Source organism: Felis catus, chromosome E2 (genome assembly GCF_018350175.1).
Source record: "Felis catus isolate Fca126 chromosome E2, F.catus_Fca126_mat1.0, whole genome shotgun sequence".
NCBI classification, from domain to species: domain Eukaryota; kingdom Metazoa; phylum Chordata; class Mammalia; order Carnivora; family Felidae; genus Felis; species Felis catus.
In genome coordinates, this window is record NC_058382.1 from 51,602,422 (window position 1) to 51,746,600 (window position 144,179).

General features: G+C 46.8%; 1 protein-coding gene and 1 long non-coding RNA gene across 3 annotated transcripts; one reads left to right on the top strand and one right to left on the bottom strand.

The window, feature by feature from the left end:
• Positions 1-23,651: 23,651 nt before the first annotated feature.
• Positions 23,652-79,584, bottom strand: LOC123382328. Its single transcript, XR_006590550.1, has 3 exons — positions 77,786-79,584; positions 57,843-58,131; positions 23,652-24,101 (listed from the first exon to the last, which is right to left on the bottom strand). It is a non-coding gene; the product is annotated as an uncharacterized LOC123382328 (long non-coding RNA).
• A 38,406-nt stretch (positions 79,585-117,990) lies between these two features.
• Positions 117,991-133,057, top strand: NUDT7 (nudix hydrolase 7). Of its 2 annotated transcripts, XM_003998282.4 has the most exons (4): positions 117,991-118,118; positions 120,285-120,438; positions 126,236-126,394; positions 132,146-133,057. In XM_003998282.4, the coding sequence occupies exons 1-4, from the start codon at positions 118,084-118,086 to the stop codon at positions 132,512-132,514; spliced, it is 717 nt and encodes a 238-aa protein (XP_003998331.1). In that variant the 5' UTR covers positions 117,991-118,083; the 3' UTR covers positions 132,515-133,057. The 2 variants fall into 2 exon arrangements, with proteins under 2 accessions (XP_003998331.1, XP_044902293.1); XM_045046358.1 differs by lacking the exon at positions 126,236-126,394.
• The last annotated feature ends 11,122 nt before the right edge of the window (positions 133,058-144,179 follow it).

The following is a 144,179-nucleotide window of genomic DNA, read 5'->3' on the forward strand; positions in this document are numbered from 1 at the left end:
AGACCGTAGCAACAGATACATATGGGTTTGGATGCTGCCTCTACTACTCCTACTTCTGTGGCATTGGAGTTCCAAATACCCAAATGTTTGTCCAGCCTTCCCTTCTGTCAAGTGGGGCAGCCACCACTGTCCTCACAGGCTCGTGGTGAGGAGTCTGTGTGTTAAGCGCCCAGCTAGGTACCTGGCACCTAGTAGGACTCAGTAAAGTTTGTTTTCCGTCTGTCCTACATCATGGAGGAAATCCTTGCTTTCTTGCAAGGACTCAGAGCCAAGAGACATCAAGACCGACCTGACCCGAGACGCTGAGGAATGGTCTAATTCAAGGGACTTTTGAAGACAGAGATCTGGTAAGCTCCTTGAAGGCAGAGGCTAAATCTTTTAAGTGTTCCGGAGAGTGCCAAGCCTGGGGGAGCTGCCCAATAAACATTTAAATAATAATAGCTGCTTACGAACTGGATTGTGGTCTCAGTTCCCTTGGAGAGGTCGCCACCTGGTGGACAACACTCAACACAGCACACCTCTGGGAACGCGTGCGCTCCTAGGGCCATTTAAACCCTGACAACCTGCTGCCATTTACAGCTCCCGCGAGCCTGTGCGAGTAACAAGGAGTTTCTGGAGAAGCAGAAAAGGCAATCTAGAAGGAAAATAGCAACTTCTTGGGGTTCTAAAAAGATCAATGCATTTTCTTGCCTCTGGTCCTTGGCTTAGAGACTCCATCTTGTCCCATTTCCTGGCCTTAAGGTTTACAAATTACAAATTACAAATTAGCATCTGAAATCCTCAAACTTCAAAGCATGTTAACCATCAACAAAAGTAACCTTAAACTAAGCCAAGTGACAGGGAAAACGTCAAAGCCTCTCCGTCTATATGTAGGGGGCATGGGTAGCAGGAAACCAAGATAGAAATATCTGGTCTCCACTGCTCTGAAATGTTAACACTACTTGATTTTTGTATCTAAGATACACAATCACCTCATGGAAACATATTGGCAACAGACAGCTGATTTCTGAATGGTGGATACACTGATAAAACAGAGCAGAAAGGAAATTCTAAATGGGGAGGGGGGTGGAAGGAGAAATCCTGGGCTCCCATTCAGTAAGTCTGATCAAATGGAAAGAACACGGGGGCACCTGCGTGGCTCAGTCGGTCGAATGTCCGACTTGGGTTCAGGTCATGATCTCATGGTTTGTGCGTTTTAGCTCCACATCGGGCTCTCTGCTGTCAGCACAGAGCCCGCTTGGGATTCTCTGTCCACCCCCTCTCTCTGCCCCTTCCCAGTTGATTCTCTCTCTCTCTCTCAAAAATAAAACATTTTTTAAAAACGGAAAGAACGTGGCTTTAAAGGCTACCAGATGACTGGCTACGAATCCCAATTGGGCCATCTTGGACAAAGTATTCAGCCTCTCTAAAACCGTAAAATGAGTTGATCAACTTTCCCCTGTGTAACCGCCACATGGCCACTTCTAGTTATGGTCCCCAAGTCCACACCACCATGACGATCCGGGATAGATTCTTGAGCAGTCTCGAAGTTCAGAGGTAAGCCACCCCACGCATTTGCGCAAGTGTTTGGGTTTTATTTACGATCACGTGCCATGTTGCCCTGCATTACTCAGACAATCACCTCATTTCACCAGGCGAGTGTTTTCACAACGAGTGCATGGAAGTCTGGGGTCAAAGAAACACTTATTAAATAATGCCCACACATTTCCTGAGCAGACTTTTCAAGCAAAGCCAGTAACGTAAGGAAAGCGCTGCCTACTTCCATCAATTCATTTCTGCCTCTGCTTCCTGAAACTTCCCAGTTAGCGCCTGGGATCAGCTCCACTTGGGGAAACCCGTGAACCCTTTCGGCTTATCGGCCCCGGGAAGAAAGAGGTACTTGAGTGGAGTTCACGCGACATGCGCTGGCCTCTCCCTTCGCCCTCCCAGCAGTTATTTCCTGCATCGAAGGGAGACGTGGAAAGGACATTTCCATGGGTGGCAAAAGCCCCCATCTTGGTGTCAGCCCAAAGGAAGGGACATCAAGATAGGAAGATGGAGGTAAGGGACATCAAGATAGTTCTCACACAGCGGCGCTGTACCCCCACCCCCAGAACCCAACCCAAGACCCCTTCACTTACGGCTGATCCTGTGTCTTTCCTTGTTTCTAGAGGTGCTGAAAGAGTCCAGCAGACTCGTTTCCTGCCCGCCGTGTTGGAAAGTTGGCACCGATTTCACAGCTGAGGTCCTCTTGTTGAAATCCGATTAGGTTCTTCTCTGTGTTATCCTTGAACGGAATCCTGGACATTAATACCGAATAAGGAAGGGGCTGGCAGGGGGGTCAGGCACAGCAGTCTACTGGGGAAGGTCAGCGGTGAAAGTCCTCCGTGCACACCCAAGCACCTGACAGGAGCCCGAGAGCTAGCAGCTAGGGGTCTGCATAACCCTTGAAGAAAGGACTTCCTAAGCCTCAGTTTCTTAATCTACAAAATGGGCATGATATTCCTCCCAGCAGAACCCTGTGATGAAAAGTGAAATGATGGTCTCCTTTGGAAGTCTGTACAAATGTCCATTTGAAATCACCAATGAGAAGTGCTTTTACCAAAGTGCCTGGCACTTAGCGGGTACTCCAAAGAAAATTGTACTTCTGTCCTTACGGTTACCCAGGGAGGCCAGTATTATTGAACCTATTTTATGGAGGCAGCTCAGGATAATTTTGACTACATCACACATCCAGCAAGGGTTGGGGCTGAGGCTGGATCAGGCAAAAACTCAGTTGTATGCCCTCTCCAATGGGACAGGGATCCTAAAGCTTTGGGGGGCAGGGTCAGTAGAATCTCTACAGAGTCTGGTTAAAGGTGAACCTTCTGGGGCCTCATCCCAGATTCTGACCCAGGAGTTCCATACGGGGGCCCAGATTCTAATGAAAGTGGTCTTTAGCGACTACCCCAGAATTCTCAGTATAAAGCATTATGCACATATCAAGTATTGTTATTACTACAAGTAATAATATCCCTATTAGTATTAGTTTTTACTTTTATAACTACACTGAAAGGTAACAGCTTGAGCAGAGACTAAGTGAAAAAACAATCACATCCATACAAGCACACACACATACATATAAATGTAAAAAAAAAAAAAACAAAAACAACCCAGATCTGATTCCACTCACTCCAAATATTAATAGAGAGTAACCTTACTAGACCTCCCCAGACCAAGTATATTTTGTTTTAATAAATTTGGTAAGCTGAAACATGTTTCGTGAGCCTATAATTTTGACCATAAAAATGGCTAAATCTCTCAAAGTCTCTGGATTTGGGAGGCTTTTTTTTAAGGGTTTTTTTTTTAGGTTGATTTATTTATTTTGAGAGGGAGAATGCTCATGTGCATGCATAAGCAGGGGAGGGGCAGTGAGAGGGGGAGAGAGAGACTCCCAAGCACGCTGTACACTGTCAGCGCGGAGCCTGACACGGGGCTCGAACCCATGAACTGAACCGTGACGTCATGACCTGAGCTGAAATCAAGAGTCGGACGCTTCAGCAGGACTCATCATCGGGGAAACACCAATCAAAACCACACTGAGATACCACCTCACACCTGTCAGAATGGCTACAATTAACAACTCAGGCAACAGATATTGGTGAGGATGCGGCCACTGCTGGTGGGAAGGCCAACTGGTGCAGCCACTCTGGAAAACAGGATGAAGTTTCCTCAAAACGTTAAAAAGAGAGCTACCCTACGACCCAGCAATTGCAAAACTAGGTATTTATCCAAGGGATACAGGTGTGCTGTTTTGAAGGGACATATGCACCCCCATGTTTATGGCAGCACTATCCACAACAGCCAAAGTATGGAAAGAGCCCAAATGTCCATCCATGGATGAATGGATAAAGAAGATGTGGTATATACACAAAGGAGTATTACTCGGCAACCAAAAAGAATGAAATCTTGCCATTTGCAACGACGTGGATGGAACTGGAGGGGATTATGCTAAGTGAAATTAGTCTGACAAATATCATAGGACTTCACTCATATGAGGACTTTAAGACACAGAACAGGTGAACATAAGGGAAGGGAAGCAAAAATAATATGACAACAGGGAGGGAGACAAAACGTAAGGGACTCTTAAATGTGGAGAACAAACAGAGGGTTACCGGAGGGGGTGTGGGAGGGGGGATGGGCTAAATGGGTAAGGGGCATTAGGGAATGCACTCCGGAAATCATTGTTGCACTCTAGGCTAACTAATTTGGATGTAAATTTAAAAAAATAAAATTAAAAAAAAAAGAGTTGGATGCTTAACCAATAGAGCCATCCGGGTGCCCCTTTTGGGAGGTCAGGGAAATGAAACTCATTCATTCACCCAACAAACTTGTCATTGAGCTATTTTGTGTTAAGCACTGGGATAAATGTGAAGGGTTCAGAAATCAACGAGACTGAAGTCTCATGAAGCCCCCAAACTTGTCTGTCCTGTTGAGGAAACAAACTATATCAAATTATTCCAGTATACGTAAGTGCTACAAAAGAAAACCTCAGGGTGCGATGCCTACTGGGGATCAGCAAGTTTGGGGTAGAATGTTCTTCCTGAAGAATAGTCATTTAAGCTGAGCACTAAAGGTAGAAGGGGCTCACATGTGTAAAAAGCCAGAGTGGATGGCAAGTGCAAAGGCCCTGAGGCAGGAAGGAGCTTGGTGGATCCTGGGAGAGAAAGAAGCCCTAGGAGCCGGCTGTGGAAACCCAGAGCAGAGCACGAGGCAAGGTTGGAGAGAGAGCAGAGATCACACAAGGCCTCAGGGGCCCGGGTCGGGAGTTTGAATTTTATTCCAAGTACAGTGGGTTAGCCATGGGAAGCCTTCAAATCAGAGAGAAACGTGATCATACCCGCTTCCTAAAATAATCGCTCTGGCCACTGTGTGGAGAATGGAATGGTGGGGACAAAAGCACAAGCAGGGCACTGGTGGGGTGTACCCCAAGGAGGGAGGCCCGGGGACGGGGGGGGCCAGTAATGGTTCCATAGGGGGCAACCACCCTCATAAAGGACCTAGAAATGAAGCGCCTGTTGGCTGCTGCCCTCTAGCCTGAAGCTCTGTTGCTCTCCGTCCTCTGTCCCCTCCAGCGACCTGGACCCTACAGGGGACACTTCCCCTCAGAAAAAGCCAGGAGGTCCCTTCCCGGGGTCACTCCCATTACAGCCTCCTCCGCCCCTCACACCAGGCTAGGGACATGTGGCTCATGAGTTTGTTAGTTCTCAAGGGGACAACTATGCCCCCAGGGACCCCCTGGCAATGTCTGCTCACATTGTTTGTCGTCCTGAGTCAGGGGTGGATGGTACGGCCACCTACTGAGTCAGGCCAGGGCTGCTAAATATCCTTCAATATACAGGGCAGCCCCCACAACAAGCAATTACCTGGCCCCAATGTCAACAGTGTCAAGGTTCAGAAGCCTGGACTTGTATTTCTTCTCTAAAGCCAGTGTCTCCCCAGGCAGTTCCCCGAGGGGCAGGAGAAGGAAGAATTCAAACGCTAGTACTCAAGGCACAGAAAAGGAAACTGGAATGCATTCATTGATCTCCTAGTGCATACAGGCCACTGCCTTTTACACGTTACCTCACTTCCTATTTGTGTTGCATTTTGGTTAGTTTTGGGTTTGGGTTTTTGGTTTTTTTTTTTTTTACAACAAACCTGTACAAGACAGGTAATTGTGTTACTCCCATGCCACAGAAGGGGAAAGTGAGATCCCGGTCACTGATAACCTTTCAAAATCACAGCGCCGGGATTCAAGGCCGAGGCTCGCTGATACCTAGTGCGGCGGCCTTCTCCGAATTCCATAAAACCTCTTAGGTCAGCCGGAGGGGAAACAGAGCGGCCAAGTCTGATTGTAGGAGTCTGGTGTCCTGCCTGGGAAATGTAAATAATTTAGAGTACAGAGGCGGGAGGGATAATCATCCTGTCTGGCTTCGTGGGCCACCCAGACGGAACGCTGGACCCCTCGCCACCATCCACGCCCTCAGGGCACCCCCCCCCCCCCCACCCAGCGTCTCAACCAGAAGTCCAGCCATTCCAGCAGGATCAAGGTGAAAGGTAAAAATAGCATTTGGCAACCAGAGTCCTCAAGCCAGGAACCACTACACCAGGCTGAGTAAACGATATGGAGGCAGAACTCCACCAACGTGTATTAATTTGATGCCTACTGTATGCAAACCTCCACGGCAAAAACAGCGATGACTGGAAAGTCGAGTAAGAAATAGTTTTCAGACATCTTCCACTCTCATTATAAAATGCTTTATCAAGCCTATGTTTTATGCCAAGCCAAATGCGAGGCTCTGGGGTACCAGGACAGGCCCTGACCTCAAAGGGCGGGAAACAAACTACAAGAAACTCTTAAAGATAGAGAACGAACTGCAATTGACCAAGGGAGGTGGGTGGGGGGATGGGCTAGATGAGTGATGGCTGCTACGGAGGGCATTTGTCTGGACGAGTGCTGGGCGTTGTATGGAAATGATGAATCACTGAATTCTCCTGAAACCAATACTATACTGGAGGTTGACTACCTAAGATTTAAATTGAAAAGTTAAAATTTTTTAAACTTAAAAAAACAATGAAAGTGCTAATTAAGATCCACGCTGAACTCTCCTGGAGTTGGGCGGGGAATGGATGGCCAGCATCCCGAGTCCGAGCACTGAATGGATCATTATGAGAAACGACCAAGGACCATTCAGAAGGGCACTTCGAGGGCTGGGGACTGCGAGGTACAGACGTGAGCGAACTGCGATCTACAGGAGAGAAATCAAGAGAAGCCTTGCGACGGACCGGCCCTTAATCTCAGGAAAACTCACGTGTGTAGGTATGAGAAGACTTGCATCCTGGAAGAGGAGAACTAGTCAGAGTGCTAGACAGCGGAAGAAGTAATTTACCCAGAGGCCAGAGCCATCTAGGAGGACAGAGACGGGAGGTAGGCAGGACCGTTCAGGTACCACGGGGGCACTGTCTTTGGAGCCCTTCGTACGTGGTCGCACCGAGACTGGTAAGAACTCCAGGTGAGTGTGTTTATTGACCGCACCGAATAGATAAGAAAGCTGAAACGCCCACCTACTACCCCAGCAGGAAGCCCAGAAGGGACCCCAGGCCCTCTGGCTCAGAGCAGGTGACTGCCAGTTGGCACATGGGCCCAATCTGGTGCATCACCTATTTTTTGTATAAATGAAGTTCCACTGGAACAAAACACTCCCGTCCCCTTGCATAATACTGTCTGCGGCTGCTTCCGTGCTGGGATGGCAGAGCTCAGTGTGACAGCGACCATAAGGTCCACAAAACCTAAAGCATTTACCATCCGGCCCTTTAGCAGAAAAAGTCTGCGGACTGTGGCTCCACAGCTCGCTCTCTTAGCCCGGTCAGCCCAGCGAGGTCGGAGCTGGCAGCACTGGATGGGGCCCCTCCCCCTGGGGACACTCCCGGCCCCTGGACACTGCGGGCCACTCCCCACGCTGAGGGAGCAGCGCTGGTGGGGAGGCGGAACTCAAGGGTCTTCTCAGGACGTACGAAGCCCTGTAAGAAAGCACATCCCTTGAGTGCTGGGATTCCTGTGGCATCTCCACTATTTATATTGAAAACACCACAAGAACTCATTTTTCATGCTATTTCAGCTGAAAACAGCCATGGCAGGACCACAATCTGGAGATCGGGGCCGGGGGGGGGGGGTGGGGGGAAGGGGGTGTTTGCACAGCGGGGCTCAGCCCGAACGGTGCCCCAGGTTGCCTGTCCCAGGTGCACTGGGCCCCGGCCAGCCTTTCTTCTGGGATAGCGGGCTTGAGGAATGAGGGGAGGCGAGAGGGCAGAAGGTGCCTCGCTGGAAACGTCGCCTCCTGTAATCTGGAAAAGCATGAAGCCGCGAGCTGGCGCTCACACATCCACCTTGTTCGACAACCGCGCATGGGTCATTAATTGAAATAAAATGAAATGAAATGGAATCCAGATGTTCGTATATGTTCACTCGCACAAAACACAGAGACCAATCGCCAAATGGAAACGCACCAGAGTATCAGCCGCAGTTATTTGAGGGGTGTGGAAGTGACCTCGTGGTCTATCTCAACCCTTTGCCTTTGTTCTGATTTCCCGGCACTTAGGCTGAGAGAAGGGGGAGAGAAGATAAAATTATTACTTGGAATTATTTTGCGTTTCTCGCCGTAAGAACGTACACTCCTTACGAGACGATGTTTATTTTTCAGTGTTAGATCTCTGCTGCCCAGCACACAGCCTGGAACACAGTAAGTGCTCAATTAATAGTTATGGATTCAGTCAGTGACTCTATTTTCATATATGTCAAATGGGTCCACAAGGCACATACGTTGTTGCTATGACTTTCATAAAGCACATGATTTAAAAATATATAGGGCACTTGAAGGGTTCAGTCGGTTAAGCGTCTGACTCTTGATTTCTGCTGAGGTCCTGATCTCATGGTTCGTGAGACTGAGTCCCACATTAGGCTCTGCACTGAAAGGGCGGAGCCTGCTTGGGATTCTCTCTCTCTCTCTGCCCCTCCCTCGCTTGTGCATGTAGCGTTCTATCTCTCCCTCAAAACAAACACACATTTTTTATTTTAAAAAATAAAAAAAAAATACCTATCAATCAAGTGAAAGAACAGAAACGAAAGACTTATTTAACAAACGTTTATGACTACCTACTATGTGTCCACATCACCATTTTCCCCTACCTTCAGGAAGCCGTGCCTGGTACAAAATTCATAGCAAATCCTCAAGTAACGCCTCAGAAGTATCCCTGACCACACATATTACACAAACCACCACCACCATAATCACCACCTACTTTGAAAGTGATATATAAAACAAACAAACAGAAAAAGCCTACTCATCTTTAAGAGAATAAATGCTCCAGGGAGCCCATTATCCCAATCCCAGAGAGTCTGGAATACATTGTCCTGGGAGATAATAAAACTGAATTACAACCAGAGCCCAGAGGAGAACCTAAAGTTGTTTTGGATAAGCTATCACGAGCCATTAGAAGCCAGGAACTAATTGTTTGAATAAACAAGTCAGCACTTATGAACGTTGCCAACACAAAGCCTGGCACCTGACATGCCTCATCCCACTGGCCCCCATCAGGCCTCAAACTCAGAGATCAAAGTCAAAAGCACACAATGAACTTAAGACAGTTGGAAAGGTTAACGACAAGCATCTGAGAGTTAGCGAAGTCACTATGCGCGCTTAGTATGGGAAGCAGAAGACGGTGAGGCAGATCTCGACTCCTCCTCCTCCCTTCCACAAACATGGGAATGAAACCTTTGTCGCAAAGGCCACTTACTTACGTTGAGTAAGAAAAGACGCCCAAAGAATAGCCGAGGTTGCAAAATAATAGCTGACCCGACTGTGTTGCTCAAGTCTGGCCCGCCAGTACTAAATGAGACCGGTGCTTGGATTTAATAATAAACCCGTGACTCTACAGGTTAACCTGCCCTCTTTGGACTTTCGTTACTAAAGATGCCCGTGACAGCTACCATGTTATCTAGAGCATATCTGCCAGCCGAGAAGTGATTCCTATGGTAAGAGGGTGGGAAGGGCAGCTGGGAACAGGAGACGGCCCCTCCGAAAGTGAAATAAACATTCTTAAGAAGATAACACCCTCCATTAACCATCTCCCAGAACGATCAAAAATAAAATAGAATAGCCCTAGCCCATTGGAACAATCCTTTTATCCCAGGGAGAAAAAAGGAGCCAAACCAAAATGGCAGCCTGACGTAGATTTTTTTTTCCTCTTAAGATTGTCAAAGGACGGATTACCAGACTTTATCTAGTCATCCCACAAATGAGGAGTAATCACTGGCTGTGTGGCAGGCCTAGGTGCTAGGAAGAAAAAGGCCAGTCTTTGCCCTTAACAGCAAGTATGATTGATTCCTTAGGAACAGGTTAAAATTTGCTAATGGCCTTCTCTGGGCCAACTTTTGAGCTAGGTGCTTCGTAAATGGCATTCATCCATTCAGTAAGTGTTTGTTAAGCCCCCGGCAGGTACGATAAATACACTGTTGGGGCACTAAGGTTGCACGAAACCGACGCAAATCTGTCCTCACACACCTCACTGCGGGTCAACACAGCTCCGCTCAGCAGACATTTTTCCAGTTTCATGGGGAGGAAGAGTGGGATTAGACACAACCCACTCGAGGTCACACCCCAGTCACCCCAGCCCACCCTCAGGCCTTTCCTCCTCCCCCCAGAAAGCTTGCCAGGACCAGCTGGCAAAGAGTGGAGTGGGAGTCGCTTTATTCCCGGACAGCTGTTTGAGTTTGTTTTGTGTTTTGTTTCTACACAAACACCCTGGTCTATGAAACCCTTGTCTATTTCCCACTGCTGCCAAAACAATAATGATGGTAACAATAACAATAATAATAATAATGACGATAATGTTCCCTCTCATTTTTCCTACAACACATGGCCCTTTCAGGCTATTTATTTTCCTTTAAGACAGAGTCAGTGTTAACAAGAAACCTTCCCCTTCCTTTTAACATTGTAAGAAATCATCAGAATGACCAGATGGGACGTGCCAAACTCACTCTCCCCAACCTCCATATCCAGGAGGTGGCAGACGGGCCGTGGTGGGGGCCGTGGGGGAATGGGGACCAGGCGACCCGCATCCGAGGGCCACTTGCTTCTCAACCTCAGCCGACGGCCGTGATGCAAAAATTAAGCCAAGTGTGGTCAGAACTTCTGATTTTTTCCAGTGAAGCCAGAGGTCCGCCTTGCTGGGTCAAATCTCCCAATATTTCGACATTGGCAATGGAGGTTTTGAAAAATTTGAATGTGTGGAACAACATTTTGCTGGCCCAACAACACGTATTTTGGTGTTAAACCTGGCACAGTTCTCTGCATTATTCCAAGGGTGCTTTCCAGCACATATCGTACGTGTTGAACAATATTTTAACGTATTTATTTAGAGTACCTATCAGTGGCCTTTTCCTTACCACATTTATAGATACGCCATAAGCCAACTCCACAGGCAAGGGGAAGACGGTGTTTGTATCCAAGAGCCCTTATCCTCCAAGTACCAAACGGAAGATGATGGCAAGATGGGCAGTGATGTGTAGAGGAGGGAGAGGCCATCCGGTTCTCATGAGTAAGTAACGTTTAAGGGCACGTAAGCACAAGCGCCTTGATGGGGAAGACAAGAGGATGTGGAAGTTCTGGAAGGCTGGAACACAATGTTACCCTGAGGCGAATAATCGTGTATAAAATGGCGACAGTGCCTGGTCTACTGTGTAAAGTCAGGTCGGGGAGGCAAGTCGTGGTATCCCCTGGGGCGTCTGGGTGGCTCAGTCGGTTAAGCCTCCGCCTTCAGCTCAGGTCATGATCTCACAGCTCATGAGTTCGAGCCCCACACTGGGCTCTGTGCAGACAGCTCAGAGCCTGGAGCCTGCTTCGGATGCTGTGTCTCCCTCTTTCTCTACCCCTCCCCCACTTGAGCTCGCTCGCTCACTGGCTCTCTCTCTCAAAAATAAACACTGAAAAAATGTTTTCAAGAAGTCTTGATATCCCCTACACTTAACATGGTGCTTAAAGTGCAGACGGCTTCCCACAAAAAGTTCAGGGTGAAATTAGCTCATATATACGAAGGCATTTTGATCAACACAAGTATGGCATCGAGGGATTATTAATATTGATGACGAGACACTTTTCAAAGGAAACTTTTTTAGGACTCCTGAGAGAGCAATGATAAATTGAGGGTCTCTGGCAACCGTTAATGCCTTTGTCAAAGTTCAGCAAGGCATTTCCTTCTCAAAAACAATGAAGGGAAACTCATTCCATTGATTTCTGATCCAACTGGGGATACTAAGCCAAAAGCAGAAAGGAAATAGAGGTTAATATGTGGCCCTTTTTGGATTTCAGAGTCAAGAGACACAACCTAACACCCGTAGCCTCCCCTAAAAAAGGCGGGGGGGGGGGGCAATGTTCTCAGATGAGAAAGAAATAAGCTTTATATTCATCTAAGGCTAGGATTCCCCTTCAAGTGCATAACACAAGCTTTGGAATCAGAGAGTCTTGGGTTCAAGTCCCAGCTCCGAGAGTCACCAGCTCTGCTACCTTGGACAAACTGCCAAGCGTCTTTGAGCCTCTGAGTAAAGGGACGAATTGGCCAAAGCAGCGCCCATCTCCTATGACTTACGAAGAGGACAGGAATAATGTACAGCGAAACCTAATTACCCTCATGTAAGTATCAAACGAGACACAAAATGATCTCATTTCAGGCAGACATCAAAACCCAAGGAGCCGATTCCATCAAGTTGAAAATCCCACCACGATTTCATCCAGGATGTAAACGGGGTCTTGATATTTATCTCTTTTCGAACTCCCCCGAAGTACCCCGGGCTGCCGGCACACGTCGATGTTTCTCTCGGCAGGATAATCCACGAGCACAGATTGCCCACAGCTGTCCCAACCACATGAAAGACCCGGGCGCTCCCCAGTGACCTCCTGGCACGAGGTAGTCATTCATCAAATGCTAGGACCTCAGCACCAGACACACCATGAAAGGTTAGCCCTTGGTTTTTACTGCGTTGGTATTAGCTTTCCCTGTCTGTGGCCATTTGTTCAGTACAAAGCTTTATACTGTTTACAAATGGTTGAGAGTCCCGGCCTTTTCTTCTTAGTGACTTTTAGACACTTGCGTCATTAATCTTTAATTTCCCCTGGAAACTTCAGTCAGCAAGGAAAATGAAATGCTGCCTTCTGCCCTGGGCTTCGAGTCCTGCCGGACCGTGCACTTCTGCAAGAGGTCTAGGTGCGACGGGGTGCGTTGGGGAAAGAACCGCCATCATCCGCTCCGTGCAAAAATGGAACCTGTTACCTTCGTGACACTTGTGTATGCGTCTGCTATCAGCCATACCCGCCAAAGGCACCTAGCGCGGTGTTCAGTATACCGTGAGCATTCGGTAAATAAATAGCAGTGGTGCTTCTTTATTATAATAATTATGATTACTGTTGATTTCATTCCCTTATGGCACGTGCCATAGCATCTGTGCTTGAGAAAAAGGAAAATGTGTCCAAGAGAGGAAGTTCTGAAGTAAATAGCACTTTCGCTGATAATAACTGTTACACAAATAGCAGAGCAATCAAAGACACAGCCAACACCACGATCTAGTCCAAGTTTCAGAATGTTGAACGTGGGCATGGGGCAAATCGGTTGCTGTTTTCCTTACGGATGTCACGTAAGAGTGGGGGGAAAAAGTAAGTGGCATACTTTTTTGTGAACGCAGGATTGTTCTCTTCCAGTTTCCTTTTGAGTAATTTCCTATCGTCATTCCTGTTCCATCCAACACAACGTTCTGGGATGACGGAAAAGCTGAATAACCTAGCAAGGGAGCTGACAGGTAACTCCATGTTCTCAAAAATTCAACAGGAGGTAACAGTTTGAATTAAGATTTAATGACATCACAGTCTATGATGTGCATATACCACACTTTACATAGCTACTCCCTTACCTTTTCTTCTTATAGTTGATTTCCATTTAGTATTAATAATTCAAAGGATACTTTGGAGATACTCCCCAGTAACATACGCTGAAATTGGGAAAGCTAGTGGTTTTCTTAATGATCCTAAACTCTTAGAGTTCTGTATGCCATCGAAGACTCATCAGTCTATTGTAAAGAGTCAACATTGGGCTGATCTATTCATAAGTAGGCCACTTGGATAGAATTATTGTATCCTCGTTGTATTACATCCTTCCCCATCACAGCTTACCGATCTATTAGCTTTTGATCACCAGCACCAACAATGCTGTTTATGCTGCCCAGAAATCTGGATGAGAACAGGAGTTCCAGACCTGGGAATGATGTCACACAGGGTGTACCGGTGGAGGAGAGGGTCCTTGGGAGGCAGGTGAACAGCACAGACCAGCCACTGGACCCTCCATCCTGGCAGGAGAGCCCAGGAACACTGCCCTCGTCACTTCCTGTGGGTCACAGGAGAAAACCCCATCCTCTACTGTATACCCACTTTGTACTTTCAAGCATTACCACATCCATTATCTTATTGGATCATCACAATGACCCTGGGTGGGGGGCACATTGGGCAGAGAATAGGACAATGCTCACGGTTTACATGTGACCCTGACATATTAACTTGCCTTGGATTACATGGCCATCCCCCATCAGCTCTAGGATTAGGACTTGGGCATCACAGCTTCCAAGTACAGAGGTCTTCTGGTATACCCCATTTCCTCCAGTCCCCAAGAACAAATTAAGGCATCTGTTTGGAGTGATGAATAACAACAACACCAGAAGGTTATGTATGCTGCTTAAATTAATAATTAAGGACTTCTGGTTCCAGGTACCATGGAAGAAACACACCTCACCCTGCCTCTCCCACTGCATATAGATATAAAACACTCACACAGCTGATACCGCAGCAGTTTGGGGACCCTGAGAAGTAAACAGTGGCCCACAGATGGGGAAAGAAGATCAGAATTTGAAATGCCACCCGAACCAGCGCTGGGTTTTCCATAGTTTCTTCTCTCCAGTATACCTTGGCTTTAACTCCACACTCCAGACCTGGTAGTGGGCACCAGGGCAGAACAGAGAAAGCTGCAAGAGAAGGCACCTCATTCTAACCAGAGAGCCTGAAAAGGGAACTTCTAACTCCAGAAGAGCGTATGGAAACGTCTCATTTTGTTTCCTCCTTCATTTCTCTGTTTTCTCACACCCTCAATCAATTTTGTGAGGGTGGTGAAGGTGACCAGTGACAGAGGTCCATGGCAGTCTGAGGGAGAGGAATGTTTCCAACTGGTGGAGATTCAATCCCAAGAGGGCGGAGGGAACCTTCACTTTTCTCTCTCTGCCCTCCCACCACTGGCCCAACACACCCGACCAAAGCGACTACACCCATTTTCTACTCAGAGGACCCCAAAGAGGTGTTACCGGGAACCAAACAACATTGAAGAAATCATAAGGCTGGAGGAACTCAAGAAAACAGAGCCAGAAATGTGTTTATGAACACTTGGGCTCACCCCCAACCCCTTACAGTGCACCCTTGGACGTGATCCTATTCAGTAGAGCAAACACATCCATCAGTGAACAAACCACCTTCCAGGACCCAGATGCGCCACTAGGTGGAGCACATGCAGGACAGATATGCGTAGCCCTGAGAAGGTTTGAACGCCGAAGAATACTAGAATCACAGCCCACAGAACTCAGGGCTTGACCACAAGCAGGTCAACTGACGGGTAAGAAACATAATAAAACATCAACATTCTCCATGGATTTTGCAAAGACCCACAGTCTCTTAACATAACATTAAAAAGGTTCAGGCTACAATCCAAAATTCCTCAGCCTATGGAAGTGAGGGGGGAAATGAACTCACATGAGCAAAGACACTGGACAGACCCCAACACAGTGGCGATACCAACGTTGAGATTATCTGACAAAGACTTTTAAAAAGCTAGTATAAAAATGCTGGAGCAGAGGCCTATAAATACTTTAACACGAAAGGAAATACAGAAAGTCTCAGCAAGTAAATCGAAGAGATAAAGAAGAATCAAATAATTTTAGACCTGAAAAACACAACTGACGTAAAAACTTACCGGGTGAACTTAATGGCAGAATGAAGACGACAGAACAGAGTCCAGGAACTTGAAGAGGGCTCGATGGAAATTATCCAATCTAAACATGGAGAGAAAGATTGGGGGAAAAAATATGGAATAGAGTCTTGAAGGACCTATGTAATAATGACAATTTTTTTTTAACATTTATGTGACCAGAATCCCAGAAAGAAGAGAACGAGTATTTAGTACTGAAAAACATTGCAAGAAGAATGGTTGAAAACTTCCCAACTTGGTGAAAGACACGCCTGAGTAAACTCCCAAAAGTTACAAACTAGAGACAAAGAGTAAACTCACTACCTATGAAAGGACAACAATTGAAATGACAACAATTTCCCATTAGAGACTGGAGGGCCATAAGGAACTCTCGGTGCAAATTCTCTATCTGGCAAGAATATCCTTCAGGAATATACGTGATATAAAGGCATTCTCAGACGAAGAAAAACAAAACCAAACAAACAAACAAAAAAGAAATCATTTAGAACAGACCTCTCTAACCAAATTGCCAGAAGGAATTCTTCAGAAAGAAATGATCCCAGGTAGAAATTTGGAATAACAACAATGAAGAGCCAGCAAAGGAAAGAAAAACTGTAACAGACCATTTTTCTCTTGAATCCCTTAAAATATATTTGAAGGTGGAAAGAAAATTAAGACATTATCTAATGGGGTTTTCAGTATAGAGAGCCGTACCAAAGAGGTGATTATAACATAAAGCCGGGGGGAGTACGGAGCTGTATATGGTGTAAGGTAGAGACACGTTCAATACATATGGTGGTAAGATGTTTACATTCCACTGGATGGGGCGGCTGCTGATTTTAAGGAGACAGTGGAACACTATGGATGGATGGATGGATGGATGGATGGATGGATGGATGGGTAGGTGGGTACATGGATAGATGGGTAGAAGGCCCCTAAAGTAACGACTTATAAACTTGACAAAGATAAGACAGTTACAAGATTTAAAAAGAGAGTAAAAAAAAAAATAGGTAAGTTTTTAAATGTTCCAATAACCCGAAAGCAAGCAGGAAAGGGGTAACAGAAGATGGGTACAAGAGAGACGCGGTCTTTATTTGCATGACATCGACTAAAGCAGCGGGTGAGTATTTGCATTTTGAGATAAAACTCCAGGAAACGATAAAGCAGAACACTCGCACATGGACCACTAGTGATGTCAGGACAGGCCTCCATGAGGAGATGACCTCTCACGTAAGAGTAAGAGCGTGAGGCAGCACAAGCAAACACCCCACACAGGAGACGGATTGGGTGTTGGTGGAACCAAGGCCACCGTGGTTGGAGTAGTGAACAGAAGAACGCGAGCTGAAAGAGGGAAGGGAGACAAGGTGGTAGAACGGTCTAGGCCATGGTTAGCGGTCCACGTTGCGTTCCAAGAAACTGCTCGAGCGTTCCATTTGAAAAGCAAAGCCTTCTTCTTAAGAATTTTTGGGGAACCTCCATACTGTGTTCCAGGGCCGCCCCGGTTTGCATTTCCATCGACGGCGCGCAAGGGCTCTGACGTCTCCACGTCCTCGCCAACGCTGGTTTCTTGTTTGTTTTGGAGAATAGCACGAGTCCACTTACATGAGGTACCTAAACTAGTGGAACTCACAAGGGGGAAGAGCACATACACATCGGTAAGGCAAGATGAACCAGTTCTAGAGACGGGCCGCACCACGCTGCGTCTACAGTGAGTAATACCGATTGTGTAGTCAGTAATATTGTATCTGTCCATGGGGCACCTGGGGGGTTCAGCTGGTTAAGCGGCCAACTTCGGCTCAGGTCATGATCTCACAGTTCACGAGTTCACGCCCCAGGTCGGGCTCTGTGCTGACAGCTCAGAGCCTGGAACTTGCTTTGGATTCTGTCTCTCCCTCTCTCTCTGCCCCTCCCCAACTCATGCTCTGTCTCTCTTGCTCTCAAAAAAATAAACAAATAAATAAACATTAAAAAAAAATTTTTTTAATCTGTCCGGATCTCATGTGTGCAATTTTCTTATCACAACATAATTTTTTTTTCCTTAAAACAATTAAAATGAGGATCAGAATTCATCTGAGAAGGAAAGGGAAGGGAAGGGAAGGGAAGGGAAGGGAAGGGAAGGGAAGGGAAGGGAAGGGAAGGGAAGGGTAGGGAAGGGTAGGGTAGGGGAAGGGTAGGGTAGGGTAGGGTAGGGAAGGGAAGGGAAGGGAAGGGAAGGGAAGGGAAGGGAAGGGAAGGGAAGGGAAGGAAAGGGTTACTCAGGAGACCCCTACCTAGCCCCACCCAAGGTGGGAGATTCCTGGGCAGAACCTACGGAGGGTAACACAGCAAAATAAACAAGAAGGTCCCAGGCAAGAGTCAGCTTTCTCCTTCCTTTGACAGCTGAATGGTTAGCCTCCCTGGGCAGAAATGTGTACAAATCTGGATTACATCGAACAGTCAGATGCCTTATCTAAGAGACGACAGCCAAAGCTTGATCTTTGGCCTGAGGGGAGAATTAAAAGGTGTTTATGTTTCAGAAATAATCAGAGTCAGACATCTCAAAATTAAAATTCTTTGTCAGCCTATCAATATTTATGAATGTGTAAAATTTCCGACAGCCCCATTCCACAATTTCCATGCGTTGCGGGCTGAGAGAGGTTTGACCCCGGGGAGAGATAGCATCTCCGTGCCACACATTTTTCATTCACTCCGCAGAGCAAAGTCTATTTAAAACTAGGAGGGCCCACCTTCTAGTTAAGTTACCTATATTCACCTTCCTCGCTGAAGTCAATCAGGAGGAGATTACTTACAACAGACCTTGCAGGATGGAAAAAACATGAATTACAGGTTCCTCCGTGTATCATCAACTCCCAAAAACCCATGAATTAATGAAGGACTATTAAATGCTGCAGCCAATCTAGTTTGGAACAAAGGCAAGATGTGCCTTCGAAATAAATGGTTTTCAGTTGCCGTGTTGACATGAATGCATTATGTGAACTTGGCCACGCCTTTTTTCTTATACCTGCAGCAGCCTCTATTTTATTATCTACAAAATCAAGAATCGTTGTATGCACATATGTACATACATATATATATACATATATATATATATATATATATATATATATATATATACACATGTGGACGTATGCAGGTGTGGACGTATGTGTGTATGTAAAGGTCATGTGTTCTGGGAGCAGAGCCTGAGACAGGGATTCAGAGGCACGTGATTGACAAAGTGCTTTCTGAAACAAACCTGTAGGGCAAACGAAGCAACACGGAAAGGGGACGAGTGGTGAATGAGGATATGATCTCGGATAACGTCTAACTTTAGCCTGATTCCTGAGAGAAGGATAAACAGACCAGAAGCATAAAAATTTTTTATCTCAGAGTAGTCTCTACCTTGAGATAAGAGCATCAGTCTCTCCCCGAGCCCCTGGAAAACCCTCCCTCAGCCCAGCTTTGGGCACTGGGATGTCTCCGGGGTGGAGGGAATGATTTCTCCTAGGTAAAGAGGCTACTGTCTGGTGAGGATAATTTTCTGGGAAGGAGGTGAGCCGCGAACACTCGGCGGCCAAAATTTTCAGCAGGTGGGCCATATATAAAGTGGTCCCATAATGAGAGCCGGACAGGGCATATATATGTTGCATATGTTAAGGAGAGTAGATTTTGCATATACACGAATAAAGGTGACGAAGCCACACGCACACACGCAATGGAGGTGGGGGGGGCGTTGGGAGAGGACAGAAAAAGAGGGAGATTAGCTTCTATCTCCTCTGCTGGCTTGCAAGGTTAATAGGAGAACATGGTAAGATAATACTTGAGGAAATACTCGAATGCTCTCATGCATTGTCAAAGCCATCGCAGGCTTCCCAGACTCCATTTTCCTCTTCCCTCCGCCTTTGACTGCTCTCCCCTACAACCAAGCTTATCCGTGACTTCAAAGTGACTCTTTGATGCCTCCTCTGGAAGGTTCCTGCATCTACCTCCTCGTCTGACCACTCCACTCCTGCACTCAGTCATAATGTCAGACACCATTAATAAGGACCCAAGAACAAAACCCTGGGGGAAGTACCCTTCTCAGGAACCCATCATTACTGGGCTCGAGGCCCAACTCCCCATTCAATACTAATGATGTGGCCTTTGGCAAAGTCAAAACCGCTCTACGCCTCTTCTGTGAAGGTGAGGGATTCCACCAACCTCAAAATGTTCATCATCCAAGCTATGGCCGTGTGTTATTTGAGGGTTACTGTCTCTGCACGAAGGAGCACATTTTTAGCATCTCCCAGTTAAATAGACGCCGCAACACCCTTGAAGCCTCATGAGTCCTTCCAGAAAGGAATGATTCTACATTGATTTCAAAGAAGCAAAAAGAACGCGTAGTTCTTGCACTGAAGGAATAGAATGTTGAAGAGAGGAAAGGCATGAAAATAAAGGCGGTGTTGGGGGGGGGAGATGGGGGGAGTCCAAGGCTAGGAGCCAAATGCCCTGGTAGCAGCTGGGCTCAGCAAAGAATGCACAACTATTTTTAGCCTCTATTTGGGTATACTGATTTCCGGAACAATATCCTCTAATTACGGTGTCTAGGATTGCATCCTGCCCCCCCACCCTTACCCCACCAGACGCAGTAACGTGGCACTGCCCGGCAACTCTTTCCAGGGGCTCCTCCAACCAGACAGGGACTCTCAACCTTCTAGAGATGCCATCCTGGAACTGGCTTTAATTTCAACATCCATCAAAGCATTTTGCTTGCAGAGCAAAGGGCAGTCCTCGGATCCTCCTGTCAGCAGACTGCTCCACGGCCTTCTGGGGCCAGCTGTCATCCACCACAAAGCGCTGGCACCATTTTTGTTGTTGTTTTCCAAACAGCACTGCAAAAACACAATTCCGTCTTAGCAGCTCACGCAGTGGAAAAATGGACTTTATGGCCTCTTCCGGTTACCTACTGCCACATGTATGACAAGTCAGTCCAAAACTTGGTGGCTTAACACAGCCATCGAACTCTTTCTTGTGGTTCTGCGGGTTGGCTTGGCTAGCGGGAGAGTTCTGCTGCTCTTCCTTGGGGTCTTTCAGGCCATCGCAGATAACATTTGGGGCCGGTGTCATCTAGAAGCTCAACTAGGATGCTGGCTTAAGTCTTAGGACATCGCCTGGGTAATAACGTGCTCATAGGGAGGAAGAGATTCCATGAGAAGGAGAGAAGAGGAAAAAGCAGGACATGAATACCTGCGTCTCATTTTATTTTTTTAATGTTTGTTTATTTTTGAGAGAGAGCCAGAGTGTGAGTGGGGAGGGGCAGAGAGAGAGAGAGGGAGACACAGAATCCGAAGCAGGCTCCAGGCTCTGAGCTGTCAGCACAGAGCCCGACGCGGGGCTCGAACTCACGGACCGTGAGATCACGACCTGAGCCGAAGTCCAACACTTAACCGACTGAGCCACCCAGGCGCCCCTGCATCTCATTTTTTTTTTTTTTAATCCCAAAGCAGAACAACAAAATCCCAGGAGAGCATCTGGTACCTGCGTGACTACCTTTTGCTTCCTTCTTTTCCAAGACTTCACGTTCCGTGACCTCATAAGTCAAGGTCGTAGGGTGAAAAGGAGCCAGAGATGACGGGAACCAGGGAGTCAACATCCAGGCACAACCTTCAACAGGCACTTAACATCTACGAGCACACACGTACACGTGCCCACACCATACCACAACAGGGGCTGAAGGAACGGTGCACAGAGACACTTACGTGAGAACCGTAATTTTCCATCTGAAAACCTGAGCTCTCTGAGGTTTGTAACATTTCTGATAAAAATCTCTGCTGCTCTGCACTATGTCTCCTGTCAGAGGTTTTCAGCCCTGCAAAGGGTCTTGGAATTCTCCAAGTCCAATTACCTTTCCCAGAGGGAGTACTAAAAGGGATAAAGTAATGAAAAACGATTGTATGTTTTTGAATCTTCATTGCTAAGGAGGCACAGAGGTGATAAGAGGACCATAGATTTTCTTTCTGAAAATGGCGTTTCTAGACGCAATGCTTTCCCTGCCTGCCTCATCCAAACGAGCAAGCTCATCACCCTTCACTCACGTTAATTTTCTCTGTGCGTTTCTAACTGCCTGATATTATATTAGCTTGTTGTCTGCCTCCCTATAAAATACAAGCTCTCTGAAGGCAAAGACTTTACCTATCTCGTTCACTGTACACCCCCTTAATTTGCACCCGTACACATTAGACATTCGCCATCTGCTGAATGAATTAACAGTCACTGAATTCCAATTAAGTATAAGACTCTGTGGTATTTGCTTTGTGAGGCTGTGCTACGCGAGTTGAGCGGTTATCCTCAACAAAATTGCAACGCACGTTAATAACTAACGATGCTCAAGGAAACTACAAGGGCATTTGGAGGTATCGACAAAGGACAATTAACCACAGGGGGGGAAAACGTCATCAAAAATTGAACACTCTGCATTCAAGTTAAAAGATGGGAGTCAGAGAGAACTCTAGCACACAGGGGGCTTGCTGCTACTCGGGGTTCTGTCCGGAATGCCCATCGTCTGACAATCAGACCTTCTGACTCCATGACCTCGGATCATTAAAACCTGCACTTGGCTCCTTCCCCTAGAAAAATCAACATTTTTGCCTGGATCATTGGTAAGGTCCCCCTTCCATGACAGCACAGGTGGGAGCAATGCAAGAAGGGGCAGGGTTTGGGTACCAACTCCTCCGTAGGTGTGAATAGGGAAAGGATATTAAACTGATAAAGAAAGAAAGACCCCTAAGCAAACTGTCAGCTGTCGAGAACTGTCTACAAGGATGTTCTCACGGAGTTAATTATAATCAAGAGAAAAGCGCAAGCCAGACTGGAAACTTTTCAGAATTATTTATTTTGAACGCGTTTTGGCCTTCAAGCAAAATTGCGAACATTGCCCAGTTTCCACAGACCTCACCCAGATTCTCAGATTTTCAGAGCCCCTTTCTCCTCAGTGTCCTAAAAACGCCTTCTTCTTTCATCCCGCTTTTTTGGTCTGGTGTCTTTGCTCAACACTGGAAAGTGGTCTTCTATTTCTTTGATTGTTTTCTCATTGACATGGTCTCTATTCACTTCCTGGGGAAGTTCTAGTCATTGGGAATTGGGGCTTCATATACTGACCATCTAGGTCAACTATTCTCCTATGTTTTCTCTGTATCTTTTGCTTTACATTCCGAGACGTCCTTCCAAATGTTTCTTTCGGGTGTTCAAGAACATTACTTTCTGAATTAAGACTATTATGGCAATAATAGTTTTAGAGGGGCGCCTGGGTGGCTCCGTCGGTTGAGCGTTGGACTTCGGCTCGGGTCACGATCTCGCAGTTCATGAGTTCGAGCCCCACGTCGGGCTCCATGCCGATGGTGCAGAGCCTGCTTGGGATTGTCTCTCTCCCTCTCTCTCTGCCTCTCCACCATTCATGTGGTCTCTCACTCTCCCTCGCTCTCAAAATAAATAAATAAATAAATAAAAAGTTTTGGAGCAACGGTGGATAATTCGTTGTTGTGGGGAACCAGCGTCTGCACCCAAGTATTTCAGTGGCATCCTGGACTCTCCCTGCTCGATGCCAACAGCCCAGAACCTCCAGCCATCACAACCAGAAAGGTCTCCAGACACTGCCAATCACCCAGGTTGAGACCACAGATTTCAAAGAACCCTAATAATACATTCTAGCTCCATTCATGCTGTTACAAATGGCAAAATTTTGTTCTTTTTGATGGCTGAGCACTATTCCATTCTATGCATGTAGCACATGTTTTGTTTTTTTTTTTAATGTTTGTTTATTTTTGAGAGAGAGAGAGAGACAGACAGAATGCAGGCAGCGGCGGAGGCAGAAGAGAAGGAGACACAGAATCCGAAGCAGGCTCCCAGCTCTGAGCTGTCAGCATAGAGCCCCATGTGGGGCTCGAACCCACGAACCGCGAGATCATGACCTGAGCTGAATCAGGTGCTTCACCGACTGAGCCACCCAGGTGCCCCATTACCACATCTTCTTTATCCACTCATCAGCTACAGTGTATTATGCTAAGCAAAATACGTCAGTCAGAGAAAGACAAATACCATATGTAGAATTTAGGAAACAAAACAGATGAACATATGGGAAAGGGGAAAAAAAAGAGAGAGAGGGAAGCAAACCATAAGAGACTCTTAAAGAACAAACTGAGGGTTGATGGGGGGAAGCGGGTGGGGGGATGGGCTAGATGGGTGATAAGGATTAATGAGGACACTGGTAATGAGCACTGGGTGTTGTAGGTAAGTGATGAATCAGTAAATTCCACTCCCGAAACCCTGACACTGTATGTTAGTTAGTTAGAATTTAAATAAAATTTGGAAGAGAATGAATCAAAGAACCCTGCTTTCTCTATTTCTTCTTTTATGGCAGCCTGCTCTTTCAGAAGCCACGATCACTGACACAATTCAGTTCAGTTTCTCTTCTGTCCCTCGAATTATTTCCGTCTTCCAGAGTCAAGTGATCTATTTGTTCATCTTGGCCTTGACTCTCCTGAGATTTCCCTCCAATGTCTGGTGGTCTTGACTGTCTCTTCAGAGCAGGGCTTCATCTGTTGATGTAAGTGGCTCAAATGAGTCTCCAGTGTTTTGAGGGGTTTTCCCCCCAACAGACCTCTTCCCTGAATAAGGGGACAGATCAGGAACTCAGGGTGGAGTCTCTGAATCAGCCAGCTTCCCCGCAGGATGAACCAATCAAACCAGGCAGGCAGATCGACGAACCCCCTCACCAAAATGTCAAACCAGAGTGTGCTTTACTCTGGAGGCACTAACTCCCCCCACCAAAGCCCAAGAAAGACTTTCAACACTCACCCGGATGCCTGCCTCTCCTCGAACTGTCATCCGCCTCCCGTTGTAACCTACTGAACCCAAGCCAGGAAGGTCTCTGATGCTCCAGGAAAGAATGCCCCAATTTAACTCAACTATTGTTGCCTTGCCCTGGGTGTAGGTGTATTCTGGGCCCCTTCCTAACAAAGTCCTTCCACGGGTAAACGATTAAACAAAGTCCCACATCCACACCACCGAATACTTACTCAGCAACAAAAAATAAACGACTGATGCCCACAACGATGTGGGTAGACTGCAGAGCAATCACACAGAGTGAAAAAGCCAGTCTCTGAAGGTTATATACTGCATGCTTTCTGACAAAATTATAGAGGTAGGGAGATTAGCAGTTGCCAGCAGCTAGGGGCACAGGTGGTGGCACAGCATGGGTGTGATTTTAACGGGGAGCAAATGGATGATCTTTGAGATGGTGGAAAACTTCTTTATTTTGACTGCGGTGGTGGCCACATGGATAAACACGTGCAGTAAAACTATACACATCCACACACGTACTCAGAGTGCCCGTAAAACTGGTGACATCTGAATCAATTCTGGATCGTACCTATGTCAATTTCCCGGCAAGATGTTACCACTGGATGGGGCGCCTGGGTGGTTCAGTCGGTTAAGCGTCCAGCCTAAGCTTCCGTCATGATCTCACGGTTCATGGGTTCGAGCCCTGCATAGAGCTCTGCGCTGACAGCTCAGAGCCTGGAGCCTGCTTTGGATTCTCTCTCTCCCTCTCTCTCTCTCTGCCCCTCCTCCACTCACTCGCACACGTGTTCTCCCTCTCTCAAAAATAAAAAACATTAAAAAAATGTAAAGAAAAAAGTGCTTCTCAAAGTGTGTTCCCCAGTCCAGCAGGATCCGTGTCACCTGGAAACTTGTTAGAAATGCAAATTCCCAGGCCACAAGGACGCAGCTCTGGGAGTAGGACCCAGACATCTGTTTTAAAAGGCACTCCCAGGGGCGCCTGGGTGGCGCAGTCGGTTAAGCGTCCGACTTCAGCCAGGTCACGATCTCGCGGTCCGGGAGTTCGAGCCCCGTGTCAGGCTCTGGGCTGATGGCTCGGAGCCTGGAGCCTGTTTCCGATTCTGTGTCTCCCTCTCTCTCTGCCCCTCCCCCGTTCATGCTCTGTCTCTCTCTGTCCCAAAAATAAATAAACGTTGAAAAAAAAATTAAAAAAAAAAAAAAGGCACTCCCAGGGGCTTCTGACGTCTGCTAGAGCTTGAGAGCTACCCCCTTGGAACACAGTGATGAGTTCTCTACTATTCCAAGAGAGAAAGTGGTTGCATTTTTTGGATTTAAAACTTAAAAAAAAGTAAGTAGGGGAAATTCCTTATAAAATTGTTTTTATCCTAAATTTCTGCTACTGGGAACCCTGTATGTTTTAAATTCCTTCTTTTTTTTTCCCTTTTGCTCTTGCTGCTAGGAAACTCAGAGCCAAATTGGAAGGTCAGCCACAGTAAATATACTAAACCACAGAGTTATCATATGGATTCCTTCCTCCATATCCCTTCCTTTCCCTGCCCGGTTTCCTGCTTTTATTTTATTGGATTTTGTTCCTTTGGAGAGAAAAGTTATAAATACAGTCAATAAATAAAAGACCCCTTAACAACAGTGGTAATGTGCTCTTATAGGCTGCCACATGTTCTATTCCGAGAATGAAATACAGATCACGCAGACTGAGCAGATGTTACCAGATATTACATTATTTCACAAATAGATGACAGAACAGGAAAATTCAAATACTGCCTAGAAAAAAAATTTTTTTCATACGTAACTCCCAGGCATGTTCTTATGAAACAGAATTATTATTGCCCTTTTGTTTAAACATAGGAGAAAGGATCTAGCCTTAGATTTATTATATTAGTAGATTAACCACTATTGTTCTTTTGGCTGCTTGCCCTTGGGTGATGTTTTCTTGGTAAGAATTATTTTCTGTTTCCATCATCTTGAAACAAACAATGTGCATTTCAATTGTCTTTTTATTCACCCTGAGCCAACAGACCAGTACAATTCCCATCCGAAAGACTTCTAAAATTTTCTATGTAACTAACAAAACACCAGGACTACTGAGAAGTTTAACAACTCCCAGAAAGATGTTAGAGTTTGGGTTTTATCTGCAACACATTTGAACACGCCATTGAAAAAGGTATGGTTAAGAGGCGCCTGGGTGGCTCAGCCGGTTAAGCGTCCGACTTCCGGCTCAGGTCATGACCTCACTGTTCATGAGTTCGAGCCTGCGTCGGGCTGTGTCCTGACAGCTCAGAGCCTGGAGCCTGCTTTGGATCCTGTGGCTCCCTCTCTCTCTACCCTCCCAGCCGCCCCCCCCCCCCCCCCCCCCGCTGACTCTCTGTCTCTCTCTCTCTCTCTCTCTCTCTCTCAAAAATAAACATTAAAAAAAAGAAAAGGTATGGTTAAATAAATGCTCCCTTAAAAATGAGATGAACCACCACAACAGTCAGTAAGTGTTTCTGGAGCAACACTTAAGTTGTTCCTTTAAAGTCTAAACTTTGGAGGATAGAGAAAAGATCAAAAACATATTTTCTGACGACTGAAAATAGATCACTTGCGTAGATCAACTACGTTTCCACTGGACAGCACTCTAGCCCCCCGTGTCCTAGACCCCATGGTTCCATGTCCCTTCAAATCTACCAGACTCATTCTTGAAGATGCGCCTAATCATTTTCGAGGGGCTGGTCCCAACCGGGCCGCCGACAACAGGCTGGGTCCTGTTCAATTAAACGGCACCTTGAAACTGCAGCCCGCTCGCTCCCAACACCAGCACCTGCTAGACAACCCTGCTACTCCATCCCCCAACAACACAGAGCCCCCTGGGCATCAACGCGGGAACATTCCAGACTTCTAACAAGTGTCAGAGAACACCCTCTGTATTAGATTCCTACAGCTGCTGCAGAAGTCACAATAAACTTAGCGGCATAAAAAGAACACCAATTTATTATCTTACCGTTCTGGAGGTCAGAAGTCTGATGACAGACCCACGGAGCTGTATTTCTTCCTGGAGGTTCTAGGGGAAAATCTGCTTCCTTACTTTGTCCAGCTTCTAGAGGCCCACCGCACCCCTTGGCTTATGGCTCCTTATAACTGCCAGGCTCACAATACCTGGCTGAGTCCCTGCATCACATTTTTCTTCTCCTCCCTTTTTTTTTATGTTTATTTATTTTTAAAAATTTTTTTTCAACGTTTATTTATTTTTGGGACAGAGAGAGACAGAGCATGAACGAGCGAGGGGCAGAGAGAGAGGGAGACACAGAATCGGAAACAGGCTCCAGGCTCCGAGCCATCAGCCTAGAGCCCGACGCGGGGCTCGAACTCACGGAACGCAAGATCGTGACCTGGCTGAAGTCGGACGCTTAACCGACTGCGCCACCCAGGCGCCCCTATGTTTATTTATTTTTGAGAGAGAGAGAGAGAGAGAGAGAGAGAGAGAGCACGGGCAGAGGAGGGGCAGAGAGAGAGGGGGACAGAGGATCCGAAGCGGACTCCGTGTGGACAGCAGAGAGCTCAATGGGGAGCTTGAACTCACAAACCTACAACCCGAGCCGAAGCCGGACGCTCAACCAACTGGGCCACCCGAGCCTCCCCTCCTGCTTCCGCTTTTAAAGACTGTTGTGATTATATTTGGCCCACCTGGGTAATCCCGGCCATCACCTACGTTAACCGTTGCTCATTAGCCCACCTTATCTCACTCGCAACCTTGACTTCCCTTTGCCAGGTAACAAATGTACGGATTTCTGAGGATTAAGACATGGACGTCTTTGGTGGGGAGGTAACATTATTCTGTCTACCATGACCCGTGAGCCGACATGTGAGGAACCGGGTGACCAACAGACGAGGCTGGTGGCCTGACTAAGGCGGGGCTCCAGCCTACAAATCGGGACTTGGTGACCTGAGCGAAAATCAAGAGTCAGACACTCAAGCGACTGAGCCACCCAGGCGCCCCTGGGCCACCTACTCCTGATTTCAGCTCAGATCACGACCTCTTGGTCATGAGATTAAGCCCCGCATCGGGCTCTGCACTAAGCATGGAGCCTGCTTGGAATTCTCTCTCCCTCCCTCTCCCTCCGCTCCTCCCCTCCTCATATATTCTCTCTCTCTCTCTCTCTCTCTCTCTCTCTCTCTCTCTCTCTCAAAATAAATAATACATAAACCTAAAATGATAATAGTAATAATAAAATATATGCTCCATGGTACCAAGGGACTAAGTCTAGAGATGTAACATCCTAGATCGAAGAGTATCTTGGCAATCGTCAATTGGGAGATAAAGAGCTAAGGTTCAGAGAAGGGAAGCAGGGTCATTTAATTTATGGAAGAGGTAAGATTAGAAATCAGCCCCGGGTTGGAAGTCATGAGGCTCTCTCCTCAGTACCACTCAAACATTTATTAGGACTGTCACGCCACGCTAGGACGTTGCATATCTAACAGACGATGGCTGTTATGCCCAACCCACTGAGGACATTTCCTTTGAACTCCGTCCGGGTGGGGCATCCGGCCCTTCTGATGTGTGGGAGCCGCTCTCCTTACACTGACTTCCAACTGTGTCTTTAAAATCATTATTTGAGAGGCGCCTGGCGGCTCAGTCGATTAAGCGCCAGACTCTTGACTTAGGCTCAGGTCGTGATCTCACGGGTGCGTGAGTTCCAGCCACACATTGGGCTCAGCGCTGGCAGCACAGGGCCTGCGTGGCATTCTCTCTCTCCCTTGCTCTCTGCCCCTCCCCTGCTCATGCTCTCTCTCTCTCTCTCTCTCTCTCTCAAAATAAATAAAGACATTAAAAATAAAATAAAATGATTATTTCAGCCAAGCTCCAATACCATGGGGAAACTTTTCACCACACGGACAAAGCAGAACACCTAACTGTCCATTCACTTTAGCAGCCATTAGGTAGAGATAAACCCTTTCATCTGACTTGAAATGATTGCAAGAAAAGTATTAATGTTCACGTCGATGTGGCAAATGTGCTTTTCATTCTTTTATCTTTTCTATGTTTTCCAGATATTCTGAGTCAGCTTGATTTTTATGATAATGGAAAGAAGTGGTACTTGTTTTTTAAAAAAATACAATAATGAGAAGTATTACGTTTTTGGTCATTGGTTTTGTTCCCTTGTGATCCTGTATTTTCGAGAAACTGGGTATTTAAAAAAATTTTTTTAACGTTTGCGTATATTTCAGAGACAGAGAGAAACAGAGCATGAGCATGGGAGGAGCAGAGAGAGGGGGAGACCCAGAATCCAAAGCGGGCTCCAGGCTCCGAGCTGTCGGCACAGAGCCCGACGCGGGGCTCGAACTCACAAACCGCGAGATCATGACCTGCGCTGAAGTCAGACGCCCGGCCAACTGAGCCACCCAGAGGCCCTAAGAAACTGGATATTTAGAACAAACGTTTCCTTTGTATTCTCAGAGATATTTCTCCTAGCTGTTCTTTTCTTCATTACTAAGGGATCTCTGCTTTATCCCACATTGCTACAAAATACAAATAGAACAGCTTTACTGCTGACTGTACCTCAGTAAGCAAGACTATGGACCATATAAAACTGAAACGTCCCCATCAGCAAAAAGAAGAAGCCAAAACATGTGGCCATGCATGCATCCCAAACACAAGATCCTCAGCCTGACTTAACCAAAGTTCTCTGGCTTCATGATGTTTTCCCTCTCAGTTATCACTACATTTATTATTCGGGCCAACTCCTTTCTACTATAATTTCATATCAAATAAAGAAATGTGTTCAGAGACTGTAACTCTAAGTAGGAACACAAGTCTGGCCTCTCATAACCCACGTTCCCTGGGATGCAATTAGTTTAATCTCTTTTCTGAACATGTTCTTAATATAGGCTTTTACCATGGACCATTTTTCACGTGTCTTGGTTTTTCATCACTCAATTCTTGAGTAAGACCACAGACATTAAAATGATAACATACCACGTTAAAGTCATGGGCAAGTTCAAGGGGGGAAATAACTCGCTCCGTCTGCAGTTAGAGTGAGGGAAAGTGATTACAGATCATGACAGCATCGTTTTCATAATATTTTGGACTTGGTTCTTCCTGTCACATTTAGGTTAATGGAGTCACAATCGAAAGTTTGTCTAAGGCATTCAGAGGTCACTGTGCACCCGGTTTGGGGTGGGGGGGGCACATTTTCTGAGAGCCAAGACTTTAACAGTTAGATGGCAATCAGATCCCCAATACAAAAGGATCCCAAAGCCCCCAAATACAAATGTACACAGTAAGAAACAGTCTTCCTCAAAAGGGACTCTGAATTTAAAAGCCTATCAGAGAGAAGGAATTCAAGCCTTACCTGCTACCCAAATGTTCAAGGTTTAATATTGATTATTAATAATATAGGGCTCAAGGAGTCCCACAATCAATTGGCCTGACCTTCTCCACCAAGATTCAGATGCTCCCCAGGATGGCCCCCCATCAGCCAGCCTTGCACCCTACATGCTTGGCTCTCTCCCTCCATTTTACCCTACTGACTACTATTTCCTTCTGTAGTTTCAGCCCCCCAAAACACTCTGACATATGGGAAGATCATTAGCTGTCAGGACTAGAACTTGACTGATCTGACCCGCCTGCTCATGTCTTTTAAAATCTTCTGTCTCCGCTCTAATAATAATTATTACCATAATCATATTAATGGCTAACACTCACCGAATGCTCTCCACATGCCAAGAATTTGTGCTTGAATTATCTCGTTTTACTCCTGTGACGACGGTATGAGGTAGGTATCTGTTATTAAACTCCCTGAGCCTCAGTGTTCTCATCTGTAAATTGGGGGCATGCAAAATGACGCTCATACAGTGGGTAAATACTAGGTCTGGGAATCACACCCAGGAATTCTTAACGCCAGGGTCCATGCTCTTTAACATTAAAGTACACTTGCCTCCTTGCTAGCAAAATTCCCAAGGTCAACCTAGACCATTCAATCCATAAAACTTCTAGGGTTCATCTCATTCCAAAGGATACACGTATACTCTTTGATATATATCATATTATATATACGATATGAGACAAGTTGCAAAAATAGCACGAGACAGTTTCCAAACATTCTTTATCCAGCTTCCCTCAAGCCATGCTTTTTTTTTTTTTTTTCACATTGTCTTCAGTCTTTAGGTCATCATGGTCAAACTCTCATCAACTGAACCACAGCACGATAGGGACACGGCCACAAAAGCCATCTAATAATTTAATACTGCCTCACATGAACAACATGACGTTCCCCTTGGTGGAGGCTCCCAGAGGACCATCTCGCACTTTACCTGTTATTATTAATGATTTCCTCTGCGCATAGCACAGGCACCAACCCCACAGAGCGCACAGGTTTACACGACAAACGATCAAGGATTCTGAACTTTGTGGGGTCTTTGATTCATTTAAAGAATCGCCCCTCTCCCTAGGAAACGTAGAGACAAACAATCCCCTATCTTCCAGGTAGTTTGCAGACGCAGGGTACCTCTCTTTGAGTTCATTCTGATCTGTTTTATTTTTTGAAAGCTAACAACCGCAGTCTGACCTGCTAACCCGCTCAACTATCTTTTCCTCAATCTCCATAGAGCTTCTCCACATCACTCACCCTGGGGAGGCTGCCAAAGACTTGTGGAACCACTCCTCCGAAGACAGGGCTTTCACACCGCTGAGCCGTTGTTGGTTTGGGGCTGTGGACGTGGCGGCTTGCCAAAGAATACATGTAACGGCCACCAGGACAGTCTCGTCGGCAGTGAGGACAGCGAGTCCCCTTCTCCCACCGCATCAAATCCACGACTTCAGGGATTTCCTGACTCGAGCACAGCCTAGGCGTCTCCTCAGCTACACGCTTGCTGAAGGTCAATCCACTTATCCATGCCGACCCCAGCGACTTCTCAAAAATTAGTATTTATGAGTCTAATATTCTGTCCAAGCCAAACACTCTAAGTTAAATGTAACTGGCTTTTTTTTTCCTTGACAAAATGAAAGTCTGAGATTTTTCAGGCCAAGAGTCTACCAGAGGACTGACTATTAATGAAATCGTTATTTCATTATTAATGAAATGCGGTTATTAATGAAATCGGAACACCTAGGAAAGGTCTTAAAAGAGAATCGGGGGACAGCTGGTCCTTGAGTTACTTGGATCCAGGGACTGAGCCTGCCTCAGATAATATGTTGACTTCATTTTCAAATATTAATGGGTTAAAAAAAATAACAGGTTTTTTTTTTTTCCAATAATACCCACGTTTTAAAAACACAACTCTGGGGGCGCCTGGGTGGCGCAGTCGGTTAAGCGTCCGACTTCAGCCAGGTCAGGATCTCGCGGTCCGTGAGTTCGAGCCCTGCGTCGGGCTCTGGGCTGATGGCTCAGAGCCTGGAGCCTGTTTCCGATTCTATGTCTCCCTCTCTCTCTCTGCCCCTCCCCCGTTCATGCTCTGTCTCTCTCTGTCCCAAAAATAAATAAAAAAGTTGAAAAAAAATAAAAACACAACTCTGGGACACCTGGGTGGCTCAGTTGGTTAAGCACCCGACTTTGGCTCAGTTCATGATCTCACAGTTTGTGAGTTCAAGCCCTGCATCAGGCTCTCTGCTGTCAGTATGGGGCCTGCTTCAGAGGATCCTCTGTCCCCCTTTCCCTCTGTCTCTCCCCAGCTTGCTCTCTCTCTCTCTCTCTCTCTCTCTCTCTCTCAAAAATAAATAAATATTAAGAAAATAAAAGACTAAATGTCCATCAAGTGACGAATGGATAAAGAAGATGTGGTTTATATACACAATGGAATACTACTTGGCAGTGAGAAAGAATGAAATCTGGCCATTTGCAGCAATGTGGATGGAACTGGAGGGTATCATGCTAAGTGAAATAAGGGAGGCAGAGAGACAGATACCATATGTTTTCACTCATATGTGGATCTTGAGAAACTTCACAGAAGACCATGGCAGAGGGGAAGGGGGGGGGGGGAAAGGTTACAGAGAGGGAGGGAGGCAAACCCTAAGAGACTCTTAAGGACTGAGAATAAACTAAGGGTAGATGGGGGGTGGGGGAGAGGGGAAAGTGGGTGATGGGCACTGAGGAAGGCACTTGTTGAGATGAGCACTGGGTGTTGTATGGAAACCAATTTGACAATAAATTATATTTAAAAAAATAAAAACATCAAATAAAAACATAAATTAAAAAAAGAAAAGAAAAGAAGAAAGAAAAACACAAATTTAGTCTATCCTCAGCATGGTAGGATAGTATGATGAAAAGAACTCAGGTTCGGAATTAGACAAATAAACCTGAGTTTGGATGTGCCACTTAACTTTGTGGCTTGGCTTAGCCAAATTGCCCACTTCTTTTAAATGAGGAAGTAACACCCGTGAAAAAGGACACTGATGACGATGGAATATGACAGTGTAGCACCAAGGACTAACTCAATAAATCTTAGCTCTCTTTGCCTTAGGATTCTTTCCAGAACTTGGAGGTGTCCGGAGCAGCAAGAAGACAGAAAATTCTGCAACTTGAGACATATCAAATTTTGAAACTCATCAAAATTCAGGAAATCTAAGTGAGTAAGGGTGCAAATCTCTGTATGCTCGTCAAGTGGTCAGAAGCCAACAAAGAACGTTTAAAACTGATTGGGATCAATTCTGGGCACGATGGGGTTAGCACAAGCCACGCTCTCTCTCCACTAACTGCAAATATAAGCCCTGGGCAGAACACAGGGGACAATTATCTCAGCAGTAAATGGTAGCCAGCAGATAGGGCAAAGCAGAATGGGAAGTATAATGAAAGGAGTGGAGTGGAAAGATTCCCACTTTTTCCCCTCCAGTATTAGCCAGTCTAGACACACATGCAACCCCAAACCCAGAAGTATACACTGGCGTGGACAGCGAGAGCTTCAAGAGAAGACCTGGCTTTCTGGCCCAGGGCCTCGGAAAGGGGGCTGGAAGGACCAGAGAGAGTAAGATTAAGTCCCTATTCTTTTTAGGTTTCTTTCCCAGCCACCAGGCAATCCTGCTTCATTGCCTCAGTGGTAGAGACTGGGCAGAAATCTAAAACTGAGGAAAGGGAGACTCTCTCTCACCAGAGAGCTTGCTTCCAACAGCAGAAGGCAAACAGCCATTACATTTTCCCCCTCTCTGTCCTCAGCAAACTAAACATAATAAATTTTTGAAAATCATGCCCAGACACGTCATCATAACAGGACTTGAAAACTAAATCGCTACAGATTTCTCATCAGAAACCATGGACACCAGAGAAGGGAGAGCGTTCGTAAATTTCTGCAAGTACAGAACTGTCGACCAGAATTCTATACCCAGTAAAAATGTCCTTCACCAATGGAGGAGGAGTAAAGACATTCTGAGAAGAGTCCTTGCCACCAGACTTTTTCTGAAAGAAATGCTAAAGGAAGTTCTTTAGAAGGGAATGATATGGGGAGGGAGCTTAGAGCATCAAGAATGAAGGAAAGCACAAGAAATGTGAGCTATCTGGGTAAGAGTAATAAGCTATTGCATTCTTCTCCAGTTGGCTAAATAAAATATGTATTGCGGTGAATGTAAAAATTAAAAACTGTTGCAGTTTTCCAAGTGCAGTGACATAGTTACACATATGGGATAATTATACATATAATAATTACCATATAAATGAGGGAAAGGTAAAAAAAAAAAATACCTGTATTGTAGTTAGACTTCTACACTGCACTTGAAGGAGACAATATGAATTCTGAGTGGCAAGTGAAAAGCTGAGTATGTATGCTGAAATCCCTAGAGCAACAACTAAAATTTTAAATGTTTATTTATTTATTTATGTACTTAGAGAGAAAGAGAAGGTGGGGGAGGGACAGAGAGAAGGGAAGAGAGAGAATCCCAAGCAGGCTCCGCAGCTGTCACTGCAGAGCCCGACGTGGGGCTCGAACTTATGAACCGTGAGATCATCATGACCTGAGCTGAAACCAAGAGTCAGCCACTTAACTGACTGAGCCACTCAGGCGCCCCTAAAATTTTAAAAACTACGTAAAATGATGTAGTAAAAATCAACAGAAAAACTAAAAGGAAATACTCAAACATCCAATAATCCAGAAGAAAGCGGAAAAGAGGAAGCCGAGAAATGAAAACAGAAAGAACAAAGAATGCACTGGTATACCTCAGTCCAAACATATCATCACATACACATGAAATTAGTATCTGAGCACACTATTTAAGAGACGGATATTGTCAGAATAGATTTTGAAAATACATATTCTCCAAAGACACCCATTTTAAATAGGATGTGGACAGGTTATAGTAAAGAATGGGAAAAGAGGCACACGAAACACTTCCTGGGGTGCAGGCTGGAGTGACCCTAAGACTATCAGACAGAGGAGGGCTTCAGAGCCAAGACAGTCACCTGAAATAAAGAGGGACACCTTGTCATGATAGGAAGGTCAGTTGACCGAGAGGTGTAACAATGTGAAATGCGTCCTGACCTAAAAAACAGAGCTTCCATGGGGCGCCTGGGTGGCGCAGTCGGTTAAGCGTCTGACTTCAGCCAGGTCACGATCTTGCGGTCCGTGAGTTTGAGCCCCGCATCGGGCTCTGGGCTGATGGCTCAGAGCCTGGAGCCTGTTTCCCATTCTGTGTCTCCCTCTCTCTCTGCCCCTCCCCCGTTCATGCTCTGTCTCTCTCTGTCCCAAAAATAAAAAAAAAAAAAAAAAAAACAGAGCTTCCAAATACCTGAAGCAAAAACTAACAGAATGAAACAGGGAAGTAGGGAAATCCGCAATGATAGTTGAAGATGTCAACATTTTCTTTCGGTAACAGATTGAGTAGACCAAGTGTCAGCAAGGATGTAGAAGAAATGCACACCATCAACCACCTCGATTTCATTGACTTCTGTCAATGGTCCCATTACCAAGATGGGAAACCTACTATATCAAAAGAACCCCAGTGGCAGAGAAATTGCATTAGACAAAATCCTGGACATATGGCCAACCTACCACCAATGTTAGTCATCATTAAAAAGATTACTATTTCTAAAATTATTGAGGCAGAGGAGTGTTTCTCGACCTTTTTACTACCGCCTCCTTAAGAAGCTTCTTTCTGACATCTTTTTTCCTGATCACTCCCCCTGCTCCCTGAAATTTTAATACCACAGATATATTGTACATCTGTATGTCTTGAATGTGTGGTGGGCCCTTGGACAGCCACAAACTACTGTAGTACTTAAGAACAAATTTTCACCCTCTGGGGAGAAATATTACCCCTGTTGAAAATGCACATGATAAATTAGTCTCTGACATTCTATAATTCGAAATCTGTACAGATCATAAGACTTTTTAAAATTGCCTACTTATGTGACATAAAATATGAACTAAAGTTGCCAGTGGAATTGTTTCTTTATTATTAAATTACGTGATGTAACATTTGGGAGCATAACAGGTTAAAGCTAAGGTTTGGGGAAAGACTCTCTAACTAGCACAGGCGGGCCGCTGGCCAGAGACTCCGTCCCATTACATAAATATCATTACATCCTAGAAATATATTTATGTGCAAGTTACTGATATACACTCTAAGGCTCAAGATTTATGAGACTATAAAAAAATTTTTTTAGTCATGAAGAATATGAAAAAATGAAATATTTTTCTTCTAGTCACGTAACTAGGAAGATTGAAATGTTCTCCTAATTTCTCTTGACAAGCAGCCCATCTCTCATTAGCTTATAAGGGTCTCTGTAACTGCAGTACCTGTCAAATACTTATTCCCAATGATCAACGATCACATTAAAAAGACAGCCCAACCTCATCTTGTCTTGAAAAGTAGAGAAAGAAGCCTAATACTAAATGTCTATTTTGGAGCCAAGAAGGCATGTATTTTCTCAGCCCCTAAATCACACACTGAGGGTAAAGTAAGACCCAGGCAGCTCTTTGGAATGATCCAGCCTTCCATTCTTCACTCACCTTACAGATACTTAGCCCAACCTTGACTAATCATCCTTCACCTCAAAATATAAAGCATATCTTTCCCCCCTTGAACTTCTCATCTGTTTTCTTCTGACACTCTGTTCACAATGAGTTGTTTCACATTGGTGCCTTCCATGGTGCCAGCCGGTTGACAATTATTGAAATCAAAAAGAAGGAATACAGTGATGTCAGAGAAGAAAGTGGTCCAATTTCCGAAACAGAGAGGGTCTTCTGGGAAGATCACACTCAAGTTCAGATGTCCACATTAAGGAATTTACATTACCAGTTGATCGTGATCGCTGGGACTGAGTCAATGTAATCAAAATCCTAAATGGGGCACCTGGGTGGCTCAGTCGGTTGAGCATCCGACTTCAGCTCAGGTCACGATCTCACGGTCCGTGAGTTCGAGCCCCACGTCAGGCTCTGGGCTGATGGCTCAGAGCCTGGAGCCTGTTTACGATTCTGTGTCTCCCTCTCTCTCTGCCCCTCCCCCGTTCATGCTCTGTCTCTCTCTGTCTCAAAAATAAATAAATGTTAAAAAAAAATTAAAAAAAAATCCTAAAGAGTTGGTATAAATCATAATGTCAAGCTTCTGGTTTTAGTCTTTTGGATTTGGTTTTGTTTTGTTTTTAATTTACTCTGAAGAAGACACCTATCTAGTGAATGAGAAATGGATGTCTGTCATTGAAATCACACCCACACAAATATCAAGGAACACGCGGAAACAAAGTAGTAATCAGATTGATAGATCGGAATGTAATCTCCCCAAAACGGGGAGATGGATGGGGAGTGATGATCTGGATTAGCAAAGACAAGTAGTTGGCATGTGTTCCACTATTACTCTTCCTGCACAAATGGCAGACATTGTTAATCAATCATTGCACAGTTTGATGATGAGTTCTGACGCAGCCTCCATACCCATCCCATATGGTACCCTAGGCTGCTCCTTCCAATCGGTTAGCATTATTATATGAGATGAAATCTTACATGTCATACCTGGCCTGGAGGGACGATTAGGCCGAGCCACGGATCTCCCTTTTCTGCCATAAAACAGAGAACTCTTCACCAGTTATCAGAATTTACATTTATAGCAGGTTTACTATCTTTCTCTCACTGCCGGGACTAGAAAACCATTGCCAAATTTTCCTTTTGTTTTGGTGGACCATTTCTGACTGATAAAATTAGAAAAAAGACAGAGAATCATGTTGAACTTTAGGAAAAAGACTCTGGAGGTAGGTCCCGAGCATCTTGTTTGTGGAAATCTCCATGGACATTGGGTGATTCTTAAAAGCACTAATGCTGCATACTTCTAGCCATCCAAGTGAAGAAACTACCCAGCTCGTAAGACCCAACTTTCTGGTCCCTAGAAGTACAGATAGCACGGACCAATCAGTCTTTTTTTTTTTTTAATGAAGTATAAGTTGACACACTATGTTAACACTGATCACAGTCTTGCTTGATAAGTGAGGGCAGATACTTAAGACCTCCTTAGATGTGTATGTTGAGCAATCATTAGAGTTATTCAACTCTCCCTTCTTCTGAGCATGGTAGAAAGACACTGAACTGACATTTGCTCATTCCTCTTTAGGTAAATATGGCCGGGTGACTGGATTGGCCAATGCTATTAGAGCTGAATATACTCACAAAGTTCTAAGAGACATTTCATGACCCACATTCTCCTTCCCTCTGTCAAGTGGCCTGCAACACTGTACGTGGCAGGTGCAGAATCAACTCTGGGCTTACAGTGATGGGGGACAGATCCCCCAACCCACCAGGATTGGCTTTGTGATGGTTAAGCTGACATGTCAGTCTGATGGGCCACAGGATTCCCAGATTCCACATTATTTCTGGGTGTGCTTGTAAGGGTGTTACTGGATGAGACTAGCATTTGAGTTGGTGGATGAAGCACAGGAGAGTGCCTGAACAGAACGAAAGATGGAGGAAGGAGATATTTTTCCTGCCTTTTCTTTCTTTTTTTTTTTTTTTTTCCTGCCTCACTGTGTAAGCTGGGACATTTCCTCTCAACTTCTCCTGCCTTTGGGGACTAGGATTTACACTGTAGGCTCCCCTGATTCTCCGGCCTTCGGATTCAGGCTGAATTACATCCCCATATCTGTTGGGTCTCTAGCTTGCAGACGGTAGGTCATGAGACATCCCATTCTCCCTAATATAACCACAATACATTAGTGGTTGTATCTCTCTGGAGAACCTCACTAGTGCAGGCATGAAAATTGAGCAAGAAATAAATCTTTGTTCTTCCGGTCGTCAAGATATAGGAGTTGTCTGTTCCTAACCCAGCCTGTTCTAACTGGTAGGTCATCCAAGGAAACTTTTTTGCAATGTTTGCAAAATCTTTGGGGGAGCTCTCAGTAAGAAAATGTTGGTCTCATCAAGGTCCCTTCAATTTTGGCAAACCTTAAACTTATAAGAAGATAAAAATAAGCTCTCTTAATACTGTGGGATCTTTTTTAGATGAGATCGCTAAAAAGGACCAAAGAACATGTCTGAACCTAATAGAAAAGGGAAGGGGGGAAGAAAACAAGGGAGAACTACACGTGGGAACAGTTCTTCAGGCCTTGTGCAAACTCGTGCTGATCCCTGACTTTTGATTTCTCCAGAACAACTGGGCAGGGGCCCAAGCCAATCTGTGTTGGAATAAGGGACACTGAACCACAGGGCGTGTATTGGGCCCAGGACTACCACTGAAGGCAAGACACGAACAGGAATGGTTAAATGTTACCCACCATCATCTTCCAGGCAAACATTTAAATTTTTTTTTTTTTTTTTTTTTTGCTGCTTACATGACTCATCCACAATAGGAAAAATGTTTTCAATAACTAATTTAAAGAGGACTTCGTGCTAGAAAAGGCAGCATTTTCTTCTCACTTTTGCAATATATAGTACTTTTAGGCTATAAAATATTTTTCAACGACACACTTAGAAATCTTGAGAGGTGCCGTCCACAAACTATAAACTGCAAATCCAACTTCTAAAAGTTCACACAACGTCAAATAATAAAATATTTTTACGTAAGAAAAACATGTTTTCTTCCGTAAAGAAGGCTGCTGCTGTTTTAAGGGTTTTTTTTTTTATGTTTATTTATTTTTGAGAGAGAGGGAGACAGAGTGTGAGTGGACGAGGGGGCAGAGAGAGAGGGAGACACAGAATCCACAGCAGGCTCCAGGCTCTGAGCTGTCAGCACAGGGCCCAAGGTGGGGCTTGAACTCATGGACTGTGAGATCATGACCTGAGCTGAAGGCGGATGCTTAAACGACTCAGCTGCCCAGGTGCCCCTGCTATTTTCCATAATGCTATAGATGATTAATTCCCAATCAAATACACTGAGGGTGCATTCTTAACGGCCTCTAACTACTGTTTTCTTTTCAAGGGTTGGTTTTAGAAGATTTAAAAGTGATAATTTCAACTCACATAAAAATATTGTCCTTTCACAGTAAAATTCCATCAAAAGTACATATTTGGTTCTGGTTTTATAAAATTATAAGGTCCTTGGAAGATATTTCATAACTATGTGCCACTTAAAGATGTACTTTTATAGAACATTCCAAAGGAGAAATTCAATTATTGGACAGAGATTATTAACAGGTTTTTTTTCCCCTTAAACTCACTGAGTATTTCTACAAATTGTGTAGATGAATTCATCTGTTTATTTCAACAAAAAAATATTATAAGCACTTATTCCTCACCAGGCTCAGTTCTAGATGCTGAAGGTACCACTGTGAATAAGACAGACAACAACCACAGACTCAAAGAGTTAACGTTCCAATGGTGATAATAAACAAATGATAGATAGATAGATAGATAAGTAGAGAGCTAAAACTAATGATTTATTACTATACTATGTATAAATTCTATAGTCAGGGGCTAGGGAATGATGGTCAGAGGTACCATTTCAAGAGGAGAGTCAAGGAAGATACGCTTGGGAAGAATCCTGGATGAAGTACACAAGAACTCTCCAAGGGAGAGCAAGTGAAAAGGCCCTGTGGTAGGAACAAACTTGCAAGATTTAAGAAAGAGATTTTGAACGTGGCAAGATGTGAGGTGGAACAATGAGGAAAGATAACAGACGTCACTGGAGACAAGGACAGAGAAGTCAGAGCACTGGACGGCTCATTTATGTGGATGGTCCCCTCTCCTTGGGTTAAACATTTCTGCATCCATTTTGAATCTTTTATGTCTTAATAGAAAGCTCAAAATTCCACTCTAAATGCTACATCGGCCCATCCCTGAACATTTTGATATGTAGTGTTAATATTGTTATTTGGTCCTAAATACCATTGTGATTTTTTTAGTTGAGCAACGCCCTGTTTTGAAGTAAGTTGTTAAAATTATCAAACATACGGTCTTTCAGGGCTTTTAGTATGGGCTTCTAAGTTTACTGCACTGGGTACAAAGAATGGGGTATGTGTTATATTGACTCTTTGGTTTGTGTTGAGAAATACTATGTAGCCTAGTATAGGCTCAAGTTTTGCAGATGTTCCATGTGTGCTTAGAAACACAGTGGATCCTCCCAAAAAAAGGGAAGGCACCCAGGTGGCTCAGTTGGTTGAGCATCCGACTCTTGATTTCGGCTCAGATCACGATCCCAGGGTCATGGGATTGAGCCCCGCATTGGGCTCTGCACTGAGTATGGAGCCTGCTTGAGATTCTTTCTCTCTTTCTCTCCCTCGGCCCCTCCCCTGCACGCGCGCTCTCTCGCGCTCTCTCTGTAAAATAAATAAAAAGGAAAGAAAACACAATGGGGCCCAAAGTGCGGTGGGGGAAGGGGGCAGGGCGAAGTCATGGAACTGGGAGAGTATCTGTGTGGCTAGAGACACAGAGCGAGAGGTAAAGGTTGGTACCAGATGATGCTGGAGGATGGCAGGGAAAGAGAGAGAGAGAGAGAGAGAGAGAGAGAGAGAGAGAAAATGCAAATCTCCCTAAGGATTTCTATCAAAGGGCATTACCAGGTGTAACCCGTCCATAAGCCGTCAATCATAATTCCTTCCTTGTAAGGCTGTAGTGAGGATCTTATGAAAATAAAACAAAACTATGAGAAGTGTCTGGGTCATGATCAGCACTCAGCCATCAGTCCTTCCTTCGGGTTTTCTCCACTGTATTTATTTCAAGGAATGTCTAGTCAACAGTCTTATCCCCTGGGGTTTTAGTCCTCCTTCAAATCGATTTCCACATAAAATGTAGGACCTCAGTGTCTCACTACGCGATACACCCCTTCAACCTCTAATTTGCATGAAAATTACCAGATCAAGTAATGTTGTCCTGCAGAGAAACCACGATCGTGAAATCAAGTAAACCCAGCAGGAGTGGCCAAACCAGAGGCTTTGCCAAAAGCCACTACCACCAATTAGAAGCCGTGGCGACTGAGGACAGCATCTTTCAGAAGGAATAAGCAGTCTTTCTTCCAAAGGGTACCACGAACACCCCCCTCTCACAGACAGAGCGCAGGGTGACAGGGCTCCCCGTTATTCTTTCCCGACACTTGCTGCAACCAAGCGCTGAGTACCGACATGGCCACAAAGCGCTACGTTGTATGGCTTTGTGATCTTCTTTAAGGCCTGTGGATTCCGACTTTTCTCACACATCGTGTAAGAAACTCCCTCTTTCTCTTCCTGGCCAAGTGTACAATTTAGAACCACCAAGTTCACTGCTGCCAGGAGACGTCCTGGTTGACAAGGCGAGCTGGGATGTGTGGCTCTGACCGCCTCTGTGACTTCCACCTCTTTTAGGATTCCTGCCGCCATCGCCCCGCTGGCCTTGTGTGTGTCGGGGCGGGAGACGTTACTCACACGTTAGCCTGAGGATGGACGAAAGATCCTTCTCTTCGGACCCCATGACTTAACTCAGACGATGTTAGAATGGCCACACCCGGCTCTTTCAAAGGGGAAACGAACACCAGGGGAAAGAGTGCTGTGAATGGAATCTGGCTTACAAGGGATCACCTACCGTCAGCCTGCACTCCGTACAGCTGAAGCCAATTCCAAATTTTTCATCCGCCTTTATCTCTCAACATCTGATCTCAGATCTTCCACGCCGTAGCTAAGACTCGGATCCAGCAGAGAGAGATCCACACCCCCTTTGTGGCTCACCTAGACTCAGCTCTTCCTTGGTTGACTACCAGTGGGAATAAAATTCACACAAATCCTCACCTCCCATTCCTCCAGAAGCCAAGGCTGTGCTTTGAGGGCCCTGACCATCCACTGTGGCTCAAAACACATCAAGAAATGCAAGATCCACACATAAACAGCAAAGGGTCCTCTCCTCACCGATATCTCATTCTCCAGACTCCAGCTTTCTCAAAACCTGAACAAAGTTCGTGCCACAGAAGATGACATTTATAAGTCTAATATCTACGAGCCAGGTTGGGGGGTTACAATTTTTTTTTAAATATGGGTGTTATTTCCATACAATTATACCTACAGTGCCTTTCGTAATTTTGTAATAACTGTGAAGCTGCTACCGCTCTCTCTCTCTCGCTCTCTCGCTCTCTCTCTCTCGATCCCAGCCTCCAAATATCTGTAGTTACTGAATTTTACAAGGCAAGGCAGAGCGTGCTGTGACACATCTCCTCTCATGGACCACACGCTCTGAGACCACCAGCCTGTGTCTGAATCATCTCTCGTGCAGCCGTGATCTTGCACATGCTGCTTACTCGGCCTTGAAGTCTTTGTGGGAGACACTTGCCGACTTCGATGGCTTCCAACATTGAAATGTTCTTCTCTGTTTGGAGAGCTCCATCTGGGTTCCACTACAAACACGGAATAGCTCAGATACTTGTTTTCCCAGACTCCTTTGCAGCTAGAGCAGGAGGAAGCACACAACCCAGGCTCTGTCAATCAGTGGTGCCCATGATGGACTTTAAAAGAGGACCTCATGGTGCCCAAAAGTGGGACCAGAGCTCCCAGGGCACGACTACAGGGCTCTACATCCAAAAACATTCAGGGCCTTTTTTTGAGAATTTCTACCAGACTAGACCTAGGGTATGATTTTGATCTTCACCTCTGGCTTTGTAAATCTGAGCCTGCCTGGTTGTCAGCCCCCAAAAATACCCTTTTTACTAAAACTCCTCTTCTGTTTAAATCAGCTGGAATCCGTACACGAAACTTCCAGCTAGGATTTCTCACTACACTTTCCCTACATGGAGAACCAGCTCAAAGCTCCCACCAACTGGCTGTCAAGTGAAAATACGAGGCGATCACTTGGCCATTATTGATCCAATTCCTGCAGAGAAACAGAAAAATGGATTTTTTTTTTTTAAAAGACAGACCATTCTCCTATTTTGGAGCCCATGGATACAGTTCAGAATACTCTTCTCCTTTCTCTGGGAGTGAAGATTATCTTCCCAATAAGTGCCCATCAATCCAATAAACAATACTGTATATGTGCAGTGACACACAAAAAATTATTATCAAGGATGATGAAGGTGAAATACATTTCTTTAATACTTTCCACTTTTAAAAGTTGTAAATATTCACAATTTGGGTTGTTTTTTTTTTTTTAATATTTTGGACCACAGGTTTCTGCACACTTCTACTGAACGTTTGTTTTAAAGTTGACTTATTTATTTTTTTGAGAGAGAGAGAGCATGGAAGGGACAGAGAGAGAGAGGGAGAGAAAGAATCCCAAGCAGGCTCCACACTATCAGGACAGAGCCCAGGGTGGGGCTCGAGCTCATGAACTGAGATCATGACCTGAGCCGAAATCAAGAGTTGGACACTTAACCAACTGAACCACCCAGAGGCCCCTTTATCAAAAGCTTTTTAAAGTAAATGACATTTTTCAGAGCACAAAGAAGACACTTCTAAAGAAATCTGCATAATCCGATCCTTTGTTTTGCCATGCACTCGTGACCAAGTGAGTCATGTGTAATGGCACAAGTCCTTGCCCAGGGGCTGAGGATTAAGACCTTTCCTGAACAGGGGATAAGACCCTGTCACCCTCCAGGGTGACTCTCCCATCACACCCTCTATTCTGGACCTCAGAGCTTCTGTCTGAGGAACCCTTTCCTCAGCATGCTGTGGGTGAGAACACACGAGGTGTCCCTGGGCAAACTCGGGAACACACCTCATCATATTGTCACCAAGATTTTAGGACATAGCAGTGAGCAATGATGTGCAAACAGATTCACAAGCGGGCTATTGTTTCAGGCTGTGGTTACTCAGATGTCAGTGTACTTTCAAGTGCATGCTTCTTACCAGCAGGGTCAACAACAGACCCTTAAATTACATAGTCACGGGTGTAGACAGAGCCTTCCCAACCTTGGCTCTCAATCAGAACACAATTTGTGCTTAGACATAAAGAAAGCTCTGTGCTGCTGGGAATGTTCATCCAGGGAAATCTAAAAATAGTGAGCTGCTTTGCTGTGGGTGCCCAATGGGACCTTAGGATAATACTTTGCTATAAGTGAGTTTCGGGCAAAGTTTATTTGCTGAATTACCAGTAAAGAAATCCTACCTGTAACCCAATAGAATAAATTGGATTCCAGCTGCTTGTCAATTTTAAACAATGGGTAACTGGGTCCTAATCACTGGCTTAGGGAAAAGAGTGCAAGATTGATTAGTTATGTCTGCCTTGGGATCAGCCTTGGGGAGTAGCAGCACGAGTTCCACGAATTTAAAATTCTGTCATTTAGGGGCGCCTGGATGGTTCAGTCGGTTAAGCGTCCGACTTCGGCTCAGGTCATGATCTCGTGGTCCGTGAGTTCGAGCCCCGCGTCAGGCTGTGTGCTGACAACTCAGAGCCCGGAGCCTGTTTCAGACTCTGTGTCTCCCTCTCTTTCTGGCCCTCCCCCATTCATGCTCTGTCTCTCTCTGTCTCAAAAATAAATAAACGTTAAAAAAAATTTTTTTTTAAATAAATAAATAAATAAATAAATAAATAAATAAATAAAATTCTGTCATTTAATGTCACAGTGTCCATTAAGTGTTGCCTGATTTCCTCAACCCAGTGTTGACTTCTCCACCTTTGGAAACTCCAACACTGTCTGCTTCTGCTTTTCTGTAACTCCTACTACATTCTACTCTGTTACTTACATGTTTGTTTCCCCTACCAAATCTTTAATGCCCCAAGTCATGAAATTTCATTTCATTTATTAGTGTATTCCCCTCAGATCCCAGTGATCTATTCATCTTCACACACATTCCTCGATTCAGCAACAAGTACTGAATGTTGGAACTGGTTGGGATCTGGGACAGAAACGTAAATAAGACCCAGGCCGTACCTTCGATAGGCTCATGGGCTGGTGGCGCACTGAATGAACGAGGCAGAAATTGTATTCTGGTTCCCCTACTGGAGCGATCTGTGCCGACAATCATCTCTTAGAGGGGTTTGGTGTTTCATGACTTATGAAGTAGGTTTCCATACGTATTGTGCTCTGGCATCATCCCAGTGAGATGGGCAGAACAGTGAGCGGATGTCACATCAGAAAGACTAAAAGACTTGCCCACCGTGTCAACATAATGTGTTCTGACAAATACACCGAGAAACGTTTGTGGAAGTAACCACGAAGCAAATGGGGAAACCCTCTTCCGTAGTGCTGGGACTTGATCTCTGACAATCATCCCAGCTTCAAACATGGAGCATGAGCCTCAGCATCTGCAGTTGGCTGGAGAATGGCCCCCACTATGATGTTCACATGCCAGTGCCTGGAACCTGAGATACATGCAAGGCTTCCTGGCAAAAGGGAATTAAGATAGCCAAGCAGCTGACCTTAAAATAGGGGGATTGTCTTGGATTTTCCAGGTCAGCCTGAAATAATCGCAAGAGTCCTTAAGTGGGGACAAGGGACAGAGAAGAACAGATGATAGCATGAGAAGATTCAGCCGGACATGACTGGCTTTGAAGATGCAAGATGTGGCCACGGCCGAGGAATGCACACAGCTCCTGTAGGGGCTGGGAGAGGCAAGGAGACAGGTTCTCCTAGAGCACCCAGAAGGAACAGCCCTGCCAATACCTTGACGTTACCTGGACCGATTTGGGACTTGTGACCCTCAGAACTGCAAAATGGTAAAGATGTGTTATTTTAAGCCATCAAGTTTGTGATAATTCGTTACAGCAGCAATAGGAATCTACACAGAGTCCTTGTGAGTAAATCAGTTTCAAAATATCCTACTTTATAGGACTGTGAGAATGTGTGTGTGTGCGCGCATGTGCATGTGTGTGCCCGTGTGTGTTGAGTAAGAGGGTAGACACACAAGGCCTTCTGCGTGAACGTTAATTCCCTTCTCCCTCTGACCACATCTTGGGAGTCTTTTTTATCAAAATTTAAATAATTTCTGGCCTAGAATATTCTCTGACAACCTTCAGAGACACTAAAGAAAAAAACAAACAAACTCCTTTTCAGAGAAAGTAGGTCTCTACTCTCACTACCCATGAGAAAATCTGGGAAGCTTTTCAAAAATGCCCATGTCTGGGCTGGATCTTAGACCTTCTGGATCGGTCTCTCGGGGAGGGAGTCTTGAGCACAGGCCACATGTCACAAACTCTTCAGGTGATTCTCAGATGTGACGAGAGTTGAGAACACCTGTGCCAAAGCCACGGAGGAGCCCTGCACAGCCCCTTGTCCCTCTGCCCCTACACGTGCCTCTGCCATATCTACAATATGACTTCCCAGCACCTTCTCCTAAATACACTGATGTTCTTAGTTCCAGAAAGCTCTCACCAAAAGAAAACGGACTCGGGGCTCCAACAGATAAAAGTGGTGAAAACAGGAACGTGGAGCCTAGAACCCTTTGGTTTCCAGCCCTCCACACCTCCTGGGAAGCTCCTGGGATTACTGTTTACTCAGCCACAGAGCCGAGCTGTACTAGAGCAACCATCTGGCGTAGCATATCCCAAACCCCACACCACAGACCATTTTGTCTTCAAGACATTAACAGATGTCACCTGAAAAAATAATAATGGGGGGGAGATGTCCATGATCAACTACCTTAGAAACGCCCCCCGTGCTCACCCACTCTTTGATTATTAAAGGCTCGAGGATGCCCTGCAGTTTAAAAAAATACATATTGTTTAACCTCATACTTGGATTTATTTGGCCAAGGAGCTGTTTTTGGAAGGAACATCTGTCAGCCAGGGGACCCAGTTTGGAAATTCCTATTCCTTCCTGCGAAGGAGGAGAAAATAGGGCCTCGGGACATGATGTATTTTGCCGAAGGTCATGAAGCATGGTCTGCCAGTGCCTCCCTGACTCCTTTGACACACCTGGGCTCCCTTGACCTGGGCTATCTCCAGCATGCTGACAGCTTCTCACCCCCAGGGTATCTATGCTCCCGAAACATCTAGGAACTTCCTCTGGCCCCATGGACGCTTGTTCTGGGTGCAGCCCAGGTTCAGGGGAACAGTAAGACTTGGTACATAAATATTCCAGTCTCCCAGCCCCCAACGTGGGTGGACTCCAGAAGGATTCTCAGAGGGTCTCCAGTGGGAGCGCGCCCTGTGGCCCACTTTGAAGATCTGCTTATGGGCAACTCCCGCTTACTGGCTATCTCCCTTCCCCGCACCTAACCCTACCTACTCACCTCTGCTTCCCGGGATCACCTTCCCAATGGTTCCTATCTCAAGGCCTGCTTTTGGGAAATGCAAGCAAAGAGTTGCTCATGAAGCAAGTTAGGAATAATGATCTAGATTTAAGGTCTAGTTCAAACTAAATAGATCATTTTTTAAGACTTAATTTCTTAGAGCAGTTTCAGGTTCACAGAAAAATTGCGGGGAAGGTACAAAGGTTTCCACACATCTCCTGCCCCAGTACATGCATGGCCTCCCCTTTAATGAATATCCACCCCCCCAACAAGGGTTCATTTGTTAAAATCAGCAAACCTATACTGACATGTCATTATCACCGAAAGTCCATAGTTTACGTTAGGGTTCACTCTTGGTGTTGGTTCACCTTCTATTGTGTTTAGACAAATGTATAATCGTCATAATAGCACACAGAGTATTTTTCAACTGCCTTAAAAATCCTCTGTGCTAATGATTTGGTTTTGATAAATGAAATCAGATTCAAGCTCCAGATGCCAAGTTTGAAGCAGACATAAACATTTCCTCCTGAGACAAGCAGCTAAATACTACTGTCAAAATCAAAAAAGTTTAAGATTTTTCTTCCTTCTGACCTTAAAAAAAAATTTTTTTTTTTGGACGAAGAAGGCTGTTAGAAATAAAATATTTTTCCTTATCTCCAGAAAGTAAGCAGGCTTCTCCATCTTTGTGCCCTCTGGTGAAAGGTCGCAGACAAATAATATGTCACGTTGCTAGAATGTTCTTTGAGAGCTAAGAAGGAAACAGAAATGCCTAAGAAAGTTGAACTCAGGAATTTCTGAACAGGCTGCACATCTGAGGTGGCTCCAGGCAGCCAATTTTTTTTTTTTTTTCAAAAACAGTGAATAAATTTGCTCAAGAAATTAGCTGTCGATAGCCGGGGTATGAAAAGCGAGCCAGAGCTCTGACTTTGGCCAAGGACCTCAAACTGTTTTCCAGATATTTGGGGCTCGGTAAAATCTAACACGTTTTCTTCGGCAACTTCTTTTCCTCTTTAATTTCCAAATGGTGAAATTATAACGACATGTGAATATGTGTCTCTTGAAAAATACTAGTTGGCACAAAGCAGGCAGAAATGCATTTTCTGATCATTCTTTTAAAGAAAGGCATCCCCCTGCATGCTAGGACGGGCGGGGGTGGGGGGGACGCCGAAGCTTGAAATCGCACAGGAGGAGCTTATACTTTCACCAAAGGAGGGAGTCCGTGGGGATTTCGGGAAACCTGGCCTTACAGAGCGAGGAGGGGGAATAACCAACGAAAGGAGAAAAAACACTCTTCCCTTTCACCTTAAAGGAGACCGAGGATGTCGAAGGCCAGTTGGACGATAGTCCGGGAAGGCATTACAAATAGATTAATAAGTTGTTCGAGTCCATCTGCTCGGCTCTGAGTATTTTAAGAACTGGCTGGACCAGGGATCGTGTGCTTTGAAACACAAGTGCATCTCACTGCTCCTCATCAGAAGTCACGTTTGCCTAAAAATCCGTTCCCAGAAGTATTACTCTTGTGCCCTAGGAGGGTGTGACCTGTCACGCCTCCTTAATTGCCTTCTTGATCCTCAGCCCTTGTCACGCCCGTTGCCAGAAAACTTCCCACTGTCCTGTGGCCTGACCTCAATCCTAGACAAGTGACCAGACCATGTGACTCTCTCCTTGCTTAAGATCCGAAACCAGATCTAGCTCTGAAGCGGGGGGGAGAGTCTGTCTGAAGATGTTGTTCTCCATTTTCCTTGACCTCTCACGGAGCTGTGAGAGCTCCTACTAATGGAAGTTATTAACTCTTCTGGACGTTTCCATCTCTGAGGCCTTTGGCCAAGCTCCTTCCCCATAAACATCCTGACTACTCCACACATGCTCCTATCCCTACAAAGCACCGTCTGGAAATTACGAAGGAGGTCTCCTACATGCTTTAAGAGGCTGATGGAAAGATCCCCTTTGACCAACAATGACTCCATCAAAAGCCTGTCACAAGACTAAAAAAAAAATCCTTCAGCTCTTTTCTCTGGATTAAAACATGAAGGAAAATTGTTTAAAGACATGGGGAACACATGACAGACCATGCTGGCTAAAGGGAACTTATCAAATTTGTTCTGTCCACCAACAGGGCTGATGCAAGGGATCACAGACACGAGATCTTTGTTTAAAGATCTCACAGAGAAAGATGCCTGGGGTCCAAGGAGTTGAGCAAGCAAACTATTTTACCTTAGTTACGGGACTAATTGCAAGTGGGAGAGACATTACGAGCCAAGACCAACGTACCACACGCCCCAAAAAAGAACATAACCCCCAGGAGAAGACACGGGTAAGAAAAGACGATGAAAATGGCGGCAGTTACCGTTCAGTAAGAGGACACAGTGTTGGATGTTTGGCATACATGATCTTACTTGATTTTCATGGTCCCTAGCCTAGATAGGTATTCCCATTTCCCCTTTACAGATAAGGATATTGAGGCTGTTCACTTAGCTGATTCACATAACTCCCAAGGGGCAGATAGCAGCTAAAGCCCAGATTCCCCTTCAAAAGTCATCGTCATTCCCCTTGGCCATACTCTCTTCCTCATAAGGCACTAGTTGTATTACAGCTCGGGAAATATGTGTGTTTCTCAGGCAAAACGAAAAGAGAGGGAAAAAAAAACCCCACTAGATTTCCCCGGTCAGAGCCTTGGCCTGAGACTTCAGAAATGTCTGTGAACTAAATCGATGATTGTTCCTTGGCCTCACACGCCACCATTCACCTAAATCGGTGGCTCCTGATTGCGGACTCAGAGGTATCGCGAGGCATCTGTGTGTCCATATACGCCCATCAAACCTTGTCTGCAGACAAAATACATCACGCACGTACCAAGATATTTCTGTGATTGATGATATACCCATGGATTCACAAAGTGTTACAGAATTCACGGTAGATATTTATCATTATGTGTTGCCCAACCTAGGAACATTAAGAGCATAATTAGAATCATATGAGGTGAATATTTTTGTTCATTAAAAGGGGATTTTCGGTCCTGCAATCCAGAAGTCCTGTTCCTAGATACATACTCTACAGAAATGCCACAATGCGTTCATCAGCAGACATTATACAGGAATGGTCACGGAAGCAGAGTCATAATTTCCCCCAAAGTGGAAACCCACCTAAATCCCAACAAGAGCGCAATGCATAGACACGTTGTGGCGTAGTCACAGTAGAATACCGCAGAGCCATACACGTGAACAGGCAGCTGCACACGACAACAGGATGCATCTCACGAATGTGAAACAGAGCAAGGAAGCGCGAAACTTCCTTGTAACTGTGGAAAGTAATCCCACTTCGATAATATCCAAAAACGAGCAGAACTAACCTACGCCATTAGAAGTCAAGAGAGAGGTTATCTTGAGGGCAGCGAGTGGAAGCCGAGCGAGGAAGGCTTCTGGAGAGGCTTAGAATGTTTGGTTGCTCAATCTGGATGTTGATTACATGGGTGCATCTAGTTTATGAGAATCCCTTGACCTGGACATAGGATTCGTATGTGTTTTTAGATTTATATTATGTTTTAATAAAACATAATGCCTAGAACACATATGACCCACTGCTCTATGTAAAGGTTCATCCTAGCCACAGCAGATGTGTATCCTTTGCCAAATAAGAATGCTTACGCCTCCTCATTCTTACTCAGGCCAGCTGCCCGACTTCAAATCACCCACCCCATCCATATCTATAAAAACCTTTTCCATTCCTCGAGAGCCAGCTCAATAGCACCACCTCCAAGGAACCTTCTCCACTTCTCTGGCCAGAAGTGAATTCTCACTCACTCCAGCCCCAGAGGACTTTAATACCATTTCTCTGCTCACAACTCTGAGGTTCTGAGAACTGATCACAGCATAGTACTTGCCAGTGATAGGTCATCAATAAAGGTTTTCTGGCAGTGTAGTAACGCCCACATTTCAACCTCATAATGCAGTGCTTTATGTCTGTCTTACTTCCTGCCCTCAAGAAGCTCAGAGTCTTGGGAGAAAGCCATGTTTACTCATCCTGGCATTGCCCGCTATGCCCAACCCATAACAGCGGCTGCTCAGGTAATATTTTCAAATGAAGACAAAAGTCATCTATAAAAAGAACTCACAGTGACAGGGCAACCTCGAAGATGTCAGCAGTTCTGTCTCACACTTCTATGACAGAAAATATCATCCTTCCTCCCCAGTGGCTGGTATTTTGATGGGTTTACACTAGACTGAAAATCCCCTTGGGGGCCCAATTTATCTACACAGGCAAAAATGTGAGTTTTACAATAAAAAAAAAAACTGAAGGCAGCTGAGATGCTTGGATCATGGTGATGAAAAGCTCAGCCTAATTCCAAGTCCCTCGGATCAACCTTGGCATCAGCTCCTACATACCAGGAAAAGGATCCAACAAGCAAATCAACATGGCGACATGCAATGAAAAATGACACAAGTGGCACCAACAGACACGCCTTCAACTCCGTTTCAGCCTTGACTCCCAGAACAATGGCATTTCAGAATCGTCCCCCCCGGGTCCTGCATCTACAGTTCTGCCTCCTCCCTTCCCTCTTCCTTCTCTGTTCTCAACAACCTGCGTGTTGGCCGGGACAAATTCACAGTGAAATGATTTAAAAAAAAAAAAAAAATCATTAGTGCAAGATGAGCAGTGTGGAGTGCTAAGATTCCTGAATTAATAATATTGCTGCCATCCATGATTTTAACTTTCTCTTTTCTGTTGGCAGAAGCCAAAACATTAGGAGATATTTTCCAGCATTACAGTCAAACTGTGCATTTTTAGATTTGTGGGCAGGCTGAGTGATCTCCAGCCAGAGTCTGAGCCCTCAACTCTACATTCCAGTGTCATTCTCTTACCACAGCATCATTTCTGGCCTCCCCCAAGCCATCGCTTTGGAGAAAATGAAGCACATTTTCAGAATATAATTTAAGAATAACCCAGACAACCTAAGGCCAACAAGGCAGTTAGTTGGTGAAGTCAGCAGAAGGAAGAGTCGATATTGACAAGTTGCAGGTGGTCAACACCTCCCATCGGTGAGGTATCTTTCATACCTGCATCAAGAAGTCCATCAAAAGTCAGAGTTTACAGGTCCAAGCAGCCTGAAGTGTCCACATCCCTTCCCACTTTTATTCCAGTTACGAGGAAACAGAGCATTCAAGATCACAATCTGTGAGCCAGGACCGACCTACTTATCATTCAGGTATCCACTTGAATTTCGTTTCTCACAGGAGCCTGGCCTAGGGTCAAGTTCAGGTTAACGGTCTTCCTTCAAGGTGCTCGCCACCATTGTCGATTTGCTAATTACATGTGCAATCATACATAGGATGCCCGTCTCTCCACGGAAACATCGGTCCCATGAGGGCAAGGACTGAACGGGTCTCGTTCATCGCTGTGCCCCAGCATCACAGACTGAGTAGGCAGCGCTCGAAAAACACCTGTCGTAGTTAACACTGGCTAGCTGACCACACAGATTGCTAGAACCCACAATGGCAAGCCCCCAGATTTCTTTCCCACAATGGGAAAAAAAGAAAAGTATTTTTCGTGAGTCCATATAGAGGGTGAATCCATGATCAAATTTTCATTCCTTTCTCTTTCCGGGCGCCAGATTCCAGGGCCCCAAACTGTCTCCTGACCATCATTCATGGCACCACCATCTTCCAGGTTCATCAGTTTCAAAGTCCAAACAACATCATTGGAGCTGTCCTCGCTGTCAGCTCCCCTACTCCTGACTAATGGATTCTACCTCTAAAGACGTTCTCCCAGCTGCCTGCCCCTTTCCTTCCCCTCCCGGCCCCCCAATCCGGGCTCTTGCTACTATTCTCCCGGGTGTTTCTCCGGCCTCTGACCTTCATTCTTTCTCTTAACACCAAGTCCCTTGGTTTCTAGTTACCAGATAATTCTTGATACTTTCCAGATCACCTCCTTCTAGAGAGAGCCCTAGTGAATTCCTCGTATCCTGGGGTAAACCATCAATCCATGCCCCAGCTTAGAATCCTTCTTGATCCCCGATCTCTTCCCACATGCTCCTTCAATGCTCGGTTGAACCGCCACTCGACGCGGGAAGCCTTTTGTAAATCTATTTCCACCTAGAAAATGCAACCAAATGTTTCCACCACATTTGGGGGGAGCTTTCTAAATGTCCCACTTTATAAATTACAAAGCATCTGCTTAAAGTGTTCCTATTAGTCTGGAAGGATCTCCCAGACATAATCTAGATCATATTGGTCCTTGTTTACCCAAAAATGCCACACGCTATGCCTAGCACATAGTGACTTTTTCAAAACATTTCTTGAACTTAATCAAATTCATTCCTTCATTCATTCTCTCAAATGTGCTGTCTCTGTTTCCCAACCCCTGCCCCACTCCAAGGATACCGAAGCAGAATAATTGGGTGACTTCTGGCGGGAGACTTTAACCCTTCCTTGATTTTGTTTCTTCGTCTCTAAAAAAAAAGCTGTGCTGTGACCCAAAGAAGATAATGCATATAAAGCACTTCGTGTGGCACATAGTATATGCTCAGTAAACGGTAACATCATGTGATTAGTACTATTGTCTCACTCTTCCATTGTGGGCCAGGTATGATTACTAACACATTCTTCCCAGTTCTGAGTTCAACGATAATCTTCTAACTCCCACCACTGACCATAGTTTCTTTGCCTGTGGGCAACAGGAGTGAAATGACTCTGAAGCAGGCTCAGATACACTTTTAAAAACCTAGTTCTCAGCCCCAGGTCTGGAATTAAAAAAAAAAAAAAAAAAAAAAAAAAGGAAAACTGGGGTCAACTGGGGAGAGAGAGCTGGATTTCATTAATTCCATGGGTTTCTGAAAAGGGCTAAGGTTTTGTAAGTTGGTGTTCATTTTCTACCTTAGGACTTTCTCTCTGGGAGTCCAATATTCTGCTTAAATTTCACTTATTTCCTTTAGTTGTAGGATTTGGGTCAGCAAGGAAAATTCTGCAAAATGATTTCACCACTGGCAGTAATTTGCCCTTGGCCAAATTGACTTGCAATTTACTCTAGGAGTGTCAGAAGTTTCCAAATTAGCATAGGCCCTGCCTGATGCTGAGTAGGCTCCTTGGGGTGGGTCATGTCCATCACTCCAGTCTAGCACAAGACGGATCCAACTGTCCCGAAGAAGCATGTGCCCTGCTGTCCTCACCTCCCCCGGCACCTGGTCCAGTGCCTTCTGGGAACCATGGCACGAAAGACCTTTTTCTCCAGGTTCCCACACCCACTTCGACTATACTCTTCACTCTTCTACCTCTGGGTTAATTATTTTTTAATAAATGGCTTCCACTGACAGAAGGCTCCTTTCTTTAAGAGGCCAGAGTCTCATTTTCTTCACCGTGCTCTGGAACTGTCCCATGGCACTCGAAGATTGCAAAGACCGAGCTGTGGAGAGGCTTCCACTGCCACAGGTAGGTATCAGGGCTGATGACACTAAGCTTATCTTTAGAAGTCTGTAACCGGAGCACCTGGGTGGCTCAGTCGGTTAAGCGTCTGACTCTTGATTTGGGCTCAGGTCATGATCTCACGGTTCGTGCGTCCAAGCCCTGCATTGGGCTCTGCACGGACAGAGCACAGCTTGCTTGAGACTTTCTCTCTCCCTCTCTCTCTCTGCCTCTCCCCTCCCCCCGTCTCAACATAAACATTAAGGAAAAAAAAAAAAGAATTCGGCAACCATGTCCAGAAATGCCAAGAAGAGTCTTTCACTCTCCAGTAGTTGCAATGACTTATTTTCAACTACTAAATTCAGAACACTCCACAATTTTCTTCAACTCAAGCACCCAAGGGGAAACAAATTATGTACAATTTTTTCAAAATTCGTTGAAGATCTACACTATCCCACTATGTGGCAGCAATAGCTGATTCCACGCCTATACTTCTGTATATAATCTCTTCTCTACCTGATTCCAGAGATATTTTTCTTTCTTTTTTTTTTTTTTTAAATAAAATTTTTTTTTCAACGTTTATTTATTTTGGGGACAGAGAGAGACAGAGCATGAACGGGCAAGGGGCAGAGAGAGAGGGAGACACAGAATCGGAAACAGGCTCCAGGCTCCGAGCCATCAGCCCAGAGCCCGACGCGGGGCTCGAACTCACAGACCGCGAGATCGTGACCTGGCTGAAGTCGGACGCCCAACCGACTGCGCCACCCAGGCGCCCCCAGAGATATTTTTAATGTAAGTCAGAATATCTCACAACCCTGCTTGAAAATGTTCCATAGCTTCCATTGTACTCAAAATGGAACCATGGCCTTCAAAGCCCTGTATACTCTGGCTTCTGATATTTCTCGACTCCCTCCCACCTTCGTGTTCTTTCCTTCCCACACACAAGCAAGCAGGACCCCTTCCAGTTCCTCAAATGTGTTGAGTCTGTCCTGGCTTTGGGCTCAGGGTTTTTGTACCCATTTTTTTTTCCACCTGGACTATTCTTCCCCAAGTTCTAAGTAAGTGGCTCAGTCTCATATTTCGCTCCCACCTTACGTTCAGCTTTCTTTGAGAATCCTAACGCAGCACCACCTGCCTCACCCTGCAAATCCACTCTTTAAAGAATTCAGCTAATTTTCTTTGGGTCAGCCTCCCTAGGATTGCCATGATGTATAGAGTCGACGGCCTCCATTCTAAATAAATGTAAAGGCTGGGGCGCCTGGGTGGCTCAGTCGATTAAGCATCCGACTTTTGAGCTCAGCTCAGGTCTTGACCTCAGGATCATGAGTTCAAGCCCTGCATTGGACTCCACACTGGGCATGGAGCCTACTTAAAAAACAAAATGAATGAATGAATGAATGAATGAATGAATGAATGAATGACAAGGCTAAAGAGGAGAGAGTCTATGATATAGATTTGCAGCATGGCCCAGTATGTGGCAGGGGGTAGGTATATCAATCCTAGTCATCGAACTAATATGAATTATACATATAATTACCTCCGTAACAGCCACGGAACCATCTCCAGGAAGAAGCATTAAGGACAGAAAGTACTCCCTTCTCTTTAGCAACGTTTTGCTCACATTATAACAAGGAAATCCTACCTGTGACCCGTGATGGAGCTTCTCGTTGTCACTGGAACGGCCAAGGTTGATGTGATTGCAACATACCCAGTGTTCTTCTAGGATTGAACTGCCAGCGTCCTTCATACTCCTCAGACGCTGCAAAGTAACAAAATTAATCAGAAAATGAATTTCTCCTCGATCGCTGTCCATTGTCTTTTCCCTCAAAAGACAGACCCTTGATACAGGAACTCTTCTCAGAGGTGACCGACTAAGCCTGTGGCTTGTAAAGTTGACAAGAGGCATGTCCGAGTGTCATAGGGCTTAGGAACTGAAAAAAAAAAAAAGAATGACAAAAATAGTAGCAATATTAGCACATCCTAATATTGAGGGGGTTTTCCTTTGTGCCAGAAGGGGTTCAAAGCCTATCACACGCATTATTCCATTGAAACCCCGTATCAGTTGTTTCAAGATGCTGATGTTATCTGTCCATTTTAAAGGTGAGAAAACTGGGGCCCTGAGAGATTAAATACACCAGCCCAAGGTCATTCAGGCAGGCAGTGGGGTGTCAGGATTTGAACCCAGGAAGTCTGATTTCAGCATTGCCGCCCCGCTGTGGATCAGAGAGACTTGGGAGTCAGTACCTCGCAAACAGTGGTCACAACATCCAAGTACTCGGAGTCCCAAAGGGAAAGGTTTGCCAAAGTGGCTGTTCAAGCCCTCGGCCACCTTGTGGAAATCCTAAGAGGCTGAGAAGGGTGGTTGGTCCACTGACCCCTGACGACCTCACAAACGTTCTAAGGCTTCCTGCAGCGTCTCCCCTCTCTTGCTCTAGGCAGATCTTCGGCACCTGACCCTTGTCTGCACTGCCTCAGTAGGCTCCCCACCACTGGTTTCTTCTCATTCATCGTGCAGTCAGTCACCGCTCCAAATCACATTGACCCCTCTCCCCAGTACCTACCGGGTTTGAAGCCCGGCGTGGCCATTCACCCTGTGGGGAAACTTGAACACCTCACTTACACTCATTTTAGGTTGAGCGCTTTCATCTGAGATGGGGCTAACATAACTTTCCCTTCACATTCTTTTGATGATCTAGTTCACGGGGACTGACCAAAACATGGTAACGATGCGGAAAAACAAAGCACCTGGCATGGAAGACTGTGTCCGTGCGTGGCCCCCGCAACAATTCCCAGTTTACCCCACACTGATGCCCTTCAACAAATATTCCTACCTCCGAGACTGCCTTCTCTCCTCGAGACCAGCATCCCTCCAAGGGCGGTCCTGGACCCTCTGCATCAGGTTTAACTGATGTGCCCTTAGGATTCAGATTCCCGGGCCCCACCTTTGGCCTTGTTAATCAGAATCTCTCAGGATGGATCTTGACCAGTTTCATTTGTAACAGGCTCGCCAGGCAACACCTGAGAACCCCAGCAGTGGGTCCCACTGTCCTGTCCATGACAACATTCCCTCCCTCCGAGTCTCCTCTCTGCCGCGTACCCGTCTACCGAACCCCACCGGGAATTCCGAGCCTGACTTAAACGACTCCTCCTTCGTAAAACCATTCCAAATTCCTCCCTCCAGAAAGAATCTCTCCCTGCTTTGAGCGATCACGGCAGTTATTTCTACACTGGTGAGCATCCCTGACATTTCAAGAGACTCAATACATAGTTCATGTTCATACCCATCACATCAAAGACCGCTACCACAGGCCTTCGCACAGAATAGGGGCTCGGTGAAAATGAATCTAACGGGCAGCATGAAGCCCGATCCCAGTATTTTTAGATCATCTTCATAAACCACAGGTATTAATAACCAACTCATGTGAAGAAGAGGAGGAGAAAATTTGACCAAGTAGACTGCATTCTCCCCCTCTGCCCTCCTCTTCTCTCGGATCCCTGCCGCACTGCCGTCAGGATCACACCTTTATTCCTGAGCCCGCACCTTGCGAGGGAACTAAGCGGGAGCCTGTATTTTGATTTATTTAAACGTCCCTTTAGTTCAGTGGGGGCTGGCTGACAGAGTTGGGTCATTTCTCTTTCTGTTTAAAAGTCAGCAAAAAAAGGCAATCGATAGAAGAATAATAAACTGTGCAAAACTGTCGGGTTTCCCTGATACAGGTTCCTGTGTAGCCCAAAGGGCTGGATTCGTTCCTCCAGCGTCTCGGCCAGCTTCTGGCTCCATGCGGTCCCTTGGTCCCGGTCCCTCGGTGGCTGTTCTCATTACTGCGAAGCAGAAACTAACAGGTGCATTCAATCTTTTCCCTTCTTAAAGAGCCCCAGTGCTTTTTTCTCCTATGCCTTAGCTCGGGCTGCTACCGCAGAACTGCACGGACCGGGGGTTAAAACAACAGGCATTTCTTTCACACACTTCTGAAGGCTGAAGTCTGAGATCGGGGTGCCAGAGCAGTCAGGTTTTGGGGGAAGGCGCTTTTCCTAGTTTATACAGTGCCCAGCACCTCGCACTACCCTCGCATGAGAGAGGGAGAGGGAGAGACAGAGAGATCATCTCTCTCCTGGCTCTTCTTACAAGGGGATGAATCCCATTCATGGGGGCTCTATCCCCATGACCTAATTACCTCCCAAACCCCTCCCCCTGCAAATACTATCATATTGCACATTTGGGCTTCAACCCATGAATTTGGGGAAGACATAAACATTAAGTCCACAACACCACACCCACCCAGGATCTCCGCACAGCCCGTCCTAGGTTTTGTTGAAAGGGGCACACCTTACCCCCAGGCAAGCAGGATGGCAGTGACTTTGCCAATGTAATTTCAGAATAAACAATGGACGCGCGTTTCAGGAAGGTGAGAGCAACAGTAACCGTTTCCAACCACACTCACCCCACTCACCAATTTCCAGCCTTGTCACGCACCCCATAGTTCTGGAAACACACCAAGCTCCATCACAGAGGACAACTCCCTCTGCCTGCTATGCTGTTGTCCTTTTCATGTGAAAGTACAACTTGCTTTAAGAATCATCTTGCCTTGGGGGCGCCTGGGGGGCTCAGCGGGTTAAGCATCTGACTGTTGATTTCAGCTCAGATCACCATCTTACAACTCGTGAGTTCAAGCCCCACAAAGGGTGCGCCTTGAGCTCCGCATCGGGCTCCACACCATCAGTACTGAGCTTCTCTCTCCAACTCTCTCTCTGCCCCTCCCCTCCATGGGCTTCTTTGACTATATTTTTTAATCAAAGTAATTACTTTCCATTTTAGCCCCTCAATTATTTTCTTCCTAGCATGCACCACAATCTGTTCAATTCATTTCTCAATTTTTTTTTTAACATTTATTTATGGTTGAGAGACAGAGCACGAGCAGGAGACAGGCAGAAAGAGAGGGAGACACAGAATCCGAAGCAGGATCCAGGCTCTGAGCTGTCAGCACAGAGCCAACGTGGGGCTCGAACCCACGAACCACAACATCATGACCTGAGCCAAAGTCGAACACTTAACACAATGAGCCACCCAGAAGCCCCTCTTCTATTCATCTCTAATGCTTGCTCATCACCTCTCTTTCCCGAAATATATAAAGTGAACAAGGTCAAGAACTGTGTCCCTCTTGACACATAGTAGCAGCTCAATAAATATTTGTTGAATGATTGGATAAAGTAATTATGCAAGACATAATGACAAGAAAAGAGAAGAAAGTCATACAATCAATTACATCAAATCTTTTGTTCGTATACGACGTTACAGCCGGGAAATAATCTCTTATGGTTTAGTTTTGCAGCAATGTAAGATTTCAACATCAGCTCTACGATTTAAGTTATTATTTTGCTGCTAAAAGAAATAGGTCCTCCTTATCCTGGATCATGATTTACCACACTCCTTACTCTACAGGCTCTGAATAAAAAAAATCTTACTTCTCCCAAAGGAACTCAGCTCCAACAGACTAAAAATGGACATCCTTATGAGACATCAACAAAGAACAGACAATTTGAAGAAGCAGATGTGGCTATTTTAAAAGAAAGAAAAAGTCCACATTCTGTTTTAACTTTTCAAGTCTCAAAGGATTCTTTCATGACAATACGCTGAGAACTACTTGGTGAAAATAAATAGCCACAGAGGAATATGGATTTAATTGTTTGAATTGCTGCATTAGCTAAAATAAAACAGCTGTGATCACATTCTGGGGCAAAAACCATTGTTCAACAAAGAGTTCTATTAAAGAGCACCCCAGTGATGAGTCTGGCTTTCTAAAATCAGGCACACCACTTCCTGGACCACCCATTGTTCTTAGGGTAACCGCGATTGCAATTTGGGGGGCATCTGGGTTGGAGAAATGCTGTCTGTGCCATAGGGCATAGAACTGCTGGATAGATTTTTCTCTTTCCCTCACATACACAGCTCAAGTTACTCAAAATTACTCAGCAAAACAAATTCCTTTCATATTTCTATACTCCCAAGACACAGGAAAGGTGCTGGGCTGGCAGCGGGGACTTTTTGAGTTCCAATTCGCTAACAGATGAAACAAAAAGAGTGTTGGTCCAAATTCTTCCCAAGGAAACTTTCTGAACTGAGCGTGGTCCCTGGGAAAAGGAGTCTCCAGGGTGGTGGGTTTTGATTATATTTCTTAGGATCCGAAGCCACCTTGAGATAATGCCCAAGCCATAGCGTTCTGCACGGAAATTCACAGCTACGTGTTAACACCAAGTTTGAAGCCTAGCCTCCAGGAGCTCTGCAAACATCCCACGGACCAGAAACTCAGAACTCTTATTCTAAAATGCGGAAGCAAGGCTCCAGATGGGGGAAGGCAAGAATTCGAAGGATTGTTGTTGTTTACCAAGCCCCACACCGGTGTCACCTCTGACCCTTCCACTGGCCCGTGTGCAGACTTTGAGACATACAATCAACGTCAAAGCCAGGAGTTAAAAAGAAGGGAAAGTCTGAAGGAAAGAGAGCGAAGGGGCTGTTACAGGAGCTCAAATTCCTAAATTCCTAATACTCTATCCAGTCCTACATTCCTAAGATTCTGTTCCATTGACCTCAGGAGCCAGTCTTTATCATAGGTAAGTGCGCCTAAAAGCCAACCCAACAAGTTACCTTCAAATGCAGACTTCCAAGTTTTACCAGCTCCTGCTTCAAAGGGATTCTGTGAGTTTTATTAAACACTCTGGGTGATTCTTAAGCTGGTGACCTTTTAAAACACAATTTTGGAGGCTCCTGGATGGCTCCGGTCAGTTGAGCCTCTGACTTCGGCTCAGGTCATGATCTTGCAGTTTGTGAGTTCGAACCCCACGTCAAGCTCTGTGCTGACAGCTCAGAGCCTGGAGCCCGCTTCGGATTCCGTGTCTCCCTCTCTCTGCCCATCCCCTGCTCATGTTCTGTATCTCTCACTCTCTCTCTCTCTCTCTCAAAAATAAATAAACATTTAAAAAAATTTTTTTCAAACCCACAATTGGGTTGTGGGAGGGGGGAATGGGCTAAATGGGGAAGGGGCACTAAGGAATCTACTCCTGAAATCATTGTTGCACTGTATGTTAACTAATTGGGATGTAAATTAAAAAAAAATTAAATAAAAAATGATATAAAAGTATTAAAAAAAACCCACAATTTTTATTTTCAGTTTTTTTCTCCATGTCCGCGAAATCTCAGTATTTCAGGATCCAAACTACATATCCCTTGCCCTGATCTCTGGAGATGGTGGGAACACCTTTCCCCATCACGGGCTCCAGATGCTGCCATTTCATACCCACCCACATCCTTCCTCGATGGGGCGAAATTCAGAAAAGAGATGGAGGGAGAGTTTTCTGGAGGCTTCCAGAAACCTTTATTTCCTCTGCCATGTTCCCTTTGCCATTTAATGAAACATACTCAAGGGTGTGTCCTCAGGGGATAAGGGAGGGTGGCAGTACCTTTCCCATGACAGTGGCTCACCTTTCCCGCCCACCCTCTCCAGGGAGTCCCTGGAAGGATTTTCCCCCCTGTCCCCCCAGCAAAGATCCTCCCCTTGTGAATTGCGATTACACTTAGTTGAACTGTTCTGTGCGAACCACGAAGTAGCAATCATGCTCCCCCTTTGCTGTCTTAACCCTCCCGCCCCCCCCCCATCATTAGTTATTTGAGGGAGCACATACTTTGCCTCTGCATCAAACACGACACACAGCCAATCGTTAAGCACAGAGTAAGCCCCGCAGCACCTCTCACTTTTGCCCACCAGGCATCTATTCCCGGCGCCCTGCTCCCCATTCTTTTCCGGTAGCCGCCCCTCAACTTCCCTTTCAAGAACTACCTTCCTCCAGCCTATGTCCGCTTGTTTCAGAGAAGCTGATTCCGTTCCCGGCATCCCGAAGTGATCCAGGTTGGGCTAATCAGCAGAGCCCCTTCCCCTGGAACAACCATTGGTTCGTAATTGTCACATGACCCACGCTGGGCCAATGAGATTCAGTCCTGGAACTTTTGCAAGTATAACAAAGAAGCGAATGGTCTCCTTCTTTGGGGTTGATGGTGCTTTGGGGACCTGGCTGGCCCCTTGTCTCCACCAGGGGACCAGCTGCTCAATGGAGCACCACAGATGGAGGCAGGGTGGAGGGGGGCAGAGCCAGGGATGAAGCCCTAGAGACCCGGCTCCTGGATTCATTCCAGCCAGAAGCTAGCCCTCCCTCCTAAACCTGTCAGTTCTCCCCAGTGTATAGTTAATAATATTACCTATGATGTGAACCAATTTGAGTATGTTTCTATCAGCTCAACCAAAAAGATGCACATTTATTTCATGCTTCAGAGACATTGATTGGTTCAGTTAATACCCATTTTTAGACTTGGGAAATGTTGGCTATATTGGATTCTTCAAGTCTACAAAATATCTTTCTTCTCCTTCGCCCACCCCCCAAACAAGGTCAGTTGCTTAAATTCTATCTTTAGCAAAGAAGACTGATATGGTCCAAAAATTATGGCCTTTGGAACCCGACCATTGAGTTTGGATCCCAGCTCTGCTACTTACAAATTGGGTTGACCTTGGGCAAACTACTTAGGAATCACTAAACGGGACACCATAACAGTAAAAAAGAAAAATATTCATTGTTATTGGAAGATCATTTTTTAAATGTTTGTTTATTTTTAGAGGGAAAGAGAGAGAGCATGAGCTGGGGAGGGGCAGAGAGAGAAGGAGGCACAGAAGCTGAAGCAGGCTCCAGGCTCAGGGCTCGAGCCCATGAACCGTGAGATCATGACCTGAGAGGTCGGATGTGTTAATCGACTGAGCCACCCAGACACCCCTGGAAGATCATTTTTTTTGTGATGATGTACTGAAAGGCGGAGAGATATCAGCAGGAAAGCAATATCAAGATCAGACAACAATGGATAACGGTGTCAACTCAGGCAGCATCACTTGGGATACAGAACAAAGGACAGATTGCAAAACTTGCAGTAAGATTTAGAAGCAAGTCAAATGTAGGCTGTAGGAGAAAAGGGAAGAGTCAAAGTTCCTGGAAACCAGCTCAATTATTTTTACATTGAACCCCCGAAACAGAAACGCAGTGCTAGCTGATGGAGATACTCTTAAATTCGAGTTTATCCATGGAGTTATTTTTAACAACACGGACAGCTTTGAGGGTAGACCTGTAGCTTCCTCTCTCTTGAAAAAATTGACCACCTTCTCACTTCTGGGCAACAGAGGGAGATCTTTCCAGTAGCGAAGCTTTCATCACTTTGCTTTAAACCTGCGTTCCCAAAGTGTTAAACGAATCTAACTAGTGTTATATTAGGTGGTTTTAGGTGGATTACTAGCTGTGCACAGACAAGACGTTAAATAACTCTGAATCACACTGGGGGAAAGCTGTTCCCCTTCAGGCCTCTTGATTATTTTGTCAAGGAAAAAAAGATCCCATATGGGGCCTAAAACGTCTTTAGCACCTCTTTCTAGCACTTGCTAATTGCCTTATTTAAAGGGGAGCACATCTCAGGGCTTAAAACCTTCAAGAGGCCACAGGATCTAGCACGAGTTAACTAATACTGTTGTGTCTTTGTTGAATTTATTTTTACACGTGCTTTCTCTTAACGGCAAGTGAAACTTATTTTCCACTTATAATTCATATCTATATATCTCTTTTTAAGATAACCTTACTTAAAAAAAAAAAAAAGACTATGAGGCACCCGGATGGCTGAGTCGGTTAAGCCTTGGACTCGACTTCGGTTCTCGTGGTGCTCTCACCATCAGTGGGTTCAAGCCATGGTCTTACCATCAGTGGGTTCAAGCCACACATCAGGCTTCACACGGATAGTGTGGAGCCTGCTTGGGATTCTCTCTCTCCCTCTCTCTCTCTGCCCCTACCCTGGACATGTGCTCACTTTCTCTCTCTCTCTCTCTCTAAAGAAATAAACTCTTTATTTTTTTTTAATTTTTTTTTCGACGTTTATTTATTTTTGGGACAGAGAGAGACACAGCATGAACGGGGGAGAGGCAGAGAGAGAGGGAGACACAGAATCGGAAACAGGCTCCAGGCTCTGAGCCATCAGCCCAGAGCCTGACGCGGGGCTTGAACCCACGGACCGCAAGATCGTGACCTGGCTGAAGTCGGACGCTTAGCCGACTGCGCCACCCAGGCGCCCCAAGAAATAAACTTTTTAAAAAAGTATTTAAAGGTAACTAACCAAGGAGATGTAACTAACCAAGGAGATGTGACACGGGGCCATGGCAGGAATTGGGAAAAGGGTCTACAAAGGTGGCTGTTAGAACCAGGGGTTCTAACACATCCCCAGCGGTGGAGTTTCTGGCCCTGTGGCAAACGTCTGCTTAGGGGGTATAGCGCTCAGAGCATCCTTAAAAGTATACCAGGCAGCTAAAAGCTTACAGCGAGTAAATATGCCTGCTCTTTGGGCTGGTACCAGGCCAGAAGCAGAGGGCACACCTGTCCTGTTGGGGAAGAATTTCTCAGTGCCTGCAGAAGCCAGTGCTCTCATTTAACCTGTGTGTGTGTGTGTGTGTGTGTGTGTGTGTGTGTGTGTGTGTGTGCGCGCGCGCGCATGCAGCATCCTGGAAACCCCTGGGAGTCCAGCGCAATCTCCTAAACAACTCAACTCCTTACTTTAAACAATTCAGGAGTTCGGTTCGCTTGTTATGAATAAACACGCTCAGCGCCGATGCTTGGAAACACTTGGGCTCCTGTTCCCAGACGCGCTCCGCTCGGCTGCGAATCCTAGCACTGCCTCAGCCCTCCCTGCCGCCCTGCCACGCTCCTGCGGCACACTCAACCACGCGGGCCGCAAGAAAATCTCCGCCACTCGCACGGCACCCCATCTGGCGTGGGGAATTTTATTTCGCAAGCCATCTTTTGTTTACCGGGTCTACTTTTCGAGGGGGGGAAAAACCGCTTCTGGCGGACCCGGAGCGGTCCAGCGCTACCAAACGGCTCCCCCTAGTGGCCCTTCGCGGCGCCGCGTAAATCAGAGCCGGAAGTACCAAGACCGTCCAGGCCTGCAGCTTTGGAAGTTCACTGTCAAAAAGGGCACTACAAAAGCAACAATAAAACAGTAAACTGCCAACCGTGTGCAGTCCCTGCCTCACATGTTCCTTTATTTTGCCAACTAAGAGCATTAGAAAATAAGTATCATTTGGCATCCCTCGAAACTCCTGAAAGCAACGAAGATGTCCTTCAGGAGGTGGATGGATAAAGGAACGGTGGTCCATGCAGACGATGAAATATAGTCAGCACTAAAAGGAAATTAAAGAAATGAGCCATCAAGCCATGAAAAGACATGGCGGGAACTTAAATGCTTACTACTAAGTGAAAGGAGTCGGCCTGCAAAGTGATTCCAATTATACGGCGTTCTAGAAAAGGCCCGACTATGCAGACAGTAAAAAGATCAGGGGTTGCCAAGGGCTAGTAGGAGGGAGGGGAGAACAGGCAGAACGCAGAGGATTTTTACGGCAATTAAACAGTTCTGTATGATGCTATAATGGTGGCTACATGTCATTATCCATTTGTCCAGGCCCTTAGAATGCACAGCACCAAGAGTGACCCCTGAGGTAAATTACGGACTTCGGGTGACACTGTGGCAGCGCAGTTTCGTGGACTGTAATGAATGTATCATTCTGGCAGACGATGTTGATATGGGGGAGACTATGCCACTAGGGGTCAAGGGATGTGGGGGACATTTCTCTACCTTCTGCTCAATTTTGCTCTGAACCTAAAATGTCTCCTAAAAATAAAATCTATTTTTTTTAATTAAAAAAAAAAAACAGGGGCGCCTGGGTGGGCTCAGTTGGTTAAGTGTCCAACTCTTGGTTTCAGCTCAGGTCATGATCTCACAGTTTGTGAGTTTGAGCCCCGCATCAGGCTCCGTGCTAACAGTGCGAAGCCTGCTTGGGATTCTCTCTTTCTGTCTCTTTCTGCCCCTCCTCTGCTCACTCTCTCTGTGTCTCTCTAAAATAAATAAATAAACTTTAAAAAATAAAATAAAATAAAATATACATACATAAATGAATAAATAAATACAGGGTGAATCCTGTTTTGGACATACTGATCAACTAATTAGAAAGATGTAAACCCTTCCTCCTCCAAGTGTGGTCTGCGACCACAGCCTCAGCAGCACCTGGGAGCTTGTTAGAAATTCAGAGTCTCAGGTCCCAGCCGGAACTACTGAATCAGAAGGTGCATTTTAACCAGATCTTTAAGTGATCTATATTAAAATGCAAAAGGCATGGTCTCTTCCTTTGAGGTGTTTTCAGCCCTGTTAAAACACTTGGGGGGGGGCGCCTGGGTGGCGCAGTCGGTTAAGCGTCCGACTTCAGCCAGGTCACGATCTCGCGGTCCCTGAGTTCGGGCCCCGCGTCAGGCTCTGGGCTGATGGCTCAGAGCTTGGAGCCTGTTTCTGATTCTGTGTCTCCCTCTTTCTCTGCCCCTCCCCCGTTCATGCTCTGTCTCTCTCTGTCCCAAAAATAAATAAAATGTTGAAAAAAAATTTTTTAAACACTTGGGGGGAAATATCTTTGGTATAGTTTGGGATGGAAGGAAGAGTAAGGTGGATAATGGTAATGAACTTCACACTTCTTATGTCACTTCTTTGTTCCTTTATCCACAAGGTTTTCCCTCCTAAGATGTCATTACCGCGTCACCATTTGTATAGTTCTTGCTGAATATTTTGCAGTAAGAACCCCTGGGAACTTGCCATGTGCCAGGCACAGTGAGGGACACGAGGCATGGTCCCTTTTCTTTCTTCCTTTTTTTTTTAATGTTTATTTATTTTTGAGAGAGGGAGAGAGACGGAGCGTGAGCAGGGGGCAGGGGTGCAGAGAGAGAGAGTGAGACGCAGAATCCGAAGCGGCCTCCAGGCTCTGAGCTGTCAGCACAGAGCCTGACGGGGGACTCGAACCCACGAGCTGTGAGATCATGACCTGAGCCGAAGTCAGATGCTTAACTGACTGAGCCACCCAGGCGCCCGGGCATAGCCCCTTTTCTTAAAAAGCATACAGAAAAGCTAGGGGCACCTGGCTGACTCAGCCGGTTGAGCATCTGACTTGGGCTCGGGTCCTGATCTCGCGGTTTGTGGGTTCGAGCCCCACCTCGAGCTCTCTGTTGTCTGTGCAGAGCCTGCCTCAGAGCCTCCCTCCCCCTTCTCTCTGCCCCTCCCCTGCTCACACTCTCTCGCTCTCTCAAAAATAAAAACACATTTTTTTTAAAAAGCAGGCTGGAAAAAAAAATTTTTTTAATCAATAAAAAATAAAAAAGCAGGCAGAAAAGTTAACTGGAAGTGGCAGTTTTGTCTAGCTCCCCTGTTAGGTCGAATACATTAACAGAAGTGAGCAGAGCAGCTCCTCTCCAGGAGGGTAAGACAAACTAGTGAGCCACATTTTTTTTAGCATCCACCAGGTACCGCGCGCTATTTGTGATCTCGTTTACTTCTCACACCAAGGTCACCAGATGAGAATTATTTTCCTCCTTCACCTGATAGAGAAACAGAGTCACTACGCAGCTCAGCAATTTGCCAAAGGCCTCACGGCCGAAAGCACCCAACTACCACAAAAAACGTGACCCCACTCTAAGTAAGGACAGTCCTTGAAACTGGAACCGTTATTTATTTAGTTATCAACTATTTTATGCTCAGTACCTAACAGAACATCTAGCAAATAATAGACGTTGAATAAATATTTGTTTGACGTCTGAATAAATGAATGACTATCCGCATCTGTCCCGCAGCCTTGAAAACAGTGATAATTACAACTATCTTTTTCAGTCATTTGCTACGTGCAAAGCACCTTTAACCTACTTGATATTCGTTGTAAAAATTAGAGGGAAGGTAGGTGAGGTCGCGTGATCAACAGGCAGCATTTGCTAAACGAGTGCTCGGGAATAATGGTGAATAATCGAATGGATGAAGACACAAAGTTACAAAGCCCCGGGAGAGTCAGAACGAAATCTCTCTAGGCCTCTGTTGCCTTGAACATGAATACAAAGCCTTCAGTTTTATGATTCAATGTTGTTTGCCCCAGCTTAGAAAGGCTCATGAGAGATCTTTCAATAGGAAATCCTAGAATAGAAACAAGATAAACACTCTCCTGACAAGAGGGTAAGTTGCTCCGGTGACTAAGGTAGATGCAGAAACACTGAAGACGCACCTGCCTTCAGGAGTTTGAGAGGAGGTCCGGGTCATGCTCCCTGCTCATCTGTAATTCGGCCAAAGATCCTCCAAAAGCACCACAAGACCCGATTAATTTGAAGTAGATGAACCTCTACGTTCTTGGGCCATGCAACATCTCAGGCCAAATACCCAACCTTCCAGGTTCAAGAAGACACCCTGTGAATTGGGCCACACGCTTGGCTCTCAACTTTTAAACCCCTATGTATATTTTAATGGCAGTCTAATCCAGATGGTTCAGATTATTTGCATTCATTTTGAAAGAAGCTACACTCTAATAGCTTCCTCAGTGTGTTGTGATAGACTTATACTCCTTCTCCGTGGGTTCCTCCGGCAGAGTCTGCTGGGTGGAATTTGCAGTAATAAAGGAAACATGGAGATTAAGAGCTGGGACCCCAGAGCCAGACCGCCTGGGTACAAATCCCCATCTCACTTCTTACGATGTGTGTGACTTCGGATTTGCTCTCCTTGTCTGAAAATGGGTAAAATAATAGTAACACCCCTGGTCATTAATGATTAGCCAAGGGGCACCTGGGTGGCGTCTGACTTCGCTCAGGTCAGGATCTCAAGTTTGGGAGTTCGAGCCCCGCATCGGGCTCTCTGCTGTCAGCACAGAGCCCACTTTGGACCTTCTGTCTCCCTCTCTCTGCCCCTATACCGCTTGTGTGTGCACGCGTGCGTGCGCTCTCTCTCAAAAATAAATAAACATTTTTTTAAAAAAGATTAGGGGCGCCTGGGTGGCTCAGTCAGTTGAGCATCCGACTTCGGCTCATGTCATGATCTCACGGTTCCTGAGTTCAAGTCCCGCATCAGCCTCTGTGCTGACAGCTCAGAGCCTGGACCCTGCGTCAGATTCTGGGTCTCCCTCTCCTTCTGCCTCCCTCTCACTCTCTCTCTCCCTCAAAAATAAATAAGCATTTAAAAATTTTTAAACAAAGAAAGGTTAGCCAAGTCCATATGAAGTGCCAGGCACTGTATCAACCATTGGCTATTATTATTATTATTACTACATTGAAGCTGCAAATAACAGAAAAATGACATTGGAATGGCTTGTACGTGATGACGTATTTCTCTCTCACATAAACACAAGCAGTCTGGGGCTGGGGTGATGACCTCACCCCACCAAGAACCCGATGCTCTACCAGCCCCACCCGTAATTCTCACTTTCTGATCCAAGATGGCGACCCCCATGCCAGCCAACTTGTCCATGTTCCAGCCAGAAGTCAGGAGCACAGAGGAGAAAAATTACACACAGTCTCTCTAAGAGCACTTCTAGAAGTCTTGCAGACCACTTCTGCTTACGTCCCATTGAACAGAACTTTGTCTCGTGGTCACGTGTAGTCTTAACGGTGACTAGGAAAAGTAGCTCTTTATTCTCTTATCAGTCTATTATTACTATTATAGGGCAAAGAAGGAAGGGCAAATATTGGGAGATAGTTGGCTGTCTCTGCCACAGATTCAGAGTAGAAGATCAAAAATACCATCTGGGGGCCGGGAGGGGGTGCTTGGGCCATTTTAAGGAGTTATTCAGTTTTCCCAGATGTCTTCCATGTATACAGGAGATATACATGTTATTAAACTTCTGTTCGTTTTTCTCCCGTTTAAAAAAAAACAAAAACAAAAACAAAAACAAAAACACCACCATCTGGATCTAGGGTGCATACCAAATGGAGATCTTTGGATAATGAAACGCGGTTTGAGAAGACTACATGTTTAAGTCTGTCCTCAGCCGTCTCCACATTCTGTTTGCTTACAAATCCCATAAATATATGCTGCATAAGACACTAAATAAATGTTTATTCTAGTTATTGTACAACAGTGACCGCAAATCTCTTTTCTCCCGTCTCCCCAGAATTGTACCCATGGAAGGCTTCAGATGATTGTGGATTTAGAAAGAAAAGGAGAATGTGGTGACTCTGAACATTGCTTCAATTAAAAAGGAAGGCTCCTCAGACACTCGAGGATAGTCACTTTCCCGTCCATCATTAACTGAAAAAGTGATGGCATGCATGCAAACTCAGGGTGTTCTTCCAGAAACTCGTGTGAGACAAGACACCTTCCCAGCCTGTCTGAGCCATTACAAATAAAAGATGTTGACAACACATACATGGATAATAGGAAACATATTTTTGGCCAGTGAGTTAGCTTTTTGGTCAGGCTTGAAGACTGTAACAGATATTTTGGAAGCTTCCCCACTAACCTACCCTATTCTCCCCTTTTGAACACAACTGTATTTCCCAGCCTTGCGGTACAGTTTGGGATGGGCTTGAGTCAATCGAAGAATGCAACCCTGTGTCCACAGTAATTATTTCAGAGTTGGACACGTGATGGAATACAATGTAAAGGAAAATTGTTGGCCATTCTTTTGGGATCATAAAGAATATCCGGTCTTAGAATTAAGATGGCGAATGAACAGCCTATAAAGCATAGAAACTAGAGTGGCAAGATGAAGAGAAATTGGTCTGTAATGACATTGTTCAGTCAAGAGATGGAAGGAACCTTACCAAGAGCCCATGGACTTTGAAATTCACAAGCCAGTCAATTCTACAGTTTAAGCCTCTCGAGTCAATGTTTCTGCTTAGTATTCAGTTGACACTGAGTCATTAAATGAAAACCAGGAAATATTTAATGGGGCAAATTAATCAGGAAGCCATAACTGAACATCTGTCGTATCAATCAGACCAGGGTAGAAATGGTGCTGTGCCATTTGGCCGTTTCTGTGAGCGCATTCGGGTCATTTGAAGAAAATAGGAGACTCCGCGTCTTAATCGGGAAATCGGAGATAACTATAATGTTGTCTCAGGATTGTTGCATGGTTCTGTCACTTTGGACAAATGCATACAGTTGTGGAACTCGCATCACACGCCAGGTATGAGTGGAGTGGCCCCATCATCCCCCCAATTTCCTCCTGCTCCTTTGAAACCCACTCCTCCCTCCATCCCCAACTCTCACTCCCCGAAGATCAACACACCAGTGATCTGTTCTCTGTCCCTACAGTGCCACCTTTTCCAGCATGTCATGAAAGGAGTCACGCATAATGAGTCTTTGAGTCTGACTTGGTAGAGTGCATTTGCAATTCTTCCGTGTCTGGGTGTAACTAGGTCCTTTGTTTTTACTGCTCCCCGATCATTTGATTAAAGCTCACCTTCTCCACCACAGAGGACGACGACCTTTGGGCACAGAGCTTGTTTCCAGTGATCATTTTTCATGTCCCACCCCCCCACCCTTTTATATATTTATTTGGAACTGTTGAAGGGAAAGAAACATGTTAGAGTGTGCTATGGACCAAATGGTGCCCCCCACCATCCCCCACAAGTTCACGTATGGAAGCCATAACCCCAATGTGCCTGTCTATGGAGATAAGGTCTTTAGGAGGTGATTAAAACTAAATGAGTTCACAAGGCTGGAGTCCTAACCCGTAAGATCCTCATAGAAAGAGAGACCCAAGATGACTAAATAGCTCTCTCTCTCTCTACCTGTCTCAATCTCTCTGTCTCTCTGCCATTTGAGGCCACAGTGAGAAGGCGGCCATCCGCAAGCCAGAAGAAAGCCATCACCAGAAACCAACCCTGCCAGACCTGGATCTGGGACTTGCAGCCTCCAGAGCTGTTTCTGTTGTTGAAGCCTCCCAAGGCTGCGGCAGCCCGGACGGGCTGCTACAGAGCGACTCAGAAGACAAACCTGGACTTGATCATCAGCGAGAGGGGTTTGGTCCTAAACACCTGTTTCCTTTTTTCTGTGGGATGGGGAAGAAAATAGCCTTCCACACGCGCTTATTCTGAGGGCGAAGCCGCAGGATAAGGTATGCAACTTGTCCAGCCCAGTTGTGAGGCCCTGCAAAGAGCTCAGCTTATGGCCCGGCCCGTCTTACTGGCCAGCTGCACCCAGGAGGAGCCCGGACACACACAGGGATGCGCAGGAATTGCTGAAAATACTGAGATGCAATTTGCATGCCTGGGCACCTGTCTGCAACTTTTTGATTTGTCAGATGGAAGCACTGATGCAAAAGCATGTTTCTGACATCTGACACGTATATCTCCAGGAAGCATAAACTCTCTACAACAAGATGGAAAATATTCTGGGGGGGGGGGGGGTACGTGGCGGGAACAGACAGTGAGGTGTTTCTTTTGCACCCGGTTCTTCTCAAGGACATTAAGGCAGACTGAAAACAAAGGAATGAAGAGAACTTGAACTTCGAGACTCCCTCGGGGAAGGAAGGGGGATAGGCGGCTGTATTGAGGACCCATTGACATCCAGAGCCAAGCCGGCTCATTCCAACTCTTGAGAGCTGACTGTGCCCTCCAGGCAACATCCCGTTCGGGTTCAGCGGATACCGAGCGCTGGCCGCTTGATAATGGCCTTGGTGGGATTGTTTGCACCACAGAAATCGGCCATCGCTATAAAGCAGGGCTTCCCTCACCCTCAGGAGAGCCAGTTGTTCAAGATTTACCAGCACACCGCTGGGTCCACGGCCCAGTGGTCCACCGAGAGGAGCGGGAAGCAGCTGAAACCGCCTTTTACAAATCTGGAAGGAGGGTGGAGCATGGACAGCAGCGGGCAGATGCACGGACCAAGAGAAAGATTCAGGACAGTGAAGGAAGTCCAGCATTGGGAGTTTGGATGCAAGCCCTTTCTCCATCGTTCACCACTTTTGACATTTAGCGGAGGCTTGTGACTTGGTTCTAAGAATTAATCCACGTATGGTACTGGAGCAAATTATCCTCACAGATACTGTACGTGTCAATCTAGCAACCTCAGAACGTGTGCAAAGGTTTAGTCACCGCGAGGACGGACACAGACACAATGTGTACGGTCAGACGGTATGTTTTCGAATGACACAATGTCCCTCAACAGGGAACTCTCTAACTCTGTTATAGTGAGCCCGTATAAGTAGAAACTGCAGCTTTTAAATGGTCCCCTAAAAACTTAATTTCCGCTGTTATGAGACAAGAATCAGGATAAAAAGTAAGAAGAACATGTCACAAAGCAGAGTGATTTTAATGATCGAAGCTCTATAACATGTAAATGCCTCAAAGGTTATAGAGGAATTAATTCTGGTGGGTTGATGGTAACTTTTCTTCTTTTGGAGCTTTTGTATATTTTCTGATTTCTCGGTAATGAGAAGGTATTTCTTGAAATAAGAAAAAAAAAGAAATCCTTTTTTTTTAATTATTATTATGAAGTAAACTCTACCCCCGACATGGGGCTCGAACTCACGACCTGGAGGTCAAGAGTCACATGCTCTATTGACTGAGCCAGCCAGGCAACCCAAGAAGTGCTATTTTTTTTTTTTTAAGTGATTTTTCGGCACCTGGGTGGCTCAGTTGGTTGAGTGTCTGACTTCGGCTCAGGTCATGATCTCACGGTCTGTGATTTCAAGCCCCACGTCGGGCTCTGTGCTAACAGCTCAGAGCCTGGAGCCTGCTTTGGGTTCTGCGTCTCCCTCTCTCTCTGCCCCTCCCCTGCTCATACTCTGCCTCTGTCTCTCAAAAACAAATAAAAAAAATATTTTTTAATAATAATAATGTGATTTTTTCCAATGAGATAACGAGAGAAGTTGAAACCTAAAATGTAGTCATTAATTAAGGAAGGAAATGTAATACCCAACGTTAACAGCATCGCTTGTACCTGAAGAAACAGCCATACCCAGTTCTTTCTCCTTCTCCTTCTCCTCCTCTTCTTTCTTCCTCTGGCAACATAATATCTACTCATATTTACTAAGCATCTACCATGTACCAGCCGTGGTACCAGGTAAGTGAAATCCATGACTTATTTCTTGTTTTGGTGGGGAGGGGAACCCCTGAAATAGTTACTATTGATATCTCCACTGAACAGAGGCAAAAACAGAAACTTACAATGTAAATAACTTGCCCAAATCCTCACAGCCAGTAAATGCCAGACCCCATATCAAACCCTGGTAAAGCAAAGCACACATTTTGTGCAGATAAGGCACAATCGAGTTCATGTTCACTACTCAGGCGGTCGCGCCTTTAAGGAAAGGGCAGGCTTAACACTGGAAGCTGAGATCACTTCACATTTTCGGTGCCCTCCGGTCCCTCGGGCTGTGATACTAAACATACTGGAAACAGACATTGTAACATAATGACCCACTGCTGCAGGTACTTATTCTAAAACATAAAATAACTTGTCGTCTGTACCCTACCAGCATGCCTTAGAGGCAGCCAACAGGGATTTTCATTGGTCGGTCAATAACTAATTATCGAGCACCTCATGTATACTAGATAAGGTAAACACAAGCTCTACCCTCGCGGAGCTTCCAAGAAGAGCGAGGAACTCCGTAGGCAAGAGATGAGCGCTGTGATGGAGAGCCACGGGGTTCACGGGGAGACGGCCACCCTCTCCTCTGGCGCAGCAAGGGGCACGCTGGAAGCTGGGCTCAGTCACAGCTAACCTGACCATCTTTTTCTTTTTTTTTTTTAATTTTTTTTTTTCCAACGTTTATTTATTTTTGGGACAGAGAGAGACAGAGCATGAACGGGGGAAGGGCAGAGAGAGAGGCAGACACAGAATCGGAAACAGGCTCCGGGCTCTGAGCCATCAGCCCAGAGCCCGACGCGGGGCTCGAACTCACGGGCCGCGAGATCGTGACCTGGCTGAAGTCGGACGCGTAACCGACTGCGCCACCCAGGCGCCCCTGACCATCTTTTTTATAACACTGACTACACGCAGCAATTCTTTTAATCCCTTCTCTAGTCTTTGCGTCCGCCCTTCCAGACTTCCAACTGGACAAGACCAGGAATCCTGCAAAATGCCTCTTGGCAATATGCCTGCAATTCTAGACCTAGGAAGGGGTGGGGTGTGGTGATTGCAGTAGTGGCCTTTCCGATGCTCTGCTTGAAAGAAACACTAATCAAACTCCCCCTGCTCGACCCCTGCTCCTTTAATAAAAGCAGGATCTTTCCCTCCTGGGTTCCCAGGAACCACCCTACACCCACACACCCTCAGGGGACCCAAGGATTGCCTGTTCCCCTTAGGCACTGGCCCTGTGGCCTCTGGCTGGCTCTCTGGGCGCACTTCCGGAGCGGGAGCCCCTGCGCCAATACGCGCATCGCCCAGCAGAGGGCAGGAGTGCACAATGAAGCTGGTCCCTCTCGCGTTAGGAAAAACCAAGGGAGGCCCAAGGGCACACAGATCGACCGGCATCGAGGCAGATTCAAGTCCAGAATAAATCATGGCCCGTGTGCTGTGTGCCTGACAGCATGAGAAATATTCTTCCCCCGGAGTCCACATGCCTGGGCCCTAGTGTCAGTCCGGGAGTCAGTCACTTCCCCCACGGGCCTCTCCATAACCAGTTGTGATCAGACCAACACTTGTGGTTCTTAATATTCGATTGCAAGACGCCTTCAGCAATAACCATCAAGAAACTTAGGGGGGGAAAAAAGCTCACTTACACGTCCTGGAAATGACGTAGCACACCTGACTCGTCCAGCACGGTCACAGGTAGAGAGAGAGCAGGCCTGGGGTTCTGCTTTCATCGGAGTGGTGGGTGGGGGCCCAGGGTGTCTTGGGTGAATTTAAAACACAAGAGTGGGAATTTAAAGCGCCAAAGGAGGAAAAACAGGTGGCCCCAAGTGTCAGTTACCCACGGCTGAAATCAACCAAGATCTCTGAAACAAAGGAGCCAGCCTGGGGGCTGGAGGGTGGGGCGCCTGGTGTTTATCTGGTCACCTGGCTGCCAACATGTTTATTTGAGATAGCTGTGTTTGAAGTGGGTGCCCCTTTGAAGTGGACGCCTAGGCAATCAACGCTTAAATCAGGCATTTGCAAGACAAAGAGGAAAAAAATTGACTGTCAGAGTTTACACTATAGGGTTTCAGTTCTCCCAGGTGCACGGTGAGGGCGTTATCCTCGATGACCCCAGATTTGATTTCTCCTGGAAATTTCTGCCATACTACGCCCTCGCCTATCCCAAAGCAACGCCTGAAGTCCCGATCTTGCTGAAATGCCCATTGGAGGATGTGTCTCCCCAGTTTATAATCTGGCAGCGGAGTGAGAATATGAAAGCGTCCCCACCTGGCTGCCCCAAGTGTCTCCAAGTACCTGGGACGAGGTCTTCTTCCCGTGCCTGAGGGTCAGAGGGAGGGGCGGCTGTAGTCCTGGTACTAATAATAGGCTAATATTTATAGATGTGCCAATTAATGCGCAAAGCACTTTACATGAATTAATCCGTTAACTCCTCCCACCAAACCCGTTATCCAGATGAGGTCACAAAAGCCACTGAGAGATTAAATTGCCCGAGAACGTGCTGATGGTGATGGTGGTGAGCTGGGATTTGAAGGCCAGGGAGTGACGTACAGCTGTTTTCTGTTGTTGAGCTCAAGGACTTAGGGGATGGGCGAGGAACTGCCCGAAGACAACTATGGCTCCTTATTTGGACCAAGATTGGTTCATTCGTGCCCTCACTCACACCCCCTCTCCATAAAGATATACCAAGTGTCCGCTACGTCCTGGGAGCTTCCGGAAGCCCTGGAATCCATATATTTGCGACGATGACATCCTATCCGTCAGGTGGCTTTTCTCCCACAAAGCTCAGGAGCCTGGGGGCAAGACAGATTCAACACTGATCAGGGTTGTGACTTTGCTGGGTAGGCACAGTGCAAAGTAGGTAGGCTTTGGGGAGGTGGTGAAGAATGCTAGGGAGACAATGGTTCAGACAATCGACCACGAGGTTCCACTAAAAACATGAGTTTTTGCCCCCTGAGCTGCAGCTGGTCAGGATTTTAGGACTCTGCCCCCCACCCCAGCTCTTTTCCAGAACAGCCTGTACTCTACAACGCTAAATGGGCCAGTTGCACCAGAGGAACGGCCAGGACCACAAGGTTCCATCCTCGCTCTGCCGCTGACCATCTGTGCAACCTGGAAAAACCCTCCGCTACATCTGACCTTGTTTCCTTCATCTATAAAACGACACACGATTTGGCTCAGTTACTAGACACATATCTCTGAGCCAAGTCAGAATGTGCCTGGCACTGTGTTTGACCCTGAGGACAAAGACTTTCCCTCCCCCAAGAGTTCAAATTCTAACACGTTCCAGATATTTTTAATCTATCATTGTACAAAACTGGCCCCACCTCTGATAGAAGTTTCTACAAGACACAACAACTACTGTTCCTAATAGTCTCTGCTTTAGGACACCTAATTTGGGCTCAACTCCATATATGAATTATTTTTGTGATCCTTCACCCTAATCCTCCGGAGCAGATAGAATGATTACGTCCACTTTACTGAGGGAAAAACTGAGGATTACAATGATTCACTTACTTACCACAAGTCACACTGATAGTAAGGTAGCAGAACTCAAACATAAGCCTAACCCCTGTGGAAACACAGAACAAGGGACCCAGCTCTTCCAGGGCGTGAAACTCCAAGCCAACACTTTCAGATGATGCCTGCCTGCCTCCATTCCCGAGAATGAGCTGTGCTAATCTTAACGATTCCTCTCCTAGAATTAAATTTCTCTACTGACTCCTCAGTCCTTAACTAAGAAAAGTTGGCTTAATACGCAGAACTGGAATTCAAGGAGATGCGATTTCTTCAAAGCTTTCCCATAAATTTTGGTCCAGAGCTCATCAAAAGTGATGTGAAAAGATGCGAAATGTTCATTTGATACATTCCCCAAAAAATAACAGAGGCTTGTCTTAGCTAATTCATAGCTGTTGGTTGAGCAGTGCCATTTATTTCCAGGGCCTGCTTGGATACGGCACATTTATGGAAAGGGGCTGTCAGCGCTAATGGATCTGTCATATGCCCAAAAAGTCCTACAGAATCTGAAATGCTGACAAGTTTAGATTTAGTGGAAAACATCTGCAAATCACAGATCTTTTAATATTAACTAACATGGAAAAAATTTCAGCTTCAATGACTTAGTAACTCCCTGAGCCATCTTTAAAGTCTGTGTTCTTTCCTTCCCTAAGTCAAAGAAAGGAACAGCTTTCAAAGCTATGTTCAAAAGAGAGTACAGCCCAGCGCAGGGAATATATAGTTGGTATTGTAACAATGTTCAATGGTCACACGCGGTAGCTACATTTGTGGCCAGCAATGGCATAGGACTTGTCCAGTCACTGTTACCCACCTGAAACTAATGTGGCATTGTGTTATAGTATATACTGTGCTTCAATTAAAAAAATAATGAATCCTGGGGCGCCTGGGTGGTTCAGTCAGTTGAGCATCTGACTTCCGCTCAGGTCATGATCTCATGGCTGGCTTGTGAGTTCGAGCCCCACGTAAAGCTCTGGGTTGACAGCTCAGAGCCTGGAGCCTGCTTCAGATTCTGTGTCCCTCTCTCTCTCTGCCCCTCCCTCGCTCATGCTCTCTCTCTCTCTCTCTCTCTCTCTCAAGAATAAATAAAACATTAAAAAAAAATTTTTAAATGAATCCATTAAAAGAGGGTACAACCAAGATGGCTGTTATATAATGTTTAACATGACACTTTAGATACTCCAGCTAACCGAAACAGAAATTTTAGTAGGCTAGGGATCATTTTTTAAAAGTTTTTTTTAAAGGTATAGTTTATATAGCATCAAATTCATTTAAGTGTACAAGTCAGTGATTTGTTTCTTAGGAAATTTTCAGAATCTGTGCAGCCATCACCCCAATTCAGTTGTAGAACATTCTGTCACCCCCAGGGGCCGCCCTGCGTGCCAGCTTCGACTTCCCCTTCATCGCCCCTGCCAGACCCAGAAATCCCTAGTCTCCTTTCTGCCGCGACGTGTCTGCCTTCCCTGGACGTTTTCATCTACATGGGATCATACGAAACGTGTTTGCATCTGGCTTCTTTCTCTTGGCTTGTGGTTTTGAGGTCATCCATGTCGTAGCATTGAATAGAAACAAGTTCCTTTTTATCTGCCTGTAGGGTTCCATTGTATAGATGTAGCATGTGTTGTGTATTCATTCACCAGCTGAGGGCATGTGGGTTGTTTCCTTTTTTTTTTTTTTTTTTTTTCTTCCCCAGAGGGAGAGTGCAAGCTGGGGAGAGGGGCAGAGGGAGAGAGAAAGAGAATCTCAAGGAGGCTCCACTGTCAGCACAGAGCCCAACGCAGGGCTCACGCCCATGACCCTGGCATCACGAACTGAGCTGAAATCAAGAGTCAGATGCTAAGGGCGCGCCTGGGTGGCTCAGTGGGTTAAGCATCCGACTTCGGCTCAGGTTGTGATCTCGCGGTCCGTGAGTTCGAGCCCTGTGTCGGGCTCTGTGCTGACAGCTCAGAACCTGGAGCCTGCTTCTGATTCTGTGTCTCCCTCTCTCTCTGACCCTCCCCCCATTCATGCTCTGTCTCTCTCTGTCTCAAAAATAAATAAACATTAAAAAAAAAAGAGACGCTCAACCAAGTGAGCCACTCAGGCACCCCTCCACTTTCTGACAGCTGTGAGTCAGGCTACTGTGAACATTCGTGGACAGGTCTTTGCTTGGACATAGGTTTTCACTTCTCTCCCAGGGATACCTGGTAATGGACTGGCTGGGTCATGCACTCAGTGTATATTTCACTTCCTTTTCCACTTTGTTTCACGTTCTTTTTACTGGTAACTTTTTAAGAAACTGTCACACCCTTTTCCAAAGCGGCTGTACCCTTTTGCATTCCAGGCTGGTCATTTATTTTTAACAAGACCCATTCACAGGAGCATGAGTTTTCCAGTTGTTGCATTAACTCCGCAATGTTGAGAATGTCAACTATCTTTAATCCGTGAGAGGCTTTCTGGTTTTAAACTGCTTCAAACTTTGCTGTCGCTCCCCGGGAAGGGAGAGTTTCAAAAGAGAACATTAAGCCTCTTGGTAAAGGACCCAGTAATTACATATTAACAGAGAGGGAAGAAGCAAACCATAAGAGACCCTTAAGTACAGAGAAGGAACTGAGGGTTGATGGGGGAGGGGAGGAGAGCATGGGGGAGAGGGGAAACGGGTGAGGGGCACTGAGAAGGGCACTTGTGGCATGAGCTCTGGGTGCTGTATGTAAGCAATGAATCACGGGAATCTACCCCCAAAACCAAGAGCACACTGTATACACTGTAGGTTATTGACAATAAATTATATTAAAAAAAAAAGAATCCAGTAATTATATATTTAAATTGTCACCCCCCACCCCTTCACACTTCATCACTGTTCTTCTAGCAGCTTTCTGGTTTCTCTTACCGGTACCATGGTACTATGGCGAAATCCAGCCTCACCTCTAAACCTGAGTCAAGACCCCTTTTTCAGGGAGACGGGAAGACAGTGTGTATCTTTTGCTGTTGTATAATTTCCCAGCCTCTCTCAGGAAACTATATTTTGCTCACCTCTGTGTGCTCAGTACCCAGCACGGACTTTGCTTCATTGTATGCACTCGGTAGTAGTCTATGGATCAATGAATGAATCCAGGAGCACAGAACATGCCTCTCTGTTGAGCTCACCACCATGGTCTTAATCTCAAACAACTGAAACCTATTGCAAATGCAGATCATGAAAGACTCAACTCTCCGCCTAGGTAATTTTTTAATTTTCTTCGAAAATACCTAGGAACTGAACCAAGCATTGACTTAATCCCAAGGGTCCAAAGGAGGCTGTGAGTGAGCTCTAGAGAAAGGCTGCCTGTTCCGTCTCTCATCAGCTTTGTGGCCTTGGTCTAGTTACTTAATGTCACTAAGCGTCAATTTCTTTTTCTGAACGCATTGCAGTGAGGATTAAATGAAATAATCCACAGAAATCCCTAAGTTATTTTATTATGTCACCATTCTCACATTTCTTGCATATTTACTAAAGTCATTGATTCGAGCGTGGAGGTTGAGGTGTCTTGCTTATAAAGACAATATCCCATGGGCCCTGCTGAAGCGTGTCAGGCCCCCAAAGGGTTTGGGCTCACATCTGCATAACAATCTCAGGCTATCAAACCAACCTCCGAATTATATAGTGAGAGACTATAAAATTCAAGTATATATATATATACATATATATACATATACACTGATATACACATATATACATATATCATTGCCTGTACATTTTCTATACGTTGCCTATATAAAATACAAGGTAATGAATATATCTATTGTGCACACACACACACACACACACACACACACCCCCCCTCTCCTTTCATCAAATCTTGGTGGATCCCCATAATTTCAGAACTGGTATCCAGGGAGATCCTTGTCTAAGGGAGGCCGGTTGTGGCGCAACACCCATTGCCAAGAGCTCCGGCTTGCCTGGAGCGGCTTTACTGAACGCTGCCCACCTCTTCAGTCTCTCTTGGGGGGAATGAGCAGAAGTCACCGGAATCCTCAGAGAGAGACGGAGCACACCATCGCTGCGGAAGCAGCCTTTCACCACACAGGGACCGATCCGAGAACGAAGGGGTTTGCTAGGCTGCGGCACATCCTCGGTGCTGCGTTGACCAGCGTCCCCATCACGGGGCCGTGTGAGACGACAGCACCAGGAGGTGTGCTACAGGTGTGCATGACAAACTCGTGTGCATTACGAACACCTGCACGTTTACAGAAAATCACCGTCTTTGGAGGCCAAATGTGATGAGGATCCTCACCGACCACTTGCTACTCTTGGTCAAATCATTTAGCTCTTCTGAAACTGTTTCCCCATACGGAAAAGGAGATCAAATACTCTGCTGAGTCATTAGGATCATGACATACGGTACATGTAAAACCGTCCAGCAGAGATTACAGTGAGTCATAGTCATGAATAAGTAATGGGTGTTGCTATTCTACAAAGGATGTGTGAATATACTTTCACACACACAAATATTATTCGGCAATACGTTTATGAATATGCAGCCTGCGGCATAAATCTCCCAGGAGGATGGGAAAATGAAGGTAAGTGCTTTTCCCAAGCTCTCTTCCCCACCAGTTTCCGCACTTTCTTTTACAGTCGTCCTCCTGCTTATACTGACTGGTTGCCACTGAGCTAATTGTTTGGGGTTTTTTTCACTTGTATATTCTGATTACCTATAGTGGATGGTGTCATCACCGGGTCAACCAAGCAAATGAGCTTGTTGAGATCGACGCTCCCTGGCCAGCAGGTGCCTGGTTGCTCCTTGGGAAGACCTCGCGATGGGGAAGAAAGATGACCCCGCAGTGGCCACCCCGCAGTGGCCACCGAGGCGTCCCCGCCCAGCCTCAGGCATCTGAGACAAGGTCGTGGCCCCAGGCTCTAGGAGAACTTGCAATGCACACACCTCCTCAGAAAACGGTAGCTCCTCGGCCCCACCTGCCCCCTCCCCAGACCACTCAACTCTAGAACGCACTTTTCAAAACACAAGGAAAGTCACCCAAAGTGCTTCGGAACATTTTTCCATTTCAACGAAGAATAAACCCTCGTTCATCAATGAGAGAGTGTGCTCTGGCATCGTGGCCAGTAAGACCCGCCATAATTTATTACCCTGCATTTTGCTAATTGCTTGTAGAATTTACTCTACGGTACTGTGTAAATAATGTCGGGACTCGCCGGGCCGAAGCGTGCTCAGCAGCCGTCAGTTGTCTTCCACTTAAGCGACTTAGACACAACCAAAAACGAATTAGGATTATTGAACGCCGATGCGGAAAGATGAGATATTAAATCTTTAATGCCCTGAACGTAAGGATATAGTTGATTTTGTGTTCTTGTTAGTTGCGGCTTTATCATTTTGCATCAGTGATCCTGTGAATGCGTGCATTTTTCTGCAAGGCTCATCGGGTGTTGCTATGGCGACGAGAGCAGCTCTGATATACTCCTTTAGGCCCTGTTTGCTGGCTTTTTCAGTAAACACTTAATTATGCGTTGCATTCTGCAATCAGTGCGATTGGAAGAGAGTTTGCTTAGCTGGTTTCAGGCTAAAGATGAGACCCCCCCGCCCCCAAAGGCAGATGCGTTCATAAGTCTCTTGAGTGTGATTTTAATAAATGGAGCAAAATCAAGAAACCTCTAAGAGAAAAGCAAACAAATAAGAAAGCAAAGATTCAGTCTAATTATTTCTGATAACCTACCTGTATAAAAGCTTCTCAAAGTCTTATCAACAACGTAAATTTCATGCTAAAAACCCTGACGGCTTGGGGAGTGACGGGTGGATTCTTCTACACCATAGAACCTAAGCAGGCAAATCAAACAGCAGAAAAAAATTTTTGAGGACTATTCTGACTAGGAAGAAGGTATTATCCAAATATGAGATCCTTCAAAATATAAGGTCAGGGATTTTCAACTCAGAAATGAACTTCTGGGATCTGTGACCTCCCCCACTTTCCAAAAGTGTAAGCAGATTATTATCTGTGTGTATACGTGCGTCTTTCCAGAAAGAGGGCCCATAACTCATATCAGAAACTCCTCAGACAAAACAAGATAAAGATCCACTGATGATTGTATTCTAGTGAAAAACACCCCACCTCCTTCTGAGAAAGCCTGCTAACTGTCTCTCATCACGGGTGAGGTGATCACCGAAATGCAGGAAAGGTTCTTTTTACAACAGGGACCCCACCCCATCCACATGGTTCTTCATCCAGCTTTGATTTTGATGCAGACGTGCCTGGATGCGGTGAACTTCTTCCTCACGTAAAGAAACAAGTGCTGGGTTAGATGCCCCCCAAATAAAGAAGTTGACCCACACACTCTAACTGACAACAAATGCTGAGCCCCAACGAATGGCTCAGTTTTATTAAAATTATTTAATTCAATGAGGCCACTTATTTGACAGTTTCTTGTAGGAATTAGATTTCCATTTGATTCATTTTTTTACTGCCGACTGACCATGTACCAGGAAATTCCTTGTACACGCTCTCTATGTCCTTGTGACATTGATGTTGTTATTTACACTGAAGCTGGAAATGAAGGGCTTAGAGTCAGACAAAGCTCAGAAAGAGCCACCGAAGCAAATGTGGGAATGAAAGAAGCAGACGGGAAGATCCTTCTGTAGGTCAGGGGCTCTCAACCTCACTGTCAACGACATGCGTTGAGTTCTTCGCTAAATGTCAACGACATGCGTTGAGTTCTTACGCGGCTACATAGGATGTGTGACATAGCACCCCAAGACTTAGGGGCCTAAAATCATACCTCTTCCTTACCACCGCTCATGGTTCTACGGGGTACAGAGGGGACAGCTTGTCTCCACCCTACAATGTGTGGGGGCTTCCACTGGTTTGACCCAGTGGCTGAGGACCGGACCATTGGGACCACCTGACATCTTTCTCTGTAGAGCTCAGGGCCCCTCTGTGAGCTCACTCATGTGGTCTCCCCAGCATGACACTGGTAGGGCAGTCAGACTTCTTACATGGTGGCTCAGTGCTCTAGATCAAGTTTTCCAAAAGACCAGGGCAGAACTGCAAGGCTCCTTGGGACTTGGCCTTGTCAGTCCCAGAGCATCCCGCCGTTTGTCAAGAAGGCACCAGAGTCTGCCCACTTTGAAGAAGACGGGGGCTTGGCACCACCTCTCAGTAGAAGGGGCGGCAAAGAATGTGTATCAAGAGGCAGGATGGACATATAGGTAACGCTGTTAAGTAACTGCCTTAACTTCTCTCCATGCCCGTTACCTCAATTACCTCTGCAAAGCGGTCCTGCCATCCCATGTCACAGATATGAAAACTGAGGCTCAGAGAGATTACATGACTTGTCCGGGGGGATGGCAGAGCAGGAATTCCCCCGGGGACTGTCTGCAAATTCCGTGCCATTCACTACTACCCTTCCTGGTTCCACCACGCTTTGACTCGAGTTCCCATCACTATAGCCTGTGATTTCTTCTCCCTTCCTCCTAACACGCTTCCTATTTGGATCTTGCAATAGAGCGTCATTACTCAGCTTTCTTTTCTTTCTTTTCTTCTGTTGGCATATAGGTGTCTCCGCAAAGAGATCACAGAGTCACACGGTGGGAGAGCTCTGGGTTCTGCGCGGGGAAAGGGAAGCGTGGGTTTGGCCAGCATCTTGTCTAGGATCACACAGATGACTGGGGGAGAGGCCGGTGCTGGGGTGAAGCAGCTTCTGGTCCTAGCCCTCGGCTCCGGCTTCTTGTGCATGGTTTTAAGCGAGTACGAGCCTCTGAAAAGCATGTGCGCTGAAACTGTGATTTCTATTGAGAGCCCCTTCCTCTCCGACCTGTCTAGAGGGGCACCTTGTCTAAGGGGAGATCATTTCCTCTCTAATGAGAGTACTTGGAGTGCATTTCTTAACTGGCCTTGAGATGCCTGTCAATTTTTTCATCTAGTCCTAATCGAATAGAGCCGAAAGCCATTTTCAGCTAATTACAGGAAATGCTTCTAATGGGTAAATGAAGTCTGCAGCTACCCTGGGAAGCTCACCAACCGATAGCTTTTCCTCAAGGTTCACTTTCACTTTGCCTTCCTCTTAAAGGGCTTATCACTCCCCCAATCCACCCCCCCACCCCAACACACACACCACCCTGAACACCCAGCCGTGTTAGAAGCTTCCAGAGGTCAGTCTGCCCCAGGGGGAGTGGGAATCCACCAATCATACGTCCAAGACCCCAGAATTTACCAACCACAAGTTGCTAATCACTGTAGTGTGATAAAATGTTCCTTCTGTCTTTGTGAAAACAAAAGATGGTTTGCCACTTACTCGGAGGCTACAATGCCTGCCAAAAGCAAAGTGGTGGGAGCTGGAGTCACCCCAAAAAATTAAAAAAGAAAAAAAGAAAATGAAAAAGCTTTGAAAATGTCAAAATGCCTGTCTCACCGCAGCACTACTTTGCTTCCTGTCAGAAAGGAGTCAAAGGAAACTCTGGGTCACCCAGCTCTGGAGCTTGTGCTAATGAACGGACTGGAGCAGCCCCAAGTGACAGAGAACAAAAAGCACTTGGCTGAGATGGAACCCAGCAGTCAGCCCAGCTGCGGCTAGAGCAGCGCCTGGGTTTCCAGCTACTGGCGGGTCAGCAGGATTATCCGTCACGTGGCCCATGAGGTTAGAAAGAAAAGGAAAGAAAACCCAGGAAAGCGTAGACCCTCACACATTTCTCAAGCACCCAACTGTGTAGCTGAAAATCAAGTATGTGAATCATCTATGCCCATGAATCCTTAAAAGAGTTAACGACGTGGCTGCAAAATAAATACAGCCAAGCATAGAGTGTATTCCTCCCCTGGATAAATGCTACACCTCATTGAGTCTACCTATACCTCCTAACGCCTCACAATTCCAGCAGCTGCCCCAAATGCCCCCCTCCCTGCTTCCTGGGGTCTTTGCCTCTGCTTCACGGGGCCGCTGCTCCTTAAGATCAACACAGAATCCCATTTGCCTCCTTGCTAGTCTCCAGCGTGGACCAAATGTTTGCGACAGATATTCAAATAATCAGTCTAACACTATTTGCAAGAGAAAATCGATACCTGCTGGGAATTACATATTCCATCTAAAGTTTATCCGTCATTTGATGGCAGGATTTGAACCCAGGTCTCTAGATTCCAAAGCTGATGCTCTTTGCTGTCTCAGGCTGCCAAATGTTGCAGCTCCGACCCGCTAATGTGCCCAACGATGATTCCTTCCGGCTGGTGGCCTGAATTGTCCTTGTTATTTCTTAGAGTTTTCTAGTCATCTCATGAGGCTTTATCATTTCAACCTTGTCCCCTTGCCTACCATTCCTTCAAAGGCTCATGGGATGGTCTTCTCAAGCAGGGACCAACTGGAGGTTGGAGGTTTGATGGCGTTAAGATGGAATTGGGACAAGGGAGCGGAACCTCACATTTGCCAACCAGCCCTTGGTCCTGCGAGGAACAGGTGACATGGATACAGTGGGAACTCTGGCACCTGAAGAATGAGGTTCCACTTTGCAGACAGACAGTGCTCACTGCCATTCAAGCGGGGCTCCAGAAAAATGAACTGGGGGTACCTTCTCCCCTTCCCCTCACCCGAGATCCAGTTCTGCCACCAACCAGCTCCCAGAGCATGAAGTCTTGAGATCCAGGTGGGAGGCAGAGGAGCAGGGATAAGGGAAAGGAGAGGAAGGGAAAGGGGGAGGAGAGAGACAGAGACAGAAAGAGACAGAGATAAAGAGGAGGACGATAGTGGGTTGGGGAGGGTTTTTGCGAAGACTGGTCTTCTGAGTTGGGTTCCAAGTGGGGAACAGGACCGCACACAAGTTTGTCCCTCTACCCGAAGCAGGACACAAAGGCTACCAGAGGCAGGAAACAACCAGTGAGTTCAGGAGTCAAGGGAGACAGTCCAAAATGTAAGTTGTCTTTGAAACAACCGACAGCATTCACAGGAATAGTTCTTTCAGGGCTTGGATTTAGAGGATTAAGATGGCAGGTTGGCACCTACGAGTTAAGGGACATGGAGGTACTGGGAGGACAAACAACCTTTTATCCTGTAGGTTTGCGCATTAAAAGCACAGGATTTGAGAACAAAAGGCCTTGGGTTCAAATCTTGGCCCTGTGACTAACTGGGAAATCTCGGGTGTCTGTGCTTTAGTGTCTTCATTAGTAAATGGGAAGAAGAACACTATTTATGTCTTAGGGATGGGAGAATAAAATGAGACCATACATATACAGAGTCTAGCACAACTCCTGGTGCATACTCATCAATAATCGTTAGTTATTATTAAATTCCATTCACCTGGAAGGTCCCAGGATCCACTTGAAGTTGGCTTCGGCCACCACACTGCCAGGTGAAGTCATTCCAATGTGGCAGTCTGACAGGCACGCGCGGCCTTGTTCCCAAGAGAAATAGCACCTCCACACCTTGTGAAATGGAGAAGGTGTGTGCAGGAGGACGGTCTGGAGGGCATGTTGGCCACAGTGTTGGAATTACAGCAACCTGCTATAACGTTACAATTGAACTGAGCCCTTCAGTCCCAGGGGGTTTGCATTCTGGGCACAAAAAGCTGGAATGAATAAAGCAGCTGCTGAGTAGGAGTACATTACAGCTGGGTATCACAGGGCTGCCTTTGAGGTACTCACCGATGAGGGAGCGTGGGGCAAGCTGAGGGCAAAACACAGACTAACAGCACCCCCACCCAGGTGGAACATATGTGATATTCCTCAGACACTCCTGCTACCCAAGAACAAAGGAAAGAGGTTTAAAGGCTTGCCAGGATGATGTGGGAAACTAAGGCGAATGAAAAATTAAATTCCCTTACCATCTACAGCCCCTTGAAACTGGCAGAGTGACCTCCCTCTAGGAGCTCAGCTGCTTCCATGACGACACTTTGCTGGGGGCAAAAGAGAACCTTAGCTTAACATTATCCCCACCTTGAGGATCCTGTAAGTCTACTTCTTTTATCCCCACTGCCCGAAGACACACGCTGTCAATCATACACCAAGCTGATGGCCCCTGATATACATCTGAACGATCTCATGACTGAAGTTTTATAAATAAATGGCATTTCTCTAGCAACAGCTAGTCCCTCAAGGTCCTGGAAACCTTGCTTCTAAAATTTCCTAGAGACTTACTCTATCCCTGACCACCCCACCCCCACCCCCAGCCTGAGGGTATATAATGAGTTACCTGTCATGACCCCAGGGCAGCTCTTCCGCCCACAGGTCCTGTCCCCAGGCTTCAACAAAATCGCCGTTTTGCACCAAAGACGTCTTCAGGAATTCTTTCTTGGCCGTTGGCTCCGGACCACCCACCATCACCCCAAAACTTCGTCGCTCGCTCCAGCATCTTACGAATCTAATTCTCCCTTCAAGAGGCTCAGAACTCAGTAGGTTTTACCCTACTGGGATGGTGTTCTGAGGAGGCTGAGAGGAGCGCCCCAAAGATCCAAAGCTCTCTCCCACCACACTTCCCATTAGACTTTCGACACAGCCCCTCAAAATTAGAACTTCCAACGCCCCCCACCAAACAAACCTGGTGCCTAAAAGAACTCTCCAAGTCAGGATTCTGAATTGCACACCAATTCAGCCGGTTGAGCTGCCTAGAGAAACACATGGGAGAGGGTTCTGAAGGTGAATTTGATCTTAGTGGTTACATATACAACAAATATTTTTAAGCAATGAATAGGAGATACCAGTAACTGGCTTGGAGTGTTCGAATAGGCAGGCTTGTCTTGACGAGCTTTTCAAACCACATTCAAAATCCACAACTTGCCTTTTTTTTTCCTGAAGTGTGTTGCTTTTGCAGACACGATTTTGCTAGATTTTAAAAACAGTCTATTAAGTTGAGAACATCAAAGAGCAGAGCCCAGGGGGTTCGAGACACAGGGAGCGTGTGAGCAAAACCTTGATGTTGGGAAGGTAGATGGTGAAGGCATGAGACACTGGTCAGTCATTCTGGAAAACGGTGGATCTCTCCTGAGGTGTGCGCCATGCTGCAGAGTGCAAGGAAGGGCTCGAATTCCAGGGTAAGACATTTGGGCTTTTTTCTCATAAGGGTTTTCTGTTGAACACAGAGCATGTAAGAGTCCGAAGAAGATCTAATTGGCTTCATTATGCCTCTTCTGAATCGGGCAGCTTCCCATGTGGCAAGGAGAATGTTCCCAGGAGGAGTACAAAATAGAGGGTTTTATAGGAAGGAGGGTGGGGCAGGAAGTGATTACCAAAAGAAAAGAAAGGATTGTTTCTAGCTTCATCCCCAGACCTTACAGGGAAGGGTAGAAGGTCTTATTATGCAGATTACTTCATTTTCCCTTGGCATATAGACAGGGAGGGCCTTTGTGACAGATTGCCTCAGTAATGCTGATCAGAAAATGCCGGCCGGACCCCTGAAAACGACATTGCTATGGGAGGCTCAAACTGTGATTTGGTTGAGTATTAAATTCAGATTTGGTAACTTGGCTTAAAAGCCATCATTTTGGACCCGTGGTTTTCTTTTTAACAAGACTCACTGTGTTCCCTGAAGAAGGGCAGGACACTGGTCCTCTGACCTGTATGTTCCCAATAATATTCTCCTGCAGTGAAAAGATGTCACTTGTCTGTCATAAGCCTCCTAAACCTTGACCTCATCCCAAAACACCTGCGGGATGAAGCAGAACCAAAGGCTCTCCGGGCTAGAGAGGAGGGAGGGACTGGTGATGTCTCTACCGTGACATCGGAGGCTTCGGATATTGTCCTTCCCCCCCCTCCCCTTCCCAGGCCTACTACATTTCCACAGACACAGTGGAGGGACCTTGTTTGTTTAATGATTTGAACTCTGCAGATAATGAATGGGAAGCAGGTCGAAATCAAATTCCCTTTCCACTCTACTCTCCACACGGCCACTTCAGGGATGCTTCCAAAACACAGATGTGACCGTGGCGGAGCAAAATGTCCACCTGGAAATGTGGCTCTTGGACAGAAGGATTCTTTTAGGCTGATTATTTTTAAGAAAAAGAGACTCGGCACATTTGTCTTTCTGCCTCCCCTCTGCTGCCTGAAAGAAATTAGATGGAGATCTACTCCAGGAAGAGCCATCACCGTAAATAACTAAAGTATGATATGAATTAGGCGCAGTCAAATGGGAGGAACCCACCAAGACCTGTTTGATCAAGGTCCCGTCTGTGTCCTGTTGTTTCCGGATGGCCCAGGAAATGACCTTCCTTCCCTTTGAAGCCCTGGACCCCTATCCCCATCTCCTTAGTCCAAGATGACACATAGTCTCGTTCTGCCTGTCTTTGGAACCTCTCAGGTGGATGCCTGGTTAGGTGCGTAATTAAATTTGATTTTCTCCTGTTAATCTCTGCCGTTCCAATTTGATCCTTAGACGAGCCAGAAGAATCTTGGAAGGACAGAGAAAAATGTTTCCTCCCCAACACGATAATATCATGTACCCGCTTATAATCTGCCACCCCTCTCTTCCCCTGCAGCCTGATTAACAAAGAAAGAACGTTGCATGTGAGGTGATGTACAGTCAGGATACAGGTGAGCCTCATATGTTTCCATAGTCGTGTGTATAATTCCACATGTATTGCATAAAAGCACAACAGCACGTCAAACTCATCCCTTCAATCGAAATGTGAAGTTTCTTGGAAATATTGTGCTTAAAAATTTCCTTCCTAAAAATATTTAAGTGAACAGCACATTTTTTAAATTGTTTTTTAACGTTGTATTTATTTTTGAGAGAGAGAGAGAGACAGAGACAGAGCGGGGGAGGGGCAAAGAGAGAGAGAGGGAGACACAGAATCTGAAGCAGGCTCCAGGCTCTGAGTTGTCAGCACAGAGCCCGACGCGGGGCTTGAACTCACAGACCGCGAGATCATGAGCTGAGCCGAAGTCTGATGCTCAACTGATGGAGCCACCCAGGAGCCCCACAATGTACTTTAATTTAAAGAGAAAACAACAGCTTTAAGTAAACAGTACTGATATTATGTGGGGGGGAGGAAGAATATTTCTCCTCTACCCTTCTAGATTTTTGGCTGAGACCCTCCTATAATAAAAGATAGATTAACAGGAGAAAACCAAAGAGGGATTTCATAAAATGTATACCTCCTGTATACACAGGCGATACCCAGGAAAACTAAGCAGCTCCCCCATATGGGGGTTACCAAGCCATCACCTTATATACCATTCCCAGCTTAAGACAAAAGATGTTGGGGACAGAGGAACCAGTTACGGGGGGTCACCAGGAAAAGAAAACACAGTCAAGAAGGCTAAGGCTACGGTACAGATGTAGGTCTGTCTCTTGCGCATTGAGAAGAATTTCCGGAGAGGGAGAGTCATCTTTCTGCGCCCGGTACAGAGAGGAAAACACTCTTACAAACAGAGATTTCTCTTATAAACGTAAATTTCCTCTACTCAGTTTTCAGGGCTTTTTCTACGTCTGCTGTTTCTTAAAAATAATCAGCCTCAAACAATCCTTATGGCAAAGAGGCACCTTTTGGGGTGGTATATTCTGCTCTCCTTCATATGTATATAGAGAAATATCATGGAAGATGGTACTTGAATGGCTGAAATTGGGTTTTGGAAGCACTGACCTGTAGGAGAATGTCTGATACTGGAATGTCTTAAATGCCCATCACAGCCTGGTGCGCTTTAAGCTTCCCAGTCCCATCTAATGCCGCTAATCACCATGTGTTTCAGAAGACGGTTTGGCTTTCTGGGAACCTGCACGCTTCTTTAGGCCTCAGGGCCTTTGCACATACATATTTCTTTATAGCTGAAGTCCCTCCTGCTCCCCTTTCCACCTGGTGAACCACCACCCAAGCTTCTCAACCCAGCTCACATCGTACCTACCTTAGGAACGCTCCCCAGCCTTGCCAGGCAGAATTAAGTCCCCACTTTGTCCCCTCTAGTTTTGTGGTATGCACTCTATTCAAGCATGCAATCGTCTGACATTATTTGTTTATGTGTCTGGCTTTACAACTAGGCAGAGACTAAAAGAGGTAAAAAACTGCGTTACTCATCTCGTACACAGAGGCACTTAATAAACACTTAGTAAATGAATGGACGCTTTTTCCAATGAGCTTCAAGCCAAAGCAGTTTTTCATTGTAGTGCCTCCCTCCCACTCTCACCCTGGTTCTTAATTTACTCTTCCAAAGAGGCTTTGGAAGCAACGTGATACTCACTTAAGAATATGAAAGCTGAGGGGTGCCTGGGTGGCTCAGCTGGTTGAGCGTCTGACTTCAGCTCAGGTCATGATCTCGTGGTCTTTGAGTTCGAGCCCCGCCTCGGGCTCTGTGCTGACAGCTCGGCGCCTGGAGCCTGCTTCAGATTCTGTGTCTTCCTCTCTCGCCGCCCCTCCCCTGCTCATGCTCTGTCTCTCTCTCTCCGTCAAAAATAAATAAACATTAAAAAAAAAAAAAAAAAGAATAGGAAAGCTGAGGGTGATATTGTAACAAGCCTCTGTCTCTCCCAAATGACAGGACAGGAATCCACACTGGTGACTCATTTGTATCCCAGAACACTAGGCTAGGCTGAGGATTTAGAAGGGATCGCTATTCCCCAGAGACCCATTCAGGAAAAAAGATAAGACACCATCATGAGTCATTAAAAAATTTTAAACGCTCACAGCAAGGGTAGTCACGTAGAGATGGGGGAGAGAAAAATTTTCCCAAACTTGTCCCTTCTCTGCCCAGCCACAGCCGGGGTCAGGGGACCCTCCTCTCTCCCCAGAACAGGTGTTGCCCACGGCTGTCCCACCCATCCCAGCTCTGCCCTCTCCCTCTGCACCCAGGACAACCTCAAAGGCCTCCTGTGGTCTTCAAGTGGCCCTCATGGTCCCCCGTAGCCCCTCACAGGACTCCACGGCACCGTGAGCACAAGGCAGGCCGGCCTTCTCCCGCATGGGTCTATTCTACCTGGAATTTTCTCCCCGAGCTCTGCTCTGGGCTTACCGTTCAGATCTTGGCTTCAGTGTTGTGCCCCCGAAGGGTCCTTTCCGGATCTCTCCGTAGAAGGTGAGTACCTCTTTCTTTCCTTATCAACTCATTCTGGTTCTTTTCTTTGCCATTTTCATAAGCATCTGTGCGTGTGTGCGCGTGCACATACGAGCGTGTGTGTGCATTTAAGCCATTTGTTCTACGTTTTAAAAGTTTTAATTCCAGTACAGGTAACATACAGTTTTAAATCAGTTCCACGTGTACAATATAGTGAGTCAACAATTCTATCCATCACTCAGGGCTCGTGATTTTGCTCGTTTTTAAAAAGAAAGGACATTGGGGCGCCTGGGTGGCGCGGTCGGTTGAGCGTCCGACTTCAGCCAGGTCACGATCTCGCGGTCCGTGAGTTCGAGCCCCGCGTCGGGCTCTGGGCTGATGGCTCGGAGCCTGGAGCCTGTTTCTGATTCTGTGTCTCCCTCTCTCTGCCCCTCCCCCGTTCATGCTCTGTCTCTCTCGGTCCCAAAAATAAATAAACGTTGAAAAAAAAAATTTAAAAAAAATAAAATAAAAAGAAAGGACATTTAAGTCCGAAGGTCCCCTCTCCCTCATTCTCTTCTGTATCCTGCACCCAACTTAATGCCAGGGGCACTCTGAGGACATAATGTGTATCTGAAGGGAGGGAGGGAGGGAGAGGGAAGGAGGGAGGAAGACATCCATAATTTCCAGGAGTTCTGTTCTTTCATGCGGTGCGTTCATTTTCCTATAGCAGAATTACATGGCAGAATTTGAGAATTAGCCGAAAGCCGGTTAGGTCAGTTGGGGTGGAGAAAGAGGAAGAAACAGGCGGAAAACTGCTCTCTGTCTGGAGTATCAGTGCCAAAGATGTCAAACTGTGTAGACAGAACAATTTGGCTGATAAACGCAGTTATGCCTCTAGACTGTTTTTCACCCGGGTAACAGTTACCCTATCCCTTGTCTCTTCCTGTGTCTTGTTCAGTGGGAAGGAGCCATCAGAGTTAGGTAATATCTCTGCACACAGTTTGCTGTTTCTTCCAGGCTCACCTTTCACCAATGTTTTATGTGTCTCCACCAGCTCTGTAACATTGTTTTATTTTATTAAAAAAATTTTGTTTTCAATGTTCATTTATTTTTGAGAGAGAAAGAGAGAGAGCACAAGCTGGGGAGGGACAAAGAGAGACAGAGAGAGGGAGACACAGCATCCAAGCAGGCTCTAGGATCCGAGCCCCACATGGGGCTCAAACCCACAAACCACGAGATCGTCACCTGAGCCAAAGTGGGACGCTTAACGCACTGGGCCACCCAGGTGCCCCTGTAGCATTGTCTTAAAATGACCATCAGGCTGAGGGAGAGAAAGAAGTCTTTACCATATGTCCTCAGTGCATTCTGAGGGCCGCGTAAGAGCGCAATAAAACTATCATTCCTATACGCTAATAAATTTAACAAAGGCATTTATTTGGGAGTACTTTGTCTCCGTAAAATATATTGAGTTGATTTCTCCCTTCGCTCCTGTGACATCACACTCACACCCTTTCCTCCGATGTGGCAACTGCTCATTCCCGTTTTCTGTCTCGTTCTATTTCCATTTCATCTTGAATGTTGGAGTTTCTCAAGTTTTCTAGATCCTACGTGCTTCTCAGTAAGATTAACACCAGGAATAGAACAACAGTAAGATTAACACCAGGAACAACGCCTGTGAGCCACTCTTCTATGCGATTTTCTCAAGCTTTCTCCTTTACCTCTACCAAGGTAGTAAGGGACCAGCCCCTACTATTGTCTCTGTGCCAGAGGAAGAGACGGACACAGAGAGGTTCAGTGAGTTACCCAGCCTGGGTATTGGGTCCGGTCGTGGACAGAGCCGGGCAATCAAACACCACGACACCAGTTCATAACCATAACTCTCTGCCCATGGTTCCCAACCAGAAGCAATTTTGCCCTGCCCTGGAAATAGTTGGTTATCACAACTGGGGGGGGGGGGGGTCCTGGCATCAAGGGATCAGAAGTCAGGGATGCTGTTAGACATCCCACAGTGCAGGGGGCAGATCCCCCAAAGAATTATACAGCCCAGGATGTTAATGGTGCTAAGTGGAGAAACCCAGCTCTATGCGTCTTTTGTTAACCTTTTACCTTGAGCTATCGGTGACTCAAAGTCCAACCTGCAGGCGGAATATACTAGAACTTATATTCTTTGCCCTGACCACCCCTTTGACGTTTACAACTTTCCTGCATTTGGTGATACAACTTGACATCCCCATTAGATGTCACAGATTCACTGTATCCAAAACTGAGCCCACGGGCCTGCCTCCATCACAAATTCCCCTCCAGGGCTCCCTATCTCCACCAAATGGCACCACCATCAAATTATCCACACAAGCCAGAAACCTGGGGGACCCCTTGGGACCTCCCTCTTCTCCCTCTTCTCCAATTCTATCCAGATTCTACCTCCCAAGTGTCTCTGGAGCCCACCCATTCCTCTCCATCGCTGCCGACACCACCCTCTGGGTCCCAGTTTCCCCGCAGGCATTTCCAGCTTGGGCAATCACGGTCACCTCCTGAGCTCAGCCTCACTGCTCTGCACCAACCAGGGCACCTCTCGTATGTTACGATCCCCTAGAAGCCATGACTTAAGAAGGGCTCTGCTTGGATTTAGGAAAAAAAAAAAATCTTGAAAGCTATTAAATAGCTATCTTCCCCAGCTCTGAAAGCATCCTTCTCAGAGTCATTTCCCAGTTTGCTCATTGTTTATCCGTGGGTATCTGAACAGATGGCACATTTGAAACAGGATGGTTAGGACCAATGGCAGAGCAGGAGACCCAGATTCTGTTCCCTAACAGAGAACAGTAATTAAACAGATATCCACGAATGGAGATAGCTCTGGGGGAGCTCAGGAGTCCACCCAAGAAGGCGCAGCCACATAGCAGAGCAAAAACCCCGAGATTCACCGGAATATGTACATCTGTCTTTATTCTCAGTCTTAACGCTGTGCCTGACACATAGTAGCACTTCATAAATTAAAAGTAAAAAGATCTGGATACATTTTTTTCTATCTTTTAAAGTTTATTTAGTTATTTTGAGAGAGCGAGAGAGAGTGAGAGAGTGAGAGAGCACGAGTGGGGGAAAGCAGGGGAGAGAAGGAGAGAGAGACAGAGACAGAGAGAATCCCGAGCAGGCTCTGTGCCCCCACCCTGAGCCCCATGCGGGGCTTGATCTCAAAGACCACGAGATCATCAGCTGAGCTGAAATTAAGAGTTGGACACTTAACCGCCTGAGCCACCCCGTGCCCCAAAAGACCCTGGATATATATTGAGCGCTTAGTAAGCACTGGGTTCTACCCTGAATGGTGGCAATACATTGATGGAAAAGATTGGTCTGGTTCCAAAGACCTGACAGTTAAGGGCTTTTCTGATCACGAACGAAACGTTTTCACAATTAAACTGTTCCAATAGGGAAGCTGTTCCACTTGCTTCCAAGAGCCAGAGTCCCACTGGCCCCATTCTCCCGAGAACGGTGGCTCTGGGTCCTTTCCCACTTACCTTAAATCTTGCATGAATTTCTCTCACCCACTCTGCTGTTCGAAAGGAATATTTTTTACAATCTTCACTTTTTTGTTTCTCCCCCCTAGGACTCAATGCCTGGCCAGAGTCATCACGCAGAATATGAAAAATCGATGATGCATTGTTGCTCTGAGCGTCCTCAAAGAGGTTATGTTCCTTATTGATTCACTGGAACACATTAAAGCCCTGTGCTGAAATCCTGACGAATCCCTGCCTGTTTTCATGGATTTTTTTTTTTTAATCAGGCTAAAAAGATATCTTGTAAATTCTCTGCCATAATAAAATTTCTGCAGCCTGCAAGAGCTTCTTTCTGGTTTCAGACCGCCAGAACTATTTTGTTGGAATCTTGTATAAAACGCTCTGGAGAATAATCGATCTATGGCTTAATGATTTTCCAAACACAGTATGTCCTAGGACACATTATCTGCAGGGAACAGCAAATCGTGGTTGAGGGTAGAGAAAAGCTATGTTAAGGATTCTTAGTACCTGCTCCTGTTGTCCGAAATCGTGTGAATCGCTCTGCTCTTAAATATCACCCAAGAGGTCCTTGAACCTTTGACGCTTGATTGAAGAATGTCTCCAGTCCTCATACTTCTATGCATATAGCTCAACGTTAAGGATGCTGCTTGCCCTCCGTGCAAAGCAAAGAAGGCGAGAGAATGAAATTAGTGGAAGAGGACGGTAGGACAGGAGTAGAAATAAATTGAAAACCAGGAGGCCTGGCTTCAATCCCCTAACACTTTCACTAAATACATACGCACGTGTCACTTCCCCGCTCAGCATCCTGGCCTGTGAAACGAAGGAGCCGAACCAGATCAGAAATCACAAACCGGCAGCCAGCTGGCAGGATTTGGCTGGCAGGCATGTTTTCTTTGGGTCACACGGTATAAAATAAAACCAAACAAGGGGCGCCTGGGTGGCGCAGTCGGTTGAGCGTCCGACTTCAGCCAGGTCACGATCTCGCGGTCCGGGAGTTCGAGCCCCGCGTCGGGCTCTGGGCTGACGGCTCGGAGCCTGGAGCCTGTTTCCGATTCTGTGTCTCCCTCTCTCTCTGCCCCTCGCCCGTTCATGCTCTGTCTCTCTCTGTCCCAAAAAGAAATAAACGTTGAAAAAAATAAATAAATAAATAAAAATAAAACCAAACAAGCAAACAAACGTGAAAACCCAACATAGCCCAAGATGTTTCGCGTAAGGAGATGGCCACTCAAATTCTACGTATCAAGGTGCCCCCGAAAAATCAGAAGATCGGGCCATCTCCAGCTGCACTCCTTGTGGCCACAGCTGTCAGAAGTGTGTACCGCTAGCCACTTGACCTGGGGGCCCTGGCAATCCAGTTCATGACCATCTGCACGACCCCCCCCCCCATCAACCCCTGGTACTGGTAGGGAGGTAGACGTTATTTTTCATTTATGCGCACGTTACTCTGTTGTTCTCTTGTTGTAGAGAACCATTTCATTTTCCAACGCGTGATAGGAAAAAAAACGGCACAGGGCAGAGAGACAATGAAAGCCGCCTGCTTCAATAAAAGTGGCAAAGAAAACACGCTCTTGTGGAACTGAAGACTATTTCTTTTTTTTTTTTTTTTCCCAACGTTTATTTATTTTTGGGACAGAGAGAGACAGAGCGTGAACGGGGGAGGGGCAGAGAGAGAGGGAGACACAGAATCGGAAACAGGCTCCAGGCTCTGAGCCATCAGCCCAGAGCCCGACGCGGGGCTTGAACTCACGGACTGTGAGATCGTGACCTGGCTGAAGTCGGACGCTTCACCGACTGCGCCACCCAGGCGCCCCGCTGAAGACTATTTCTAAGTGTGTCAGATGCAGACAGAGTGTGTCCTCATCGAACAGATACAACAGGTTGATTTCACGCTTTCACACTACCTACCCGGAAGGTAGGTATTGGCGATTATACCTCCCCGATGAGACGATCTCAGGGGTCCCTTCTAGCTCTAGAGACTTTGCCTAAGAAAAATGTGTGTTCTGCTACTAGAAAAGCCATTTATTCACCTTTTAGGGCTCCCTCTCTCTTTGCCTGGAAGAGTAACTCAAGGGACGCCTGGGTGGTTCATTCGGTTAAGCGTCCGGCTTCAGCTCAGGTCATGATCTCACGGTTTGGGAGTTCAAGCCCCGCATCGGGCTCCGTGCTAACAGCTCAGAGACTGGAGCCTGCTTCGGTTTCTGTGTCCCCCCCCCGCTCTCTTTTTGCCCCTCGCCCTCTAATACTTTGTCTCTCAATCTCTCTCTCCCTCAAAAACTAAACACACATTAAGAAAAGAAAAAGAGTAACTCACGATGCCTCTGCAAAAGTAGGAGCTGACAAAAAGCAACAGGGCTGTACAAAACACATTATGTGGGACGCGGCCATCCGCATAATACTCTGCGTCCACGAGGAAAAATCACCTACGCTCTTCGGCAGGGGCAGAAATGACATTGCAAGAGCCATGGACGGCCCATTGACAAGTCGTATATGGAAAGGCAGCTCATGTCTCCATGGGCACGTCAGCATCCATCATCAACAGCCAGAGTTCTGAATCTGGAGTCCACGGATCCAATCCGGTCCTGCGATGCCAAGGGCTTGAGAGTCTCTGAGACATCCTAGAAACATGCAAATTTTTGCACGCCTGGGCACACGTGCATCCACAGGTTTCACAAAATTCCTGAAAGCCCCCTGACTCCTCACCGTCCCCCACCCACCCCGCAGGTTAAGAACCTTTGAGATACACAGGGCATCGATTAAGCTAACCAACGGTATAGGTGTTCTTGCTGGGACATAATTACAACCACCGTATTTTCCAAACCAATACCTGGGGTGCAGATTTGGGCACGTAGCTGGAAACCAAGACAGGATATTGAGATGACAATTGTTCCAGGAAACCCAAGACATTCGGTCACTTTAGATTAAAACCATTTTTTCTTAATGTTTATTTTACTTTTGAGAGATAGAGACAGAGTGGGAGTGAGAGAAGGACAGGGAGGGAGGGAGACACAGAATCCGAAGCAGGCTCCAGGCTCTGAGCTGTCAGCACAGAGCCCGACGCAGGGCTCGAACCCACGAACCATGAGATCACGACCTGAACCAAAGCTGGACACTTAACCGACTGAGCCACCCAGGTGCCACCCGTCGCTTTAGAAATTAGACCGTGAGGAAGTGATGAGAGGGGTGGGGAAATGTGGTTTGGGGGGCGGGGTTGGCCATAGTCATACGAAAAGACTTAGGATAAGCAGTCGCCCTGAGGACCGCAGTGTTTCCGGAAAAATCAGTACCAGATTCGGGATCTTTTATCATCCCTTTCAGTGGCCTTTTCCTCAACTCCACCCCTGGCATTTATTTCAGATCAGACCCTCTCCCCCCACCCCCGCCCCCCAACCTGTCCCTTCTAGTTCTATTTCCCAGAGAAAGCCTAGCAAAACACTTCCTCTGTTGTGGCCTCCTGTCTCTGGCTTTTCTTCTAGGCCAGAACACATGTCACAGTGATTGGCCAGATCCTGTCATTTTATTTTTCTTTCTTTTCTCTTATTTTTTCCTCCTTCTCCTTCTCTCTCTCTCTCTCTAGCAGCTGTGATTTCGAAGACGCTTCTCTGATGTCAGACCTCATTTTAAATCTCACAACCCAAATTTTGATCAGCGTCCGTAGCAGAGTAACAAACAGAAAAAATGGAAAAAAACTGAAAACCTCTCAGACAATACGTTCCGTCAATCAACCCACAAAAGTTTCTTCTGCCCCTCACTGGTGCTCGGAACGAAAACCTCGCTCTTGTGAGTGAGGTCCCAGAACCGGTGGTATCAGTTTCACCTGGGAACTGGCTAGAAATGCAGAGTCACAGGCTCTTCCTCTTCTTCCACAGGCTTAGAGAATGAGAAGCTGCATTTAGCAGGATCCCCGGGAGATTTGGAAACACATTACAGTTGGTCAAACTGCGTTAAAGGCAGGTGCCCGGCTGTTGGTTAGAGCGCCCCACCTGGCCAACAGCTGTTATTACAGCCATCTTGGAGAAACCAGGAGAGAATCTAACGTGTACAGTCTGAACTAGCTACGCACATAGATCATAGGGGTGTCCCTTTTTCCTTCATGAAAAATCGAAGATGGTCCCTCTCCAGGACATGAGTGCAGCATGATGAAACACCAAAAGGACCGCCGTTCTAAGTGTCCAAAACCTGGGGCTCCCGGATGGTTCAATGGGTTAAGCATCCAGCTCTTGATTGCGGCTCAGGTCATGATCTCATGGTTTGTGAGTTCAAGCCCCGCGTGGGGCTCTCTGTGCTGACAGCATGGAGCCTCCTTGGGATTCTCTCTCTCTCTCTCTCTCTCTCTCTCTCTCTCTCTGCCCCTCCCCTGCTTGCGCGCGCTCTCTCTCTCTCTCTCTCTCAAAATAAATAAACATTAAAAAAAAAATAAATGTCCCAAACCTGTCTTCTAACTGTGGTCCTGCCACTTACTTACCTGGATTTCCCTAAGGTCCTGTCTCATCTGATTCAAAATAGAGTGAATATTACCCTTCATGTCCATGGGGCAGCGTTTCTGGGAATGTCAAATGGAAGGGGTGCAGGGTCGTGGTTAAGGAGGAATCTTGAGCCCTAGATTTAGCCCCAAATACAAAGTATTTGTCCACCACTTCTTAGCTGAGTCGCCTTAGGTAAGTAGCTTGCCCTCTCTGTTATCAAAGTACCTCCCACATAAGGTTGTTGTGCAGAGTAAACATTGTAACATGTTAAGAAGCAAAGGGGCCCTGCGGGCACCCAGGAAGTAACCGGTAAGTGTTATCGCCTATGTGAAAGCAGTTTTGTGAAGAGGTCTACAGATGGGCTGTATCCTCAGTGGTGGGTGGGCAGGCAAGGCGATCCCCAGATGGGAATTAAAGATGTCACCCTGTGGCTCACCAAGGAATTTCCCGGACCTCTGTCCAGGAGCCCTACTGTATACATGGCGGCACCAGGACTTTGGGAATAACTCGGCGCTTCTCCACGACACGCAGGTAGCAAAGCCGCGAAATCTCAGGCCTCTTTGTAAAAACCCACGAAACGGTGTTCAGTTACGAGCGTTTGCTCATACACGCTCACAAATGATCAGTGCTGGCACTGCTGCTATTTAATGTTTAGTTTCCTGGAAGACTATCTTGAGATAGATTCGAATAAATCTAAGAGGGAGATAAGCACCAAAGGGTGTAATCAACAGGACTTCCTCAGTTTTTCCAAACAGGACTTGATGAAACTCGTCCACCGTGAAAATTAAAACAGACCCCTCTTCCTTGTGAAATTCTCGTGTTTTAAGGGCTTTACAGGCAGTAGAATTGCATTTGATGCTCTTCTGGGTTAGAGAGGAATGATATCCCCATTTCACACACGGTGACACTGAGACCCAGGGAGAGAAAGAGATTTGCCTCGGGCCACGCACCTGGTTGCCGCTGAAGCCGGACCCCCGGTCTGCGAGCCACTGTGCTTTCTGGGCGTGAGCCAGACTCGCTGTATTGTTTGGCTCCGGCCAAGGTCCAGTTCACTGAACATCCGGGAGGAAAAGAGAGTGAGGACCACCAGGCAGACGCATAGCAACCTCATGCTTGAGCCTGGTGAGTGAGGCTCCTCAAGTTTTTAAAGCGCCATCACTAACAATAGCCTGAGAGGGGACAGCTACAGACGCCGTGCTCCTCCTCCTACCTTGCAACTGAAGGTCTCTGCTGGGTCATCCTTGAGAAAAGCATGTGAAATCATGGGAGGCGAACCCCTGCGGCTTTTATCCGGCACACACGCCACCTGACTGCGCTCACTCACCTCCTGGGTGAGGGTGCGGCCGTGTGGATGGTACTCGTGAAGTATCTGCCTCCGTTTCTCTCTCTCCCCTCCAAAGCTGGGCTTCCATCCAGGTTGGGGAAGCCCAGCCTGCTTGATTGCCAAACACACGGTCCTCAGCCTCCCCGTATTAATCTCCCCGAAATTAATCACCTTGGCTGGAATCACCTTAGGGGCAAACGTTTCTAATGCCTACATTTGTCACTCTGGGAGAAGCCGTGCCAATTACCGTGGCACCAACTATAAATCTCATGGCTTCTAAAGAATATTAGATATTTAATTAGATCTTGAAAACCCTCCTCACCTAGTACCTTAAGGGTCTCCGGGCCCTCTTCTGAAGCTGATAATTAAAGAAAGAACTCTTCCCTGAGTCTGCGTCTTCCTCTGGGAATCAGATAACGCCCATCAGAATAATTACTAAGCCTCAATATTGGTCTGACTTGGGTAGGCATAAGGAGCAGCAAAAGAAATTTAAATGCAGCCATTTGCCCCCAAAGAACTTCCAAGCTAGTTGGCCATTTATTTATTATTCAAGTGTTCCATAAATATTTATTAAGGTGGAAATAATGGTCCCCCTAGATGTCCACCTCCTAATCTCCAGAACCTGTGAAGGTGTTAAATTGCATTGCCAAGGAGAAGTAAGGTTGCAGACGGAATTAAAAGTGCTAATCCACTGACTTTACAATAGTGAAATTAGCCTGAATAAAATGAAATTAAAGTAGAATACAGTAAAGTAAAATAAGATAAGATAAAATAAAATAGTGAGACTAGCCTGGATTATCTGGATGGGCCCAAGGTAATCACCAGGGTCCTTGAAAGTGGAAGAAGGTGAGGCACGTGGGTGGCTCTGTTGGTTGAGTGTCCAATTCAGCTCAGGTCATGATCTCACAGCCCGTGGGGTCGAGCCCCACGTCAGGCTCTGGGAGCCTACTTCGGATTCTGTGTCTCCCTCTCTCTCTGCCCCTCCCCTGCTTGCACTCTGTCTCTCAACAATAAATAAATGTCACAAAACACTTAAAAAATAATAAAACATTAAAAAACAAACAGGCCAGTGCAGAAACACGCAGGCCAGCGGCAAGCTTTTGGGTGTTCAGGTCATGTGATCAAGTAACATCTCTTCCCCGAAACAGCGGCTGGAGAAGCTTCTCAAATGTGCAGCGTGAGAAAGATTATTAAAGTGTTTCTTTTAAGATGACTTTTTAATTGCAAAATAATAATCTCCCGGCATCTCTGCCTCACCGAGCTTAGGGAAATATTCAGCGAGCGTTTGTGTGTCCCAAGAGAGAGGCTGATGCATAATTGCAAATTATTACCACCTCTGTGGGTCACGATGCCCAGATTATCTCCCAGCAGGTTGACAATCAGAAATCTGCTTCTAATCTGGTGGTTTTTCACAGCTGGTAACCTTTTCCTTTATTCCTGGATAGAATGGAAATTAGTGTTGTATGCCTCCGCCTTTTGCTTTCATGGACCATTTATCGTATCAAAGCCCATTTGTCTGTGTACCAGCCTCACCGAATTAGGTAAACAGAGTTCCAGGAGGAACCAACAGCTGTTACCCAGACAAGTAATCACAAGACACAAAGCTTCAGTTCAGCAGCTGCCACATAAACATCGTTTTCAAAAATACGGCAGCTAAGAGGCAGCGTGAGGAGAGAACCTTCAGGGGACTGTTTGTAAGCGCTTGGTTTGAAACGGAGGCTTGAATTCCCAGTTCCTTACTCGGGCCAAATAGCGCTCCAGTTCTGGCCCTGCCCACCTCTCTGAGCTCCCTTCTCCCCCTTCAGAACCTTCCCGGCCATCAGGGTGTGGGGTCCAGTGCTAAATGCATTCCCAGCATTGCTTCCCTTCATTCTCACAGCAACCCTTTGAGGCAGACACAAGGACGGCTAAAGCCATTCAGAGAGGTGCAGTAATCTGCCTGGGGGTGCACAGCTAGAAAGGGGACGGGCTCCTCGTATCAGTCTGATCTTTGTGAAAACGGTAAGGGAGACTTTCTCAGGGGATGTCAAGACTATCACCATAGAGGAGAGAGACCAGGCTCAACTCTGGAACTCGGGATTCACGTCCGGTGAGCTTAGTGTGAGGGCCAATGGATGGAAAGTTGCTAGAAGGGGACCTCGGGGGGTAGGTAGCGGCATCCTTGCTAAACTGACTTCACGGGATTCTTGCCAAGTGCCTTATACCTCAAGGTGGAGGTCAAGGTCAAGGCCTTATAAGGTCAAGGGTCAAGGACATACCTCAAAGTGGGGGATGAGGAACTTGACCAGATGGCAAGACTTAGCATGCTTAGCAGGCTTAGCCTGACTTAGCAGGCTTTCTCGTAAAATTGGGCTGGGCAACCCAGAACAGGAAGGGCAGGGGGGTATGGCTGATGCTTCGTAGAAAAGAGGGCTCTGAGGAACCTGAACTAAAATCTGGGCAGAGAGGGTCTTCGTCAGGGTGCTGATGTGAACCGGGCAGACAGTTCCTACCCTCATGAGCGTGGAGTCTAAGGTCAAACGGTGACTGTATTGTTGTCTATGAGGTCACAGCCATCCATAGTGGGCCAGGACCCTCCCGTGGGTTTCCTTTCCTTTCATCAGTGTCTGACCAGGTGGTAGAAGGTGGAGGCAGCAGAGAGAGGAAGTGAAGAGAGGAAATGTGGCAGCCTGCGTGGGTAGCCTGCGTGTTGCAGGACCTGGCAATGATCGGCTCACCCCTGGGAGAGGCTGCCAGCCCAGGGCTGGTCTCAGCCCTGTATCCCTTGGCTCCTGGCCCTTTCTCCCTGGTTTGTCTTGTCTGGGGGGTGTCATCTGACCCCGACGTACCACCGAGATTTAGACGGCGCCTTGACTTGCCAGGCCCTGATGGAGAGTTAGTTCCAAGGGCAGGAAGACTGGGGAGACCGTTTCCGGCTTGATTATACTGGATCCTTCTCAGTCCTGCATTTTGTTAACCCGGGGGGGCCCCGGTCCTCGCCGACAGCAAGGAGAGCCTGTTGTCTGTGGACATACTACAAGGACATTGTAAGCTAGAACTATTTAACAGGATGTAGATGTGAGATGAAAAAGAGAGAGGCTTCTTGTTTTCTTCCCCGGGCTACCTGGAGGTTCACCGACAAACCTGAATGCAATGGACATCTTGCCACCTTGCCCTCAGCTTCTAATGCAATTTCCTCCTCTCTCCCACTTAGACAACTCGTGTCTCCAGTCTTCTTCAGCAAACCCCCTGAAACAATTTTCTCACAATTAGATGCGGGGCTTGAACTCACGATGCTGGGATCAAGACCCGAGCTGAGAGCAAGAGGCAGACGCTCCACCAACTGAGCCACCCAGGCGGCCCTAAACCATTTGCTAACAGGCAAGGTATACATTCCAAATGAAAGACATCTGAGGGCATCTATTTATGTATATGTACGTATACATGTATATATTAAGTAGCAGTCAGACACAAAAACACAGAGAAAGTATAAAAAACCACATTCCGTAAGGAGCCAAACGTCATACGTGGATTTTGCCATCGGAGTCTAATGGCTTTTATGCAAATCCCAGCTCTATCTGTATCTGCTCTATGTTACTTAGCTGTTTACCTGCTCTCCGTCTCAGGATGTTTATCTGCAAAGAGAGAGAAGTGTCTACCTTGCAGGGTGGTTCTGGGATTTAATTCAACCCATCCATGTAAAGCAAGGAACACCCTTTCCTCGAACGCCTCACACACGGGGCCCTCGAGCGTAAGTGGTTGTCGTTGATGACGATTTCTGATACAGAGAGACTAAAACTCACACGGTCACGGGGTTAAGGAAAGGAAAACGAGTTACCCCCGGGGATGCCGTGGTGCAGGAAGATGCCATCAGGAATACATTCTTCACCTCTCCCAAACTGACACCCACTTTAATCTCCGCGCAAGGTCAGAGTTAGGCTCCGGTTGAGGCAAAACTGCCGACATCTCGTTTCCCGCGAGGCTACGCAAACTAGCCCACTTAGGCGCCCAGCACCTGTTTGGGGGGACACAATGTTACTTTTGACGATGAAGAAAGACAAACAGCGTTCAAAGAAGCGGGTTCTGCTTTGTACCCCTGCCTCTGAAGCACATCTGTATTCTGAATGACGACGCGGAAAGGAAATACGTCCCGACAGCAGCTGCCTCTTCCCCGAAAGACGACTCACCCCCTCCGTGTATGTCCCGCCGAGACTTGTTAATGAGGGTGGCATCCTTCGGGAGCGTCTGGTTGGGCGTGTTTCATGCTAGGCATTTTGCTTCCGTGTAGATACACTGAAGCAAGTTCTTTAGGAATACGCGATTGCAAAAACCGATAAAAGCGAACCCCATGCGTACATCATGTGTGTATATGTATCCGGGGGTATGTGGCGGGCCGGTCGCCAAGCCAGGATGCCAGAGGGGGGAGTGGCTCCCTGTCCACACTGCCTCTTCCCCAGTAGAGAACCCACCACTCTCTGGAGACAGGGTGCCCCCCACCTCTCACCGCCCCTGCCCCCCTTAGGGGCTGCCCCTATAGAGCAAGCCAGCCTCTCTGTCTTTCTCTCTCCCCCCTACCCCACTCCCACCAGCTGGCCTCCATGTATCCCGGCAGGTTTCCCCCCACTATTTGGCTTCCCACCCTTTCTTCAGGCAAAACCAGCCTCTCCATAACCCCCCAAGTGTTTTATTCTCCGGGCTTCTGCCTCCTGGAGCGACTGTCACCTTCACGAAAGCCCATCAAAATCCTCCCTGCCCTTCAAAGCCCAGATGAAATCCTGCCTTTCTACATTTAGCCAAACACTATGTATTGATACCCATGTGCGGAGGCAACCGTGGTGGGGAAAAGACGCATCGCTCTCTGTCTCCCGGAGCCTAGGTTTTCGTGGGGAGAGGCAGAGAATTACGGAAAACGAAACACGGTATCATGTAGAGAAGAGTGCTTCAAAGAGAAATAAAGTGGGTTAAGGGAACAGGGAATGGCAGTGTTTTAGCTACTCTTTGGGGCAGCAGACCAGGCTCCCCCAGGAAGGTTTCCTTTATCCCCGGGAGGAAACTGCATCCCTCCCCTGAACCCCTACTCATCGCTCTAATGGGGCACCGCCCCAGGTGCCTTCAGCAAAACACGAGGTCCGATCACTGCTAGTGGGTCTTATGGGGGCAAAAAAGAACTCCGGGGCCAAGTACATCCGAGAAAAGCTGGGGTCCACGAAATAAAGGAGGCTTCCTTACAGCCGGACTTTGGGGGAACTTTGCCATGTTAATACAGAGCAGAGATCTGCAAGGGGAGGCATCAAATGCCACTGTCCCCAAACGTTGTTTGACCACAGTGCTCTCCCACTGGGCGCTTCACAGGGTAAGTTTGCTTGGATCCCCTTCTAGAACATTAGCTCTTCAATGACAAGTATGACAGCCAATCTCTGTGCCCTACATATGACAACACAGCTCACGCCATACAGTAGGCATCAGCAAATAAGCTTTCAGGAGCGCCTGGCTGGCTCTGTCGAAAGAGTGTGCGACTCTCGATCTCAGAGTCATGAGCTCGAGCCCCACGTTGGGTGTAGAGATTACTTAAATAAATAAATAAACTTTAAAAAATAAAAAACAAATAGGTACTTTCATTGCTAGAGGCCTGTTTCTTCTTTTTTTTTTTTTGAGTAACTTTCTTCTTTTTTTTTAATGTTTATTTATTTTGAGAGAGAGAGCATGCACAAGCAAGGAAGGGGCAGAGAGAGAGGGAGAGAGAGAGTTCCAAGCAGGCCCTGAGCTGTAGGCGCAGAGCCCCATGTGGGTCTCGAACTCACGACCCCTGAGATCGTAACAAGAGCTGAAATCGGGAGTGGGAGGTTTAACTGACTGAGCCACCCAGGCGCCCCCTAGAGACCTGTTTCAAATCCTCTCTGATGTGCTAGGAGGGACATCAGGGGCAGGTAGGAGCCTGCTGGGGGGAACGTGAGCTCACATTTGCTGTCGTTGTAAAAGAAAAGAATTAATAAGGATGCCTGCTTCTAGGATCCATCTCCCAAAAATACCCTAGGAAGAAACCTCTAAGAATCCCCCCCAAAGCGTGCACTCTGTGTGGAGGACTGGAGCTGCTATTTCCAAGAAGACTGCACGACAATTGGAAGTGGGGGAACTACAACCCTCAGGTTATGCTCATTTGGTGGCCGCCAGACACATGTGGCTAAGTTACCTGAAAGTAAATAAAATTCAAAAAAATTCAAAAAAAATTTTTAATATTTATTTTTGAGAGACAGCACGAGCAGGGGAGGGGCAGAGAGAGAGGGAGAGACACAGAACCCGAAGCAGGCTCCAGGCTCCGAGATGTCAGTACAGAGCCTGTCGCGGGGCTCGAACCCGCGAACCGCGAGATCGTGACCTGAGCCGAAGTCGGACGCTCAACCGACTGAGCCACCCAGGCGCCCCCCAAATTAAGAATTTTTAGTTCTTTAGTCACACCAAGTAGTCAAGCGCACAACTGGTCAGCGGCTGCTGCATTAGAGAACACAGGTAGAGAGACGATTTCCCTCACTGCAGAAGGTTCTATTGGACAGTGCTGCCCGAAGTATAACCCTCCCCCCACCAGCTCCTTGAAACTGCTCCAAAATAGCCTGTGTCCTTTTCTGGCTCTTCCGCTGAGGACCTCACCCTCAATAACCAGCACCCTCTGTCCCCAACAACACCATGATGTGGCCATTTTAAGGTAGCCAGCCGTGGGACGAACGTGAGAGCAGCGGCTAGCAGCAAATTGGTGTGGTCTCAGAGGGTTTGTCTGTCTCTCTCTCTCTCTGCCCACCCTGCAGTGATCATGACACCAGTTACACCATACTCCGCGTGCCAGAGTGTCATTCCTGCGAGCAGAGCTCAGGGAGCATGGTTCCTGCCGAGGTCTCAAGAACGCGTTGGATGAGGCACCAAGACAGGTGTATGGTGGAGCCTGTATCCGAGGAGAGATCTGAGTTCCTGCCTCCCCTCGCTCACCAGAACGGGCAAGAACGCTTAGCCAGGGTTGAGCTGCGAGTTCTGGGTGGGCAGACCTCGAGGCCAAGGTGAGGACACAAAGGGTGAATTCCCCGTGCGGCGGAGTCCGTGGTTCTTCCGCAGACGCCGAGCTTCCCACGTGCACCGGAAAATCTGAAGCCAATTTCACGACTAATTCACAGGCTAATTGGGACCAGACTGCTGGTCGCCGTGCGGCACAGTCACGCCATTACGTGCATCCGAGACCGAGCCTTCATTTAGATTACAAATTTTCCCAGCACGGTTGTTACTGGTAATTAAACCTACTTGATTGTTCCATTATACAGAGATTACATGACGGTAAAGGAATCAGACATAACTTAATCTTTATCTCATTTCTAAAGGGGCACAGAAACGAGAAACAACAATGGTATAAAATACGGGAGTGATGCCCATCCATTTTTGTGGGGTTTTGCCAGCCTGGCTCATGGAAACACAGAGACTGAAGCCATCTTAACACGCAAGCATGTATCTGTTTTATTGTTGCACAATGAAAATTAAACATGGATGAAAACACCATGAATTGCTTTGAAAAATCACATTGGCGGCGCCTGGAAATAAATTCTCAGCGATTCACATTCTTATAATCTAGTTCTAAAAGCATTTCCCTATAATCCCTACCTAAACTTTAATTCATAGTCCACACCTGCTGCCAGAAATCAAGGGCTGTCTCAAGTCATTGACTTTTTGGCTGACGTGACTACCCAGGCTTCCTGGGCCTGGCTGATTTCCACTATTTTTTAATCGAATTGAATTGTATTGTATCGTGTTATTTTATTTTCAGATTCAAGTTCCATTTCTCCTCCTTTCAAAGTGTACACTCCGAACAGAATTACCCGAAGGTCTGGATGCAAATGCAGATGCTTGGGTCCCACCTGAGTCAGGATCCCTGAGGCCACAGCCCAAGAGCCTCCATGTTGAATCAGCCCCCAGGAGATCCTCGTGCAGACTGAGACTACTCACCGCCACATCTGACACCCAACCGTCAAGAGTCAGGACCAACTGATACGTGTCTTTATGTCTCTGACATCCGACTCCATGCCTAGCCGAGAATGGGCACTTGACCAGAGAATGCACTGAACCAAACTCATAAACTCTTTCCTTTCTAATGGGTCCAAAAAAAAAAAAGAAAGAAAGAAAGAAAGAAAAAGGCAAGGACCACGTGATGTAGGGATCAGTCCACTCCAGCCCACTTTCTACAAAACAATCACTCAACTTTCCCCTGGGGCCTCCCCTGAGACGAATCTGCCCAAATTGCCAGCTCCCAAGACCAGAGAGGAAGAATGTTCCAGGGGCACCAGAAGTGGTAGTTCCTGGCACTCGTGGCCACCACCTGTCGTCTCCTCTGAGGATGCCACCTCAGCAAGTGCTACAAGGAGGGGGCTTTATCTTCTCAATATCAAACGTCTGCCTTTGGAGCCCTTAAACCAGTGTCTTCGACCTTTACAACAGAACCATCTGGATGCTCTGGCACACCTGGCTGGCTCAGTCAATTTTGGCTCAGGTCATGATCTCACAGTTCGTGAGTTTGAGTCCCGTATCGGGTTCAGTGCACAGCCTGCTTGGGATTCTCTCTCTCTTCCTCTTTCTGCCCCTGCCCTGCTCATGCTTCCTCTCTTTCTCTCTCTCTCCCAAAATAAATAAAAAATTTTTTAAAACCTTAAACAACAAAAAAGAAATGTACGTTCCGGGGTGGGTTTTACTCTGAGATAAGTGTCTGTGGGGTGGGATCTGGGGCACTGAGGTGTCCATGCAGCATCCTTTCCCCCAAATGATTTTGATGCTGAGCTCCCCCCCTTCCACCCTGCCGTCCCATCTGCAGAGAAATTCCTATTGAAACCCGGTCCTCGAAGAACTCCTTCAACTTCCTCTCCTTAAAAGTGGGGGAAGACTGTGGCTCCTTAACTCTGTCTGATTTCGGGGTGGGGGAGAGTTGATGGAGGATGGGGCTGTGCGTTGGCAGAGTTGGGGGGGTGGGTGGGAAGCGTCTGCTTTGCAAATCCCCAACCCAGCAGTTGTAGCCAGTATACTGGGATCGGATGCACTGGGGAGACACTCCCCTGTGACTTCCTTCTAAGGATTTAGAGCCCCTCCCACAAACTGAAGGTATGGGGGAAACTCAGATTTCCCAGGAGAGTAATGCTCAGTACGCGTTCTCCAGTAGTTTCCCTTCTCTCCACAGCCTACTTGGACCCCACTGCCTGTGTCCGGCAGAATTCATTGTTTGCTGTACCCCTCATCCCCCAGAGCATTTAGCCCTTTTCCTGGATTAAAGCACTCATCTGGCAATAAAGTTAATTGTTTGTCGTAGGTCTTTTCCCCAGATATCCTTTGCTCCTGAAGGCTGATTGGTATTTTCTTATCTCTGTGCCACCCAGGCCTGGCCATGGGGTGCTGCTCAAATAAAGGTTCCAGATGGGTGGGCTGCAGATAAGGTCCACCCTGCAGCCTGGGATGTGCTTCTTTGAGAGAAACACCAGGGAGGTGTTGGCTTCGCAGGCTGGCCTGGACCTTGTTACAGCTTTGCCTCTCTTTTACACATTTTCCAGAATTATGTCACTACCAACAAATGTGTGCACAGAAACTACAGAGACAAGCCATTTCCCCTAAAAGACACTGCCCGTTAACCTTGAAGCCTGTGTTGTTTTGCAGGTGCAGAGATATACACACACCCATACATATATAATCTTATTATGATGCACTTCACCTTGTGATGTTCCCTGTGGCTGTGGCTTCCAGCCTTAAAAAGCCATAAAAACGAAATGTTTTTACAGCAGTATATCTGATCTTGAAAGAAGATGCTGTGGACAGGGCCTTGGTACACAGCAAAGCGTCTCGGGATGCCGCATTTTACGTTAAAGCAACCTGGACCCTGCCACGCTCTTTCTCATGTTGGGATTATGTGAATTTTTCTGGACGTCCAAAGCATCTTTTTCTGTTCCTTGGGTCCAGACTTTTGGAAGAGCCCCCTGCTCGCCCCCCTACTTTCACTCCCTACTTTTAATTCATCCCCACTCTGCTTCCACAGAGATCTCCTGGGAAACCCAGACTTGTTATTCTGCTCCCTTCTGGAAGAAGTTCAACCTCCATTTTGTTTTGGCTTCCAAAGACTTTTCATCTTTTCCCAGAGATCCATTCTGAAAAATGTCCCTTTCTGTTCCCGTGTGCTATGCTGAGCAAGACCCCTCCCACGCTGCCTTCTGCTGTTCCCTCCGCCCAGAATGTCAACTTCCCCACCTGGGCCTCTTTGAAATCCCACCTACCTCTCAAATCCCACTGGAGTGCCGGATGCAGTTAATCGGACGGGCTCGAAACTAGGCTCCACCATTTACTTGCTCTGAGACCATGAGCAAGGCACTCAACCACGCTGAGCCACAGTTTAGTCATCTTCAAAACGAGGATTCAGACAAAGGACGCCTGAACAAAGAGCAAATCAAATCCTCAGGCGGTGATGTTCAGCCCTCCATTTCATTCTCGGAACCAGTCTCCCATCCCCTCTCATACAGAGCTGAGAGAATACTGTGCATTGCTAGAGCTGAGAATCATGTTGATTATCACCCCCAATAGACCAGGAGGATTTAGAGGTCAAGGGGCCCCATCTTAGACATGTCTAGCCCATAGTTGCTACATGGTGGGTATTGGATATTTATCTCCTCACTCACAGAGCCACCTAATTCATAGTCACTTGCCTCTGGGAAGTGATGTCAAAATAAAAGAGCACAGAGGTCAGAACCGTCTGATCTTGAACTCTAGCTGTGTCACCTCACCAAGATATTTTTTTTAATTTCCTAATCTGGAAAGTGAGGAAATAACTCTCTGTGGACATAACTCTCTGTTGTGTGGTTGCTCAAAGGATTAAGTTCACACTAATGTGGGTGAAGGTGCCATTAACATTATCATTTGGATGCCAACAAGCTTTTAGTTCGGGCTCTCAGCCTTGCCAGGACTGGCAAGGTGAACATCTGAGTTCAGTGGTTTTAAAAGTCTTAAGAAGTATGGCTCAACTGTCCCACGACTGAGGGCCACACAGTGATATTTCATGGGCTCTAGACAATTTTGGTTTCATGGACCCCTTCCTCCATGAAATAATAATAACATATTTTATGACTGCACTGGTATAAAGTGGATATAACCCAGGCTGGAGTGATGATTACATATTGGTTATTACTGTATCCATCTTTTTTCTTCTGATTTTAAAAGAATTTAAAGGGGCACCTGGGTGGCTCAGTCGGTTAAGCATCCGACTCCGGCTCGGGTCCTGATCTCACAGTTCATGAGTTCAAGCCCTGCGTCAGGCTCTGGGCTGACAGCTCAGAGCCTGGAGGCTGCTTCGGGGTCTGTGTCTCCCTCTCTCTCTCCTCCTTACCCGTTCACACTCTGTCTCTGTCTCTCTCTCTCTCAAAAATAAATCGACATTAAAAAAACGAATTTTGAAGAAATTAAAACTGGAACATTTTTGTGAGCCCCCAAAGTTACCGTGTACCTCCTGGGCCGCCAGTCTTTGAAGTCTGATGTCTTACGAGTGTCAGCTCAAAGCAGGCTCCCTGCCACTCGCTCTTCTCCAGTCACTTCTGGAGTCTCTGCACAAACTCAGTCTTCTTCCTGGAACCCTCTCCCCTTACTTTCCAAAGATACCTTAGAGCAGGGGCTCTGTGAATATCCCACTCTCCTTACAGCCCGGATTGCTGGGCCTTACCCCCAGCTTCTGATGCAGGAGCTCTGGGGGGAACCCAAGAATCGACTTTTTTTTTCATTTATTTTTTTAACGTTTATTTATTTTTGAGAGAGAGAGAGAGAGAAAATGAATGAGTGGGGAGGGGCAGAGAGAGAGGGAGACACAGAATCAGAAGCAGGCTCCAGGCTCTGAGCTGTCAGCACAGAGCCTGACATAGGGCTCGAACCCACCAACCGTGAGAGCAGGACCCGAGGCTAAGTCCGACCCTTAACAGACTGAGCCACCCAGGCGCCCCCAGAAGGTACATTTTTAACAGCGCCCAGGTGATGCTCATGCTCTGGTCCCAGGAGCACACACGGAGCACAGCTGCTCTAGAGGACGGCGGGTGTCCATTCTCTCTGGTGAGCCTTCTCTGACCTGGTTCACTCACGTTTCTCCCTCATATGCTCTCCAAGGACAAAGGCACCTGCTTTATCTATGTAATGGCTTGATCCACGTTTCTCTCGTGCACTTGTCTGCAGGCTGGCTCCATGCGACTTTTTGCTGGCTATGCCATCTGCCCAAGCACATAGTAGGTGCTCAGTAAACATGTGTAGACTGCTGTTCAGAGAAGTTGAACCAACTTAACCTCCTAGCAACAGTGAATGCGGTTTCAGAATCCTTTTAAATCCCCTGCACTGCATTTTCCCCCTTCAACCTCAGAATTCTCATAGGCTCCCCATTCTTGTGGAAGAGTAAGGAGCTTGCAAACTGGTGCAGCCGCTCTGGAAAACAGTGTGGAGGGTCCTTAAAAAATTAAAAGTAGATCTGCCCTATGACCCAGCAATAGCACTGCTAGGAATTGACCCAAGGGATACAGGAGTGCTGGTGCATAGGGGCACTTGAACCCCAATGTTTACAGCAGCACTTTCAACAATAGCTAAATTATGGAAAGAGCCTAAATGTCCATCAACTGACGAATGGATACAGATGATGTGGTTTATATACACAATGGAATACTACTTGGCAAAGAGAGAGAATGAAATCTGGCCATTTGTAGCAACGTGGATGGAACTGGAGGGTATTATGCTAAGTGAAATAAGTCAGTCAGAGAAAGACAGATACCATATGGTTTCACTCATGTGGATCTTGAGAAACTTGACAAGACCATGGGGGAAGGGAAGGGGGGAAAAGTTACAAACAGCGAAGGAGGGAGGCAAACCATAAGAGGCTCTTAAATACTGAGAACAAACTGAGGGTTGATGGGGGCTGAGGGAGAGAGGAAAGTGGGTGATGGGCGCTGAGGAGGGCACCTGTTGGGATGAGCTCTGGGTGTTGTATGGAAACCAATTTGACCATAAAATATATTTAAAAAAAAAAAAAAAAAAAAAGGAGCTGGGCGGAAACTGCTTTAGCGAGTCCCCTTACGGCCTGGCCCTACGCCCCGCCCCACCCCGCCCCCTAAGGCCATAGGCCCCGCCTCTCTCCCCGCCCCAGGTCGCGGCTGCTCTGCGCATGCCCACTCGGCAGAGCGCGAGCTAGGAGTTGCGGTGGGGAAACAAACTTTGCCCGGGAGATGTCTCCAGCTCGTCCTTCCCCGGAGCCTGTCAGGTAAAGTCCCCCGGTCCCTGGCACTCCGAGCAGGGCCCGGCCGGCCCCGAGCGCGGCGCCGGGGCCGTTCGGCCGGGACTTTTCTTGCCGCGCCCATCTACTCACCTGCGGAGCCCGCGATCGGTGCGCTCGCCTCCCGGGCCGCCCGCGGGGCCGCGGGGTCTCTGCACCCATGGGCTCACACCCGGCCCCGCAGGGTCGCACCCCTTTCTCCTGCCCAACCGCCTTTCCTCTTCAGCTTAGGGCTTCTCCGGAGTTCCATCCCAGAAACCAGGAGCCCGCACCAGGCAGCTCCGGTTTCAAGGCCGCGGTGGCCACCTCCAGGGTCTGGCAGTTACCTAACCTCTCTGAGCCTGGGCGGGACCCAGTCCTAACCTCGCCCGGGCTGTTGTGAGGACAGAAAGAGAAAAGCGTGGAATGCGTGGGACGAGCCCTTGCTCAGAACCGGGTGGCTGCTACGGTGGTGTTTTTTTGGTGGTTATTCCAGCCAGCCCCTAATGTGGACACACACGTTTTTGCAGTTTTGCTTCTGCTGGTCCCTCTGATCGGTTCTGGGGCCTCTTAAAAAGCCACAGTCGGTGGGTCCAGTGCACACTCTGGCGGGCCAGTTTTCTGGACGTGGGCCTGTGTGCATGGGGTACACCGAGGAGCCCCCTCCAGTGCTCGCTTGCTGTGGTTCTGAAAAGGCCTTTGGTCGTTTTTGAAATCCACTGCTGGCACCCAGCCAGCTTTAGTGAGCATCCTGCCATGAAGAAAGAGGCGCAAAAAAAAAAAAAAAAAAAAAAAAAAAGCAAACACCTTCCCCAAACAACTTGCCCACCTAATGCCGGAGACATTTATGACAGCAGTCACGACGTGTTTACAGATACCTTCAAGCAGGTCACAGATGAGGAAAGCAAGGCCTGGAGAGGTCCTTCCTAAACACTTTACAAGCAGTTCTGCCCCCCCCCCCCCCCCCCGCCCTTAAATATCTGACTTCGCCCACTCTGCAAAATTGCCTTTCCCAGAGAAAAATTAAAACCAAACTGTTAGTTTCTAGGGCCGCCGTAACAAAGTATCACAAACTTGATGGCTTAAAACAACAGAAATTCATTCTGCCATAGTCCTGAAGCCCAGACGTCTGAATTTCCTGCCTGTTGCAGCTTCCGATGGACCTTGATGTTCCTTGGCTTGTGGCCACATCACTCTAACCTCTGCCTCTGTCTTCACATTGGCTTCTTCTGTGTGTGTGTGTGTTTCTATGTCCTCTCTTCTTATGAGTATGCCAATCATTGGATGTAGGGCCCACCCTACATCCGGGATGATTTCATCTTAAGACTCGTGATTCCACCTGCAAAGACACTGCTTGCAAATAAAGTTGCATTCTGAGCCTTCTGGGTGACATGAATTTGGGGGGACACTATTTAAGCTACTACACAAACCAGCAACAAAATACACCAGTCAGAAAGACCAGAACATTCAAAGTCATGAATTCGGGGCACCAAATGTGGTTACAAATCCAAATACTTGCATATTGTCAGGTAATGTCTCTCAAAGGGGGTTCCTCTGGTCCACAGCATCAGCATCGTGGTTGCTTGGGAGTTGGATACTAAGTTTCAGGCCCCACCCCAGACTTACGGAGTCACCCTTTAGGGGTGGGCCTAGCAATCTGTGTTGTAACACGGTGAATCTGTTGTCACTAGATTTTGGGGACCTTTAAGGCAATTGAAGACATAAGGGTTTTTAACCCTTTTTGAAAAACTTTATAAGGCAATTGAAGACACAAGGGTTTGATAACATAAGGATCAGGCTAAGAGAGTTCTAACTTAATGACAACGACCTGTTTACCAAACCTGTCTTACTGGAGTATTATCAAGGATTGCAACATTTAACTGTTGCAGTTTTGAAAGAATCTTTTACCATAATTTCTACTTAATTTCCAAAGTGAAACCATGCACTAAACTGTATTCTTAGCCTTTTTTTTTTTTTTTTTTTTTTTTTGCTCATTTTATCTTGCGGGTCATGCAGTTGGGGTGAGAGTATTATTCCTGCCATGTTATCGACAAATACAGTGAGAGTCAGCCCTGGTAAGCTCCGAGATGCACAACACAACAGAAACATAGGCAGGACTGGGAGCTTTTTCCCACAACTCTGGTTACTGAAGTGTTTTGTTTGTTTCCATTTCAGAAACAGTCTGATAGATGATGCGAAGGCCCGCTTAAAAGAGTATGATGCCGGGACCAGATATTCTCATTTGTCGTATGACAAATACTCCGTCCTTTTACCATTGCTGGTGAAAGAAGGAAAACTCCATTTGTTGTTCACCCTCCGGTCCGAGAAGGTAGGTGACAGAAAGGTCCCTGCCATTAAAGTTCCAGGACCTTCGAAAACCCCACCAAAACCCGTCACGTGCACGCATTTTGAGGCCACGGAGTCTCAAATGGACTTTGAAGATTGTGATGTTCAGGGGGACAAGAAGCCGCAGGGTAGCATGGCAGTTTTTGGAGACGTTTTAGAAAGAAAAATAAGCAATTAGCAAGTAGTTTGAAATATTTTTAGGTCAGGGTTTCTTAACCTTAGCTGTATTGGTTGGCATCTGGGCTGGATAATTCTTTGTTGTAGGAGCTCTTCTGTGCACTGCGAGATGTTTAGCATCATCCCTGGGTTTTACCCACTAGGTGCCAGTAATACACATACACACACACACACACACACACACACACACACACACACCTTTGTGACAACCACAGGTGTCTCCAGACGTCCCTGCCCTGGCAGGGTTGGGGGCCACAACTGCCACTGCCACTAGAAAATTCTCGAACACAGAAATGAACAGCCAGGGCCCTGAAGCTGGCTGCCCGCCTTTAAACGCAGGCTCTCTCCTGGCCAGCTGTGTGTCTTTGGTCTAGTTACTTACCCTCTCTGTGCTACAGTCTCTTTACTTGCAAAATGAGGACAAACCACTAGTACTTGCTTTGTGGGGCTACCCACGAAGGATTTCCCAGGGAAACAAACACAGAGCACCTAAACCCACCTCTTGCTTGGCAAGGACTCGGTAAGTTTCAGCCGCCACCATTGTTACTGTTAGCCCACTCGGCCTGGGCTTTAAAGATAAACTGTTGGGGCGCCTGGGTGGCTCAGTCGGTTGAGCGTCCGACTTCGGCTCAGGTCACGATCTCAACGGCTCGTGGGTTCGAGCCCCGCGTCAGGCTCTGGGCTGATGGCTCAGAGCCTGGAGCCTGCTTCCGATTCTGTGTCTCCCTCTCTCTCTGCCCCTCCTCCATTCATGCTCTGTCTCTCTCTGTCTCAAAAATAAATAAACATTAAAAAAAATTTTTTTTTAAAGATAAACTGTTGTACTTTAAAGAGCTGTTGGGCTGAGAATGGAGTTTCCATGGGTACACCCCCTGGATACAGTCATTCTCCTTTGCTGTTGGGGTACTTCTTTTTTTTTTTTTTAACGTTTATTTATTATTGAGAGACAGAGAGCATGAGCATGGATGGGGGGGCGGTGCGGGCAGAGAGAGGAGGAGACACAGAATCCAAAACAGGCTCCAGGCTCTGAGCTATCAGCACAGAGCCCAATGCGGGGCTCGAACCCACAAACCGTGAGATCATGACCTGAGCTGGAGTCGGATGCCTAACCGACTGAGCCACCCAGGCGCCCCTCTATTGGGGTACTTCTGAGGTAAAATTGGGGAAGCAATAACTTCAAAGTTATCCAAGTACAAAAATGAAAATGGGCCGTAATAGCCATGGCTTTCTAAGCAGGACAATGAACAGTATCCCCTCAGGGGGACAAAGAAAGCTGAGGAATCAGCTGAAGTTTTGTGGGTTTGGGATTAGACTCGTATGGATTCTTCTTCTTCTTCTTTTTTTTTTTTTTTTTTTTAGTTTTATTTCTTTAAGTCATCTCTACACCCAATGTGGGGCTGGAACTCACGACCCCGAGATCAAGAGTCGTGGGCTCTTCCTGACTGAGGCAGCCAGGCGCCCCTAGACTCGTGTGGGTTTTTCTGGATCTGGGTCAGGCAACGATCACATCAACACAGGAGGTAATGAAAATCCAGGTTCCAACAGGAGAAACCCAACTGGAATCCAGGGGACTGGGTCTGTTCTCATTTCTGCCAAAGAGCAAAGAAGCACTTCAATATATTTTTTGAACAAGGAGACAAACTAGTGTAGAAAATCGAGGCAAGACCGAAATGGATCTCCAAGTTCTGTATCACCCAGATAGCTTTGCCTGTTGATAATTACAGGAGAATCATCTTAGACCATAAACTCTGGTGTGCAATGGTCACATTTCTTTAAAAAAGAATATTGAGGGGCACCTGGGTGGCTCAGTTGGTTGAGTCTCCAACTTAGGCTCAGGTCATGATCTCGCAGGTCATCGGTTCGAGCCCTGCGTGGGGCTCTGTGCCGGCAGCTCAGAGCCTGGAGCCTCCCTCAGATTCTGTGTCTCCCTCTCTCTCTGCCCCTCCCCCACTCACTCCCTCTCTCTTTCTCTCTCAAAATTAAATAAACATTAAAAAATTAAAAAAAATAAAGAAAGTTTAAGTCTAATCAGATCCGACTATATCCTATCTGCCTCTGGAGGGCAAGGAATTTCCCTCCCAGGCATTACTGGAGCTGCACCCCTCCCTGGAGTCATGCATGCAAAGGCTCATGGGTTTCCCACCAGTAAATGGGGAAGGGGTGCCTGCCTCAATCCCTCCTGCTTCCGAGTGGGCTCCCGTCCTAGCTCCGGAACCTACAGCAAAGTTCTTCATCTCTGTGAGCCTCAGTTTTCTATTCTCAAAATAGGACTGAAAACAGTGCGTAATGTTTGGAGGGTAAAGAAGCTCTCCCTCTCCCTCTTCTCTCCCCTGTTCTGTCCCCCTCTCTCCTTGCCTCCCTCTGCCCCCAGCTCTCAGGACTTGAAACAGACAAGAGGAAAGGCAACAACAAAACGTGGACTGAAGTTTTAGGAAATCAGCCTGCAACCTCATTTGGCTTCTGAAGAGAATTCCACAAGGTTTTATTTAAGAAAAAATGTGCTGTTAAAAAGAAAGATGGGGTGCCTGGGTGGCTCAGTCGGTTAAGCGTCCGACTTTGGCTCAGATCGTGATCTCGCTATTCATGGGTGTGAGTCCCACCTTGGGCTCTGTGCTGACAGCTCGGAGCCTGGAGCCTGTTTCAGATCCTGTGTCTCCCTCTCTCTCTGCCCCTCCCCGGCTCCCACTCTGTCTGTCTCTCTCCAGAATAAATAGACATTAAAGAATTAAAAAAAAAAAAAAAAGAAAGATGGAAACCTTGCGTACTTTGATAGGGGCCTTTTTGGTGCTGACAGTTTGTGAATAATCATTTTTGTGAATGTGTCTGTTCCTTGAAAGCAGTATAGCATTTTCTTAGGAGTATTCAGAATAACCCATTACGTCAGGCCAGTATTTCTGTCAAAGCCGATGATTCCCTGTAAGTGCCTTCTGCCCGTATCGCTTTGATGCTGAATGAGCTAACAGAATGGGGGACTTCTTTCAGAGGTGATCTTATAGGACGTCTCTTTCTTGGGCGAATGGGTGGTCATCGTCAAGACGGTAGAAACATATCCCTCAACCTTGTTTTCACCAACTCATAACCCTGATACGAAGATGTGTGCGATTTCTGTGTACTGTGGCAGTTCCTGCAGTGTTATTGATTTGTTAGCAGAGAAGAACTTTAAAATGTTTCCTTTTGCTTTTTAAAAAGCTTGCTCAAATAGGACTTTCAATTCTGGAATGCTGCAGAATTGATAATGGCATCTGGCTTGTTCTTACACAGGTATGTTGGCCCTGGTGCTAAAAATGCCAACAGGACCTTTTGATTTAGCTTCTAAACATCATGAACTGACCTTGCAAGTTGATGTCAACAAATATTTCACATGGGCCAGGCCCTGTGCCATGACGTTCAGCCGCTAGCTCCTGTGACTGGCCCTGTGACCTTGGGAGGTACCTGACCCTGGGAGGTCTGTGGAGGACGTTCCCTCCCCCCACCCCCATGGTGCCCTGTTGAGAAGAGGCCCACCCGGGACTCTAGCTGACCCTGAGGCCTCCTCGACCGTTGAGTAGAGAGAGGATGGTGGGCACTGGGCGGGAGTGAGTGTCCACGAAGTTGAGGTCACATTTGCTGAGGAGTTTGGTCCTGCACGAGGGGATGTGCTTCCCCACCTCTGGCCAAGATAGGAGAGAACCCATAACAAGACGGAGACAAGAGAAAGGGAGGATGCTACAAACGGAGCCACAGTTCTGGTCAGGAAGGCATGGGATCAAGGACGGAGGTGAAAGGGGCAGTGCAGGGAGAAGGGACTCTTGTCCCTTCACGTGCATGTGCAGAGGGACACAGAGGCACCCCCACTTGTCACCGCTAATGGCTCAGGTGGCCACAGTTCCTGTGTTTTAGTAAGCCCTTAATTAATGCTGGTATGCTGGTTAAGAGCCGGGATGGAGAAGTAAACACTCCACTGCGTACCTTGCGTGACCCTGGTCGTGTTATTTAACCTCTTTGAGCTTAATTCCCTTGCCAAAAAGTGGAAGTGATAATAGAATAGTAGCTTATACATCCACAAATGGATGGAGAGATAACTTGTGGGAGCACCTGGGTGGCCTGGTTAGTTGAGCATCCGACTCTCAGTTTTGGCTCAGGTCATGATCCCAGGGTCATGGGATCAAGCCCCACGTCAGGCTCCATGTTGAGTGTGGACCCTGCTTAAGAGTCAGTCTCTCTCTCCCTCTCTCTCTCTCTCTCTCTCTCTCTCTCTCTCTCTCTCTCTTCCCCCCCTCCCTCCCCCTCACCCCCTCCCTCCCTCTCTCCCTCTCCCTCCCTCTCTCCCTCTCCCTCCCTCTCTCCCTCTCCCTCCCTCTCTCCCTCTCCCTCCCTCTCCCTCTCCCCCTCTCCCTCTGCCCCTGTCTCCCACTTGTGCTCTCTCTCTAAAATAAAAAAAAAAAACATTTTGGAAAAGATAACAAATTGTGATATATACATACAGTGGAATACCGTTCTGTCATGAAAAGGAAAAAGTGCTGATATGCCGTGGTACAACACAGAAGAGCGTGAAAACCTCACTCCGGTGTAATGTATATATAATTGTTGAATCACGATATTGTACACCTGCCACTAATTTAATATTATATGTCAACTATACTTCAGTTGAAAACTTAAAGATTAAAAAAATTTTAAAACATTATGCTAAGTCAAAGAAACCAGACACGAAAGGTCACATGTCATATGATTGCATGTATATGAAATAACCTGGGGTAGGTAAATCCCTAGAGACTGAAAGGAGGGGCGGGGTAGGGAGGGGTGGGGAGCAGCTGCTTAGTGAGTACAGGGTCTCCCTCTGGGATGAAAATATTCCGGAACCAGATAGTGGCAGTGCTCACACCCCACTGGGAATGTATTAGATGCCACTGAATGGTTCGCTTTAAAATGGTTCATTTCATGTTATGTGAATTTCATCTCAATTAAAAAAAAAATGCTGGGGCGCCTGGGTGGCGCAGTCGGTTAAGCGTCCGACTTCAGCCAGGTCACGATCTCACGGTCCAGGAGTTCGAGCCCCGCGTCAGGCTCTGGGCTGATGGCTCAGAGCCTGGAGCCTGTTTCCCATTCTGTGTCTCCCTCTCTCTCTGCCCCTCCCCCATTCATGCTCTGTCTCTCTCTGTCCCAAAAATAAATAAACGTTGAAAAAAAAAAATGCTTAAAAAAAACCCAACAGCATGTGGAGCCGATCTGAGGGCTCCTGTGAAGCAACATGCCCAGAACATGGTGGGACTCAGTAAAGCTTATCTGCTGATCACAGTGCCCTTTTTATCTAAACCCCTCCCACTTTTCTTCCCCCGTCCATGTAAACCTGTATCTTCTGGGCAGATACAGATTTTTCTGAGAACGGTGACAAGTAAAGGGAGTTCGCAGAGTTCGTGTTTTAAAAGGATTCAAGTAAAAACTTGTGTGTGTGTGTGTGTGTGTGTGTGTGTGTGTGTGTGTGTGGTGGGGCAGTCTTCTTTCTGCTTACTCCCACCAGGGTGGTGGGACTGGCCTGTGACACAAGTTCAGCAAATCCTTGCTGAGTGAGTGAGCGGTGCCTGAGTGGGAATCCCGCATTGCGACTCTGCCCTTTCAATTCCCAGCTACGCAGGTCTCCTGGAGAAGTGTGCTTTCCTGGAGGCAAGTGTGAACCCACAGATGTGGATGATGTGGCCACGGCTGTCCGGGAAGCCCAGGAGGAAGTGGGGCTGTGCCCCCCTCAGGTGGAGGTCGTCTGCCGCCTGGTGCCGTATCTGCTTGAGGTAAGTGTCGGGGGGGATCTGGGTGGCTCGGACTCCGAGCACCCAGCGGATCCACCGTCTCAGCATTCCACGCGTGGCCAACCGTGACCCTCGACAGCGCCTGACACAGAGTCAAGAGCCTGGTTCTCATGCGGACTTTGCCCCTCGTGAACTCAGTGGCCTTGGGCAAAGCTCCGTTGCCCATCTGGGCCCGCCTCTTTGACCATCCAGAAATGAACGGGTCGAACTGCATCAGTGGGTCTCAAAATGGTTTCTGTGGAACCCTGTTCACAGAACAGAGTTCTTTTCTTAGCATTCGGTTTCCATTTACTTTGCACCGGTCAGCATTTCTTTTGAGAATTCTGTTGAAAAACCACCACACACGTGAGTATGCTCACACGTGAGCATTTTCACCCCTTGGAGGCCACCAGTGCATCACCTTTGTTCTAAATATGCTCAGTTTTATTATATATTTACTTTTTTTTTTTAATTATTAAGTTTATTTATTTTGAGACAGAGTGCAAATGGGGTGGGGCGGGGGGGGGGGGGAGAGAGAGAGAGAGAGAGAGAGAGACCGACCCAGACTCTGAAGCAGGCTCCAGGCCCCAGGCTGTCAGCGCAGAGCCCGACGTGGGGCTCGAACCCACAAGCTGTGAGATCATGATCTGAGCCGAAGTCAGATGCTCAACCAATTGAGCGACCCAGGCACCCCTAAATATACTCATTTTGATATATACCATGGAATCAGGCTTCTTTTCCATATATTCATTGAGTAGTACCCTGAGATCTCCAGGCAAGCTGTTCAAAAACTATTACTATTTGTGACTACATTTCTGTACGAGTCAGGATTTCTTCAATAGTATATATACACCAAAAACCCATAAATGCGGCAAAATGAATTCTGGAGCTGATCTAGCCTGATCTTATTTCATATGAACTTACGACTATTTACTAATTGACTTTAGAAGGAGTAAACGTAAATTTATATTTGGATACCAGCATTATTTTAAAGTTTTTTATTTTTGAGACAGAGCGAGACAGAGCATGAACAGGGGAGGGGCAGAGAGAGAGGGAGACACAGAATCTGAAACAGGCTGCAGGCTCTGAGCGGTCAGCACAGAGCCCGACGCGGGGCTCGAACTCACGGGCCGTGAGATCATGACCTGAGCCGAAGTCGGACGCTTAACCGACCAAGCCACCCAGGCGCCCCGATACCAGCATTATTTTATCGCTTTAAAATTTTTAACGTAAACTTGCAATGTCTGAATAGTTGCAGATTTACAGAAAAGTTGCAAAGATACTATGAAGAGTCCTCATAATCCCGCCCGCACTTCATCTCATTGTTAACATCTTGCATCCCTGATGTCTATTTGTCACAACTAAGAAAGCAACGTTATTACATTGCTGTTACCTAAATTCCACATTTTATTTGCCTTTTACCAATTTCTCTACTAATGTCCTCCTTTTCTGCCCTGGATCTCATCTGGGACATCATATTGTATTTGCTTGTCATGTCTCCTTAGTCTCTGCTCTGTGACAAGTTCTCAGACTTTCCTTATTCTCATGACCTTGACAGTTTTTTTTTAATATTTACTTTTGAGAGAGAGAAAGACAGAGTGTGAGTGAGGGAGGGGCAGAGAGAGAGGGAGACAGGATTCCAAGCAGGCTCCAGGCTCAGAGTCATCAGCCCAGAGCCCGACGTGGGGCTCGAACTCACGGACCGTGAGATCGTGACCTGAGCTGAAGTCCGACGCTTAACCAACTGAGCCACCCAGGTGCCCCGATCTTGACACTTTCGAGGTGCACTGGTCAAGTATGTTGTAGAATGCCTCTCCGTTTGGATTTATCTGATATTTTCCTCGTGGGTAGGCTGGGGTTATGGGCTCGGGGGAAGAATACCACAAAGGTAGTGTGCTCCAACCAGGTATCGGAGGTAGGTGTGAGCTATATGTTTTATACATTGGGCATTCAGGTAAATTTTTATTTCGGGAGGAGAGTCCCACTGATGCATACAAATCAGAACACCCGTGGGTTAGACCATTCTTTATGTTCCATTTGGCCTTATGTCTTAATGGTACAGCGTTGTCACAATTAATGACGCTGAGACATCTATCTTAATCTGGCCCATTTGAAAAACAGAAAGGTCACCACTCGGGGGAGATTGAGTTGAGAAGAAGCTAATGGCCTCTCAAATAAATGCTTCCTAACTAAGAGGGGAAAATGTGGGATTAGGACAAGAAATGTGTCAGTTACTTAATTACTTTCTAGGCAGCTCTGTTCTCCCTACGGGGAACCCTTTCCACTTGGCATCTGCAAAATCCTCCAGCGTGTTTTGGGGATTTATATTAAAACTCTATTGCCAGATCGAACCGTAATGGTTAAAAGTTGCCCCAGTGAGAGGAACTCCATTTCCAAGGTGCCCGGGAACTACTGAGTTCTGCCCGGAGCGGTGGAATACAACAGTGTTCACAGGAGTGTGTTGGGTCTCAGGAGATTTCTGTGGGCCAGACGCTCCTGGGGCCGGATGTTTCTACAATGACCAGCTCTTGATATAATAATGCCAGTCACATGATCAAGAAATGAGGAGGAACACAGGGCTTTCTGGAAGGGTGTACTGTCTTTGGAAGTGCTGGCGAGGATTGCTTTGTTCTTTGAGCCTTGCAGTTCTTTTAAATGTAGCACAAAAATGCCATGTGTTAAACACTTAGAAGCATAATCTAATTCAGTGCCTCCTACCTAGGGGCGATCTCCTCCCCCAGGGAATGTGGCAATGTCTGGAGATGTTTCTGGGTGTCAGAGCTAGAGCGGGTGCTGTTGGCTTTTTCCCACCCCTGCACTACACCCCCCTCCCCCACCAAGGCAGGCTGTGGCCCTCTGAGCCCACCCCAGTGGTCTTTTCGTCAAACGTGTGTGTACTTCTCTTTGCAAACGTCTCAGGAGACATTTCTTCTTTTTCTCTGTCTGTGGCCCTTACGTTTCCGTTCACTCCTTCACTTTGCCATCTCTGCAGCTTCAACTCCTGTAAACGTTTCGGTGCATTCCAGTGGCATGTCCCTTCCTGGGCATGTTTCTAAGAGCATGTGGCTTGGGATGACTGGGTGGCTCAGTCAGATGTCTGATTTCAGCTCAGGTCACCATCTTGCAGTCTGTGAGTTTGAGCCCTGCATCGGGCTCTGTGCTGACAGCTCAGAGCTTGGAGCCTGCTTCGGGTTCTGTGTCTCCCTCTCTTTGCCCCTCTCCCACTCATGCTATGTCTCTCTCTTTCTCTCTCAAAAATAAATAAACATTGGGGCGCCTGGGTGGCTCAGTCGGTTAAGCGTCCGACTTCGGCTCAGGTCACGATCTCACAGCCCGTGAGTTCGAGCCCCGCATCGGGCTCTGTGCTGACAGCTCAGAGCCTGGAGCCTGCTTCAGATTCTGTGTCTCCCTCTCTCTCTGCCCCTCCCCTGCTCATGCTCTGTCTCTCTCTGTCTCAAAAATAAATAAAAACATTAAAAAAAATTTTTTTAAATAAACATTAAAAAAAAACAGCATGTGGTTTCCTCCAGAGACCCAGAAGCATGCCTTTCCCCTTTTCCACAGCCTAAGCCAGTCTCCACGGGATTCCAGCCCAGCAGGTGGCCGAAATTCAGTCTTTTCTTGGTCCTGGAACGTCCGCCATGCACCCGCCATCTTTCTTCCTTCCAAGATGGACACCCGTGTCTAGGAGCTGGGTGTCCAAAGATGCTCGTTCATTTACTGATTTCCAAAGTCTCTCACTTTTCTCAACTTGAACCACATTGAACGTGCCTGACTTCCCTTCTGAATCATTCAGTCTCAAACCGTTCTCTCCCTTCGTGGCTTTGATATTTTTCCCCACCAATTTCCTCACGCTTGGACACGCTGGTCCAGGGGCCAGCACTGGCCTCGCTAAGTTGCTCGTTCGCACCCGTGCCTGTAACGGTTTGGCCCTTAGAGTAAGGATGCATTTGTGTCCCTAGCTCAGCCCTCAGCAAGAGCTTAAGTCCGAGCTGCAGCTGAGAACTCTCCAGAGCGTGTGTAAGCCACGTGCAAGGCTGGTGTGCCACTCGGAGATAGGGTAACATTTGTGTCCTCACCGAACATAAGTGCTCTGCTCTACAGCGTGGGCAGCAGGCCAGGTGAATCCTGGTTCCTGCCAAGCATTAGCTGGCTTTGACCTTGAGCAGGTTTCCTCAGGTCTCTGATTTCCATTGTTAAAGCTTCCTCAAGGTCAGGCTGTCGTGAAGAAGCAGGGAGAGGGTGCTGCAGACGAGACCAGGGCCCCTGAGTCTGCGGTCACGGCATGGTGACAGCAACCACAGATGCACCCTGGACGAACACTCCGGGTTCTTCCAGACCCTTTCTTATCCCTCTTACTGTATGTCTGAAAGCTCACACCCGCCGCTTGCCACCTTCCCCTGCTCACAGAGAGCCTGGAGGGCCCGAGAATTCATGCTGCCAGGCGCCCCTTCGCCGGCGACCGTGCTGAGGGTCGTCAGAGTCCAGCTGCGACGTGAACGGCCGCAGCCGCCCTTGCCCGGGTTCCTCCCTGCCTCACGCACCTCCTGGGAGCTCCTCCTTCAGAAATCACTTGTATCTGAACGTGTCATGTCTCAGAGCACTTCTGGGGGGCCCGTGGCCCGAGAGGCCGAGCATCCACTCGGGGCCAGGTGGTGGTTACTGCTTCGGCCCTGGGGCCACTTCTGACCCCAGATTTTCCTCCCAAAGGACGGCGAAGGCCTGTGCTGCCACCTTCCCCTCCTGGTCCGCACAGTTGACTTTCACCATGAATTCCGTTAATGGTCTGAGTCATCACCGCTCTGAAACATGTTTCAGCTCTCGCTCCCCTGAGAAATTTTCCACAGGCCTGTGTATCCTGGTATCCTGGGTCGGTCTCCCAGTGTACCCCTGGCTTCTCCCGGCCGCTTTCTCTCGGGACGCCCCCCAGGAGCTCTAGACTTCTCTCGCTTTCCATTTCAAGGGTACGCAGCTCTTCTCTTCTTATGCAGCTCCTACCTGAACCCGGGCCTCACCCTCCAGGTTCCCGGTGGGGCCTTTCACTTCACAATACTTTGCATTCCTTTGCAAGCAGTTGTGGTTATAAATAGAAATCCCCCCCCCCCATATATAGACATCTATGTTACGTAAACTGGTTCATATGTAATAAGTATAATTCCCCATAATTGGGCCTATGCCACAGTTGATATGTCACTGGACTTGTGTATTGATCAGATGGGCACGTCCTTGTGTGCACTGATGGGGACGGGTGGTGTCTATCACATTCATTTTAAGGGCTGAGAGTATCCCCTCACACAGATACCCTCCTAACTGACCTACGCTGCACGTCCGTCAGCGTCAGCGGGTGAGTGGAAACTTCAGAGCCTGGGGCTAGTGCAGATAATGCCTCGGTCTTGCATCTTGACTCACTGGTAGGACTTTATCATACAGGTACGTTTGCGCAAATGCGCTTGCGAGGTCAAAGGGACCACGTTTTTATAGTGTCGCCAGGCTGCCCTTGCCAAAGATGATGCCGGTATGTTCACAAAAGAACATTTTCAGAGTCGTTTCACAGATACTGCCCACGTATGTCCCCCCGTTTCACGGGGAGCATAAAGTTCATGTCTGGAGCAAACTCCCCCTCCGTCCCTACCCACCTTATGTGATTGGCCGCTCTGGACTGTTCTCTTATTTTCCTAGACGTGGCAGGATTTTAGTGTCTGAAACAATTCCCTCTTCACTTCTTAATTCGTGTGTTTTGTTTTCCGCTTTCAGAGAGATACGCTGATAACCCCCGTCGTAGGATTCATAGACCACAAGTTCCAGGCCCAGCCCAATCCCGACGAGGTGAAGAAGGTGTTCCTGGTGCCTCTGGAATATTTCCTGCATCCGCGGGTCTACCACCAGAGTCACGTGACACTTTCCGGCCATGATGTTGTTGTTCACTGCTTTGAGTACAGACATCCTGAAGATGGCGTCACCTACCAGATCAAGGGAATAACGGCGAAACTTGCCCTGTTCGTGGCCTTAATTATTTTGGGGAAAAAACCCACCTTCGACGTTGAATTTAATCTCAGCGATCTAATGTCATCCTCTGAAGAGATCTTCCTGAAGCGGCATAAACGTGCTACAAGCAAGTTATGATTTGTGAGACGAACATCCAGATAACTAAGAGGATTTGGTGTGTGCTTATCCGCAAGGACAACAATAACGCCAGCTGTTGGAAATGGACGGGCACGAGTATCGTTCCCACAGTATGAAGGTAAAAGATACCTTGCCTTTTTCCCACTTGCCCTCTATTACCCGAAAGAGCAAAACGTCTTTCAAAAGTGGAAAAATGTGAGGGGCGCCTGGGGGCTCAGTCGGTGAAGCATCCAACTTCAGCTCAGGTCACGATCTCGTGGTCTGTGAGTTCGAGCCCCACGTCAGGCTCTGTGCTGACGGCTCAGAGCCTGGAGCCTGCTTTGGATTCTGTCTCCCTCTCTCTGCTCCTCCCCAGCTCGTGCTCACACACACCGTCTCTCTCTCAAAAATAAATACACATTAAAAAAATTTTTTTTAAAAAGTGGAAAAATGTGTTTATAGTGTTGCGTAATTTCACCCACAGTTTGTTAATAATACTTTTAATTCTTATAAGAAAAAGTATCTGGCATATAGTAGGTACTTAATAAATGTTTGTTGACTATATGACCGTGTGGCATTGATCTTATTCTTAGGAGGTAATATATTCCTTTCTGTCTGTTGTTACATGTGACTAGAAACTTCAAACCACCTGTCAGAATCTAGTCACCTTCTCCTCGCTGGCAGCGGAGTTGAAGCTGAGCTCTGAGCTTCCCAGGAAGAAACAGCATTACCCAGGACCCCTTGTAGTTAAATGTGGCTCCGGAACTTAACCTGGGCCAACAGGATGTGAGTGAAGGTTGACCTTGCAGGCCATCTCCAATTAAAAAAAAATTTTTTTAACGTTTATTTATTTTTGAGAGACAAGGAGATAGAGAGTGTGAGCAGGAAAGGAGCAGAGAGAGGAGACACAGAATCCGAAGCAGGTTCCAGGCTCTGAGCCGTCAGCACAGAGGCCGACGCGGGGCTCGAACTCATGAACCGTGAGATCATGACCTGAGCCGAAGTCGGACGCTTAACTCGACTGAGCCACTCAGGTGCCCCTAAGGTCATCCCTGTTTTATTTTATTTTATTTATTTATTTTTTTAAAGAGAGATTAACTTTATTTATTTATTTATTTTTTTAATTTTTTTTTTCAACGTTTATTTATTTTTGCGACAGAGAGAGACAGAGCATGAACGGGGGAGGGGCAGAGAGAGAGGGAGACACAGAATCGGAAACAGGCTCCAGGCTCCGAGCCATCAGCCCAGAGCCCGACGCGGGGCTCGAACTCACGGAGCGCGAGATCGTGACCTGGCTGAAGTCGGACGCTTAACCGACTGCGCCACCCAGGCGCCCCGGTCATCCCTGTTTTAAAAGATAAGCCAGCTTCCTCAGACTCTCGTTCCCCTTTCCGAGGGCCACAACACGGATGTATCTGCAACCCCGCCTTGACCATACAAATGAGGACAATTCTGGGGGGGGCGGGGGCGGCAGACCTCAGAGGTGGTAGGAGTTTGGATCTCTAAATGACTCTCTGTAGCAAAGCAACCTGTCACTCTGCACTGTGACATGAGAGGAGAATTAAAATTAGGTCATTTTTCTGCCACTTATTTGGGGTCATTTTGTTAGAGCAGAGTTATTCCCCTAAGTAATCTGTAATACTTGGAAATGGCCAGCTGGATAGTCACCCAAACTGGAAGGACTGCCAGCACTTAGAAGTTGCGACGATCTGACGGTGAACGTATGGGTTCTGTGACGTGCACAAGATGCCCGGGGGTATTGCCTGGTTTGGCACTCATTATCCAGAGCAACTGAAAAGAAGGAATTTGAGGCCCCTATGCTCACCAATTGAGAGAGAGGATGTTCCCTTGTCTTAAGATGATGAAAGCAGAAAAACACTGGTCTTGAGCCCTATCCCCAAATCAAAAGTCAAAAAGACAAACGTCCTGAATTGCATGCCTTGAGATGTACCGCTTCTTACATGGGCATCTCCAGGCCTCATGCTTCGGAGTCAGCAGGAAATCTCTTTGATCATGGTAACCGTCCTGCACGAGGCCAAGGACACCAGTGTGCAAAGCAAAATGACCTCGAGTCCGTGACGGCAGTTTCCCGTCTTACTAGCAGTCGCCGGAGGTATAGGAAACCACACCGGCTGTAGGAAGACTCTGGGATAGCTGAAAACAGAATGCCCACGCCAAAGCCACCAGTCAGCCACACAACTGCCCAGCGCCTCGGAGTTCTTCTTGTCTGCGAGCTGGCAGAGGAAAGATACCCGATCTGGTGCCTCATCCCCAGAAACACTGAAATGGCATAGATCTGGCTCCAACCTTGAAAGCAGATGCTGGGTAAGCCTCCCCATTAACATGCAGTAGCTGGCCCTGCGTGAACAGGCCCACACTGTTGCCGAACAATTACAGAGGCATTTGCGAACGTGTATTTACAGTCTGACAGCAGGGTAATCGCCTGGTAGGTTCTTGAGCCCTCTGACCGTGCAGAAAGCCGCCTCTCTGAACTGTTTGTTTTCGTGAACCCCGCAGGCCTGCCTGGTTACTAAGAGGACGTGGCCCGGCCAAAGTCTACAGTCTGAAGTACGCTCGTGGCCACCCAATTTAAGGGGCCAAATATTCAGCACTGGAGGTATTACCCAACCCTGAACATACACCTTTTTTTTAACGGTGTATTTTATGACATCGACGTTCGGGATTCCAGGGAAACGTCCTTTGGTTAAAAGGAACAGAAGTCTAGCAAATCCGGCTCAAAGGAAAGAAGGTATTGGCAGGGTACAGATCTCAGGGAGTCTGCAAAACCACTGAACCAGTCAACCTCAGGAAGCTTAGCAGTGGGGAGGGAGCAAGCCCAGCTAGCCACCTCTAAAGCAAGAAGTTGTAAACCTTCCTTTTTGCATCCTGTTATTTACTTTAGAAAATTTTTTTTAATGTCTGTTTATTTTTGAGAGCAAGAGAGAGCACGAGCAGGGGAGGGGCAGAGAGAGAGGGAGACAGAATCCGAAGCAGGCTCCAGGCTCGGAGCTGTCAGCACGGAGCCTGACGTGGGGCTCGAACCCACAAACCACGAGATCACGACCTGAGCCGAAGTCAGACGCCCAACCGACTGAGCCACCCAGGTGCCCCGCATCCTGTCATTATTGTGACAATAACCGCCTGTTTCAGTTGACTGATACAGACATAGAAAAGCGAGAGGCCCTCACTGCGTCCATCTTGTTTCTTGGAGGAAGCTTCGTTTAATGGAGCTTGGGACACCTGGCACGTTTCCAGTAACCTGTGGCTACGTTCAAGGGCAGGGGTCAGGGTTGGGACCACAAATGCACACATCTCCCTAAGTCCCCTGAGTCAGCAGGCAGTGGGTGGGAGTGCTTCAGAAGAAAGTGGGCTAGGTGGCCATCCCCAAACATCTAGTGTCTCAGTCCCTGAATTCCGTGGATTGTGCCATCCAGACAGCTCAGCTGTCTCCTTCTTTGCATCCCTGCGTCCTTGGAAAGCAAGTGGCTAAGAGCCTTGAGTCTGAGAGTCAGGATGCCGAGATTTGAATCCCAGCTCCAGCATCAGCCTATTTGGTGACCTTTAGCAATTACTCGTATACTCCATAGGCCTCAGTTTCCTCTTCGGTAAATGGGAGAAGTCAACCTTTTGTTTTAGGTCTTTTGGAGGGTTTAAAGGAGTGAATACATGTGACCCCTTTACTCACAGCAAAACCAGATGCTCAGAACAAGCATCTGGCCAGTAATTATGGCGTTCTAACTGCAAGGTTATATTGTAACAATAATGTCAAGTATTGTCCTTTCTCTGGTTCAGAACGTCGTCTGTCCTTTCTCTGGTTCAGAACGTTGTCATTTTCCTGTACAGCGGTGCCTGCACTTTCTTGGTTCATCGTGAGCACCCGTGGCCTCTCAGTAATTTTTTCACAACACAATATAGGCCAAAAGAAACCTAATAGTTGCATTTGTTATGTCGTTCTAGCCAAACAGTCTAGTAAGTGTTTATGTCCTACTAACTTGGTAGCTATTTGAACATAAACTATATACTAGAAAAATACTGTTTTTTTATTTTTGTTTTTTATTTATTTTTGAGAGAGAGAGGGAGAGAGAGACAGAGCATGAGCATGGGAGGGGCAGAGAGAGGGAGACACAGAATCCGAAGCAGGCTCCAGGCTCCAAGCTGTCAGCACAGAGCCCAACACTGGGCTCGAACTTACGCACTGTGAGATCATGACCTGAGCCGATGTCACTGAGCAAAGATGCTTAACCGACTGAGCCACCCAGGCACCTCTAGAAAATACTGTTGTTTTTTAAGTTTATTTGGGGGGGGGGGATGAGGGGCAGAGAGAGAGGGAAAGAGAGACTGAGAAACCCAAGCAGGCTCTGTGCTGTCAGTGCGGAGCCCGATGCGGGGTTCGATCTCCCAGACCATGAGATCATGACCTCAGCTGAAATCAAGAGTCAGACGACCGACTGAGCCACCCAGATGCCCTTTAAAATACAATTTTTATTTGAATCTTATAACCACATTTGCTTACTAATGGGATATGCGCATACTAGTTAGGCATAGAAATAGATGAAAGATTCAAATACCACCATGTGGTAGGAATAAACACACAGACACAGAGAAGAGGGATGGATGCCTGACTCAGATTTAGGACTCAGGGAAGCCATCTCAGAAGAGGTGGTGGCTGAGCTGAGCCTTGATGGCCGAGTGAATGGGGTGGTGGTGTTGTTGAGGGGAACTAACATTGATTAAGTGCCTGCTACATATTTGGTCCTTTACTTTGATTACTCATTTAACCCTCACACCAAATCTCTGCACCGAGGATTACTCCTAACTCCCAGTTTATTTTATTTAAAAAATTTTTAATGTTTATTTTTGACACAGAGAGACAGAGTGTGAGCAGGTGAGAGGCAGAGAGAGAGGGAGAGGCACAGAATCTGAAGCAGGCTCCAGGCTCTGAGCTGTCAGCAAAGAGCCCGATGCGGGGCTCGAACCCACGAACTGTGAGATCATGACCTGAGCCGAAGTCGGATGCTTAACCGACTGAGCCCCCCAGGCGCCCATAACTCCCATGTTAGACGAGGACCACAGAAGTTACATATTTGCCCATGATCGCACGGTTCATAAATGGAAGAGGCAACATCCAAACCCACACGTATGAATGTCGGACCCTGTGATTTTCTACTGTTACCCACTTACTCCAAGACAAGGCTCGTTTCAGAAGGACACGGGCAAGAATAGAACGTTAAATTTGCGTTTCCCTTGATTCGCTCCGTCTGAAAGGGAAGACAACACGGACTTAATAAATTGGAGGGGGAGCAGTGTTTATTTTTGCCGTCATCGTGTCCTCCCGCTTACTCAGCTGGCGGTGCACACAGTGAAATGACTAATTAGCTAGGATGATTTTAATTAAAATGGAACCTACCAATTAATAAATGAAAGTGCTGGCATACTTGCTAATTTAACAACTCTGTCCGTGGCGTCAGCTTTTCAGTTGAAGAACCGAGACGGGGAAACATTGCCTTCACCCCTGAGACAAGACGATTTAATAGAACTCAAGTCGTGTTCTTGTTTCCAGTTGGTTTCTTATCTGAGAATAGCACAGCTTTTGATAAGATCATTGGAGTGATCCTCACTCAGTCTAGTTGTCTCAGATGTGGTGTGCGGGGTCGCCGATGGGGTCTGTGTGTACACGGCATTCGGGATTCTTGACTGCCTTGCCATCACCCCTCAGTGCCTTCCCGTTGTTGAACAGGACTCAGACTTTGAGTTCATTCCCGGGTGCCCACTGCCTCGACCACCCACGCTACGTGGTGGCACGGACACATGGATATTGCCCTGCGTTGGTTATCTGTTGAATATGTGTGTATCTGTGTGATTATTCCACCATGACCCTGAAAGGGACAGATCAGCATTCCATGAGACCTCTCAGTCTGACTTCCCCTGGCCCTAAAGGAAGCAGGGATGGGGGCAGCTGGGTGGCTCAGTCGGTTGAGCGTCCAACTCTGGCTCAGGTCGTGATCTCACAGTTTGTGAGTTTAAGCCCCACGTCGGGCTCTGTGCTGCCAGCTCAGAGCCTGCTTTGGATTCTGTGTCTCCGTCTGTCTCTCTACCCCTCTCCTGCTTGTGCGCGCTCTCTCTCAAAAATAAACATAGAAAGAAAGAAAGAAAGAAAGAAAGAAAGAGAAAGAAAGATGGATGGCCAACCCAAAGGGAGTATTTAATTTGATGGCCAGTGATCTATGACTTGTGTGGTCTACTTAAATGACTAAGCTAAGTCTATTAGATTATCCAAAGAATTTGAACTATGCCACAACATTTGAACTATGCTCAGGAACTACTCTGGGCCATGTGCATGATGATGAGTAAGCGCCAAAAGTCAGAGTTTAAAGGTTAGTCAGCCAGTAATAGGTGGAAACGTGTCTTGAATCTAGGCAGTAGCTGTCCTGTCAGAATCCACCAGACACAACTGGAAGAGGAAGGAATATTTCCTGATGCAATTTAAAGATCCCTTTTAAAGACCTCATATTCAAGTCCATAAATTTTTATTTTATAGGTGTAGCCTTGGTGTGATATTTCCTCGACTATAACTTTCCCCATTTTTCATTCTATATCGTCGAGCCTTTGTTCGTTCCTTCATCGTGGCTGTCAATGGCACTTCTGTTCCCTTTTTTTCTTTTCCCCCTCTCTTTTTCATTTCTCTCCCACGTGAAACTGAAATTTGCTGGTCATTTTGTTCTACTTTCTTAATTTATTTGTGTTTATTAATTTGTGAACAGATCCCTCTCTGGGCTCATTTCCTTTCCTTCAACCAGCCTGGGTTTTTCTTCTAAATCTGCTTTATCCCATGGAGCCCATAAAGCATTCTGAGAAGTTGCCTACCTTTTTTTTTTTTTTTTCCTGACTACAAATCTGTACGGCCTAACATTGAACCCAGTGATAAATTGAAGACAGTTTTGCTAGAGTTCCTAACCTCTTATAAATGCGTATCAATCTGTCTCAGCCCCTCTAGTGAATTGAACAGTGGCCCCAAAAAGAAATGTCCAGCTCCTAATCCACAGTACCTGTGAAGGTGACTTTATTTGGAAAGAGGGTCTTTGCAGACGTGATTAAGGATCATGAGATGAGATCATCCGGGAGGTAGGGTGGGCCTTATACATAGATGGAGGGGGAGGTCTGAGACACACACAGAAACACAGGGAGGAAGGCCTATGAAGATGAAGGCACACGTCGGAGTGATGTGGCCACAAGCCAGGGAACACCAGGAGCCACCAGAACCTAGAAGAGACAAGGAAGGTGCCTTCGCTAGCAACGTCAGGGGTAAGTGTCAACCCTGTCAACACCTTGATTTGGAACTCTGGCCTCGAGAACTATGAGGGAATACATTTCTGTTGTTTAAGGCCACCAAGTTCACGGTTCTTTGTTATACCAGTCCTTGGAAACTCATACCCCCGGCTCTGAACCCCTCCCCACCACCAGTTTTGAGGAATAAGTCTCCCTTCTGCCTTAGGATTACAGTCCCCTGTCGACCATCCACGGGTTGGCATGCAGCCCACGCCGTTAATCAGATTTACTTGTCCAGTAATTCCCCTGAGATTAGGACCACGCAGCACCAGCACCTTCCTGCTCTCTGGAGAACATCCTTGGGTGTTCTCACTAACTAGCCTAGCAGTAGTCTGTAAGTTCCATGAAGGCACTGACCTGACCTCGTTGGCATTTCCAGGGCATGACAGTACCCGTGCTGCAGCCCTTCCCGACGTTTCTTATCTCAACAGCTCAGAAATCTTCGTCGTCCTTGACACCGTCCTCGCCCTTACTCCCCAGCAGACACAGTCGGTCGCCCACGCACACCCCCAGGTCCCCATCGATACAGTGAGCTCCAGACCACTTCCAACAGCCAGTTCTTCCATCTGTGTTCCCGAAGGTTTTTCTAAATCCGTAGCAGGTAGGTTGGGAGTATCAGAAAACTAACGGCCCCCAGGTCAGTCCTCAGTCAGTAACTGGAAGGATTTGGTCTATCAGTCGCCCAGTTTCTTCACCCCTCGGGTGGGATAATTCTGAGGCGTAATTCTTCAGGGACTCGGAGAATGAACTGAGTTCCAGTTGTCCGCTAGGGTAGCCGACTCGCCTTTCAGTAGCTGTCTTCTTTTTCTTGTCCCCTTTCCTCACTCCCCTACGGATGGGTCCTGCATATTCCAACAAATGACTTGAGTCTTTCTCTTAGATTTTCTAGGTAAACTCAAACTAAGATACTCCCGTATTCGAACTGTCGCCCAATTCTGCTGAATTTACCTTCTGAATATTTGTCAAAACTATCTTTTCACATCTCTACTGACATCAACTTAGTTTAAGGCATCAGAGACTTCCAGAAAATATCTACCTGATACCCACTGCTCTGTACCATTTTCCTCCCTAGCCGGAGTTATTTTTTCAACATTTAAACATTTTCCTTGAGACACCTTGATGACTTCCCATTGTTTTTATGAGAAGGACTGATGGAGCTTAGAAGCCCTGTATTCTGGCTCCTGCCTACCTCTCTAGCTGTGTGTTGTACCACGTGGCCCCTCCCTGCTCATCCCACTCCTACACCCCTGGCTTTGGTTCAATTCATGGATGCCACAGGACTCTTGCACAAGCCGATCCCTCAGTCTGCAACGATTTCGCATTGGCCTTTGCTAACTCTTACTTATTGTTCGGATCTCAGCTTCTCAGAGAAGCCTCCTCTGGCACCATAAATAGGTCAGCTCCCCTGGTGATAAATTCTCTCGGTATCATGTACCTCTCTGCCATAACTCTTATCACAGCTACATTATTACACCCCTTTGGTTCCTCGATTGACGCATCCTTCCTCCTCTACACTCCGAGCTCCGTAATAGCAGGATCGTGTCTCACTTTTGGTCCGTCACTGTACCCTACCGTTTAGTGTAGCCCTTGGCAAAGAGTGGATGTTCAACACATATTTACTAAGTGCAAGAATAAAACTAAATGGGCAAAGAGGCATGTCTTTCTAATCAAATAGCCAGTTTGGCGGGCTAAGGAAAAATCCAGTCTCTTCCAAATAGTGGAGTTGACAAAGAGCAACCCGAGACGGCCCGATGTGGTTCGTCAACCCCATTTACTGCATAACTGGTGGAAAGTGCCCTACCAAGAGTCAATCAGGGAGCAGTTCTTAGCTTCAACCGGTCACGTGGTTGTTTCCCTACCTAGCTGTCTGGATGCACTTTCCCATGAGCACTGGAGCGCAAGAGTGAGACCCCCTTCATCCTGCCTCCAACGCCAGGCACACGCTCGGGCCTCTGCCCCTTCAGATCTAGATGAACTTGACTTGAATCCCCACTGTGATTCCAGGGCAAACCCAGTGTCCTCCTGAGATTTATTCCAACCTTTAAGGGCTTACAGTTCCTCGAATCACTTCTGGCTCAATCTCCAGCTTTGGCGAATCTCAGTTCTGTGTTCTATATCTTGAGGTTTTTCCTTCCTTCTTCCTCTACCCCGGTGTCAGCCCAAATCTGGTCACAGACCATCATCTCTCCTTGTTTTTCGCACGATGCCTTTTATGTAAACCTCTGAGTGCCTTTGTTTGCTAGGAGACAGACGGGTATCAGCCAGGAAAGCCGACTGTAACACGAGAGAGCAGAACTTAAATCCGGGTGTTGCGTTTTCTTGTTGTGAAAAAGGTCCCGTCCGCTTCTGCCAAATCAGGCTCCAGGTGGACACCGCCCTCCTCAGCCCTCTGGCCCTCGCCTTCTATTCACTCGCACTCCCTAAGTGGCAGTCGTTTCTTTTCTGGAAGGTCATATCTGACTTACTTGCCTCCTTGCATCTCGTGAGCACCAGACTCACCTTCCACATCCAAAAAGCCTCGCAGTGAATTTTCCTACATAAGAAGAATTCATCTACATATGGTACATGGATTCCAATCACATTTTTGCCCCTCATCCCCTTGGGTTTTTTTTTTTTTTTTAATGACATGACAGGGTCCAGTGAGCACAGGCTTCGAGCAAAGCCCATGGATGCTGGATGCAGAAAAGCCCACATTTGTGCAAAACGTATGTGGTGTCTACATGCCTTGATTGTGTAGAGAGATAGGCGAGCCTGAGAGATGGTGGTGAGAGTGATAAGATCAGATGTGGGAGTAAGAAGCTGCATTTGAGGGGCCGGGGTGGGGGGTGGAAGGACGAAGCAATGGGGTCACAGTGGAGTACGAAACACGGAGGCGGAAGAGAGCGGGACAGGAAGAATTTTTATCGAGGGGGCAGTTTGACTTTTGGGGCAGGGGGTCGAGAGGAACAATCTGGACACACATAGAGACAATACTGGGTCGCCAGCCAGGGACGTGGGCACTGTCCCTGGCACTGTCCCTTACCGTGCTGTGTGACCTTGGAGACATTAACCAACCTTTCTGAACCTCAAGTTTCTTATGGATAAAGCAGATTTGAACTGGTTGCTCTCTGAACAACTTCTACTTCTGACATCTCTACTTCTGGATCTTCTCCAGCCATATTTGAGCACATACAGGTAACTAAGCAGTTTTGCTTACCGTTTCACAAAGGAAAACATCTGATTGAGGAAAAGAAAAGAAGCGCTTTTTGTGTACTGTTTGAAGCCAGCGGCGTGCAGAGAGCTCATTATGCGAAAATACCAGGTGGGGGAGATTAATTAAAAACTCTGACATTCAGAGCAGGGATTTGGGGCAGGAATGTACAAGTCCAGAGCTCTAGGTAGAACTAGGCATCAAAACGGTGAACCTTATTAGGTGTCTATTAGGCATTAGGAGGCGGACATTCAGAAGCCAATATTCGAAGCCCAAATGCTGGTTTGTACGTTTTGTTTGAATTATTGCACATTTAATAGGATTTGGCTTCGGCGACTGTGCTTAATGGTCTGTTCCCTTGACAATTCAATCCCCAGAGGGGCAGAGGCCACGCGGAACACATGGGCCATTTTGTAACTTAGCAAGTGAGGTGAACGTGTATCCCTGCCCCCACTCACACAGTAAGGAAAAGAATGGCCAGCACGTGGTAAGTGCTCAATGATGGAGGCCTACTGTCACTACCATCAGCAAAAAAATCCACACTATCCTTCATATTATAATAGATGCCCAAACAAGCTATTTTTTTCCCCAAAACGCTTAGCAGACAAAAGACTCTTTTCAGTAGTTCTGCTGGCACTGTCTTTGATTCTGGGTGATTTTGCTCCCCCTGCATCCCTCACTTGCTTTCCACCGGCCAGTCTTGTTCCAAGTCATATCCCAAATCCATCCACTTCTCCCCATTTCCCCCGTGACACCTGGACTTAGCCGCCATCACCTCCTACCCGGACCCACAACAGCCTCCTAACTGGCGCCCTCCTTACGCCTTTTCTTGCCCCCGCCCTCACTCCGTCCTTCACTCAACATCCAGGGTGATCTTTTGAAAACAGGAGCCAAATCATGTCGCTTCTTGGCTTAACCCCTTCTCATACCTCCCAACCGTGCCTACAATAAGGTTCAAGCTTGTTTCCTGGCTGACGAACAGGCGCATTCTGGATCCTGCCTGCCTCCGACCCCCCTCACCCTCGGCCACTTTGCTTCCTTCAATACATTCTTCCTTCTCTCCCAGAAGCATGCCAGCGTCGTCCCTATGACAGGTTTTACACCAAGCTGTCCCCTCGCCTTGGGACGGTCTTGCCCTGGTCTTTGAATGTCTGGTGCCAGAGTTATCAC

Bases quoted from the DNA above. Each gene is read 5' to 3' on its own strand.
- NUDT7 (XM_003998282.4), top strand. From the start codon at position 118,084: ATGTCTCCAGCTCGTCCTTCCCCGGAGCCTGTCAG. The intron at 118,119-120,284 runs GTAAAGTCCCCC...TTTCCATTTCAG, and splicing joins CCTTCCCCGGAGCCTGTCAG to AAACAGTCTGATAGATGATG. The intron at 120,439-126,235 runs GTAGGTGACAGA...TTCAATTCCCAG, and splicing joins TCACCCTCCGGTCCGAGAAG to CTACGCAGGTCTCCTGGAGA.